This window comes from Periplaneta americana, chromosome 11, assembly GCF_040183065.1.
Source record: "Periplaneta americana isolate PAMFEO1 chromosome 11, P.americana_PAMFEO1_priV1, whole genome shotgun sequence".
NCBI classification, from domain to species: Eukaryota; Metazoa; Arthropoda; class Insecta; order Blattodea; family Blattidae; genus Periplaneta; species Periplaneta americana.
This window is the reverse complement of record NC_091127.1, coordinates 78773869-78878152: the sequence shown is the minus strand read 5'-3', so window position 1 is coordinate 78878152 and position 104284 is coordinate 78773869. Positions and strand designations below refer to the sequence as shown.

The following is a 104284-nucleotide window of genomic DNA, read 5'->3' as shown; positions in this document are numbered from 1 at the left end:
GAAACATAAATCAAATAAATAATAATAATAATAATAATAATAATAATAATAAAAATAATAATTCAAAACACCACATGCACTACAGCTCCTCTAGCAGGCAGCAGAGCCTGAGTGCTGTCTGCCATGATTCTCGGTAGAGCAAGGCACAGTCGCATAGTGTCATCTACAGAGCATTTGTTTACATAATATAGGATTTACCGGCACGAAGGCCTAGCAATGCGTGGCAAACCATCTCTCGAATGCTGTTAGAGTGGCTGTGTTGGGGGATTTCAGAGCAAGGAAAAGGGATCTCGATGGATGAATTTTAGGATAATGTAAGCAGAACTAGTTTTTGTTTATACTTAGACTGTCAATAAATCTAAGACAACTTTAGGTTTAAATACTAGAAGTGCTGTTTCCAATTTTATATGCACGCTACAGCTTTAGAATATTAATTTTATTGTACTGTATCATTCAACTCTTACATTTTGTACTTTCCAAAACTTTTTACTTTACACATAACAGTAACTTGCTTCGTATCACCTCGGTGAAACTTTTCATAGTTTTCGCTAATCACTCTAACAGAGTCAAAATATTGCTTTCATACAATGACATTGTTTTCTAAAACCACTTTTCTATTCACTAATACTTCATCTTATACTTAAACATTTTATGTGATATATTACGACAATTTCATCTGTACTAGGACATTCGAAATGTAATGGCAAATAGTTACTGTTTCACACTATATATATACAGAGTTTACTTTTGACATTACACGCTTCAAATATAGTCTCTGCCATGTCAACAATACATTGCCAAATTCTTGGAAGACGGCGGACTCCATCTGCAGCAGCATTTCTTGATATCTCTCTCACTGATCAATCTAGAACTCTTCAGATATAAACTCTTGATTGAAAGCGAATGCCTCGCTTTCAGTATAGTTCAATATGGTAGGACTTCTCTTGTAATGCCCTAAAGCACAGAGTTGCACGTTTTTCTCTTGCAACTTGGATTTTTATAAAGCACCTTTCTTCGTACCTTTAGGGCTGTAGTTTTACTATAAATCAGAAAAACCCACTGTATTCACAAAATATGTCTACTTCGAGACTTTCAATATTGCAAATTTATGAAACAGTCGCTGCTTTGTTATGTAGTACCAGATTTCAATGGTCTCCGCTAGGAGGACTGATTTATAGCATTGTTGCCATTACTTAAGGAATGCCCTAGTAGTTTACCATATTCAGTTTACATTTACTTTTCAGTTTCCTATGATGTTGCAAAATATTGACACCCTTCCATATTACATCTGCATAAGGAGAATTTACGTGGGGTTTGCTGAGGGGGATAAACATAGTATTTAATTGAAGATATTAAGTTAATCCTAATGCATTGATCGCATTGGCAATGGTGGTAGTAAGTTTTGTATGATAACTTATGTGAATGCTAGTGGTAATTGTATCGCCACTGTTCCCGACTTTCTCTACTTTTCTTACATCTCACTGTGATCGTGCTGACTTCAACTTCTAAGTAAATACATTCTTTGAATGGTTAACATCTCGTAATTGTAATTCTACCATTATTACCCAGTAAAGAGACCTCCTTTATCGGTATATATCTCAGTAATAAGAACCATATTACTGGTTCATTGTATCTCTTAGTTTTTTCTCTTTGTTGAGAATGAAACATAAGGAAGCTACGAGACATCATTGCTATTAAGTCTGAAATCTCTTCTCCTTCGAGGTCCAATAGTCGCCATCCGATATTCGCCAATTCAAACGTTGCAGTTGACTATGAATTTTTAAGGGCTTCCTTAATACAGTATGTTATTATTTGAGAAGGGAAGTAATAGTTAGGGTCATGAATTTATCACAAGCAAAAAGAAATTCTACACGTGACTGAACAAAATCTGAACAAAATTTACCGATTGTTCCTTGCCATTTTCTGCTTTGTGTACAGATGTTTTTAGCAAGACAACATCTTCTAAGATCATAGAAAATATGCGTAGAAACTAAGAAAATTAACAAAATAATCTAATACGTACGTTTCAATGTTTCTGAAGGCAGATAGTGAATGAATTTTAAAGATTAAAAAAAAAATTGATGGTTCTTGAACTACTTAGTATGAGTTTAAACCTCTCTTTCTATAACTCCCTTTTTTATCCGGAATATGAGGTTCGTGTCAACTTTTATATAATGCAATTTGGTTAATATTAAATCAAGTTGCTCTCCAGACAACTTCAGTGAAGTTTACAAAACTTTGTTCAAACATGTCTACTGCTTTATTCGAAGCTGAGACCGGTGCCCCTGAGATTCTCCTCGGTCCAAGTGTCAAAACGAGCTGCCATTTCAGGACTCATATGGTTCTTCCAGTCTCCAACTTCTCCTTTCCGGATGAATCGTAGGTCTGTCTTCTGAAGGTAATCCGGACCGTTCTTCTTGGCTATGATGGGCTCCAGATTGACTGCAGGATTCTTCTTCATGTTGCTGAAGCTTAGGTGTTCGGCCAGTTGTTGCACCTCGGCCTCTGATAACGTCTTTCCCAAGAAATCCGCCGTCTTCTTTATAGCACTTGCCTGATCCTGTAAAAGATATTACTTTTCATTTATTTATTTATTTAATTTTAAACTTCGATTTTCATTTTTTTTTTAATTTATTTTCATTTCAACTAAAGGAAAGTTAGCCTACAGGGTTGTTTACAATCTCTGATAACGAATTTGAATGACATTATGTGCGTCAGGAATCACACAAACAGCTGAATTGCGGCGAGAGGTGACAGACCAGTAGTGAGTGATTTTATAATCAGAATGCATGGTAGGAGTACCCAAGAAAATCGAGCCTTTTCGAGAGGGGTTCATAAAAACCCTTTCCGATGCCAAGTGAAGTTACGTGATAATCATAGGAGCCTGCAAAAAAACGTGGTTTTGTTATTTCCAAGAAAGGCATCTTGTGTGTACCTAATAAGACTGGCAAAGCTCGGATGGAATTAATTCCAGAGTGGAAAAAGCAAGCAAATCCACCCCCGTCACAAGTCGTAGCACCCTATGAGATGATACAAATTAATTCCATTCGAGCTTTACCAATCTTATTAAGTACACAGAAGATGACTTTCTTGGAAATAACGAAACCTCGTTTATTGGAGGCTTCTTTTATTTTCACTTAACTGTACTTGGCATCGGAAAGGTTTGTTATGTACCCCTCCCAAAAAAGCTCGATTTTGTTGGGAATTTCTGCTGTTAGTCGCCGTGCACTCTGACTATGAGATTACTCACTACTGGTCTGTCACCTCGCGCCACAGTTCAGCTGTCGTGTGACTCCTGACGCACATGATGTCATTCAAATTCGTTATCAGAGATCGGAAACAACCCTGTATTCAATGCCTGAACAATTCAAATAATGGACTGTCACGATTGATTTAAATAATTATTTATTTTCTTTCTTCCGAATTTTCGAAATTAATGTCTGCAGGACTTTATTAATATGCAGAACTCTTCTATGTTATGAGTATAGTTTGCTTTATACAGGTATTTCATTATGACTTAAGTGATAATGTTTCCCACAATGTTTACAATTCAGAAGATCTTCTTTCAATTTTCGTCAAGTAATTGAATATTTATCTCGTTTCCATACGGCTTAAAAATATGCCCTACATTTATGCTGTCTTCATTGATGGCCTTCAGCTATATTTGACCATATGACGGGTATCCTGCTGTTTTTAAGGGTATAGTGTTTTTTTATGAATCTGAACAAATATTTTTAACAATAATACGTCTAAATTGCCTTCAAAACTGTATGATGAAAATGACCTATTTATTAATCTCCACTGAGGGGAGGAGTACGGACTGGGTCTGTCCTCGCACGTAGACCGTTTGAGTGGTCCATTGTATGCATATCTTAAGACCGCCCACGCTACATATTCCCTCGCGGGCTCCATCCGAACTCCCCTACAGCCTACAGAGTCATTTTACCTTTCTGCATAGGCATCACCAGTTCTTCAACCCCAGGTCCCACGAGCTACCACGGGGAGAGCCCACAGTACTCAGCAATACCACCTGCAACTTATGAGCACGTATCACGGGGTACAAGTTCGGTGGCAGCACACAGCCGACTTTACATCGGAGCAAGCACGAAATAAGGGAAAGAAACGGAGATATTTATGAAATAGAGGAAGTGTAACTATGATGGCGAAACGAGTTTTAGGTCCAACGTCGCAAATTACCCAGAAATTCTGCTTCAGCTGGTTGAGGGACATCCTCGAATAAAACCTCAACCAGGTAACTTATCCAGCTCATTTCACAGTGGACAAATGATGATAATAATAGTGGTAGTGGTAGTAGTAATAATGATGCATCTTCAACTCCTCAATTACTAATGAAGGATCGATATCAAGGAGGGAAATCAATCCGTTAGCATACGAAACTTATTGTTTGGATTATTCTCATTGCAGATGAAGTAATATGCGAACTAACTACTTAGTGCCCACATCCCATAGTCTTTACAGATGCTTAGAAAATGAAACGTAAACGTCATTATGATAATGTATTATTTCGCTAGTACTGATTCTGCAGTTGGTTCTGACGAACAGTGGCGGCTCGCATTAAGGGGCACATGGGCACGTGCCTCCCCCCTCCCCATTCGTTTTATTTTCCCACAAAAAAAAAATAACGCAATTTTTGTTTAAAATTATCTGCTCAAAACGTAATGACTTAAGAGGTATAAATATGCTGTGAAATGTGAATGATTTCAGCTCTCGGGCACCGTAGTTCTAGTGCCCATCCTTTGCACATGCGCACAGATAACTCGAGTTTCAAGTGCGTGGAGAGCGGTGTGATGTGATGGATGCGGGGCGAGAGAAGATGAGAGGGGAAGCGTCGCCCAGGGCACAGAAATTCACGTGGTCATTCTTTGCACATGCGCAAATGGTTTTAACAACGTGTAGAACGCTATGCGGACGAGAAGGAAGCTATGAATGATGGTAACACTGCCATGGCCCGAAGAACCAATTGAGTTGCCATCTTAGCTATTCTGTAGCTAGATCTAGCTTTTTTTTAGATTAGTTACTATAATTGCTATACTTCATATCAGAGGCAATGCTTAACTATGTTTTCTGATTAATTTAGACACTAATATTAAATTGTTTATCATTGTTAATATATAGTAGTTTACCTATATTCAAAATTATGATAGGCTGCTTTTTTATTAAGAGTGTTGGCAACTTTGACAATCGTACGAAATACATGTCTCGATTACCGCGTTTGTATCGTAGCGGCAATAATAACATTCTGAGTGGTGTTAATAATTCTCTTCCTTTTAAGTGTGAAGTAGTGAAGTTAGTTACCGGTACATTAGTGTTCGTTGTGTGCTTGTTCATTTCAATACAAATAAAGTTAGTGAACTAATTGGAAAGCAATTAGATTTCGACAGCAGAGTTCGCGCCAATAATTTAGGCACACCCCGGTCTGATATGGTCATTATACAGCAGACGGAAGGCAAAAACAGAAAATTTAATAGCTCTAGGTATGATAAAGCGAAATGGTTGTGTGGATGCGAAGAGAAGAACGCAACATCAGAAGGATTCGTTCTGATTTAGGAGAACATAATGACGACAATCCGGTCCCTACTAAACGACATCGAACTGTCGATCAACAAAAACGAGTCAGTGCGTTGGAAACGTGTGATATTATTGTGTCGAAAGCAGAAGAACGATTTCGTTTCACAGGCCACTTAGCTGCTGCCAAACTTTTCCGTGTATCTAGTTTTCATTTATATTGTAATCGGTTCCCAGAGAAAGATTTTGCGGCAACTGTCAGACTCGAGCTTGAAGTGCTATATTCCAGGGTAGACTTGCGTACGGCCGAAGGAGCTGCAGCACTTCTGCAACTCTTTTTGCGCAACAATATGCAAAAAACATTTCACGAGTGTGTTCGATTACTAAGCATCATTGTTACAATACCTATGTCAACTGTGGAAAGTGAAAGGTGCTTCTCTACTTTAAATCGAATAAAAACCTTCCTCAGGAACGCAATGAGCCAAGAAAGACTGACAGCATTAGCAATGCTTTCAATTGAGAGTAAAATTGTGCGTTTGATACCCAACTTCAATCAGCGAGTTATCGAAGTATTTGTTCGAGCTAAGGATCGAAGAATGGACTTCATCTATAAATAGAAAGGTTAGTTTATAATGCATTTTTTATATTTACATTTTGCTATTGAAATTTTCAGCAATTATTCCGTATGGCAAGCCTATGTTCGTGTAGTGAGGAACCTATGGGTTCAATTAATTCAATATTAGTGTTATAAGTTGTGCCCCACTAAATAGTTTGGTCACGAGCCGCCACTGCTGACGAAATTCAGTATGCTGTTCTGAAGTGACAGGTTTAGAAATACCAGCAAAACAGGGGATATAAGCTAGCTTAAACAATGCAAATTATTGTCATGTTATTATTTTCTTTAATGACAAATTTCAAGTTATCCCCTTGGTATCTTACGGTATGTTGCAAACTTACTCGGAAATTGTTCATCACACGTTGATTTTGAAGAGTTTGACGGAAATGTAAACTGAAATGAGAGCAGTCATAAACGGCCAATACACAGTGAATAGGCGATAGAATGTGTGCTGTTTCTGCTACAATCATAATTTGTTTCCTACTTTTTTTTCAACACGAAAATGAGAGAGTTATTACAGTAGTGGTTCCCAAACTGTTTGAACGCGCGACCCACTTTTGGGCAAGACTTCTATTTGCAACCCCCGTACGAATTCTTGACCCCATTCGAAAAATACAAATGCCTGTGAAATCGCAAACAACTATAATTTTACTCAAAAAACCAGCGTCTAGACTTACTACACAAAGAACTATTTTAAACAACATACTTATGGCTTTTAGAGAACCCAGAAGTTCATTGCCGTCCTCACATAAGCCCGCCATTGGTCCCCATCCTGTGCAAGATTAATTCAGTCTCTATCATCATATCACACCTCCCTCAAATCTATTTTAACATTATCCTCCCATCTACGTGTCTGCCTCCCCAAAGACTTTTTCCCTCCGGCCTCCCAACTAATACTCTATAATTGCATTTCTGGATTCGCCCATACGTGTTACATACCCTGCCCATCTCAAACATCTGGATTTAATGCTCCTAATTATGTCAGGTGAAGAACAAAATGCTTGCAGTTCTGCGTTGTGTAACTTTCTCCATTCTCCTCTAACTTCATCCCTCTTAGTCCAAAATATTTTCCTAAGCACCTTGTTCTCAAACATCATTAACCTCTGTTCCTCTCTCAAAGTGAGAGTCCAAGTTTCATAACCATACAGAACAACCGGTAAAATAATTGGTTTATAAATTCTAACTTTCAGATTTTTTTTTGAGAGCCTGGATGATAAAACTTTCTCAACCGAATAATAACAGGCATTTCCCATATTTATTTTACGTTTAATTTCCTCCCGAGTGTCATTTATATTTGTTACAGCTCATGCATTTTGTCCTACAGAGCTGCGCACGAGATCGGATGAGTCTACTTACGAATTACAGGGGAATGCCTTCCCCTTTGCCTTGAACTCGGCAGACACACGCCCGATCTTCCCTTCTACTCCTACCCCCTCCACAGAAACGTTCCCGTACTGCACATCGCGAGTGTCTTGACAAAATGTATGAGCTGTACTGTTGCTCCATTTGAATTTTTCTACCGCTTCAAAGGATAAATTTCCAATTTTTTATTGTAAACAACAGTTTTCTTAATATTTTCCGGAAGAAACTCAAAATAATTATGACAATCACAGATTGAAACTGAATCTGTATTGAAAAACTTGCGTTCTACTTGCTGAAATTCCAAATATATAAAGCCGAAACTTATTTAAATATGTACCTACTGATGAAATGTTGACACTAGAATTTTTTTCGCAGAGCATGGACTGTGTTGGGTCAAAAGAATTAAAAATAACACCTCAATAAAGCGAAAAATGTTACTGAACTTGAAAATGATACCACTGTGTCTATAGCGAATACAGAATCCAGATTTGAGGAGCTGCTTTCTGACAAACAGGCGCATTTATTGAATTTGTTTATTTTTTGTTTTACTTTATAAAATCTGAAATTGTTCTTATTTTTGTGTTCAGCGTTGTTTATCTGTACGTTTCAAAATAAGAATTAAATGTTTCTTAATAAGGTGTTTTTTTAATCATCTTGTGACCTCCGTCAGCTCTTTACACGGCATCGCAGAGGGGTCGCGACCCACACTTTGGGAACCACTCTATTACAGTGAATGGTGAAAGATATCGGCATGTGGTCTCGTAGTAGCGTCTTCGTTCCCGAACCCAATGGGCCGGGGGTCAAATCCCCGCTTAGGACAAGTTGTCTGGGTAAGGTTTTTTCTGGATTTTTCCGTCTCTCCTATGGATGAATATCAGGTAACTTTATCAGGCGCTTGCAACCCCACTCATTCTCGCCACTTCCTTTCCTCTCTTATCATCATTTCATCTTCATTTCTGGTTGTCGTACTTGGTTGTCAGATAGCACCTGCGGTGGCCTTCCAAAGCTGCTGACTCTCTCGGCCGGCCTCCATGGATATTTCCAGAAGTGATAGTTGGCGGCCAACAGCGGAACCTACTCCCCTCCCGCCGGGAGAGGGGGCTTACACCTCAGACCGTTGAGGGGGGAAATGTGGCGGGGGTTGTTGCTGTTGGAGTAGAATGTACACGAGTTCGAAGGATGGCAGCAAATACTCTCCAATGATAATATTGGAAAGTTCACGGTAAAAGTGGCGAATGACTCACCAGTGCTATCTAGCGGCAGGGATTGTAGGCAGCGAGGATGACGTGACGATTAGCGTGATGAACTGTGATACGAGTTTTCTTCCTCAACAAACACGTGATGTCGTAAGGATTATTCTCATCATAGTTGCACACAATGTCAGTTAAATGTGGAATTGTTTGTTTTAGAAACTACGCTTAGCAAAAGCTGCTAGATATTTTATCAGATTTCCAAAAGATAGAGATAGGGAGTAGTCATGTAAACACCAGTAGAATGTTACTTTTCTATTACAAGATTATTATTATTATTATTATTATTATTATTATTATTATTATTATTATTATTATTAATACTGCTCCTAATACTACAGTTATTTGCTTTTGTCTTTTAGGTGTGCCATGCCCATATAGGTAAATAGACGTAAAGGACAAGGCCTGAAATCCTAGACGTTAGTTAGTGAGGTTTAATAGGGCGCGTCAGCTACTGTCGCTATTTGCGGCCTTATCTAAAATTCTTTAAAAAAAACAAAACACAAGCAATATCATAAGCAAAATGCTAACACTAATTAAAAACATTGTCAACAGTTCTAGACGAAACGTTTAGATTAGAGGGACAGAATCTTCTTCTTCTTCTTTCCCTTATCTTAACCTCTCCCTTATAGGTACTTATTACACGATCCACGCCATCCGGGCCTTACAGGGCCGCGACCTGTCGGGAGAGGAATTAATCTGTGGATCACATACATACTTTTTTGACCACACAAGGACATGGAGGGCCTCCCCGAATGAGGGATCAGTTCAGTGCCAGGGCCACCTCCGGTACAGCACAAACATTTAAGACATTACACATCATTCACTCACACATATGAAAGGATTAAGGGAAGGATCGCCGTCCATGGCCGGACTTTCAAGAGGTACAATCCCGGCATTTGCCTGGAAATAACTGAGGAAACCATGAAAAACCTCAGGATTGCCGGCCCCTGGGATCGAACCCCGGACCTCCCGAATGCAAGGCCAGCCCTCTACCACGCCGCTAGCCCGCTCGGTGAGGGACAGAATATTTGTACAAAAGCCACAAAATATATTCAGATTACTTTAGATTATCGGACTTCAATAACTAATACTTTGGAACGTCAGGGGTAAGTAAAAAAAAGTGTAATAAATTGGAAAAATATACTGAAGTTTCAAATCAGTCGTAGGAGTGTTCATTTTTAATATTTTGTTTTTAATAACAGACTGAAGGTAACAATTATTCATTCACTAAATTTAACAGCTCCTTCTTCCGAAAATATGGGTCAAAATCAAAACACAATTAAAGAACCGCGAAGGCCCCAGAGAAACGTATTAGGTCTTGCATCTAGGAGGCTGTGGGTTCTCTGATATCATACAGAAACGACGGACGATACTCCTCTACCATGTAATTAGATAGTACGTACATTAGCAATTACATAATATTCCCTATGCTAACTGAATCAGTTACCAAACTGCATAAATCTACTTTACTTTCTTCATACAAAACACAATTTCTTTATAGTTTCTCCGTATACAAAAATTGAATGTCTTTACTTTTTTTTTTAACAAAACAGTGTGCGTTGGGATGCTTAATATAAACATGTGAATTGTTGATTTTGGGAGGAAAGTGAACTCATGTTTTTTCATAATAAGTGATTCAGGTAGTTATTCGGACAAAATAATTTGCCTAGCCCTATACTTTAAAGGCATTGTTAATATTTTACTACATAAAGTTCATTTTTTTACGATGCAAGTATTCCTAAAAGATGAAAAATTTCTCGAGTGTAAATGACAGCTCCGAACACAGCAAATTCAAAAGCTGATTTATTTGAAATTGTTTAAGATGGTGAATTCATTGGCCCCAAGTGCGCTTAAAAAGAAGGAAATATGAAGACGGTATTCCAGTTACGACAAAAGTTTTGCCGCAACATTCCTTTATTGCTCACCTCAAGCTAAAGATTTTTAAAAAGAAAATTATGCTTATCAACAGTTAGATCTCTCCAAAATTGACTTTATGAATTTCGTATATGCCTTGGTATAAATCCCACCATTTTACAATTCATTATTAAATATAAAATCGGATATTCTATCATTGAATGAAAAGGTTCTAACTATTATTATTGTGGATGAAATGTCTTTGAAGGAAAATATAACTCATAAAGCTAAAGTACACATTTCAAGGGATTCATTGAATTAGATATAAATAGATCTAATCAACAAACTTCAACTGACGTAGAAATTTCAGAAGTTCCACTTGCAATGGTTTTCATTATTCGAGGAATGAGCAAAAATTTAAAGCAAACCATAGGTTATTTTTATCAAAAGATACCATGCTTTATCCCTAAAGCAGCAACTGTGCCAGTATCTTCACTGATAAATATTTCAATGTACAAATAAATTGTTACATCAAAAATAAAATGGTTAACCATTAGCTAAAAAACGAAATAGGCGAAGCACAGGGGCGGCCCGTCCTTATGTGCTACAGTACTACAGCACAATGATAATTTTTGCTCAAATAATGTATTTGCCATACCACCATAGTATCTGATCTGCCATTTGATAATTTCCCGTGATTATGTTCATGACGCGTTATAGAGTGTTTAGTCTTCGCTCTTAGCTCTTTGGTGCCTCAGGGGGTACAATGTGCTACCCAAAACTCTACACGAGACAATTAATGCGCATGTGCGAAGCTGAAATCACTGCCCTGATTGGCTATTTTTACGCGGGGAAGTGCTGTAGTCAGCTTCAGCACAACAGCTTGGAGATTGCAAAAGTAAAGCGTAACGAAAGAATGCTTGTTTGTGGAAGAACTCGGAACTATGTACAATGTATTTGGTAATTCAAGTGTCCGACTGCTGCTGCCGTCTATCTGCTTTTTGAGGTTCCTCCTGAATCAGTCAGCAGGAGACGGAAAATGGAATCCCAGGAAATTGATGCCAAGGAAGTATGTGACCGTATAATTCAGGAAACTACTCATCGTTTCCAGTCTAAGCTACCTAGACGTAACAAAATTATTAAACAGCAAATTTTCTGGCAATTTTTCGCATAGCCTAATTTTCCTGAACGCGAAGTTCCTGTCAACAGCTATACTGTACTGAACAAAAGAGTGTTGACACAACTTTGAGTTCTATACGGAAGACCCGACTTCCGAAATAAAGACGGCTGTTCAATTGTTACAATACATAGTCTCCAACAATTCACAGGATCCATTCTGTGAAGTAACGAAGTTGTTAAATATTTTGGTTACAACAGCAATAACCACTGCTGAGCCAGAAAGATGTTTTTCTTGCTTAAAACGCATAAAAACGTTTTTAAGGAACACTATGTCCCAGGATCGCCTCACTGCTCTTGCAACACTGTCAATAGAAAAGAGTATGATGTCCAAGATGAAGGGATTAACACCAGGGTAATTGACAGGTTCTGCAGTAGGAAGGAATGTAGCATGGACTTCATATTTCGTCACTAGGCGAGTCTCAAATTAAGATAAATACATATAAGTGTATACAGTAGGCCAATATAGAAATTGTAGCACACTCATTATTTTGACCACCAGCCGCTACTGGAAAAGTATGAAAGCTTCTAAAGACATGCACAACTAAATCATAATTAGGCTACATTTAAAAATTCGAGAATTATGTCGTTTCATTTCTATTCCAATAACTTTGTAACTTCTTATTAATTAAAAATATTGTGAACATTGTGACTCTAAATAACGCTATTGCTTTACATTTTCATATTGACATCAAATGCACACCTCTCCGCTTTTCCTCACGTAACCCAGCACGCCGCACGGAGTGTATCAACAATCCAAGCCGCTAGATAGCACTTTTCGCCGCCGCTTGTAATGCTAAACAGGGAAACTTTCCAGTATTATTGTTAGAGAGTATTTGATGGCAGGGACTGGTCGTAAGGGTGTTGGCAGTTAGGTCGGTGTGGCATAGGCGGAGTCGGTGGTCATGTAGGCCTAACTCATCCCAGGGGGTGCACAATAGACCTCAGGTCGTTGTTCTCCTCCCGCCCTCATAGAAAAAGAGAGAGAGAAAGAAAGAAGGAAAGAAAGAAAGAAAGAAAGAAAGAAAGAAAAAAAGATATCGGCAAATATTACGACATTATTCAGAGACACACTAAACAGGGATGGCATTTGATTTCAAATGTCATACACTGCGTTTGTTAATAAATCCTTTTCTTGGACGCTTAATTTCTCGGTTTTGCAATATCAACTGGTCGGCACGATCCCCAGACCTGACAATTGATGATTTTTTTTTCTCTGGGGATACCTAAAAAAAAAGGTTTTCCAAACCGGGCTGCACTGTATCTAGAATCTGAAGAATAGGATACAGGCAGAAGTTCCAGGTTTATTGAAACGTGTCATGAACAATTTTCAGGTAAGAAACCGTAAGGTACCGAGAGGATCACTTGAAGTGTGTATCTTTAAAAAAAAGTAATAAAATACCGATAAATTACATTATTCAAGCTATAGCCTGTGTTAATCTGATATTTCTAAACTATACAGTCACTTTAGAAACGTATGCTGAAATTCACCGAAAACAGCTGCCGTATCATCTATAACATTTTTCTCTTTATTGTCTACCTACCCTCTTCATGTCTTCATACTTCAGAAACAGTATATTTGGTTCATGCCTTCGTCTCCAGAAACCCAAGATATGGCTCCATATAGGACCCACTGGGACTGAAACAAAGATTAGAGAATCAAATATATTAAACCAATATTAACACTCAGAATCTACTGAATTAAAACATTTCCTATGCGAGAGATATGTTTCTCAAAATTGTCATGTAGCCTATACTGGGACCGAATTTGCATAAAACGGGACCCATTTTACATAAACAAAATGGGGTTTGATTCTCATATATTCATTAATGTTCTGAAACAGCTTAAAATTAGAATAAAACATATAAATTCTAAACAAGCTTGTATGTAATGCTAAGTATAACTTAATGTATACGTACTCTATCCAGCGGAAGAATAAAGCGATGTAAAACATAGAACACCAATGGATCTGTTTACATGGCAACAAACAAAGGAATCACTGCCAATTCAGACATCTCAAGATCACATGCATGTGTTTACATCACTTTATTCACTCGTTGGATAGACACTATGCGTTTGTAACGTACAGCTGTCAAAAGAAAAAGTGGCCGCTCTCCTCAAACAAAGTTCCCTTCGGGTATCTTCGCTACAATTCGGAGCCAGGCGATGTTACATGTTGTTGGACCACGTTGGCTGATATCTACAGTTATAATTGAAGTATACTGTGTGTTATTCGATAGCATAATGGTAGCGTTCAGGCCTCTTATTCATGAGGTCCTGCGTTCGACTACAACCTCGTGCTTTTTATGTCCTTTTTTGTTCTGTTTTTGAGAGAGAGACAAACTAGACATAATGGCTCCTTTCTCTTTTATGATTATTTTAGTAATTAACATCAGGTTCATTAACATATTATGCCATGACTTTATCATTATCATTATGATATTGTGGCTGCAAATGGAAAGAAAAAAGATTTTATTCTCAATAAAATATCTTTCGTGGCATAAACATAACAAATTTACTGGCGTCGGCCTTAAAACATTCAAACAAGCGTTCAAAAAACAAAACAAAAAGCCACAATTCAATATTTAGTCTATCTTCCTCTTATCTCGATCATCTTGCGGTCTAGTGGGCATGGAATTGACTAGTCTTTGCAAATAGCGACTGTTCTTAGACACGATATTCCAGGCATTCTGAACATACACACATAAATGTTCTGTCCATGGGCAGGTCTTTCATTGCAAACCCAGCAACCTCCAATCTTTCCTATTTTCTGCCTTCCTCTTAGTCTCCGCATATGATCCACGTATCCTAATGTCGTCTATTATTCTTTTCAACCAGAGACCCAACCAATTCCTTTTTCTCTTTCTAATCCGTTTCAGCATCATTCTTTCTTCACTCACTTTTTCAAACACAATTTTATTTCTTATTCTGTCTGTCCACTTCACACGCACCGTTCTTCTCCACATCCACATTTCAAATGCTTCAATTCGTTTCTCTTCATTTCGTCGTAATGTCCGTGTTCTTTCCCCATACAATGCCACACTCCACACAAAGCACTTCACTAGTCTCTTCCTTAGTTCTTTTTCCAGAGGTCCGCAGAAGATCCTTCTTCTTCTATTAAAAGCTTCCTTTGTTCATGTTTGCAGTTTTCTTGGGAAGGATAGGCCTAAATGCGGTAACATCCCGTTGCTTTCCGCACATCACTATCTCTTTCGCATCTTATTAAATTCCAGGGGGCCCAAGCGTGGAGATGAGGAGAGTGGATTTGACTAATTGGGCCCTCCGGACTTCACCGAAAGTCACGGCAAGGGTTAAATATTAATTCTATCAGGATGTTTGACCCGGTCAGAGACCGGGAAATCTCAATTAGCCTTTGTCCCCCGCATCCTGGACTAGCTTCTAGGAATCATCAGAAAATCTTAGAGTGTGATTGGGCCAATTTTTCCGAAAATGTTTCCACACTTTTGCTCTCGTAGCTCAGCGGACGAACGTCGGAATTTAGATGTCAACGTCTCAGGTTAAATTCCTCGTTACTCCTTTTCATTTTATTGTGGTTCAAGATAGTATAATGTAATAATACAAAAAGAAAAACTAATACCAGTATTATGCAACTGGATTTTTCAAAACCTAATATTAAATTTATGTTATTTATATCGCTAAAGAACGATTACAATATAAATAAGTTGAATATTATTTATACAGTATCACTAAAGAACGATAACAGAATATAAATGATAAATATCGGTTTGTTTAATTAATATATTGCGAAAGAACAATAACAATATAAATAACTTGAATATTGTTTTATAATGCTAATGAAGGAAAACAATATAAATGATAACTTGAATATTATTTAAATCGCTAAAGAACGATAACAATATAAAAAACGTGAATATTATTCATATCGGAATTTCATGGATTTATTACAGATGTATTTAAGAAATTGTAGAAGAATACTAATTAGTAACAGTGTCCTATTTATTCTTCTTGGAGCCAAATTTGTAACTTTTAAAAGTGTGGTTACTATGTTGAAGTGTGAGTTGTAACGGATGCTTGATTTGTTATGTATGTGAGTCAGTTATGGGATGCTTGATGTCGTCGCAATGTCGTAATTATAGTTTGATTGTGTTTGTGTGACTATTGTGTATTAATTTATTATGTATGGTACGGTAAGCTGCATATTTGTGTTATAGAAGTGTTACGTATGTGTGTTGTTAATGTTTTTGTATGTTTCAAATTGATACCTGACATTTGTTTTGCAATCGCAATGCCTAATTTACGGATTGCTTATGTTTTGTTTACATCGCGTAAGCTAATTTAATTTTCTTTTCCATTTCTCTTTATCCTTATCTTTTTTTGTGTATAAAACTATAGCCCTAACATACATATGTAAAATAGGGCTAACCCCCATTGGAGATACAATAATAATTATTATTCATATCGTTATAATACGATAACAGAATACAAATGATGACCTGAATTTTATTCATATCTCTAAAGAACGATAACAAAATATAAATAACGTGATATCCATAAAGAACGATAACTGGATATAAATGATAATTTGAATATCATTTACATCGCTAAAGAACGATTAAAAAATAAAATGAAAACTTGAAGAAGGCCCGAACCCACGACCTTTGAATCATTAAACAAGCACTCTACAGCTGGTCTACGAGGCGCAGATATGGAACACTTTTATAGTTCCGAACTCCTTGTACAAGCACATGCATCGTGTAACATCGCCGCGACCCGAAGTGGACTTTGAAAATATTCGCTGTTCACGAGTGCGGCCACTTTTTTTTTTTGACAGCTGTACATAGCCTATGTAATGTAATATGTATAACTCTTATCTTGTCCCACATCTTACAGCTTCAATGATAATGTAGTCTATGAAATACAATAAATGAAATTGAATGTGTATGTGTAATTTATGTATATATGTATGTATGTATGTATGTATGTATGTATGTATGTATGTATGTATGTATGTATGTACAGTTTCCCAAGAAAGAAATGAGGCGATGGAATATTCTTAAGTCTCAGATGTAAGACACTGCGCATGATCGGAGACCAGAGCACTGATACACAAGATAACGAATATCTGAGTTACTTAAATTCAGGTTATTTGGTTTGTTGCTAGCATCGTTCCGAAATTCACTTCAAAAACTGCAAAAAAAACGTGGTAATATGACGTAAATAATACATAAATATATACATAAATCGTGTAGTTAAATCGAGATTTGAACCTTCATGACTAGATCAACACTCCGCGCAGAAATAAAAGCTTCCGGCATCTCAATAACGCAGACGCTAAGTCCTCTGCGTATTGTACAGAAGAGATCGGGTTCGATTCTTAGTCTATACCAATGATTTTTTTTATCTGAATGATGTTGAAATAGAGTTTCACAGAGTCCTGAGATTAAGTTTTAATGATCACAGGCAATACAAAATTATAAATTATAATATTGTAAATGTTAATCTAATGAATTCAATTACATCATTTATACATTATTATTATTATAAGTATATACAGAGTGTAAATGCATCTATATTAAAAATTAACATTTACAATGAAATTGAAAAATGTAAAATGCTTTAACAATAAATATTAAGAAATTGATTTTAAATAAAATAACTACATCTAAATATTAATCGTATCAGCCACTAAGATAAGATGGAGAGCCAGACATTTATCCAGCGTTTTAGTCTCACTGCATGCAGGTTCCCATTCAAAATATTGACAAAGAATATTATAGCTCCGGCCATTTAGGAAGACGTTCCAAAAGGCGAAACATGCGAGTGAGAGTGCTGACTGCCCCAAATACATTATGACTGCTGCTCCTCGAGAAGGCTTTATTTCAAGTTTTTTTTTTTTTTTCATTTCATTTATTGTATTATATAGATCTTATATTAACATTGAAGCTTTAAGATGTGGAATAAGTCACAATTTTGTAAGATTACAGTTATACAATTTTTTTTACTACTATATATATATATGTAGATGATAGAGAAGTTGAGAAACGAACACTGTTGATTTGTGAATGGAAATGCGTAAAAAATTCAATATAGGCCAGTAAAATTCTGTTTTTGACATCATAGCAGGTGACGAAGGATGGATTTATTGTTATGAACCAGAAAATTAACGGCAGTTGGCACAGTGCGTCTCCCGAGACGAAGATAAAGCAACAATGGTCGAAATAGGTAAAAACACTGCTAAGAAGATGGTCCTGACATCTCTGTTCCAATGGAGGCTCATTGTAAAGGTACGGTCACACATCGCTACTTTTGCAGCGCAACTTTTGTACTGCAGCTGCAAAAGTTGCGTGTCGTGTTCACACGTAAGCCAAAAGTAGCTCACAGCACGCTACTTTTCGTGCTGCGCAACCCGAGTGCTGCAAAAGTTGCAACTGGAGCTTGCGAGTCTGTTCACACAAGGCGCTACTTTTGCAGCCGCAGTCATGCTGGAGGTTTCCGTCTCCTTGTTGACTTTTCAATATACATTTTGTGGTTTATTTAGTATTTAGTATTTATTTATGTAACCTGGTAGAGATAAGGCCGTCAGGCCTTCTCTGCCCCTCTACTAGGGGATTATAACTATAATATGAACAATAAAATTACAATTAATATGTGGTTATGTTCGCATTATTAAGAAACTCATGCGAAAGCTTACTTATCTATTATTTGCTTTTCTGTCGTATCTAGTATTCAGAAATTGACATTATTTTTACTATAAAGCTTTTAAAAACGCCTATATACTTAAATGATAACCAACAGTATATTCACGTAATCAATGTTGGCAACCCTCCTGTTTGGAACTACGCTACGGAAAATTTAAAAAATGAATTATATCGTCAGCAATTATGCTCAGACTGTGTTGTGTATTTAATAACTGTTACAAATAATTTATTTTCATCACATTTAACATTAAAATATATCCAAACAATAAAAGTATCATTGGCACATTTGGGTGGTAACACTGGTTGCAACCGCAGCAAAAGTTTCAACAAAACCGATATCAAAAATGCTGCGGCTGCAACCCTGAGAACCCTGTTCACACGTCGCTACTTTTAAGCTGCGCGCAGCATGGAAAAGTAGCGGGCAGCAGGTTCGGCAGCCGCTACTTTTCGGGTTGCACCGTTGTTCACACGTCGCAGTACAAGAGTTGCGAAGTTTTTTGTACTGCAGCGCTGCAAAAGTAGCGACGTGTGACCGTACCTTAAGATTAGTGCCGAGTGTGTGTGTGTGTGCGCGCATGTATGTGTATATGTTATGCATGTATTAGTGTGTATTCTTTAAATCTGAAGTCAAGTGTCGTCTCTAATGCCGGTCGGTATGGATTCTAAGTGAAAAGATCCCTGTGTGGTTTTTATTGGAAGACGAAATCAAACTGTTGACCTACAGTGCGATCGAGAAGTCTCTTCGCAGTGTTTGTGTAGCTGAGAACCCACTAGACAGAGAATTCAAGTGGCAGCACTGACCGCTAAGCATATGATGTACTGGGGGTGTGAGGTTGTCAAACTGGTATGAATGGCGGAGTGCCAACTTTCTACAGGATTGTATCCTAGGGTAACTAGAACTAATAGAGCTGCGGAGGGACTTTTCGACAGCACTGTCTATATTGTAATGTTGACCTACTAGCTCTACTGCATGCAGAAGGTGACCTGGTTGTCATCCCCTCTACACTAGAAACCAGTCAACCATATTAAAATATTAGTGGATATTATTACCATGTTAACACCATTTTATTTACAATTTTTATGCCTTACCTCTGCCTTTTAGGAACAATTCACAGAAATCTTCAAATGACCCTTTCATTTTGTGAATCAGCATACAGTAATGGTAGTAAGATACACACATATCCTTTGGATTCCGTGCCACATATACCATCTGCCAATAGAAGAAATAATTATTTCACTAAACAACCTCAAATAATATTCTAGCGATGTAATTAAATCTAAAATTATCTGATAATTTCTATTGTCATTATATTCCTTCAAAGAATGGACTCTTTTGACTCGTTCCGCTTTTTCTCCTGCTAGGATATGATATGAACCAACTCTAGACATTCACAAGTGATGGAGCCGTCTGCTGGTTATTTAGATAGCATAGAGTAAGAACTGATGTTAATACAAAACAAGGAGAAATACCGGACAAATCGCATACATCCAGAGCCGATAGAAGGGAATTAAGTGACAGGAATTAAAACAGCCCGCTGCATTGTTTGCGATATGAGTCAATGTTCCTAAATGTGTGTGGCTCCGAACACAATATGAGTCAATGTTTCTAAATGCGTGTATATCATATCATATCATATCATATCATATCATATCATATCATATCATATCATATCATATCATATCATATCATATCATATATCATATCATATCATATCATATCATATCATATATATCATATCATATATCATATCATATCATATCATATCATATCACATCACATATCATATCATATCATATCATATCATATCATATCATATCATATCATATCATATCATATATCATATCATATCATATCATATCATATCATATCATATATCATATATCATATCATATCATATCATATCATATCATATCATATCATATTGTTCAGTTCAGTTACAAAGTAATGTATGAAATGGAAACCGATTTATGAACTTGTGAAATTATTTATGAAATTATTTTTCATTGAATAAGTCAATTCAAGTTACTTACACTTCGAGAGATGCTTATAATGTTATTTTTTCCTTTTCTATCCTGATTGTAACACTGACTTGTTTTTCTCATTTTGCTGCTACCAGCTAGATACTAATTTCTCTCACTTGAAATACGCTGTGTCTAAAAAAACTACACATTTAAGAACATATTGTAAATAAAACTTCTCCATTCATTTAGTGCAATACAAGTTTTAATTTCAGGAGCAGTTTTCATAGTCGTCTTTCTTTCCTCTTCTTTCTTACTCTGTTTAACCTCCCCCTGCTTCCAACTTACACGACATTGCGGGTAGATCGTACACTACACATCTCACAAATGCGGGCCTTCCTGGTCATGGGGTAGCCATGATGCAGAGATATCACAGGAAAATCACAAGACAACGGACAAGCACCCAGTCCCGTAGACAGAAGATAAATTTCTTCCATTGTCCGCACCGGGAATCGAACCTCGGATCGCTTGTTTGGGAAGTGCGCACGCTATCCACATAGTCACAACGGCGGACTTTCATATTCATTTTGGAGAAAAAAGATATTACGTAGTCTATATACGAGTATCTGCACCAGAGACGAATTTCTAAATAAGATTAAGAAAATTTTACTACCTACTTTCTTGTCAAGACTATATTTCCAGTTCTTGTAGCTTCAGAACACTGTAGGATTTTGTTATAAATCCATATGAAACCATTTGATTAAGAAATGAATTGTTTTGTTCGATCACAAAAGCTGCTGACTGACATACCTTCGGCTTGACAGTGTCAATCGCGGCAGGGAGCAGCCCCCACGTGAGGTGTGTCTTGATGAAGCGCGGGGACTGCATGTCCTCCACCATGTCCACGGAGTTCCCCAGCTCCTTCTTCCAGTCCCCTTCATCGTTTGCTATCAGTGCCGTTAGCCTGGAAGTTCAATAACTCTTGAATATCCGGGTTACACTTGAATACAGCCAAGTAAAATTCGGACTGTAATGTAGATTTTGAGTGTCTTGATCTTGTGTTAAATGAATCGCGTCTAATATTTCAAACTTGTATTTCCATTTTCAATCACAAGTCTTTCGTGATCTTTGGATGTTTTCCTAGACCAGCATGTTTGGAACTTTTCCGTCTACTGAACATCTCTCCTAATCTCAAGCAACTATTGTCGCAGATAATTTTAGTATAATTTTGTAATTTATTGTTATTGATTAAGCTAATAATAATAATAATAATAATAATAATAATAATGATAATAATAATGATAATAATAATGATGATGATGATGGTGCGCTGGGGTTCCAAAGAAAACACTTCGAGAAAGATTTCTATAGTAACACTCTTTGAAATATTAAGTAGTCCTACTACATAACAACAAATCACCGTAATAGTATGATAATTTAAATCTTGAGTCTATCCTCCTCCTTTATAGATACTTTTTCTCCAAGAAGCAAACGAGATTTACGTTTTACTTTCTCACTAGAAAAAGATACTGCGAAGTTACAAAACTTTCGTGGAAATACTGTACATATTTTCAGCACTCTTGATACCGGAAAATTGAATCTAGATAATGCTATCTACTTATTAGTCTGTCCATCTGTGTACAGCGATTTATCCTGTTTGGTTCATATTCATTACCTAAGAGTCAATTTATCTGGAAATGATGCCTAAGAGGAATGATAATCTTAATAAAGATTTAATGGATATTCAGCACAAAGGAAAGATGATAATAAGAGGTAGAAAAATAAAGTGCATAAGATTTTCTTATGATCTGGCATTGTTAGCAGAAGAGGAGATGATATGCTACTGGAAATAAATGACAGCTTTGAGCAGTATGGAATGAAGATAAATGCAAACAAGAGGAATGCCAAAATTATCGGAAGAAAAATAAAGGTAAACGTGCGAATTGGAAATGAGACAATAGAACAAGTAGACAGCTTCAAATACTTGGGATGTACTATAAACATAACATGAGCTGTTGTCAGGAAGTCAAAAGGAGAATAGTAATGGCGAAGGAAGCTTTTAATAGGGAAAGGAGCATTTTCTGCTGACCTCTGGAAAAAGAACTAAGGAAGATACTTGTGAAATACTTTCTGTGGATTGTGATTGTATGGGATAGAAGTATAGACATTATGACCGAGAGAAGAGAAACGACTTTAAGCATTTTAAATATGGTTATGGAGCAGAATGGAGCGTGTGAAATGGAAAGACGGAATAAGAAATGAAGATGTGCTAGAAAGATGGCTGAAGAAAAAACGATACTCAAACTGATCAGAAAGAGGAAAAGGAATTGGCTGTGTCACTGGTTGAGAAGAAACTGCCTACTGAAGGATGCACTGGAAGGAATGGTGAACGGAAAAAAAAAAGTTCGCGACAGAAGAAGATATGAGATGATAGTCAACATTAAGACAGATCGTATGTGGAGACGAAGAGGAAGGCGGAAAAGAGAGTAGATTGGAGAATTCTGGTTTATAGTGAAGGACCTGCTCTTGGGAAGAAAACTATGAATGAATTAATTAATATATTTGTACATCTTGATTACACAACTTTTAACACTGTATCACTTCGGAATATGTATGATAAGAACTTTCTTGTGTTAAATATTATTAACGTACCTTGTTAACATGTTTCGAACTATTTTCGGTCATCTTCGGAACTGCAGTAATATATTTGATACATAGTCTAAATTACATAATATTTCGAATTGTGCTTTTATGCGGTGGGTAAATGATAAAATGTATACTTACTCTAAAACAGGAGTTCTCAGATTTTGTAAAACTTTTCTTGCCTTATCGAAATCTAAGTCGTTTCCAATGCACCAAACCATTTCCTGAGCCCACGTACTTCCTGAAAGTAGATACAAGTATATTTATGGTAAATAGAATCTTCATAATGTCGAAAGAAAGAAAGAAGAAAGAAAGAAAGAAAGAAAGAAAGAAAGAAAGAAAGAAAGAAATCACAATGCCAAAAATGTAATCATTGACACTTTACATAGGAAGAGGAATAAAACTCATTCAAACTTTTTCGACATCAAAGAGCGTTGTAAATCTGTCTGTAATAAATCACAGGTTGAACAAAGCTTTGCTATCCCGCCGTTAGTATCGGCGAGAGTACTAACAAATTATTAGCAGTTCCATGTCCTCTTTGCTCATTGCGCGCATACTACCGCTATGGCAATCTCACCAAAGTGTAATTTACGAGCACGCCAGCCGACAACAATGATGTTGCAAAGATGTTGCAAAGATTTGTACACCTTTTTTAGTATTATTTAAATGTATTGTCATTTTCACATTATTGACTGCTTTGAAACATATTAATTATTTCAAATGAAATAAAATGAGATAATTAGATAGAGATATACCTACTGAAAAACAACCCTTTTGTATTACTGAGGTTTGTACAGCATCAAAAGACAGTGAGTGATGTGTAGACATCGGATGTTTGAGAAAATGCCTATTTTATTTGAATGTTCGTTCATATTTAAATGATTTTAATAAATATGTTCGAATCATGAGAAATTAAGCATTCTGATGGATTGATCTTGCCTTTTTTGCCGTTTATGCCTTGTTTTCTCTTTAATATATACTTTTTTGCCTTTTTTTTTGCTTTTATATGAATTTTTGTGCCTTTTTTCTTTATATAACAACTCACTCAACAATATTGCATTTATTTCTGCGTTCGAAACTAAAGAAATAGAAGTTCTTATAGTAGCAATGATATGGGACACCCTGTTGTTGTTTCGCTTACTCCGGAATCAACCATTTCCTTTCTGAGGAGATTCCCTGTCAATCAAAGCAGCGCATTGCGTGTTTAAAGAAAAAGGACTTCAAGAAGATTTTGTCATATTATATCGATGCACATTTCACTTCTGTAGCAGACACTATTCAACAACTGAAAGCTAGTAGTCTGTCCTTGTGTGAATCCATGTCCCTAATTTTGTCTGCCCCCCCCCCAAAATACAAGAAGTTCCTGGCAAGAATGCTACTAAAATAGGTGAAAAGCTAAACAATGTTTTGTCAAGAAACCCTGCTATGAAACTATTAATTCTGTGTATAATATGCTAAATGGGAATGGCGGCGAGCTTCCTGAGGGGTTTAATGTAGCCAGAATGGCACTGTTTGAGTGTGCTCCAGTTACATCAGTATCGTTGAGAGATCTTTTTCAGTTTATAAACTGATTTTGGCCAATAAACATGACGGAAGTTTGTGCGTTAATCTTGAAAAGTTTCTTGTTGTTTATTGTAACTCAAATTATGGACGTAAAGTTGTGGATGAATAAGTACAAATTAAACAGAGAAATTACTTTTCCAGTGCACTTTAAATTACGTATGGTCTTCTGGATGTTTACTTTATGAATTATGAATGATTCAGTATAATTTCAATGCCTTTTAGAGCCTTTTTAGGCGCCTGAAATACCATTTTTAGTGCCTTAACTTCCGATGTCTAGTGATGTGTTATCCTATGTAGGTAGGCCTACTTTATCCTCCAAAGTTATTAAAGGCTATTTGTTCTAGTTTCCCTTTGTAAATAACTATCAATGTTAGGATAATGATGAATTGGTATGGACTCACTCTAAAGGAGGCGTTCTCAACTCCTTGCTCGCGAGCACCATGGTGCTCTTTTAATGACATTTGGTGCTCTCGTCATGTGGGTAAAAAAGTGCTCGAGAACACGCACGCTTCTGAGGGTTTTTTTAATTCAAAATTTGTTGTACGAACTTGAACAAATAGCGTTCCTATCCATTCATTATAATATTTTACAGATGCTAGGTTTTTTCGTATTTCATGGTGTATAACCCCATTCAATTCAGTATGAACTTAATCTGAAAAATTAAGATAATTCAAGAAAATAATATTGCTGCTCGTACAGAACATCAGTTGTAAGATCTCCAGTCCTCCTTAGCTCTGAAGTATTTATTTTAAAAGGAGGAATGCATAGCCTTTGGGGGACAGAAGACACAAAAAGACTTCAAATACTGCGTAGTGTTTCAAATGTCTGGCTAAGTCCGGAATAACCTCAAGAACAAAGCACGATCACGATTAACTAAGTAACATCTGCAGGACTGTTTACTTGTAGCTACAAGCGACTTCTCCTTGGGCATAAATTCCGAATAATATTCAACTTCAAGGATATCATAATTTTTGTGAGAGTTTGAAATATATTCATTTATTTATTTATTTACTTTTATATTTTACTTGTATTTATGTATTCACATAGGCCTAGTAAACCTATTCGATTTTATGGTGCTCGCTCACCTAGTATTACACGTGGGCGGTGCTCACAGTTTCAAAAGGTTAAGAACCCCTGCTCTAAAAGAAACGTGAGCACTCCAAAAAATGAAGTCTGAATGTAGTATTTTTGCACCACAAATTGTACTTTGACTGGCCGGATTTTGAAACCGGATCTCTGATCTTTCGGTGCGCTTATGGGTTTCCGGTGATGGAAATGTAATGTAGCCTAAACGAAAAATTAGAACCAAAACCTGCTTCTCTCGTTCCCAGTAAAGTTCACTTCATTTTGCCGAATTTCAAGTCCAAATCTATAACGTCAGGGATATCAAAACGCCTGTATTACGAGCTCATACTACAAGCAATACAAATACCACAAGGTTCACTTTTCAGCAAGGTAAAGTACAATCATCGCTCTTAGGGAAATGTGCGGATTCTTGAGAGCACGCAGTGCAGACCTGTATAACGATGTTGGTAGTCATACTTATATGAATATATACTATATAAAATGAAATCTATGTTAAAACTGACGACTTTAAGGACCTCCTTACACTTAAATAATAATCCGTGGCGCGACAGTCCACATGCCTCAGCAGAGGTGAATGATCATCCAACCAGAGCGGAGGTATCATGTGGTCAGCACGATGATCCTTCAGTTGTTACAGCTGGTTCCCGCAACGGGATTTCGCTACCTATCGTAACTTCTCAAATTGAAGGGCTTGGGGCAACATAGTGACAAGCCACACTCAAATTTTTCAGGAAAACAACCCTTAAATCTTAAATGTTTATGAGTTGTTTTCCTGTAAAATTTGAGTGTGGCTTGTCACTATATTGCCCCAAGCCCTTCAATTCATCACGATGCAAGGTGGGGACCGGTCCCATACACTGGCCGAAATTTCATGAGAAAATTTCTTCCCCATGAGGATTCTAACCAGCTTGCATTCCATAATGTGAGTCCTAAGCATGATGGGCCGTGACTATGACTCAAGTACTGTCGCGTTGGTCTTCCATCCAGGCGGTGTGGGTTCGATCTCCTGCCAGGTCATGATGGAATTTGTGGTAGACAAAATAGACACCGCAGAGGTTTTTTTTCGGGATATTCTTATCTTCCTCTGACATTCCATCAAAACTCTCCATCTCCGCCACATTTCATCTATCATCTACAATAGATAAATAGGCTGGGATGTAGTCTTGAAATAGTACGGGTTTCCGATGCTCATGCAGGAAAGACGCGAGGCTCTAGATCCCTGGGGCTTATCAGTATACTCGTATGCGGACGGAAACTGGCTATATCAGGGGTCGAGGCAGGATGACCCACCTGTCAGCGTCGGATTCACGAATGCCATCCAGTGTATGTTTCGGACTTTCACAATCATCTCATAGCCTATATAGGGTGCACAATGGGTCAAAGCACACATAAGTTTACGGACCCGTCCCAGGTCTAGCCCTCGTAAGGCCAAGCCAAACCTAGGCATGATGCCTTAGACCAGTCATGTCAACTGATGCAAGCGCGCGCTTTAGAGCTCAGGAGAGCCTGATCACTTTACAGCGGAAAAGAAAGAGACAGACGAGTGAGGTAGTATATGCCTCTTGTTCGAGCTATAAAGGGATGGCCAGCACTGATTCAATTGATAATGGGAAGAGAACTTATTAAAACTGTATCCATTTTAATTTTTATATTTGTCTGAGAAGTATAAGTGTATTATAAGAATGTAAGTTTTAATTTTATTTTAATGCTCAATTTTCACAAGTTTGCTTTTTTATTCAAAAGGAATATTTTCTCAACTTCTTTACAGAAAAGTGAAAATTTCAGATTTGTTTATTTAGTAGCCTTACAGGTACTGAAACAATGTTTTCGTAAATCTAATATATCGTAAATACGTATTACTGAAGATAGTATATTGAAATATTTCGCATGGAAAATGTTTGTATGGAAATGAATTAACAAAGCAACTACTGTCACATCATAAACAAAAGATATGTGCGCATATGTTGCAAAAACGTCAGCTCTATAGCTTTTGCAGAATTCGAGAAAATAATTAAATATTCTGATGACAGGAAGTTGCGCACCAGTATCAACTTAAAAGCATAATGCGATAAGAGTTTTGTTATGTAATATTAGTTACAATTAAAACATATACCGTGGTAACTTTACTTTGTACTATAATATTGTTTTGATTAGTTATTGATTACGTTTATAAGACTAAAGATGCAACCAATATCAATTTCAACTTATTGCTTATTACTGTATGCATATTCAGTCTCTTTCTTTGCAATATTACTTTCTTTATAAATGATGTATTTCATTCACTTAGTACAATAGGCTTATAGTTATACTAGTATGGAATTTATGTAAATATTCTTTCTTAACTCTTTATTAAGTTATTAATTTTTAAAACACAACTGCAATATTAAGAAAAGTGTTAGTACTTTTGTTTTAGACAATATAATATAATATCGAACAGAAAGAAGCCATATAAAAATAACGACATAAAATTTCACGTTTCGTTTGAAGTTTGTACATCACTGTTTTCTTAATTCAATAGACTGCTTATACATATATATATATATATATATATATATATATATATATATAATCCTTCCTCCTTCAATAGTTAGCGCTTGATGCCCGCGCACGACGTCAAGGTCAGAAAAATGCGCTTGCTTTGACATCACTGCCTTAGACCAAGACGCTACGCCGCTGGATGGTCCTTATACTTGGTTTCTCTTCATTTTCAGAAAGTTATGAGATAATGAGATGAAAGGAAAGTTCACGCGCTTCCTCCGGTTCTTAGAGGCAGCTCCATTTCACTTTTATTCGACCTTCATCACAGAGAAAGCTGCGACCGCAATGTCGGACAGATCCATCACGACACAACAGACAGAGCGAGTGTAACTTGTACTATACTTCTCAAAAACGTTGGTTTCTCCTTCGAGGATCGAACCATTTAATACAATTTAGTACTGCGGCTTTCCCGGAGTAAAATGCGACCGGATAGAGGCACTGATCACATTGCCTCCATTTAATGACGAGGTCAAGAAAGAATGAGGGTCTATCTTCCTCGCCCATGCATTTCAACGACATGTATAGTCCGGATCAGCTTACTTATTACCCTAAGGATGAAACCTGACCATAACTGTTATGTTGCCAGCAGTGACACAAGTTTCGGTAGTTTAAATTCTGAAAATTCAAATTGCTCTAGATTTCTGAGCCGATTACTGGAAGCTAGTGAAATTTTAACATACTAATAAATAATTAATTAATATCACTATTAATATTGATACATAGTAGTTATTGTATGTGTTGCTTTGTGTTGTGGTTACAATTCAAGATTATAGTCAGGTAGGCTAAGTGTAAATAAATATAACATATTTCGTGTGATACATGCCCTTGGGTAATCGATAGAAATACCATTTCACATTTTAATTAATTTCTTTCGTGTTTAGACTTTTATTACAACAATGTATTCTTAAGCATACATTTAAAAGTGGCATTTGTTTTCGGAATTAATACTAATCATTTCACGTGATCGAACAAAATACATTTTTAGGTTAGATCTCGTGAATCGTAAACTGTTTAATCAAAGTAATGAATTTCATGTTGTCAGACAAAATACATTTTAATATGATATCATACACTAATCTACTGACTACTAACATAATGTGCGAGAGGTCCCGAAGAAAAATACATTTTTTCACAAATTGTTGAACCTTTTAGAAAACACCTCCCCAACATAAAGATGAGATGTGGTAAATAAGCAAGACATTGTTATTGTTAATACTACATTATTATTATTATTATTATTATTATTATTATTATTATTATTATTATTATTATTATTATTATAGTATATGGAATTGTGATTTTACCCTCTTTTGGTGATATCTAGTATTAGTTGGCAACACTGAAGAGACGGCGAACTACTCTTACATGATCCTCACTATACACAAACACATTTTCCGCCTGCATCCGAACAGTGTCTTCTACGATTTGATGTAACGATCGCTCAGCCTCAAGGTAAATTTCAACGAACACGGTGGAATATCTGATAGAAGAAGCGATTGTGAGAAGATTTTCTACGAGTATTTTGATATCCAACCCACTGTTTCTTCTTTCTAACCGTGTTATCGTTCAATAGTCTCTGATTAACATCCTGCACTAAGGATGTCAGGAGTGCACTGTGAATAGACCACCCTAGGTTTCTCTGACACAAAAACTCGGTCGCATGTATTGTTATCAGTTCCAGAAATTTACACTTTTATTTTGTTAGTAAAATATTTTATTTTATAAATACATTATTGGTTTATGTAGAATTTTGCAAAATATTCATTACTTATTTAACGTCTCTTCTTAAATACACGAACTGCTCAGAAACAAAGCGATGTTGCTACGGTAATAATGGAGCAGAAGTGGAATGAGAGATGTCAGATAAAACCGAAGTGTTAAAAGACATGTCCCTAAAAATCCATGGCGCGACAGCCCATGAAGGACCAAGGCCGACCAGCCGACTGCTGGCCTCACGTCCACAGGACTCAGGATACTTGAACGATCATCCAACCAGAACAGAGGTAGGCCTATCGTGTGTAGAGAGCTGCAGAATAAGGCTTACAACGGGTTTTCATTCGACCGGTCAGAGAGCATCCGTCAAGGTAAAGCGTCCTACCGAATGTTCGAATTTCAACTGGTTGTCCCTAAAGTTTTGCAGGCTAGACAGAACACTGACTTTTCTGAGTACACAAACGGAGAAATAATTGAAGGAAATTTACCATATGTAATTTAAAAAAATGTATTTGCTTAATATAGGCCTACAATTGATTGCATACTTTATTACACTTATCTTCATAACATATATAGATGAACAAATGGACACCAGCAACAAGGAAGGAAATAAGTGTAATGCATAATATGAAATCTGGTATGTAAAGAAATGCAAGAATAGAATCAATTACAATTAGGCCTACTTACTAAATAGAAGAGGAAATAAGTACGTACATACATTCTATTGCAACGTTTACACTTTAAACTCAAAATGCGTAACTCTAAAACAGCAATTGTTAATGTCTTTTAATTACTCTAAGCAGATGCATTATTATGCCATTGATAAGTTATTTTTAAGAAGATATGTTTTGCTCTTGAATAACAACTGTAATACAGTAGAACCTCTATTATCCTTGGTAATGAACGGGGTGGACTGAAAGGTTAATCGAAAAAATCGGGTAACCCGTACCATAAAACATTTTCGTAAATTTAGTGAATAATGCTTACACTTTCGTAATTTTCTCTATGGCCTTGTATTCAACATGCTAGGTAGTGTACCAGAAATTCACTGATTTATGTCTGGTTGTTGACGACGAGTTTTTAAGGGCAAGAAAGCTGTTTGTAATGACTTCTGCGGGGAGATAGGAATAGTTGAGGTCTCAAGTGTATATTTACATACTTTATATAGTACTTTAGCCTCGATTTTTATTAAATCGCACACGGTTGAGGCGCCAGACTTGTATTCCGAGATTGACCACAGTTTCTCGTTCCCTAAACCACTCAAGTATTTGCACTTTTTTATACTTAGCACAACACGATTTCTTTTGATACCCGTGGAAGACATTTAATATAGAAGTTATACAGTACGACAACTCAAAAAGTAGACCGTACTGTGTAAGGTTAAAGTCTTGTAATAACTCTCTCTAGAAAAAATAACATTCCAATAGCCTATAATATACAGTACTTCATATATTTCTGTAACAAAAAAAATCCGACAGAAAGACAGTCGGTTAATCCGCCAATCGGTTAATAGAGTGACGGATAATCGACGTTCTACTCTACCTGAATGAATGAATGAATTAATTAATCGATCAATCAATTAATGAATGAACCAATAAGTAAATCACTGAATCAGTCACTGAATCAATAAATTAATCCATGGATGAATGAATCAATGAGTCGATATAAGGATGGCTGGATATTGATTAATTGGATTGATTGATTGCAGTGAGAGAAGAAGAATCATTAATTAAAGACTAGGCCTACACGATTCCTTTGCCGTCCACCCACAAAGAGTTAGAAACAACTCGAATATTCGTGAACCCGAATCTGAGACATTCCGTGACACGGAAGAACTTTGCATACTGACTACAGCGCCAGGCGTTCAGTAGCAATATAGGCCTATCATTTATATTTTTTGTAACCGGTTGTGCACGACTCTAATCGTGTAGTCAGCACAATGATCCTCCCCAGCCATTATAGCTGGCTTTCGAATCTAGAGATTTATAATGAAAGTACCTTTGCTTACTACGCGGTCTTCGACTTCAGAAATACTGTACCGTAGTTATAGTTATTTATTTAATATCCATTTCAACTATAGAGGATATTTAGAGACAATGAGGTGATTACACGACGATAATGGACGCTGAAAGACCGAATCCGCAATATGGACCTCAGGAAGAACACGGGCATGAAAGACGCAGTACAGGTTGCAGACGAACTTATATTGAAATAGGGAGGCCACGTAGCTAGGATGCGTGATACCCAGTGGACATATAGAGAGACCATGTGGGACCCCAGGATAGGGAAGCGGAGTACAGGAAGACAGAGAACCGGATGGGCGGATACATTCACATGGAGAGCGGGGAAGCAGTGGACGAGGCGTGCAAGAAGCAGATCAACGTGGAGAAAACTGTCGAAGGAAACATCAATCGGTGGAAAGTGAAATGTGTTCTAAAGTGTCAGCAGCAACGAGAATGAATATGTGAATAGTGAAATGATGCAAAGTCCGCGGCAGAATCAGTGAATAGTGATCGTAAACCAGTGAAAGTGCCTCATACCCAACATGAGAGACGATGAACAAGAGAACAAGGTCGAGCACTCTCTAGGCTAGCTCACCTGAAGAGTGAATGAGAGCTATCCTGCCTACGTGCAGCAGGCTTTAGCCCTCTAGCTAAATTCTAAATTCTAAATGGAGCGATGGTTGCATGAGACATGAACAATAGCTGTCTTACATCCAATAAGTCCACTGCAAATCGTGCACCAACTGTTCGAGATCGAACTTCGATCTTGTTTTGATACATTCATAGTGTTCTGCTAAATGGCAGGTCTTTCACTGCAAACCCAACATTCTCCAATCTTTTCTGTTTTCTGCCTTCCTCTTAGTCTCCGCAAATGATCCATATACCTTAATGTTGTTTTGATAAGACATTAAGAAAGTTTTAATTCTTGGTTATAATGATTATTAGAGGAGAAAAATTCGCTCCGGCGCCGGGGATCGAACCCGGGTCCTTGGTTCTAAGTACCAAGTGCTCTAACCACTGAGATAAATTCTGTAGGACCCGGCTTAGATCCCCGGCGCCGGAGCGAATATTTCTCCTCTAATAAGATCATTATTACCATAACAGATATATTCTGTAGGATCAAAAATTAATCTTTACTTAGATTCCTGGTTATAGCTGACCTTTTTCTTTATTTTAGAAATAAAACCTCACTGTTACGTCATTCAGTCTCAACAATCGTGACTGTGACTCAAGTGCTAGCCCGCTTCCATCTAGGAGGTCCAGGTTCGACCCCCGGCCAGGTCATGACGGAGTTTGTGTTCGACAAAGCATACGTTGCAAGGGTTTCTATTGAGGTACTCCCGTATTACTCTACCATTCCATCAACACCCTCCACTTCTCCCTCATTTCATCTACTATCCGTAATAGTAAAAATAGATTGGTGTGAAGTTTGGGGGTAGTACGTGTTACTGATGCTGATATAGGAAGAGCTTGGAGCTCTGGGACCATGGGGCTTATCAGGCTACTCGTATGCGGATGGAACCTGGTTTTATCATAGGCTGAGGCAGGATGACCCACCTGTCAGGGTCGGATGATCAGGAAGAGCTTGGAACTCCGGGTTCGTGGGGCTTAGCTGGCTACTCGTCCGCAAAACGGAACCTGACTCTATAAGGGCCTGAGTCAGGATAGCCCACCTTTCACCGTCGGATTCACGAAGTCCAGCCAAGCCATCTGTCGGACTTGAATAATCATCGCATATACAGGGTAGAAGGTAACCCTTTGCATTAATTCATAGAGGTATAATATTAGATCAAGTTAATGCGAACAAGTTTTGTCAAATATGTTTTTTAATATGTCCAATAGTTTTGAGAATACGAAATGTAACGTGTTGCAACGCTGCAAAGAGTACCAGTGTTCCTTGAGGTCATTGCTCCGCAGTGGGGGTAAGTGTAACTCCAATCATCCAGTCCGCAAGACTTGCGAGAGGAGAATGTCTCATCAGATCAAATTACTGTAGATTAAAACGTAAAGTATTCAATGAATTAATTACGCAAATTGTTTGGTTTTTAACATTCTTTATTGCGCTATAACCACTTATTTAACATTCACAGTATCTGTTGATTTATTTGCTCTTCACCTAATTACAAAATAGTAAAGAATGTACATTCTTATGAAACAAAACTATTCCCATTAAAGATCCCTTTACAATTGATGTGAACTCAAAATAACATTGTTACGAACACACATTTTGTAACTCAATCTCCATGTAGGTTATCTTCGAAGAAATTAAAAATTAATTTAGAAAAAGATTTAGTTTACAGTAATGTTGAGTAATACGGTGTTATGTATGTACAGTAATTTGATCGAAACGTATCTGATGAGACGTTTTTTGTTTACATTCTCCTCTCGCAAGTCTTGCGGAGTGGATGACTGAAGTTAAACTCACTCCCACTGCGGACCAATGACCTCAAGGAGCACTGCTACTCTTTGCAGGTTGCAACACGTTACATTTCATATTCTCAAAACTATTTGACGTATCAAAAAACTTATTTGACAAAACTTGTTCGCATTGACTTGATCTATTGCTTCTGTGAATTAATGTAATAGGTTCGCTTCCACCCTGTATATGGCGCATAATGGATCTAAGCGTGCGGATCCGTCCTGGGTTCAGACCTCGTAAAGCCAGCCAGCCAACTCTTTGAGTAAAGAAAAATTAAGCATGTTGATGCTTGCCTGTGCGGGGGTAAGAGACGAGCCAGACGTCGCTGGGGCGCACCTCCAGGGCGCGGATGCGGGCCCCCAGTTGCTCGAACTTGGGCGGCAGCAGCAGGCGTCCTGGGTTCACTTCTACCAAACAGCCCTCCCTGTTGAACATAGTGTCCAGCTTTCGGGCGTCTTCTCCTTCCAGGCGAACGTACCACACATCGCTTCTGTGACAGGTAAAACAGGTCCGCAGTAAGTGTGACGTATTCTACCTCGTACCCTAGCCACATGTCTTCCTCAAGCAGCAACGCCTTACGGTAACCGTTCACCTCCTGTCTTGGAACACATGTGCTGATGATCGGTATTAAATCGAGTAGTAGTATTCAAGAGTGTTTTCTGAAAATATATGTACACGCAAATTAGAATGTCTACCGTACAGGGTAACTTAACGCAGATCATCCAGAATCCGCCAAAATGCCAAAACTGGCGAAAACCCAGCAATAGACGCCATTATGTCACCAGTGGAATCTTATGTATTTTGGAGGAGTTAAAATAAATCTAGTGGTAAAATTTCCTTGTACGATAAACATCCCAGTGTGTGTGCAGTCAAGAGGTGTTTCCTAGATTCCTGGTTCAATTGACACTGTTTTGGGTTGTAACTCGCAGTCGAAGTTTTTCAAAGCATGCGCTTTTATTCTAAAATGTCTTATGATCCCCACTACTAACTATGAAAGTTTGTAACATGACCACTTAAACACTGTACGTTTTAATAAATTTTCATGCAATATCCTAAATTTTAATATTTCGCTACTTAAATCGTATGGACAGCGTATTGGTAATAATTCTGATGCTGATTTTATGTACTGTACACACAGTTCTTTTTATTGTGTACACAGTTTTATCATCTCATTATTGTCATCAGTCTTTCTTAACATTTCCTCCACAGTTTGCATATTCTCTTAAGGCGTGTTATTTGTTGTTTAGCGGTGTATTTTACAGTGAGTGAGAACACGATAAACTAATATATTGTATGTACTCCTGAAAGATATGACGAAGAGTGTTAAACAAAGGGGATATTAACTAATTAATGTACCAAGTTTACTTTGCTTATATTTTAATGATCCATTATCTCGGGAACTAATTTTCTACAGGATAAAGGTAGAGGGTTTTTAAGAAAACCAACGTTGATTTATCAAGAAGTACAAGTTAAAAAAAATTTGAATTTGTAAAATAATGATTTCATTTTTATGCAAATTTTCGTTTTCTTAGGAATTAATTTTATGCACATTAAGTGTTGTATGTGTATTAGTTTGATCATAAAACCATTATATAAAAATAATACAATAAAATAAACATTATTTTAAAAAACAAAATCTTTTTTGCAAATTGTATTTTCTTATTAATCTGCGTCAGTTTCCTCATAAATCGTATATCTTTAGCTTGTAAAAATTGCAGTACGATATCTTCAGTAGTTCTTGAGTTAATACGTCATTAAATAAGCAAATTTAACATTGGCGGTATAAGGCAGTCAATATCCCCTTAAATTGTTTATTGTTAGTAAAATAACATGCACAAAAATACAGTCTTAATAATTTCAGTATGATATCTTCGGTAGTTCTTGAGCTAATACGTCATTAAATAAGCAAATTTAAAATTGGCGGCATAAGGCAGTTAATATCCCCTTAAATTGTTTATTGTTAGTAAAATAACATATACAAAAATACAGTCTTAATAATTTCAGTATGATATCTTCGGTAGTTCTTGAGCTAATACGTCATTAAATAAGCAAATTTAAAATTGGCGGCATAAGGCAGTTAATATCCCCTTAAATTGTTTATTGTTAGTAAAATAACATGTACAAAAATACAGTCTTAATAATTTCAGTATGATATCTTCGGTAGTTCTTGAGCTAATACGTCATTAAATAAGCAAATTTAAAATTGGCGGCATAAGGCAGTTAATATCCCCTTAAATTGTTTATTGTTAGTAAAATAACATATACAAAAATACAGTCTTAATAATTTCAGTATGATATCTTCGGTAGTTCTTGAGCTAATACGTCATTAAATAAGCAAATTTAACATTGGCGGTATAAGGCGTTAATATCCCCTTCAATTGTTTATTGTTTATTGTTAGTAAAATAACATGTACAAAAATACAGTCTTAATAATTTCAGTATGATATCTTCAGTAGTTCTTGAGCTAATACGTCATTAAATAAGCTAATTTAACATTGGCGGTATAAGGCAGTTAATATCCCCTTAAATTGTTTATTGTTAGTAAAATAACATGTACAAAAATACAGCCTTAATAATTTCAGTACGATATCTTCAGTAGTTCTTGAGCTAATACGTCATTAAATAAGCAAATTTAACATTGGCGGTATAAGGCAGTTAATATCCCCTTAAATTGTTTATTGTTGTTTATTGTTTATTATTAGTAAAATAGCATGTACAAAAATAGTCTTAATTTCTATTAGTAGGAATATATTAGTTGTTTGGTTTGTAGTTTTATTGTATCGATTAATTTTATTTATATTATGTTGCTTTATGTTTTTAGTAGGTTATTTTACGACGCTTTATCAACATCTTAGGTTATTTATCGTGTGAATGAGATGAAGGTGATAATGCTGGTGAAATGAGTCCGGGGTCCAGCAGCGATAGTTACCCAATATTGTCTCATATTGGGTTGAGGGAAAACCCCGAAAAGAATCTCAACCAGGTAACTTGCCCCAACCGGGAATCAAACCCGGGCCACCAGGTTTCGCGGCCAGAGCGCTAACCGTTACTCCACAGGTCTGGACTGCTTTATGTTAAAGTATAGCATGTCCACCGCTGTGGACTAACGGTTAGCACGTCTGACCTGCAACGAGCGGACCTGGGTTCAAATTCTGCATGAGAAAAGGTACCTGGTTGCGGTTTTTTTTTCTGGGGTTTTCCCCTCAACCAATTGAAGCAGAATTGCTGAGTAACTTTCCGCGTTGAACCTGGATTCATTTCGTCATCATTAATTCACACACCTTCATCATCCATACAATATCCAGGGTTAAGTTCAAGGTACGGCGTGCTGTAATTGTAAAAGAGCGAGGCCGTTCGGCTACCCAGTCATTCACAAAACTGGAGTGGTAAGCACAATAAACCTCAGGCTGCAGTGCAGGCCTTCGGGTCCCTCATCCATGCGAGAGAAAAAAAGAAGTAAAGCATTATTTGGTAGGAGAAGAACATCAGCACTGAGTAAATTTATCAAAACGAAAAGAAGGAAATTCTGAATATTGCCTCACCTGTCAGATTTCTTCACTTCTTGACGTCCATTGGCGATAGACTCGCTGAGTACAGCCGCGGTGCTCATTGTCCCGATGTTTTCTTAGCCGAGGTTTCTTCCTGACTGGTCTGTCGCTCGGAAGACTTTTTCCTATAAAGAGATCCGGTGCTGCGAACGACTTTCATTTTTCTGTCACGTGACAATACAAAAAACCCAGATGTGTTTATATTAGCCATCTAAATTCTTATTATTTTTCTCTCGATTTACTTATATTGTTTTCACGCATGTTTGTTTGCAGAGTCATTATTTTACTATATAATTTCAATTATTGGCGTTAACATTCGTGATGCCCAATTCGTGCGTCTGTAAACACGAGATAAGTTTAATCCAGCTGAAAGTTTTTCCCACGTTCACAAATTTCACATTAGTGAAATGATAGACTACAAAAATATTTTAATTACTTAATTAAAAGGAACTATTAAAACACGTGATGGACTAACAAATTGTTACATCAAAGGTAAATAAACTAAGACCAGGAAACCTAGTGTGATCCGTCAGATAATATATCTCGTTGAGATTAAGGGGTTAGGTACAGCTTACAGCAGTAAAGTTTTGGAAATATTCAATTTTTTTCCTCCATTACTGTATCTTGTACAATAATTAAAATTGGTATGTGTAAAACACTGTCCTTCTGCTATATGAAAAAAAAATATATTTTTACGATTAAAAAAATTATTTACTTTTTTTTTTCAAAATTCAGTTCACTGTGCAGTGATGAAGTTTTTCCCACATAACTCAAAACCTATCCAACATTCTGTGATGACATTTTTTGTGTGTATTTATGCATGTCATATCTACAATATGAGGCAAGATCACTTCTCTAACTTTGATAGATTGTCTGATAAAAAATAAATTCAATTAAAAAATGGTCAAATATCAATATTATCTTCTAACACAAAATAAAAAATATACATTATTTATTAAGGAATGTAGTTGAAAGAGCATGATATTGTAAACATGAGTTTCAGCAACAAAATAAAAGAGAGAGAATACGAAAAAGTTAACAAGCTTATGAGTTATGAGGGAAACGCTTCATCACTGCACAGTAAACTGCCACCATTTTGAATTTTGAAAAAAGTATATAAACAATTTTTTTAATCGTAAAAATATTTTTTTTCATGTAGCAGAAAGACAGTGTTTTACACATACCAATTTTCAGTATTGTACAAGATACAGTAATGGAGGGAAAAAATTTTGAGTATTTCCAAAAATTTTACTGCTGTAAGCTGTACCTAATCCCTTAAGCATTTCATTACAGTTCGTACAGCACTCGGATCCGGGTTTACCCTTTGCGCGTGCCTGCAGTTAACTGGTGAAGGGGATGAGGGAAGGTCGTCACGTTTTGGTGCGAAGTATACAAGTCTTCGGGTCTGGTTATACCTAGGCTTCAATTAACTGAGGCGTCATTTAAGGGAGAGTATTGGGTAGGGCGATTGCCCCCCTGACTTTAAGATTTAGAACAACAATAATAATTATTGAGTAGTAGGCAGGGTGCGAATTAAGGTTTCTGATGAGGGGGGATAGAGTCCTAGATAGAGAATACCATGCATAAAATTATTATTGTTCTCATTCGATACGGCTCAACGCTTGATCGCACTGAGTTGCTTGTCTTGCATCTTGATCGTAATAATAATTATATCCATAAGCAGGCTGAAGATAAGATGTATAATTCCTAAGATATTGATTGTTGTCAGCTTGCCGGTGATGATAATACATCAATATTATTTTCTTTGCTTACTTTATACTTTATAAAGTACATATACTCGTAATAAAACAATTATATTTTGTGAGGGGAGGACAGACGTTATACCTGGCAGGGATGTTAATATGAATTCATGAGAGGGGGATAACTTTTCAACAGGGGGGAAATCCCCCTGATCCTCCCCCTTTAATTCACGCCCTGGTAGTAGGTCTTCTAGTAAATAAAAAATATGAGAACTGTACTTTTAATTTTAAAATATTCAACTTTTATAAAAGCTAGTTAATGATTTGGTTCAAATGAAATCAAAGTATTATCCTTTGCTACTTTAGTGGTTATTACTTATAAATAAAAATGCGTTTTTTTTTTATTTAAATTAAAATTTTATATCAATAAAAGTGTGTTCATTTGTTCTCACCTATGTCACATTAACAGCCCAGCATAATATAGAGCCAGGTCCCGTCCGCATACGAGTAGCCTGATGAGTCCCAGGGGCCCGTTCTATAGCAGCATCGGAAACCCGTACTATCCGGAAGACTTCACTCCAGCCAATTTTACTATTGCGGATGATAGATAAAATGAGGAGGAGATGTAGAATGTTGATAGAATGATAGATGGAAACGGGAGTAACCCGAGAAAACTCTCTGCAACGTCTGCTTTGTCCACCATAAATTCAAACACGACTTGGCCCGGGATCGAACCCGGGCCGCCTGGATGGAAAGCCACAGATGCGGCTGTATATGTAAGTTAAAAAGTTAAAACTAGACTTATGTGTGAAAAATAGAAATGTTCTAAAAAGTGGTGTAAACGTGATTATGAGTGAATTAAACCATGATATTAGATCTATTTGTGACTTAAAATAATAAAAGTAACCTATTTGGGAAATTGAGAAAAATACCAAATTAACTCTTTAAAAATATGTTCAGCGCACTGATATGATTTAAATTACCTTTTATGGTGAAGTTTGCCCTATTTTACGTCATGGAAAATAGTTCATTTCAAAGGAAATGGAGAGGGAGTAGGCCTGCGCCACGCGATGTACCCTACAAGATATGATATTCACATTTTGAATAAATACGGTATTTTATTGACGTTGAATAATGTCCGTTGTTGAGGGCGTCTTAAATTTAGCACCAAGTAAGAAATGTAGAAAAATCGAAGTCTTTCTCCGAAGGATGTCACGACTAGCACGATCACTTGATTACTTAAAGAGAAGAAAGTCCGTAGTTGTTTGTTTCTTTCTGCTGAAGGCTTACGCATACGCTGATGAGGCGTGTCACTTTCACCATCTCCAATCCACTCAGCGGCGGCTCTAATGTTTAAAAAGAATTTCCGAAACAACAGTTATCGTTATCTTTATAGTTATCTGTGCGTCAACTGGTAACTATACCTCGGCCTGTAGTTACCTGGCTGTTAGTACCGATTCGAACAAATACTGATATGCGGCGCTACTGTATTATTGTTTCGTTAAACTATAACAACTAATATTAAATAGTAATATAGATCACAATAAATTAATTTACTATATTAACTGTATAGTTTTAAAAATTTGGCGTTTTATTTACACACTTACGGTAAATGTTCTCTTTCTATGATATATTAGGATAATAATATATGTTTATAAAGACAATTTCGAACATCTCAAGCTTAATTTTCATCAACTTCAGATTGAATGTCGTCAGTCAAGAGATATTTTATTTTTGGGTTTTCTACCAATCCCAATGGCATTTCGGGGCTGAAAAGTTCATTTGAATAGGTACATGAAAATATTCATATGGGCGAATGTAAAATATTTTAACATGTTTACCAATATGGCTGTCATAGCCACCACAGCTGAATAGGGTTGCAGTTTTGAAGCATAAGTTACATCTAGTTCTCTCTCCATTAGTATTATTTACCTCGATAATCACGCCAAATACCAACAATTATTGCTTTTTTAATCATATTACGATTGAGTTAGAAGTATACATGTACACTATCGTTTATCACACGGTTTAATTAAAAAGCCTTGCACCTACTAGTAGTACAGAGCTCACTGTGTACCAATCAGCCTAGATCATATATGCAACAGATAGCTCATCCCTGTGTTAAAATCGGTAGCACTTTAAAGAGAACAACCGCCAGGATCGCCATCCGTCCGCTGTGAACGAACACGAGATGGCAGTACAGTCGCTAATGCAATTCAAATGGGAGTTATGACGTGACTCCTTATGTAACAACTAGATGGCAGCATAGTAAACCTGACAAAAGTTGTTACCGTCGAAGCCTTTAAGGCTGAGCAATCTGAGTATATATGATCTAGGCTATCAGCCATATTACTACTGAAAACTTCTGCAAACAAAAGTAACTATAAATAACTAAAAAATCACTAACAAAATACTAGTGGAGACATCTATGGACGACAATAGATACTGAACTTTAGATAAATCTACATTTAACTTTCCGGAAACTCATGAAAGTTATCAGTGCAGTTAAATTTATAAGAGCAGTTAAGTAACTGAGAGTTAACTGAGGTGTACCAGAAACCGGGCTTTTCTGGAAAGACAATTATCTATACATACAGAGTTATGTATGATTTAACATGCTTATATGTTTAAAATGAGTTTCCGAAACAACAGTTATCGTTATCTTTACAGTTATCTGTGCGTCAACTGGTAACTATACCTCGGCCTGGCTGTTAGTACTGATTCGAACAAATACTGATATGCAGCGCTACTGTATTACTGTTTCGTAAAAGGCTACGTCCAGACTAGCTGTAAATGTCGCAGGTTTTCTGCACAAATGTAGCTGCCGTAATTGTCGCAAAATGGGTGGCCACACATTTATACATTATTTATTTTTTACATGTAATAACAAATGTTAATATTAAATTGATAAATCATAAAATTGAACATTTTAACATCATTTATTATATTTACAGAGCTGCCAAGTGTTCCCAGAGTGAGATCACTGGCCAGGAAGAGTGAAATTCAAGGAAAATGAATGAGACAACAAATTCTTTTATATATCCAATTATTTCATAATTATTCATTAGCAAACCACAGTGCTTTTATAATACAAATTATTTTTATGTAATATTCATCAGTTTTGTGGAAAACAACAGAGCACAAAATAAGTTAATATATTCCAAATGTTGCACTTATTAATTATTATTGTTATTGTAAACGATACAAATCTCACTCTTTATTGCAATGTGTTTTATTATACTGATGCGTTGTTTTCTTAGCAATGGCCACCACTTCTTTTGGTGGTTCGAATATTTGGCATAGCTCAGGGATGACCATTTTCATGGTCAAGACAGATGTTAACGTGCCATTCACGTTCAATGAAGGTCTAAAAGCTGTTTTATTTTTCCTTATCATTGAAAAAATACGTTCTTTGCCAGCATTAGAATGTGGAATTTTCAATCTCAGATAGCATACCCTTTCTCCATTTGCTAGTTTTATCTGAGATAAATATGGTCAAATTACATCCATTTGGTAAATGTACCGACTTACTTGCACCTCATCTTGGCCTTAAGCACTTTCCCATACATCTTCAGGGATACTGTCTTGTATTTTATTTATTTTACGACGATGCACCAACATCTCAGGTTATTTAGTGTCTGAATGAGTATGAGTTGAGGGAAAACCCCGGAAAAAACCTCAACCAAGTAACTTGCCCCGACCGGGATTCGAACCCGGGCCACCTGGTTTCGCGGACAGACGCGCTGACCGTTACTCCACAGGTGTGGACAACTGTCTTGTACAGCTCAGTTACTTTATGGTGACAGCTCGTCGACGCGAGAGAGGAGAAGGTTCGACTGTGGGAGGGAGACTGATCCGTGACGGAGGGAATTGAGGGAGGGAAATACAGTCATCAGAAATGAAGATTCACGTTGCAGCGTCTGCATAATTTTGAGCTCCTGTGACTGTGTTCACTTCATACTCCGGAACAATAGTCACTAATAAACACTAATGTGGAAATACAATGAGCAGCAGTGTGGAACAATAGTCACTAATAAACACTAATGTGGAAATACAATGAGCAGCATTTCGGAACAATAGTCACTAATAAACACTAATGTGGAAATACAATGAGCAGCATTTCGGAACAATAGTCACTAATAAACACTAATGTGGAAATACAATGAGCAGCAGTGCGGAACAATAGTCACTAATAAGCACTAATGTGGAAATACAATGAGCAGCATTTCGGAACAATAGTCACTAATAAACACTAATGTGGAAATACAATGAGCAGCATTTCGGAACAGTAGTCACTAATAAACACTAATGTGGAAATACAATGAGCAGCAATCGAATAATGTTCATCAGTGCTTCACTGTTACCTTTCCCATCATCATCATCATCATCATCATCATCATCCATGTAAAAGATGGAGCGGCCTTCTTCCCTGCACTTCTTTATTTTCCTCAAATACTGCAAACTTTTGGCCCTAATGCTGTGATGCTCCACCAGAATTTAGCGATTATTTCGTGTTTTTCTAATAAAATCCTAATTTCATAATAACTTCCCTCAAAGTCGAGATACCTCCCTGAAAGTCGATAGTCTTTCAATTTCAATAATATATTTTTTTTAAGTGTGGGCCGCTGTTCTGTGAAATATTTTTTCTTCCGACGCTATCTTCATAAAGCGCTACACGTTGCTCACGACTTCTCGCGACTGCGAATGCAATACCCGACCTATCAGTTTACTTCTAACAGGCAGCATTTTCACAAACAGAATCTAGACAATAAATACTACACACTAAACAATACAAAACAGAAGCACTACAATTATTTAAGTAACTAAATGAAATGTACGTAACAAACACACTAAATTGCAATATACAAGACAGTGGTGGTGTAGTAAGTCCTTAGCGCGATTGTACGCCCACACTAACGCTCCCGAGATGTGACCGCTACCGTAGCCAGGGGAAGACTAAAATGAACACTCCTTCGAACAAGCAGTGAACTCGCCCAAACCACTGCGTCGCCAGACCAGAGCTGTCACCATAAAGTAACTGGCCTGTATCTATTAAAATTTTGTAATCCACAAATGCGTGAGATTTCAGCTCATGTACGTGTGAGCGTGAGATGGGCCTCGAATCAGTGTGTCTCACGCACAATGCACATTAGTTGTAGGTTTCAGATTTGATATTTATTATTATTATTGTTATTATTATTATTATTATTATTATTATTATTATTATTATTATTATTATTATTATTATTATTATTATAAAGTATTTTCTATAGATAAAGGTGGTGAACTGTGTGTAAAATTTATGGGAGCGAGCTGCGCGATAATTACTGCCCAGTGTACCAGAAATTATAGGCTTAAACAGAGTCCAGAAAAAATATAATAATATATAAAAATAAAATAATAAAAATATAATAATGTTGAAAATGTAATTAATCCTTATTTATTTTTACATCTTAATGCACCTTTCAGAAGAGTGCAAATTAAATATATGGTAGTATATTGACTAAAACTGAGTTAACAAAATAATAAATTGGTTATTATTATTATTATTATTATTATTATTATTATTATTATTATTATTATAAGTGTTTTTCTATAGATAAAGGTGGTGAACTCTGTGTAAAATTTATGGGAGCGACCTGCGCGATAATTACTGCTCAGTGTACCAGAAATTATAGGCTTAAACAGAGCCCAGAAAAAAATATAATAAAAATATAATAATATGTATGTATGTATGTATGTATGTATGTGTGTATGTATGTATGTATGTATGTATGTATGTATGTATTTATTCACACTGCAATGGGTATATACCCGGTGGCAGTGGTAACTAATTACACTCAATAATGACAATAATAAACTTATTAATTAAAATACAATTAATAATAATACTAATAATTAATACTAACAATAATTTATAATAATAATAATAATAATAATAATAATAATAATAATAATAATAATAACAACAGGGAATATCCTAAATTAAATGAAGCATGATCACTTAAAATAACATTTAAAATAAATCTAATTTGTATCTTAAACCTAAGTTCGAACTAAAACCCACGAGTATGATACTGTATGTTCATATCTGCACAAGTACCTTTCAACATTACACTCATTTCGCTGTCAACTTACTCACTGCACTGGAACTACGACACATTTCACTGATTCTATCCTGATTTCACTAACATTTCAAAAACATTACAGCGTTCAAATACTTTGCACTGCCACTATAAACTATAAAGCGTCACTGACAGGAACACGTTTCACTTACACAGCACACTTCACTGACACAACATAATTCTTCACTGATACAACATTTCAATAACAAAATATAATTTACACCCTTTAAATACTGTGTATAATTATCAATGGCGTAGCGTCAATGTAAGCTAAAAAGCTTAGCTTCCCCAGTTAATAATAATTTCATAATAAACCTGCAGTTTATGGAGAAAATTATTTATTTAATTTTAATAGAATTTATATTTACGCGTTAAATATTGTGATGCGGCAGCTCAGGATGATTTGTGATGCAGCAGTAAACAAGAAGCCTGCACACACCAGCTTCCAAGCAGACTGGTTTCTTCTGTGTAATCCATCCCGCAGATTTTCCATCTCTTTCTAACTAAACTACCCTAGTCGCAAGGCTCGCAAGAAACTAGCTTTAACATTTAAAATAAGTAGTTTCCGAGTTATCCCTTTTCGTCAGTTGTGTTCAGTTGAAGTGTTAGTGTGCACTGTGGCTGATATAATAAATAATGAGCGAAATAACAGTTCCTGACACTAATTTACTTGAATTTTTTAGGACAATTGTATTATCAAGACTGACTTACGAACAAAAGTGTGATTTAAAAAACAAATGACCGACTCCCTTGCTGTCAATGAAGGACACAATCAAAAGACAGACGCATACTTACGTAATGATAATAATTCTCTATGACAGGGAGTGAGCTAATGTTATACGTATACGTGTCTATTTGTTAAGAGATATGTGTAAACCGTGAAATCACATTTTACTACGTATCATTTGAGGTCATGCCTTACTGGTGTTACTTACGATGTTCCAACCAATCTTCGATTGCTGACTTGAAATTGACTACTATTTATTTTAAGACTGTATTTATGTAATACATTTTCTCATATTGCATGAAAGACTTGAGTTAGCTTCCCCTGCTCAAAATTTCAAGTTACGCCACTGATAATTACCGTCTATTAGTAAAGTCCTTAAGCCTATTTTTAAATACAGTTTTGGTTGTTGGTAAAGCCTTTAGTAAGTCTGCAGGTGAAGCATTCCAGTCCCTGATAGTACGATTGATAGAAGAAAACTTTCCAATGTCCGTCCTCTGTCTTCTTTCCCTCAACTTATATGAGTGGTCTTTCCTTGAAGAGTAATTTGGCGGCTGCAACCTATTTTTTATTTCTCTCCAGGCAGGCTCACCTCTGTATGTTTTGAACAGTGCGCATAATCGAATTCGCGTTCTCCTGTCCGTGAGTGTGTCCCATTTTAATGGTGAATTTTGCCGACAACACTTGAGAGCCCGTTTTTGAATCTTTTCCAGTGTCTTAATATGTTCTAATCTGTAAGGATCCCAACATGCAGCACCATATTCCATTACTGAACGTACTAGTGATTTATATGCAATCTCTTTGGATTTATCAGAGCCTTTTCTTAGTACTCTCATCACAAAGTGTAACGCTCTCCATGCTTTTCCCGCTGTGTCTGTAACGTGTTCCCCCCCAGCCGAGATCGCTGCTAAATATTATTCCGAGGTATTTACATTTGTTAACTTCCGGAATGGTTTCATCCCCTAACGTATACAATGCGACTATTTTATTTATTTTCCTTGTAAAGCTGATGGCTTTGCTCTTTAGGGAATTTATTTTCATTTTGTTGGCTATTACCCAGTCGTTTATTCTATTGAGGTCATTCTGAAGAAGAGTAGTATCTTCATAACTTTTTATTTCCATGTATACCATACAATCATCCGCGAATAAGCGAACCCTAGACAAGATATTAACTGGCAGATCATTTACAAAAGCCAGGAATAGAAGAGGCCCCAAGACAAGAAGAGGCCCCAAAATAAAATAATAAACATATAATAATGTTAAAAATATAATTAATCCTTATTTATTTTTACATCTTAATGCACTTTTTAGAAGAATGCAAATTAAATGTTTGGTAATATATTGACTAAATCTGGGTTAACAAAATAATAAATTGGTTTGCAACAAAGGCATTTATTAAACTACATACGTTACCGGTACACCGGTACCCAGAGTATTAGAAGACTTTCCACGGCACAGCATAACCATTTCTTCAGTATTTTCTTCTTTCCTGTTACGACCTTTCCTTGTGGCGTCTGTTGCATCAAGATGACTTATTAGCAGCCAAGGTTAATTTGACATATTTGTCAGGGTTGAAGTTGATTGAAGGACGCTCAACAATCTAATAGGAAGCAAATTCCTCATGGTGTTTTAATTAGCAGGGATGATCTCAGTGAAGAGACTGAAGTTGAGTTGGGAGAAGCCTCACATATTGACGGCGCGAAATTCGAACGTTTATCGGTTTGATGGTGAAAAAAAAATTGTCGGAACGGCGTTCCGGCGCGTTCCACCAGGAAGAAAGCACATTATTATTATTATCATATTGGAGTTCAATTGATCAAGAAGTTAACTTTTCGTATCAGTCTGTTTCTCTAATAATTTTCCATAGATTTTTCAAATGACAATGAAAGAAATTTGGGGACAATTATTATTACGGTAAACATAACTTATCTTGACACCTCTATATCGAATTGCTTAGAATCCTGGATAAGAGTTAAGGCATTTTGTTCACGCCGAAACGAGAACACTGTATATCGAAATTATTTAGTACATCATTCTTGACGCATAAGATCAGGGGTTTACTTTGTTGTCCCTAGGAAGTAGTTACGGCGCGTGACAGTATAATTAATCGGAAGTCCCGACAATACCGGTAAGGTTGGCAACACCGATTACTACACGATTGATATAAACAAAAACATCCAAAATGTTTTACAACTTATAGACCATGTCAGAAATAAATGTTCATGCTAATTTATATTTTAAATTATGATTTCATATATTCACATTTGAAGTTGTAATAGTTTAAACGCCTTCAAATTTAAAGCTATATATTGGAATTTTCTTTATGTGGTTTGCGCTGTCTCTATGAGAAAGATGCAATTTTTACAATGTTGGCAACCATTGTAATGGAGCTGAACGTAGCGATCGTAGCCAATAAGAGCTAGCACTAGATCAGCTGGGAAATATTCTTCAATAACAGTGTTTAATGAGTATTATGTAGTGAAATTATTTAACAAAAGTGAATATATATCTGGAGGACTTCGTGTACGTTAAGTTCTGCTAGTGGTAGTGCACATGAGTAATGAGATCCGAAAGCATAAAATTTTCCCCAACTCTACGTTGAGGTTGAAAGTTGTACGCGATATCATTTCGTTGTTCATAAATCGTCGTGTGCGAGTTCTTGCACAAAAGCTGGAACCTTTTAATATGCTTAGTAAGGGCCTTGGAAAGCGACTCGACATGTGGTTTACTGGTAAAGTCGACATAGCTACTCAGAAAGGTGCACTTTTTTTCGATTTGATTGAAGAATGTAAACATGCAGCCCCCGGAGCGAGACTGTCATACCAGCTGAGGACTCAATTGGAGCGATTCTGTCGAGATGTTAGGAGGGAAATTGCTTGTCGTGTTAAGGACGGCTGTGCACCATTGTTTATAGCATGTAAGAGGGGGCACGTCGAAATAGTTGAATATTTAATCACAGTGTGCAATGTTGATTTGGAGCAGCGAGGACTCTACGAGGTGCCAGATGACCATTCTGTGCATTGTGTGACACCATTGTGGTGTGCTGCTGTGTCAGGAAAGCTTGCAGTTATTAAATGTTTAGTAGAGCACGGTGCAAACGTTAATGCAATATCGGACACTGGTTCAACACCTGTTCGCAGCGCTTGTTTTATGACCCATCTGGATATAGTGTCATATCTAGTCGAGAATGGTGCGGACATTCTCCGTCCCAATTATAATGGTGGTACTTGTCTCATTAATTCTGTGCAGAGTGTTCAGCTGTGCTTGTATTTACTTCAGCATGGAGCATCTGTAAATACAAGGGATATTCAAAATAAAACAGCATTACACTATGCTATTCAGGAACATCGATTCGAGACCACTAAGTTATTATTGGACCATGGGGCAGATCCTCATGCACGAAGTCGATACAACGACGATGCCTTGCAAACAGCTTGCTTGAAAGGAGCTACACAGATATTCGATTACCTCATTGCTCGAGTGACATATGGTCCAGAACGTCTGGCCGATGCCCATGAATTGATGGGATCAACTTTCTTGGACGAACACAATGATACTGCAGCTGCTTTGAGACACTGGCGTATTGCCACACAACTGCGTCACACGTTTGGACCCTCAGACAACGAACCCATACCGAAGCGCCCAGTGATGCCCCCCAGAGCCGCTTTCCGTAATGCTGTAGAATTCAAAACAATGGAAGATCTGAGCAATGTTGCATTGGACTTGGACGTTATGAGGATTCAGAGCCTGCTGATCTGCGAACGAGTCCTGGGACCACACCACAAGGACACTTTGTTCAGACTGATGTACAGAGGTGCAGCTTATGCCGATGCTCTGCGCTACCAACGATGCATTGAACTGTGGCGCCGAGCCTTGGAGATCAGAGTAGAGAAAGACACGGTAATGTTTTTGCTTACAGAGTTTGATTGAATGTGAATGATGTTACCAACTTGTAAACACGACCCCCACATTGAAATTATTATTTTACGAGACCATTCCTTGCTTCCCGTTTGTTAATTTCTTTAAGGTCAGTTGCTGAATATATTTTCTGATATTATTTCAGCTGTTTTTGGTATAAATATTTGGTTTTATAGGCGTAAGTTAGCCGAATATCTAAAGCCTCAATATTTCTTGCTGGAAACCCAGTTTAAAGTTCGATTAGTCAGAGTGAAATTTGTAGTTCACAAGGTAGATACTAGAGTAAGTTTTCGTGGTGTACTTCTACATCATCATCCATTATTGTACAGTTTCTCTTTTTGCAGTCGTCCTACAAAATGGAGTAGACCTACATGAGTAAACATGATCGCTGCAGACACAACATTGCATACCTACATATAGTATTTGGATAGTATACTTGTATATCCAGTGGGTCTCTGGAAAAAATATCTCTCTCTCTCATCGCTGTGAGACATGAGCATACGAACACACAACACACACTGACACTTCCTTTTAACAGTTTTCTGTCTATATATCTCCTTTTCGTTCTTTATTCTTCTTGACATGTAATGAGATTCGTGATATAATTTTTTATACTTCAGTTTATTTTTCTTTTTTGATTTTGTAAATCAAGAGGAAAGAATTTTCTACCATTAACAAATAGGTACCGATATGTATCTTTTTTCCATTCCAGAGACTCAGGTTCAAATTTTTTACTGTCCGAGTTAGAATTTGTGAGTAGCCTAAGTGAAGTTTTAACTGCTTATGTTTAATATAATTTTGTGGTTGGTCGATTTACCAGAGTAACCTAAATGAAGTTTTAACTGCTTATGTTTAATATAATTTTGTGGTTGGTCAATTTACCAATACTACACATCGGGCGCTCTTCCAAACAGGGGCAGCGGCATTTTCCCTAAGGTTAGAGCTCAGTTTAGGTGTGTGTGTATTAATCTGAAAAAATTTCTTATAAACATGCGTCCTATTCTCAATATTTTCTAGCCCCTAATTTTCGATTAATACACACGCATCTGAACTGGGCTCTAACCTTAGAGGAAATGCTGCTGCCCCTGTTTGGAAGTGCGCCCATTTTGCCATAATATTTGCTATTTAATATACATATTTATAAATTAAAATATTTATAAATGTAAGTAAATATAACTACCAAAACTTCAAATTGAAGTTTATTGGATTTTGTGTTAACAGACTAAAGTATAGTCGAGGTCAGCTTACTTCATACCTTAAGGGTGAAACAACCATTTCCCCCCCCCCCCCCCATTACTACATATGCTAGTAGATTGAGGTGATGTTCTAGTTTGCAGGTTGAATTTTCGGGAAAATTTTAGAACATGGATTGCACCTACCAAATTATGTCTTAAAATACTAAAAAGAGCATTAGTATTAACTCCGAAAACTTACATGACTATAGTCTTGAATTGTAACCACAACACAACATATAAAATAACTGTTATGTATTAATATTAATACTGATATTAATTAATTATTAGTATGTTCAAATTGCCAATAATTTATTTTGTGTGCACAAGGTTGGAATTTTGAAGTAAGAGGGAAAGGGTGCAATCCATGTTCTGGAGTTTATCCGCTTAGTCAAACCAATGAATTTCATATTGCCAGACAAAATACCGTACCTAACATGTTGATCCCTTTCTCGTATAGTTTGCCTACGAAAATATGTTAATTAGGCCTATTTATTGAATTATTTAGAATAACCTTCCAACATAAAGGTTAAGTAGGCTACGGTAAGTAAATAAGTCATTCAGTACATAGGATCTTGTGATATCTGGTAACAGTTGGCAACACTGACAAGACAGCAATATTTGCTGTTTAGGCACTGTTCTTATGTGACCCTCACTATGCCAGTAGTAACTCGTAGTCTATATCCATACAATAACTATACAAGGTTTCTGTATTAAAGGTATGCTGTCATTGCAATATACGTGGTTTTATATTTTGTCATTAGCCGCCACGGTGGTTTAGTGGCTAGAACACTGGACTTACAATCCTACGGACCCAGGTTCGATCCTCGGTGTACCCTGATTTATAACTTGTGTTGGGCAAGCCTGTGGTCCAAGTAACACAGGGGTTTTCTCTGCAAGCATTCCAACAAATCTCCATCTCATCCCGTCTCATTGTATGTGTAGCATAGACCAACCTCGGTGCACCCTGGGCAGCGACTCTGTCGGTAAATTGGTCTACACAATTGGCTTCAAATGGATCAGTGATGAACAGTGAAGTATCCACCAATAGTTAAAAAATTATATATATATATATATATATATATATATATATATATATATATATATATTGTCATTTGCGAAAATGTATTGTTCATTTTTCTATAGTTAAGCTTTTATAAACCATTGAGGATCGGTATTTTGCAACCATTAATCCTGAAACCTTGATTGCAGTGGTCATTGGATTTAAAAGGTTTTTGGGATAACAGCGACAATTATATTAATTTTTGGTCTGGAAGAATATAATTTTTATATGTTGTGTTAATCTTATTTTCAAAAGGCTTATAAAGCACATTGTAGCCTTTATTTTGTATGCAGCCAAGACTAGGACAAAGAATGGAACTAACTGTAAATTTGGTTGTGAAGTATTACTAAGGATGACTTCGAATTGGCTTTTCTGTATGATTCAGATCCTTTACAATGACACCTGCTTCACGGCTCAAGCATTGGTTCGTCTATTTGTTGATCTGAATGAGAAGAATCTGGAAATGTTGGACAATGGAAGAGGAGAGGGTGAACCAAGATTTGAAGATGTTGCAGCCACATTACAACTGCTTGGAAATGAGCTGGGAGCTATGCGACAACTTTTAGAGGTTTGTGTCCCTCTTATCTGAATTGGTAAACCATTTATGTCTCTTCTTCTCGTCAATAGAAAAGCAGTGCATCTGATACGTTGGCGAAGTAATAATAAGATCTTAAGTTACTCAAATATGTAGGACATGACAAGATAACTTTTGTTATTTAGTCGTTAATAGTTATTTTGAAATTAGAATGTTTATGTTTGAAGAGTTGGAGGGGGAAGGAGAGAGAAATTTAGAATTCTTCCCTCGAGAGAAAATGTAAATCTCCGTTTTCTTGTAGTTGTATATACAGTCAGTAAGTTACAAGAGTTGTTTGAAAAGTTAATAGCCTGACATAGGAATTAAACTAGTATTAGGCCTATTCTAAAACAATCTTTATTTCTCAACATAACCTCCCCTGAGATTCACATACTTGTCCACTAGTACTGCAATGCTGATATACCCTCATTGTACAGAGATTCCTCGAGATCTGCAAAATAAACATTCTGCTGCTGTTTCAAACCTCTTCATATGAGGAAAATTTCTTCCTAGTCAAGTGAGTTTTGAGCTTTGGGAAAAGAAGAAGTCTGAGATCTGGTGAGTAAGGGGGGGGGAGGGGTGTGGCAACAATTCGAACCGTAATTCGTGTAGTGTAGCAACTATGATTGCACTCATGTGAGCAGGTGCTTTGCTGTGGGCAGTACCTGACCTCTTCTCGCGAATTTTTCCTTTCAGTTGCTGCAGGAGATTTGAATAATATTCTCCAGTTGTTGTTCTCATCTTTTCTAGATAGTCAATCATTATTATCACCTTAGAATCCCAGAACATGGATGCCAATTGAGCAGCTTTTGCTTTCTTTGGAGGTGGAGAATCGCTGTGCTTCCATTATTTCGACTGCTGTTTTGTCTCTAGTATGTAGTAGGGAAATCAGGTTTCATGACTGGTCACCAACTGCCTAAAAAAAAATTGAGTGTATTTCTCGAATGAGGCCAGACAATCCCTCGAAATTTGACATCAGATGTGCTTTTGTTCCGGTGTTAACAAATGCGAAATCCACCTTGAGGAGACTTTCGACACGTCCAAGACATTGATTAAAATGTGCCACACCCATTCGGTTGAGATATGCATAACCTCACTAATTTTCCGCACTTTCAGTCGATGGTCAGTCAACACCATATCGTGGATTTTTTCTAAGATTTCTTCACGTGTTCCTGTTACTGGATGTACACTGAAGAGGTCATCTTCTACAGTCTCTCGACCATGTTTAAATAGTGCCACTCATTTTTTCACAGTTTAAAACACTGACTTGGATTCCCCTCGGATATGTAGCATCCATGTCTGCTTTAATTTCTGTTGGACTTATTCCTTTCTTTACGAAATTGTATTTTTCGTGCTTGAACTAATGTAAAATGGCCACTAACAATGGCGGCATTGTTGACATTTTTCAATCCTTCTATCTTGTAAGTTGAGGGACTGTATAGCATAAACATTTATTAAAGGTAGTGACATATTTACTGTAAAATCACGTAGGAAATTTCTTAATGAGGTCAAATAATATATAGATACTGATTATTCTAATTCTGATGTCTTCAAAAATCTAATTGCAATGTAAAGAGTCACATACAGTAAGTATCCATTCAATTGACAGTTTTCAGTCGCCCTCGGTAGTGTAGTTGGTATGGTGCTGGCCTTCTATGCTTGAGGTTGCGGGTTCAATCCCGGCTGAGGTCGATGGCATTTAAGTGTGATAGGCTAATGTCAGTAGATTTACTGGCATGTAAAAGAACTCCTGCGGGACAAAATTCTGGCACACCGGCGATGCTGATATAACCTCTGCAGTTGTGAGCATTGTTAAATAAACCATAATTTAGAATTTTTTTGACAGTTTTCGTGCTAGTCATTGACCACAGCTACACTGCTGTTTGCCACCAAACAGTGTTAGACAAGGTTGGTTATAAGAGCATATCAAAGGTTTATATTTAAGAAAGCATTGCTTATTTACAGCAGATGTTGAAAATGATCTTCTTCAGCACATACACACTCACTGTCTTCAACTGATCGCAAAATCCAACAACAAAAATTTAATCTACTGCCATTATCCCTAGGAATAAGCTGTTGTACTCAAGTTGTTCTGTATGGTTTTAAATAATTTTGTGGCATTTCGTGCTGACGATTTAGGCACTCCAATCTCTTGGACAAGATGTTTAAATGATTTTGTTGGTGTGTGTTGTAATTACTCCCATGTCTTGTCTAGTTTCTGTTGTCTTAAATCCTGGCATTCCATGCTTCGCCTTTTTCAAGTAATGTTCCCAACTCTCAAATTTGTCATAAGCCTTCAAACAGTTTCTCTATTCACAACTTAGTGTCAGGAAATTCACCTCGAAACAACAGTCTTACTGTCCTACCAAATTACTTACTTTTGACAAATATATTGTATAAACACATTCATTGTTGTAAAGAATATTTTGTACGCAGAATTTTAATGTTTTCATTACAAAGACTTGAGACTTGTAATAGGATTCCCATTTTGTTTTATTTTAAAACCGGGACATTTGAAAAATACCTCACTAAAAACATGGGACATTTTGTAAAAAAAAGCAGGACACACAAAAAATCTCAACATTATTAACTAATTAAAGTTTATTTGTTAAGGTATTAAACTGAAGTACCTACTACTGAACTACTTGCATTTTATTTTCATCATAGCATAGTAATTTTACGCACCTTTTTTCACATATAGATATTATGTTGAATGTTCTGCTGAAGTAGATGCACAGTCATTTTTTTCTGTTGAAGTAAATTCAAAGTGAATATTATATTATATTTACACTGTGTATTTTTTCAAGAAGTTTGGGCTCTTTCAACATTACATTGAAAAATTCAACACACATTAACTTATTTAAATTATTTTTACCAAGTTATTAATGCTGTAGTAACTTATGTCTTTAGTATTCGGTAGAATACACACAAGTAAAACTCTTTTTGAGATCGAGAAAGAGCGAGACATTCTCCTTTCCCGAAAAATAATTTTGAGACAGTGGGACTTTTTGTAAAAAAACAGACTGTCACGATAAAATGGGATGAATGGGATCCATAACCTATACAAATTAAAACTTCAATAGAATACTTAGTTATTATTGTGTAAATAATGTAAAACTTTTTCTACATTGCGTGTTAATGAAGTTGATTCTCCATGTTTAACTGTGGCAAATGTAAGTTTTACATGGAATTTTTTCAGCTCCGTCCAGTGCAAAAACGACAGCAGGAAAGCTATGATCGAACATTGAAGTGTATCACACATTTAATATATTTACTGGTAGAAACAGCACGCACTGACGAGCAGAAGGAACAGATGCGTGAGATGGTAACAGCCTTGATCAGGAGCAATCCACGATCTGCGTCCACTGGTGATACATTGCTCCACCTCTGTGTCTCTCGTCTCAACACCATCAAGAGCTCTTACTTCTCAGATGATAACCAGGTATGGTGGTTTGTTTTAAATTTTATTGTTTTTGTAAAAATTAAAATGTTGTAATTCATGTATACTTGATCACTGCATGAGCAAGCACAACACCATGGTTGAAATCCAAAACCGCATGAAAGAAACTACGACTACCTCATGCTGCTACCTCTTTGGAATGGTTGAAGTACTGGAAGGGCAAGGAAGATGAGAAGCAACAAAAGGAAAAGGTATAGAAAACAAGAACACTGAAGATGAAATTAAACCAAGATAAGCCTACACCAGCAACAAATTTGTCTAAGAGGAAAAAATGTGACAAGAGTGAAATTTCCGATGAAGATGGTATTATGGAACTGCAAGATACCTCAGATGACAGTGTATTACAACTAGTGATGTTGAGGCAAGCAATGTATGTATCAGTAATCCACGTAGGCTACAAAGGAAAATGTAATTCCAGGAGCTTTTGTATTGGTCAGAGTCATGTCTGGAAAAAGAAATACCATCCCTTACAGATATGTCTGCATTGTTCAAGAAATGAAGAATAAATCTGAGATGAGTGTTATGGGTTGTAAATCTGAAGTTCTGAACATGTTGTTTTCAAATTACAGTTAGACTAGTGGCTTGTGCAGCAAATGCTGCAAACTAAGTTCGTTAGACGTTCAAATAAACATTTTTCAGATTTATTTTCAATGAAGAATACCAGACATTCGGAAAGTTATTTGCTTCCATAACAATGAAAGATACTCTCTCTCTCGAGCCAATACTGAAGAGAACCATGCATATAAATATCTACACCACACCGCCATTAAATATATGAAAAAGACCCAACCCCACTTGATTAATAATTATAAAAATATTTGATTTTTAATAATATTATTATCTTACGTAAGTTTTATAGCTTTCAGTAACATATACTATATATACTATAAAGCCGCCACTCAGTAAAATATAGAAATCAAAATCTAATTTAAGTTATTCTCTACATCTACTTATATAACCCCAAAACGTTTCACTTTCATGTCATCAATATAGCATTAATATGTATAATTAATGAAAAATAGTCACGTCATGGCATTAATTAGAGCTGAGACGAGATGTTATGGCACCAACATGCGCAAAGTTTTAAATTGCCGCCCAGCAGGGTACAGGAGTGGGGGTTGTTTGGGTTACGGTTCTCAAGCTCAGAGCGACAGGCATATCCGTTTCATCTCTTTCTAAAAACATTCGTCTTACCTTAGTATCACCAGTTTCCTATTCAAGAGTCCGAAGGTACCTAATGGAATTGCGCCCGCTATTCCATCTTTACATTCTTATTCTCCGTCCGAATCAGACGACTGATCTGTGCTGGAATCAGATGTCCCTAAGTTTATGGAAATGTTCTAAAAATACTGTCAATCACGTGCTCACTTTCAATGTAATTGTTCTCTACTTTCTTCACATAATCATACACTGATATCCATTTTTGGAAGAAGCGATTGCAGAGTCGGCCTCTGCTTATGCGTAGCGTAGAAATTATAAATGAGTCTTCTTATGACTTCCTCATCAAAACTGTCTACAGCTGCAACAATCTTCTTCTTCGGCTGTGATTTTTCCGGACTGGAGAAAGATCTGCTGTTCCTGCCTCAATATTTTTCCCTTCTTTCCTGATTCTTGCCAAGGTTTGCTTTGAAATACCAGTGGCAGCCAGTACTCTTGCACACACGCTTTTCAATGGAATTGGTATTCCGTTTACAACCTCTTCTGACATGATTTTCCATACATTGTATGCTATTTCATGTCCTTTACTATGAACTACTCTATGATTTCACACCTTAGACAATGCCATAATGAGGGTGCTCAGAAGGACAATGTTTTCAGTATTAGCAATAGCGGTAGTAGCAGAACGATCTGAACACTCGGAATGCTAGTAACCAACTAACCCAACACCCCTCCAGTTGAGTGTGAGGACGAGTCCAAGCAAACGAACTAAAATGCGTCCCTCGTGCCGATGCCATAACTTCTCGTCCGGGCTCTACAATAATATTTCATTTCTAATGGTAATAATGTCATCAAACCACCTCAGGTTTTGTAGTTTTTAATATCCAATACACAGCTGTACCCAGAAAATTACACACCACAGAATCGAACCTGTAAATAATTTTTAATAAGTTAAGTTTTTAATAACCAATTTAATTTGAGCTCTAAATATGTCAGCATTCTTGCAGATCATGGCCTTCGTGTAATATTGTTTACTGTAGTATGTGTTTTGTTTTATTCTGAAATGCAACATGGCCGACTTGATGCTCGCTTCGCTTCTCCTTTACAAAAGAGCGAAGGGAATATCAAGTCGGCCGTGAATGCTATTAGCTAGTTCTCAAAACTGACGACAGATGGATTTTGGAAAATAAGAAAATTATGTTTAAAAATTGACATTTCACTGAAAACTGCTATTTTTCCGAAAAACTTTGGGTTCCAAGCTTCAAAATGAGGGGTCATTTATTAAAATCCGTCCAGCCGTTTTCCCGTAATTTCCATTACCAGTTCAAATTATATATATAGATGATATTTTTGTAGCAGGTTATGATGATGTTATAACTGTTCTACCACAACCTATGATCGAAAATACACAGGACTGAATTCGTTACCATTTCCCAAGTAAAATATATGTGAAAGAAAAATAAGCAAATTTTTGTATCATATATACTGTTATGTGTGACAAAGGTTTTGGAACCTAGTGTTAGTGATCGAATTAATTAGTTTTTATAGTGTCTTAATTTTTATGTGTCAGCAATTTTTTGTATCATATATACTGTGACTGAAAGGTTTTGTAACTTAGTGATAGTGACTGAATTAATTAGTTGTTTTAAATGTCTTAAGTTGTTATGTAATTGTCAAATATGCACTCTGGTCAAGTACTGGAACATTACTGTTCAACAACTGGGATGCAGTGGTCAGCTACTGGTGAATTAACGCATTGCTTCAAGAATGTTTTTTTTTTCCAAACACCATTTAATATGTATCATACATTTTCCAGTACATAGCATTGACTTTTCACTTTAATTATTACGATTCTTTTCTAGATAACCTTGAATTTCACTTTATAATCCCAAGATATATTAGTACTCAAAATCGCCTCATATATTAACATAAGCTTATTGGTATACTTTCGTATTATTTTACCATAGTTAACTTATTAATAATACTCAAGTTTTCAAATTTGTTCACACAATACCATATCAAAATTAAAACTCTACAATATATTAACTATCTAATTTGCTCTATCTATTAGTGATTAAACATGTATAGCGTTACATGATATTTAATTACATTAATTCAATTAATATATTCCTCCTTTTAGATATCACTGAGTCATAATCTACAACTCCTAGACACCATGGTATTTATATAATTTCTTCCACATAACAATGTGTAAGTTCATTCACATACACTTGTAACATTTTACTATAACATACACAGGCACTTACAAAAATTTCTTACCTTTCAGCATCAAAAGTTGACGATGCATTAACTATACTGCACTACTCTTCAATAGAAGATGAATTTTTAATTATAATTGAATCACATATGCTCATCCACACCATTTGATGAAACTATCTATTTAATGTAACATATATGTACAGAATTTCAACCATCAAATACTTTGATGTCTACCTATAATACCAATATTGAAACACGTATAAAATATTCATAAGAGCTCCACTCTTTAACTTTGAAAACCTTGAGGTTAGTTCTACAGTTCTATCAGAACATAACCATGTAATGATGGATGAGTGGAACAGAGAAAAATTCTCTCTGGCACTGGGATTTGAACCTGGATTTTCAGCTTTACGTGCTGACGCTCTATCCACTAAGCCACACCGGATTACCATCCCGATGTTGGATTGAATCCTCGCAGTTTTAGTTCCACTTCTTGGGTTCCCTCTAGTGGCCTACCCTCATGCACTGCGTCATAAATGTATGGCAGTGGCACATGTCCAGACATGTTCAGAGGTGCACTCGTGAGTGACTAAGTGGCTGAGATCCGACGAAATAAGCTCTGTCTTAAATCACAAAGTGATTATTTTTCGCATATCATATATTAATACGAAGTACCGAAGTACATATGATATTTCAGTGCAGAAATTCTGCGTCATCGTATGATGGATGAGTGGAACAGAGAAAAATTCTCTCTGGCACTGGGATTTGAACCTGGATTTTCAGCTCTATGTGCTTATGCTCTATCTACTAAGCCACACCGGATTCCCATCCCTATGTCGGATTGAATCCTCTCAGTTTCTGCACTGAAATATACCGGTTCAAATCCCAGTGCTGGAGAGAATTTGTCTCTCTTCCACTCATCCATCATCATATGATGACGCAAAATTTCTGCACTGAAATATCATATGTACTTCGGTACTTCGTAATAATATATGATATGCGAAAAATAATCACTTCCTGATTTAAGACCGTGCTTATTCTGTTGGATTCCGGCCACTTCGTCACTCATAAGGAGTGCACCTCTGCACATGTGTGGACATTGTGCCACTGTCATACATCTATGATGCAGTGCATGAGGGTAGGCCACTAGAGGGAACCCAAGAGGTGGAACTGAGAGGATTCAATCCGACATCGGGATGGGAATCCGGTGTGGCTTAGTGGATAGAGTGTCAGCACATAGAGCTGAAAACCCGGGTTCAAATCCCGGTGCCGGAGAGAATTTTTCTCTGTTCCACTCATCCATCATCATATGATGACGCAAAATTTCTGCACTGAAATATCATATGTACTTCGGTACAATATAACCAAGTAAGCCTAAATTGCACATCTATTTTAATGCAGACGTTGCTCAATTGAACTCTTCTATTATAGATAATATTTAACATCGGGTTATAATTCTAAATAACGCATATAAACACAATAGCAACACGCATTACACATCTCACATGTGGTAAATTAAAATTGTAAACGAGCTTTCACTTGCACTAACAAACAAGATTAATTATAGGCACATTTTAATAATTACAAAACGTAAGTGAAAGCTCGTAATATAATTTGTAAATGTCTTTACTCTCATATATTTTAGCTTGTATTTTACTTTAACTACTCATTCTTCTTTTATTGTTTCATGGATATTTGATATTTGATGTTCACTGTGCTTACATGCATTGATATAATTGAGGTTAACATATTGGTTAATAAATGAATTTGATGATGTCGCATGTGCGATGAAAACATTCATACATATGTAACATAAAAGAATCACTCCTTAAATATTATATGATAAGTCGACTAAAAAATAATAAATTTATTCAATTGAACTCATTAGGACTTATCTGAAAAATCCTCAAAATGAATTGTAAAATTGTGAGATTTAAGATGGACAAAGTATTTTTCAATTCTAAATAAATGACAATATGTATGTGCACCATTGATTAAAGATACAGGAATATCTTCTGTTTTTAACCATTGGAAGAAAAGTAGACTGAAACTTAGTAATAAGATAGATAAAACGCTATTTGATATAATGTTGAATTGAAATTGTTTGTTTTCAGATAATCTTCCCAAATATGGATGTTATCAAGTTACTTCTGGAGTGTGGTGCGCCAGTGAATGCTCGCAACGAATCTCGCTCGACTCCACTGCATGTAGCAGCAAATCCTTACAATTTCTACAGTCCAGTGAGTTGTCTTTAGTTCATGTATTACATAACACACACATACAAATATATATGTACACCTTTTGACACGGAAAATGATTGCTCTCCTGTAGTGTGAATTTATCTAAGTGCTGTTTGGGTTAATGCGAGATTCACACGGGGAAATAATAAGCATCAAAGTTCGAGGATGAAGAATGACATATTCCCTACGAACGTACAAAGATCAGGCTTTGAATCTCTTTATATAAAACACACGTGTATATACAGCGCACATGTTGATTCCCAAGCTGATCTAAGATGGGACTTAGTCCCTGAACAGCGACAAATTTCTAAGTCAAAGAGAGTACATTATACACACACACACGGGTGTTAATGAACTACAACACGTTGTTTTTTCTGCGAATAAAGGAGTCTTTGACAGGTAGTTTGAGATACCATGGTCACCTATTTACTCGTAAATTGTGTGGTACAAGGCATTAAAATTGTTCTTGTTCAAATGCCTAGACATTTGGCAACGAAACCATTAGTACTCTTGCACTCCAGTATTTTTTAGTATAGAATCTTCTTTGTTCATTTGAATTGCATAACACATAACAAGGTCATTTTGAGGACTATAATTAATCATGATGTATTAATGTCTTTTTATTTTGCACAAGTTGAGTCAAGGCTTTCATATGGCATTTGTTTTTGGGGATCTGGAACCATGCTGAATGACATTTTTATTGCTCAGAAGTGTATTGTCAGGTGCATAGCGGGTGTTGATAGTAGAACCTCCTGTAGGGAATATTTTTACAGTATAATATTCTCACTGTTTATGACATATATATTTTTAATGTATTGCAGTTAATTTATTCATATCTTTCTGACTTTCACTAAAATAGTGACATTCATTCTTATGATACTCATAATAAAAATAGTTTAAGTATTCCGCTACACCACCTTACAAATATTAGCAGAACTTATATAGTTTCTGGTATTAAAATTTACCATAGCTCGCCTAAGGATATTAAATATTCAAATAATACTCTTAAATTCAGGAAATATATAAAAAATAAATTAATACATTTGTGTCCTTACAGTCTAGAGCAGCGTTTCTCAAACTATGGTCCACGGACCACCTGTGGTCCTCGAGGTCTGCCCTTATAGTCCTTCAAAAAAGACAGAAGACAAAATAAAATTCAAACGAATTGTGTATCACTCTATAGCTGAAAATCTCAGAGTTTGGAAATGGCATATGACAATCGCCTTTCATTTTTTCTCCCAGTACTGACATTTTATGAAATTTATTACCCTATCCATCTACTGAACTCCCACTCTACTCTCAACAACAAAACAGGGATTTAAAGCACTATGAACATGGCATTTCCCTGCACATCTGGCGCCACACCTGTAATCCAGCCAGGGGCCACCCAAATTCATAACAGAGGATCGAACCTTTTCATGTATTTATGACTTTCTTAATAGTTTTGCCGACACCCAGTCTGCACATTGAAATGGTCACGTACTGTACGTCATACACCAATAATACAACTGTGAGGTCACAATTTGGAACTTATTTTCCAAGTAAATATGACGAATTTTCATGGGTTCGTGATCACTTTCATTGCGATATTGAAACTAACAAACTTTAATTAAGTGAAAGAGAACAGTTAATTGAACTTTCGAATGACACCGGACTTAAAATGAAATTTGAAGCAGAAGGTATGGTTAATTTCTGGACCTCATCACAAGTGAAAAGAGAATATAGTGAACTGTACAATGGTGCTTTAGAGATTACAATTCAGTTTGCTTCTACGTATCTATGTGAGAAAGGGTTTTCATCACTAACTGTAATAAAAACAAAGTAGGCTACCGAAATCAACTCATGTACTGTATGTGACAATCTCCGACTTAAGCTTACCAGCATACATCCAAATATAGAACAACTGTGCAAGAATTGGCAGGCTCATCCATCTCATTAATGTGTGTATTAACATTTATTTATTTCTTTTGTTAATAAGTTGAAGATTATCCAAACTCTGATAGCCTTGAATTATTAAAGAAACAAAGATGAATTTTCTTCTATTAACATTAGCTTAATTACAGTAGTTAATACTAATACAAAATTAATTTAATTTATTTAATTTTAATTAATTAATTCTATTTTAAAATATAAGTATACTGGTATTAAAATATGCTACAAAAATGATAAGTTTGCTTCCGAAGGGAACAAGAGTAAGGTGATCCGCGGAACTGTTCTGACTTTTCCCCACTTCAAAAAAGTTTGAGAAATGCTGGTCTAGAGGATGCATGTGTGGGCCTTTGAACTCTTGCATAATGTATTTTACTTTTGACTTATTGTAATTTTAATGTATTGGTGTATTTTATTGACAATGTCTATGCATATTTGCCTCTGACAGTAAAGTCTATCTATCTATCTATCTGTCTGTCTGTCCGTCTGTCTGTCTAAAAATATTTATACTTTGATACTCCTAATCAATAGTAAAGTGAAATAGAGTTGCTATTTGTATTAGAATGACTTCATGCCTTCTTAATGATTGAGAAAAACCTGGTTGTCGAATAACTTAACAGCATTTTCATAATTTAGCATTTCATATACTGTATTCTCTGAAATTAATAGACTGATCACATGATTGTATGCCACTCAATTAGTGTTATAATTGGAACTTATTTGTTAATAGTTGTTATAATTGTACTTCATTCCTAGTGTTGTGATAATATCTATTGTCAATTTACATTGTTTGTTTTGCGACTTACAATATATTAAAACGACTCTAAATAAATTGAAATTTAAAAAAGTGACAAGAGATTTAAGGAAATAGCAATGATTGCAATATCTATATTCGTTTTTGAAGTAATAAAATACAATAATTATGTACTTTCTCTAACTTTGTACTGCAGTGTGTTTTATTTCATTCATGAATATACATAATCCATATACCCAATATTTCCATGACTGTTGTGTGGCAAACACCAAGGCAATGAAAATGTAGAAAATAGATCGAGACAGAGACCACGTAGTAAACCACTTATGCTTCTGTTTTCACTATACTACTAGTGATGTCATCATATTACAAGAAAATGAGACAGTTTTATCTGTATAGGGTTCTGCTTAAATGTTTCGCGATAAAAAAATGGGAATGGTTACACTTTTTGCTGAACTTGTCAACATGGGAATCTTTGATATGGTAAGAGAATCTTACTTGCGTCAATGTCGTCTCTATATTGCTGGTGGAGATTGCCTGTTCTAGCAGTTTCTGTAAAAACTGTGCACTTTAATTTAATTTTCCTTTTATTGCATCTTTGTGTACGGAATTTCAGTGTATTCTATCTTAAATTACTTGCCTTTGAAATGTAACTGCATTTTGTAATTTATTTTAAAACATTCACAAGCAAAATAACATGACTGTAATTGTAATAATGTAATAACATATAACACTTATAAACCCGGGCCAGATCGATGACATTTAAGAGTGCTTAAATGCGACAGGCTCATGTCAGTAGATTTATTGGCATGTAAAAGAACTCCTGCGGGACAAAATTCCGGCGCATCCGGCAACGCTGATATAACCTCTGCAGTTGCGAGTGTCGTTAATAAAACATAACATTTTTATAACACTTATATATATTGCCGAGCCTCACCCATAAACTGGTGAGTAATAATCTTATACTTTGTTATGTTCTTAATAAAATGTCTTAAGATTTGTGTAATTTTATGTAATGCAGAAACTTGTCCAATTTGGAAAATAAATTTGGTTCCTTGCAATTTCAGTTTGAACAGCTTTTACTGTATTTATGGGGCACACAGTGGTATTGCTCTGCGAGCTGGGAGGTCTCGGGTCTTTTCTGATTGTATTTTACGAGTTTTCTCCATTGATTAATTCCTCCAGCATACCATAGCCCTAGGATTTAACTCACAATCAGTATCTCAGAGAAATGAGAATATTTTCTTGGGGATGAAGGTGGCAAGCATTAGGTTGACATTGCGTAGTGATTGTTTAGAAAAGGTGGGAGCCAAGACCTGTAACAGGTATATCTTTACCTTAACATTTCTATTCTTACAGAAATATTTGGGAATGCCAATATGTGAACTTCTCTTTTACAGCTAGTGCAACTTCTTCTAGATCATGGTGCACATTTGGATCAACCAAACCGGGCTGGTGACTGTCCAGCAATTTTTGTGGCAGTGAATCCACTCAATAACGTTCATTTAGTTAACTATGTGACATTACGATGCCTGGCAGCTACTGCAGTCTGCAAGTACAAGATTCCTTATCGTGGACAGATCCCAGCCACGTTAGAAACTTTTGTAAAGTTCCATGAAGAATAAAATATCTGGTAAGCATTTTCTGTTGTCCTTCATAATTTTGTTTGGAATATATTTTCAATTAACAAAATTAATTAAATTGGTGTATATTATTTATCATTATGCTTGTCTTATACCTATTTTCTGAACACTAAAATTTTACTGGAAAGCAAGAAGGCAAATAGAGGCCTTCCAAGAGCCTGCACAATAGAGACTATTACTACTATTTTCTCCTTATACCTTTACTGGAAAGTATTGGTGAGATGCTACAAAAGTCAATTTTGATGGAAATATATTTTTTTTTCATTACAGCTAGAACAGAAAGAAAATAGATTTTTATTGTGCTATCTGGTTGCGTATTTTTCTATATTTATTTTAGTAGGTTATTTTACGACACTTTATCAACATCTAAGGTTATTTAGCATCTGAATGAGATGAAGGTGATAATACCGGTGAAATGAGTCCAGGGTCCAGCACCAAAAGTTACCCAGCATTTGCTGATATTGGGTTGAGGAAAAACCCTGGAAAAAAACCTCAACCAGGTAACTTGCACCGACCGGGAATCGAACCCGGTCCACCTAGTTTCGCGGCCAGACGTGCTAACCGTTACTCCACAGATGTGGACTATTTTTCTTCATTTTATTAGTGACTATAAACGTCAAAATAAACAAATCATATTAAAATTTGTCTCGAACTCGTCAGCTGAACATAATGGATTATTAATAAGAAATCTATTTTTTAAATCCTTTACTGGTAATAGCACAATCTCTGAAGGGATGCAATGAATTAAATTGATACCAATTGCAATATTACTCATCTTTTACACTTTTCAGGGGACCTGAAGAAAATTGGTGTAAATTGCAGGAAAGTGTAAATTGTGGGAAATGATTTTCACATACACAAAAAATTGCAGAAGAATAATGAATTACAGGATATGTAATAATACCTATATACTCTGAACACTCTATTGTACACTATTCTAATATAATTTTATCTCGGAAAACGTATTATTTGTCTTTCTTGTGTTAAATGTTATATTACCTTGTTAACTGATGTTCTGATAGTGGCCAATAGCAGGCTGAAACATGTCAACAAGGTAATATAAAATTTAACACAAAGACAAATAATACGTTTTCCGAAGTGATATAGTGTTAAAAGTTGTGTAATGAAGATGTATTAATTTTACCATTTCTATTCCTTCTTCTGTTGCTCTCGGGAACCTTTGAATATTGCTACACTATTGTATTTATACTACATTACTGAACATTACACTAGACCTGTGATAAAATTTGCAAAACTCACTACACTATCATTATTATACACTAGTAAACATTACATTACACCTATTGTAAAGTTTAGAAAAATCAAGAGTTGTTTAATTTCTGCCATTTCCTCTCCATGGATACAAGAATGGTGATCATTCAGAACTTACAGTACTTTCCCTCCCTTTCACACTCAAGTCTAAATGTTTACTATGTGTTTTCTTATTTTCAGGGTGTATCTCTTGGATGGTTGATGGTATGTATGATGGAATGTGGGTGAATCCGTTGGTGACTTTTAACAGACTTGTCTATTGTATTGCAATCATGTGTATTTAAATTTATTTAGGAAATACGTATAACATATGAGGACGATTATTGACGTAATGTCTCATAACATTGCAAACTGTACAAAATTGTCGAGGTTTCAGGGTCATCTTCGAAAATGCATTTGTATATACGTTATGGACTTACATTTTCTTCTACTTGCTTCAAAATATGATCTGAAATACTAAAATTATTATTATATTATTGATCATGATCGTTTATCAATATTGTGTGATACTATGAACTTAATAACTAGAGAACGTTTATGTATTTTTCAAAACTTGAACTGAAATAGATTTTATGTTAGCATAAGTCTAGTGGATTAGAAATTAAGATTTGCATTTGATCTTATTTCAGGAGTCTTGTATATTTTGCATTCAAACTAAGGTATATATATATTTGATTTTTCTTTTAGAGAAAACTTCAGTGAAGTTGTAAATGATATCTGAATTTGAAGTTTTTAGTTCTCCAAGTTCAAATTATTTTCCTCTTTAAGAATGTGACGCATTTATTTCTGGCTGTATGAAAAAGGATATTGAAAAGCAAATATTTTAAAATAAAATTTTAAACTCGAGACTGTTCATCATTAAGTAGTATGACAAATAATAATAATAATAATAATAATAATAATAATAATAATAATAATAATAATAAATATAGTGTAGAACTTGAATATCTGTCCCTCAATTAAGCAATCTGCAGATTATCCATCACCAAAAAAAGATTGTGGTTTTTAAGGGGTGTACAGTAATGATTTATACTGCCCTTATTTTCTGAATTGTGCCTACCCTGATCTTATAACTTTCATTTTGTTCTTTGTTAAGGTTAAATAAACACTTTCACCCCCTTTGTACTATCATACAAATTTCACTTTGCACTGTGCTCGAATATTTCTTACTAGTTTGTAACAGAATACTTCAAAAGTCGAGTGCAAAGTAGGAAAATAAAATGTGAGAAGTGACATTTATTTTTTACATTATAACAACCAAGAAATGTTGCGTTCGAAATTTGCAATAAATAGAAAACATACAGCTTTAGTTATAGAAAACAAAGTGAAAACAATTGAACACTTCAAGCAAGGTGAACTAGTGGCAAATTTAAAATTTGATCTTTTACAATGATGTGGGATCTATTTGAATTCAAATTTTAGTGTGTCTTTGAGACCACACTAGAGTTAGTGAAGACTTTAATGGGGATCTTGGAACATGAAAAAGAAAATTATTTGTAAAAGTTCAGAAAAAAGAGGAATACTTTTCAAAAGCATCGTAAATGGCACCAGATAGAGTTAAATCCATTAAAATTGATATATAGATCATCTTTTTTTTTTCTTCTTTAACAGTTCAGTATGTTCATTGAAATGGATAATCAAGATTGTACTGTAACAATGTGAACATTATCCATCACAGTCATAATATTAGCAAAAATGTAACATCATAGTGGATCTCGTTGCTTTTAGATAGATGGCAGTGAGAAGTGTGATACATTGGCAAAGAAATGTACCAGTTTCAACAAATATACAGCAATATTATCTTATGGCTGAATTAAGTTAATAAGATTGAGGAAAATCAGTGTTAATTATATCTCAAATAGTGCACAAGAATGGGAACTCTTAATTGTAAAGCATTATCTATATCTGTTAAGTAACTTATGAGTTTCCTTGCAAACCAGTTGTTGCTTAGTACATTACAGCTTATAATTGGTCATGATGGGCATGCAGTGGAGGATCTTATGATATTGCAGCCCTAAGCCAGTCAGTCTCTCCCACCCAATAAATCGTGCATCATCAGTATAGATTTTATGCACCTTTCATTAAAATTATTATGAATGTACTTTATCATAACTTCAAACACACTCTTTGAAAAAGGAGTATCTTACTTGCTCTCAAAACTAGTAAATTAGTAATTAATCAGCAACAATAACTTATTTTAAGCACAGGAAAACCAGATAATTTAAGTTAAACTTTTAGCGTTATATTACCGGTATTTAGTTTACTGTATTGCTTGTGTGCTTAAATTTGCTATAAAAGCTATTGAAATGGCAAGCAGCAACAAGGGTAACTTTCAGAATTTCTCTGAAGACGAATTAAAGCAATGAATAGGTTTTAATTTCACATAATCATGTTTACATATTTCTCATTTTATTTTATATTTTGTCAGTTGTTGTTTTGAGGATGTCTTTTAAACAGAGATGAGCAGTAAGTTACCGAGTTTATGTCTTGCAGTGTGGTATTTGCATCACTATTGAAATGGTGAGCAGCGACAAGGGACACTTTCAGAATTCCTCTGAAGATGAATTAAAGCAATCAATAGGTTTATTTTACATAATCATGTTTACATATTTCTCATTTTGTTTTATATTTTGTCAATTGTTGACTGCATGGCATCTTTTCGCAGTGATGAATTTAATTCTGGTTTGGATTCACATAATCCGCAACTTGCTTGTCCCTCAGTCAGCAGTAGGTTACCAAGCTTGTAGCTTGTAATGTGGTATTTGTGTCACGGGGAATTGAGTGGCAATCGGAATACAGCTTTTGTTACAATATTGATAACTTCAACAGCGAATTTTTCTGCACTTTCAGAATTTTTAAAAATTGAATTGGATTTTGTAAGGTAGGCACTATGATCCAGCACTGCAAACTTTCAAGTTAAGCACATTCCCAAATCCATACCAGCTGACTATGCTAAGGTTCACTGTTTACCCAGGTTTCGAGCAGGCTACCCCACTCGTCCCTAGACCAAATCCCTCCATGTGTCACCAGCTGGCATTTAGGAAATGCTAACATGGAAAAACTGAAGAACCCCGAGTACATCCCCAACTGCAATCTTGTCCGTCACAAATGTCATTATGTATTTTTCATTGAAAAATCCCAGGCCTGACCAGGACTCGAACTTGAACTGCCTGCATCACAGGTTGAAAGTTTGACCACTCAGCCACCACAGGGATTCTGCAATTTCAGAACTTGCCTTATACCACAGACTAGTATATACATTCATGAAGCTCAATACGTAGTAAATATGCATCCATAGATAGTTGCTAACCACTAGGATCGCTACTATCGCTTCATTACAGATAATGCGAAATACAGTGCGTTCGTAGCTCGGCCGTACCGTTCCGCAGCGACAACACAATTTTACTCACAACATGCGCACAGACGTCTTTCCCTCATGACAGATCCAACTCGACTGACTGGTGTGTCAGCTGTAGCTACAGCGCTACTCTGGCGGCAGGCACGCCAATCTACACCCAGTCCAAGGCCGCTGCGGAACGGTCTGGCAGAGCTATGAACGACTGTAGTACCTGCACAGTCTATTGTTCCCAGTACCCTCAACAAACTCAACCTTCGTGACTGTGCTTATACTGTGGCCAAGTTGCGTGGACATGCCTCCCAAGCCCATTGCCCTGGGCCATGGTCTAGGCCAGTGGTATTCAATCTTTTTTTGCTAGCATACCCCCAAAATGTGTTTTTTTTTTTACTTTTGCACCCTCAAACTATGAGAAATAACAAAAAGCAATGAAAATATGTAAACTGCAATAATTATATATCAACAAATATAATAAAATATGTCAGCATTTTTACATACATAGTCAGTGGGATGCATGCCTCTGAGACAATCAGGGGTATGCGTATCATAGATTGAATACCACTCGTCTAGGTTGGTCTATTATCTGTGCATTTCGAATTGGCGAATCAAGGTCACGTACAAACCATGCACGAGTCACTGAACTAAAAACTGTGAACTGAAGCACTGGTAATCCCGGCTGTCCCAGCTGACTTTAGTTGAGGAGAATTGTCCAGGTGGGGGCTAAGCACATGTGGCAAATGCAGTCCATTGCTTGACCTTGAGCTGTCAATTCGAAATGCACAGATAATAGTAATTAATCCAACACTGTGAGCATGAAACACCTCGGAAAATATAAAGGTACGTTAAGATATTTTTAAATATTGAGAAGTGAAAAATGAGAAACACTTTGTTAAATTCCGAGCATTAGATACAGTATATAAATGTAATTAACATTTTCATTATAATTGATTAATATTACTTTCTCAATAGAGAAAACATTGTGATCGTGCAAAAAATCAATTTTGAGGTTTTAGTGGAAATATACTTTTTTAGTGTTCCTGATGCTGAAAAGTGGTTTTGGGTATGCTGTCTGCCTGTCTATCTGTGTACAGCTATTGTATTTGTTCTATTTTGTTTTCTGATTGTGTAGGATTTGGTTCCATGGTATGTAGACATTTTTATTGCCTTAAAATCATTTATGTTTAAAACATTTAAAAAAATTATGTACATATTATTTCCAGTAAATAATCTTGCGTGATTAATGTTCTCATTTACACTTCATTGATTTTGAATGTTTTTATATCCTTACATTAGCTATTGATTAATGCTTCTAATTATGCATATGCGGAGCTGTTCACAACCTCATTACAACTTTATGCATTAGTCTTTCTTCAGCATAAAATATAATCGTAAATAAACGTGGAAAAAAGAAATCACATTTTTTGTAGTGGAATTTTTTAAGAGAAGTTGAGTCATGTGTAAGTTTATGAATTTTAGAACAGTTACTTCTAATAATATTTAGATATCCTCTTCATGTTCTGTTTCCAGCAGTCTTACATTTTAAAATGCAAAAGCAAAATCTGTGAAGAGATTCAGCCATTGCAATTGATTAAAAGTTTAATATTTTACGAAATTTTTGTTGTTCCTAAATGGCACTGTCTATTAAATTAAAGTGGTGATGAAGAATTAGCGTGGAAACATTGGGAGTAGATTCTGAACAGGCATAAAACTTGAGGTCATTTGTTGAATATGTCTCATACCATTTCTCACAGACTAAAGCATAATACAATAAAATCCTCCTAACCAACAATACCAAAACGACAGCACTTTTGCTTGTGCCAAAAAAATTTAAATCTTTTGGTTTACCACAGCCTGGCCATCATTGTTGCCACATTAGGAAGTTCACATAAACTTTCATGTTCAGTGAATATTCGAATCTAATATTGGTGCCTTATTTATGTTGTGTGATGTGTTTTAATAAAGAAAATCTATACAGTTTTTATGTTATTTTAGTTATGATCAGATTGATTAAGAAATAAACTGCAGTTGGCATCTTGGCATTATAAAATACGAAGAGGTAACTTTTTTTTTATATTTATTCAATTATCTGGCAAAAATCTCGTATCCAGAACTATAGTGAGGGTCACATAAGAACAGTTTCTAAACGGCAAATATTGCCGTCTTGTCAGTGTTGCCAACTGTTATCAGATATCATATGATCCTACGTACTGAATGACTTATCTACTTACCGTACTTCACCTTTATGTTGGAAGGTTATTCTAAATAGTTCAATAATTTGTAACATATTTTCGTAGGCAGACTATACGAGAAATGGATCAACATGTTAGGTATTTTGTCTGGCAATATGAAATTCATTGGTTTGACTAAACAATTGATTTACGAGACCTAACCTAAAAATGTACTTTGATAAATGAAATTAGTAGTACTAACTCCGAAAATTGAATATCACTACAGTCTAGTATATACAGTCACGAAGCTCAATATGTAGTAAATATGCGTCCATAGATAGTTGCTAACCACTAGGATCGCTAATATTGTCTCATTATAGACAATGCGAAATAGTACCGGCCACAGTCTATTGTTCCTAGCAGCCTCACAACTCGAGCTTCGTGACTGTATATACTAGACTGTGATATCACCATTAAATGTATGCTTAAGAATACTTACTCCTAATAATTTTGCTATTCTAGTTATAATTGCTGTCTCCGTGAGCATAATTCCTTTTTCATTATCTTCTTTCGGTTAAATCTGAAAGAACAGAACACCAGTAGGGAAAGTTATCCCCACTCTTGCAGCACGCATTACGCTTTCTTAGTGGAGTCGCTGCCATGCTTTTTCTTCTTTTTGAATTATTGTAATAAAAATCTAAACACGAAAGAAATTCATTAAAATGTGAAATAGTATTTCTATTGATTACCCACCTGCATTATCACACCCAAGTATGTTTTATTTATTTACACTTACCTGACTATAGTCTTGAATTATAACCATAACGCAACACATAAAATAACTATTATGTATTAATATTAATACTGATAATAATTAATTATTAGTATGTTCAAATTTGACTAGCTTCCAGTGACTGGCTCTGAAATCTAGTACAATTTTAATTTCGTGGAACTCCAGTACCGACAACATGTCTCAGCTGCCAACATAACAGTTACAAAATCACTACCATTTATAGTATTTGTCAGTATCATAATATTCGAAACGAAGTTGGCAAAAGAAAATTCAACCTGCAAACTAGGAAATCACCACAATCCACTAGCATATTAGTAATGGGAGAAAAATGGTTAGGTTTCACCCTTATTAAGGAATTTTACTGTATCATAATAGTAATAATAATAATAATAATAATAATAATAATAATCTGTGGCGCTAGAGCCAGTGAAGGGCCCAGACTGACCAGCTGGCCTCACGCCCACATGCCGAAGCAGAGGTGTACGATCATCCAACCAGAATGGAGGTATCATGTGGTTAGCATGATAACCCCCAGCACCCCCCAAGCCGTTATAGCTGGCTTTCGCAACCGGATTTCACTACCTATTTTAGCTCCCCAAGATCATAATAGTAATATACTGTAATGTTTGCTGAGTTTCTAAATTGTAAATTTGCCAGCTTATTTGAACTTATTTTGTCTCACACTGAAGTGTGATGAATTATAGCTGTTATAGCTGTTTGATAAAAATCATAGTCGCAAGACCAGTTAGTGAATTCATTGGTAAGAAGCACTAACCTACTGTGTATTTTGATGTACAGAAAAATCTCTTAATTAATTACATGGCTGTAACCAAATGGTACCCCTTGTTATAGGGCAGCTATCCCTTTGCAGATTCTCTCTCTAACATGTTTACGGACTGAAGATAAATTTAATTATGTAAAAAAACCATATGTGCAATAGCTATGGTGCAAAGTGCTTCATAAATTTATGCACAAAATTCCTTCCATCTGTGTGTCATTACATGAAATTAAAACTCTGTGAGGCTGAGGAAAGAGATTTCTGACTTTTGTTTGTGAAGTATCAAGGAAAATGACCATTTTTGACCACAGTTCATATGTAAATGACCATGGAAAGTAATTTGTTATTGTTCATTGTTTTCGTTGTTAAATATAAAATGAATTTAAAGTCTTGTTCTAATTTTTTTGAGCAGTACAGAATACTGTTTTACAACTTGTCCTGGAATGATTCTCTTTCACAGTGCATGGGTTAGTTGCAAAATAATGCACTTAGAATCTCGTTAGAAACCAGTAATACCATATATGAATTTGTGTGAAATTACGTACATGTATAATAATTTGATACTTCCACGGTGTTGTCCACACCTGTGGAGTAACAGACAGCGCGTCTGGCTGCGAAACCAGGTGGCCCGGATTCGAATCCCGGTCGGGGCAAGTTACCTGGTTGAGGTTTTTTCTGGGGTTTTCCCTCAACCCAATACGAGCAAATGCTGGGTAACTTTTGGTGCTGGACCCCGGACTCATTTCACCGGCATTATCACCTTCATATCATTCAGACGCTAAATAACCTAGATGTTGATACAGCGTCGTAAAATAACCCAATAAAATAAAAAATAAATAAATAAATCCACGGTGTTCAGCATGGTGCAAGATTTTGGGTTTTTGCACCATACCATAGATGCAGAAACATCCATTGTTTCAGAACTACTATGTATTGACTCCATTATTAAGAAAATTGAGGAAAGGTAAACTATCTGTACAAGTAGATCCATTACGAAGAGATATTCTCCAGTTCTGGATCCTAGTTATAGACCCAATAGGTAGGTTCCACTTTCCCTAATGATGAAAGTGACACGTAACTCTGAAATGTTGGATGTCTTTTCTTTATTATGATTCAAAAGACCGAAAATCTTGTCTTGTATACAACTACTTATCTCATATAATTTATATATGGAAATATAAATTGTAAATAATAAATAATAACAAAACACTAACAGATAGTAGAGATATAGCAAACGCATTTAATAAACACTTCTCAAACTCTCACAGATTACATCCCAATATCAAAAAAACTGACAAATTTATCAAAACAGAATTACATAAAAATAATAAAAACAATATTACTAGTACAAAACCTGAAATATTTCATCAAAATTTTACTTCCAAAGAATTAACTCTAGCTATACAAAATTTAAAAACCAAGAAATCTCCTGGCCCCGACAACATTCATTCCGAATTTTTGAAACATCTGGGGGGGAAAAACCAAGTCTGTACTTTTATCTATTTTCAATTTATCATGGAACACCTCAATTCCTGCAGCTTGGAAAAAAGCAATCATTGTACCAATTCACAAAAAAGGGAAACCTGCTCATGATGTTAATATTTATCGACCAATAGCACTATTAAGCATGATAGCAAAAACCATGGAGTCCATGATCTCCAACAGATTTACTTGGTATTTAGAATCCCAAAATCTTTTATCACCAAGACAAGCCGGTTTTCGACAACTACACTCTACCAGTGAAGAAGTCATACGCCTCGGCCAAGAAATAAAAGACAGTTTTAACAAGAAAGAAGATACCTTGGCAATATTTATTGACTTTCAGTTAGCATATGACTCGGTTTGGAGAAATAAATTATTACTAAAACTCCAGAAATTAGGTATCTCCAGCAATATGTTCAGATGGATATCAGAATTCCTTAGTCAAAGATTCATTGCCACTAAATTCAATAACTCACTTTCTAGTTACAGACAAACATATCGAGGTCTACCTCAGGGCGCTATCCTCAGCACAACTTTATTCAATATTTATATAAATGACTTACCCTCCCTATTAGAGGAATCAAACATGAAAACAGCACTATTTGCAGATGATATAGTTTTGTGGACTTCTGGATCTTACAGACATAGAGACAAAATTCAAAATTCTGCTCTTAAAGCTCTAAATCAACTACATGAATGGAATACATCAAATTTGATGACACTCAATTTAAGCAAAAGTAACTACCAAATATTTTCACTCGGTAAAAAAAGAAAGAGAATTCAATATCCTATACAATGGCCAACACCTTCCTAGGACTTATGAATCCAAATATCTTGGAGTTATTTTCGATAATAAGTTAGCATGGAGCAACCATTTGAAATACATTTCTGAAAAAGCTCGTAAAAGATTCTTCCTTCTAAAAAGACTAGCAGGAAAGAAATGGGGATGCTCTAGGAATACTTTGAACACTACATACAAAATGTTTATACAGCCAGTGCTGACATACTGTGGAGAAATTTTAATTACTTCACCTTTCATAAACGACATAGAATATGTTCAAAACCAAGCTCTCAGACTCATTACTGGTGGAATCAAAACAACGCCAATAGATTCTATGATATTCCTCACTAATATTAACAGCATCAAAATGACAATAGAAGAAAAAGCACTGATTCAATATGAAAAACTTATCAGATTACCAGGTAACAATTGGCATTCATACAGTCCTCTTTGTAGATTGAAAACTCAAAAAAGTTTCATATCCATTGTTCAAGAATTAAAACAGAAAATCAATATCCCGAATTTAAAAGAAAACCTACAAATTAAACCAAACCCTTTAACTCTATTAAATATAGAATATAATCTAAATTTAACAGAAGAAATACTGAAATCAGAAGTAAACACTGAAATACTGAAACAATTGTCTTTAGAGACAATTAATATTAGGTACCCTCCACAAAACTGGCTTCATTTATACACCGACGGATCCTTGATCTCCAGAGAACAAGGTGCCGGTGCAGGTGTTACGTGCTGTCTCTTCTCACTTTATAGATCTCTTGGATATGGAACAACAAGTTTTGATGGTGAAATCATTGCAATAAGTGAATGTCTCGGGAATCTTCTATGCCACATCAATAAATTTAGGAATGCAGTTATATTGTCAGACTCCAAAGCAGCTATTCTATCAATCGTCTCTAAACACACACCTTCATCTCAAACAGCAGAAATAACTAAAATGCTCTCTCAATTATTATCACTCAATAAAAGAATTGTATTCCAATGGATACCATCCCATTGTGGAATCATGGGAAACGAGAATGCGGATGCTTTAGCAAAGAAGGGCAGCACTGCTACTTACAGACCTGTTACTAAATCTACGTATTACTCTGTGAAGAGATTTATTAAATCTACATACTTAGACTTCAACAAACAAAATTTGATAACTCAATCCCAAGGGAAAAAAATGGAACACTGTGCATCAAAATCCACAGTTAATTCCCAATTTACCACGAAAATCGTCTGTAGCTACATTTAGATTGGCAACAGGCCATGATTGTTTGGCCAAAAACCTGCATAGAATTGGAATATATCAGTCCCCTAACTGCCCATTGTTCAACTCAAACCAAGAAATGGATTCGGAACACCTCAAAATCTGTGCTTCAGTGGCTAGTCATGATAATATCTTTGAAAAATATTGGAGTGCAAGAGGTCAAATGACTTTATTGTCAAACGCCTGGCATTAGAAAACAACAACATAATTGGATGTTTTGTCTTTGGTATAATAAAAACAAAAGTTTGTCTTCTTACTTGGGTACATAGTAAATAGTTTAATTTATATATGTATTTTGAATGACAGTTTAAAAAAAAACTACAAACGGAAATATAATTGAGATGTTCTTAACAACAGACTGCAAAAATCTGAGGATCGCGAGATGAATACAAAATAAAAGAAAAAAGGAGACTTATAAATGTACATTTATGTTATATTTAGAAACATAAAGATAAACAATGCTGAACATCAAAATAAAGAAAATGTTCAATAGTTATAAAGTAAAAATTAATTAATGCGATAAATGTGCCTGTTTTTGAGAAGGTAGCTTCCAAAATCTGAACTCTGTATTCAATACATACACTCTGATATCATTTTCAGTTTCTAGGAGACTTCTTGCTTTTGTTTGGATGGCAATCATAGACTAGAAACTAATTTGCATAAATATGAGCTTGCAAATGCTATCAAAAATTTATGAGCTCCTTTTGCGAACTCCGAGGTCTTCTTGCATTCTTTTAATCCAGAACTTGTCTACACTCAGTGACTAATGCTGTTGAGCGATCAAAGTATTTAATCGATTAACTATTTGAATTTAATCGATTAATCAATCGAGTTTTAATCGAGTTGAAATGTTTTAATATACTGTAATAAACATTTATTATTAAATTTAACTTGTGTTCGGTGATAAGCATAAGTATTGAATGTTGTATATCTGTATATATTGTATCATTATATTACGAAACAACTATTTTAATTATTTACTAACATATTTACTATGAGACTTATAATTCATGTGTCAATTACTATGGGAATTTTTGAGACAAACATAAACAACTAAACAACAAAAAGTATGAAGACTCACTCAGTTAATACTGCTTCATCCATGATTTTAAACATGTGAGTGCATTCACTTGCTCCGAATTAAGTGCCACTATATGTTTAATAGCAATATTTCCTGCATCACTAAACATGAAAAAAAAATTTTTCTGTCAAGCACTTCTTCATGATCATTCAGTTTAAATCCAAACGTTTCACTGATTTTACCTCTCAAATTCTCATATGACATAATGGAGTTTACACTTTTCACAAACCACAGAAAACTGATTTTTTTTCTTTATCAAACTAAACACACAACCTTCATATACAAACTCAGTACAGAAACTGCAACTCCTGCAAAAGTACAGCAGTCGAAACAGAAGACTAGCCCCTATTGTAATTGAATTACCAGATTTTAGAAAGAGAAGAAGGTAGTTATGCTCTTACTTGCACACAGTGTAGACATGGCTATTTTATAAGGGATGAGGGGGACGAATCCCAGAAAAGTATGTATTTCTTATGCTAGGAAGATGTGCTGACAACAAGGTGGAAGTTTTCTTGGAAAACCATAAAACTTAATAAGGGTTTTGCATTGTGTTTCAACTTTCAATAGAGAAGTAGACTAGGTCACTGTCCTCATATCTTCATCTCTTTCTGAAGTGTTTATGCAAAGATTTTCCCTACCTGGTTTACAGTTAGAAAATAACAGTACTATTGTGCTTTTAAGTAAGCAATTTCCGAGAGAGAAATATTGTCGGAATTTTTAGTATGAGTTTGTATTAACAAAATAATAATTAATATCAACTACAACCGATTAATTTTAATCGACTCGATTATTCAATTAAATATTTTTGATCAATTAATTTTACAACAGAAATTGATCGATTAAATCCCACAACACTAGTTCTAACATCTCATCAATAGGTACATATTCATATTTGTTTTTTAAATTTCAGTCAGTTGAACACAACTGTCTAAAAACGGATTCAATATCCATCTGTGACTGTCGTAATTGCTTTGAAAATACTCAAAAAAGCTGTTTAAAATTGTACAACTTAAATGCATGTCCGGAAATACAAACTCATCATACTGTATGTAAGCTTAGCTAAATTTTTCACAAGTTCTTCAGTACACTGGAATGACAATGTCAATCGAAAATCAAGTTTCCTTATAAATCTGCCCATTTTATCCCTGGCTGTTATTATGTTAACGTCATGACCTTGCAAAGTAGCTATTATTCGAAGTGTTTAATTGTTCGAAAAATACATCACCAAAGAAGGCCAGTCTAAGAAGCCAAAGAGAATTGGAAAATAGTTTTACATTCTTCGATTTCTCATCTTGCAGGTACTGGTATATTATAAGTTATTTGGTATTCATTGGTTTTGAGTCAAATTATCGTTATTTTCGATTTTTATTTTTCGAATGGGATTAAGTACTATTATGGTGGTTGGGTGTCAAACAAATGTCTCGCCCAAAAGTGAAACACACCTTCATAAAGTTTGGGAACCACTCATTAAGGATTTAATATATGCTGGAAACAGAAAAATAACGTAATGTAAGTTAAAGTGTTATCCCAGAGGATACCTAAATTGTAACATGTTTAAGAAATGAATTGTCACAGATACATGAAACATTATACTGAAGTACATAAATGTCATTTTTGTGATAGCGATCTTGTTTGTACATGTCATTCTTTAAGCGTGTAGCAATACTGCTGCAGAGATCTCAGCTTTTTTAAAAATTTAACACAGACCCTTAGTTAATTAGTAACTTATTAATATGTAATTATATAATAACAGAAGAATTGTCGATCATAACATTTTTATCCTTACATGCTCGATCATAACAAGTGTATTTAAAGAGTGAAGGTATGTGGATTGTACTACTGCATGAAAAGTGAAGGTTTGAAAGGAGGAAGAAAAGCAGTTATGGCAGTCTAAATAATACACTATGTCCTGCTTAGAGGGATCGAGAAATAAGTGATCATTTTAAGTGTAAATAATGGTTTATTAAAATACCTTTTTACATAACTTGATGTAAAAATTCTCCGAGTTTCGAAGAATGCTCCATGCAATTTGCTGTGTGCACCTTGAGTTGCTCTGCAGACATCTAAATGGTATTCAGCCTCCCGCCAAGTGTTCTGTAGCATTTGTGGAGTCACTAGCACAGCTGCATTTGTGATGGGTTGCCTTAGTTCCTTCAAAGTGTTAGCTCTGCCTCTTTGGTACATAGCATCCTTCACAAAGCCCAGAAAAAAAAATTCCAAAGGGGTCAGATCAGGTGACCTGGGTGGCAGACAAGGGGTCCTTGTCCTTGTCCTCCAATCCACCTATCAGGGAATTTTTCATCCAAGAACTCACTCACCCATTGATGATCAAGGGGTTGGGCCCCATCCTGCTGAAAAACTGGGGGGAGTTGGTCAACAACAAAGTACTGCAACATGTCCAAATACACATTTCCTGTGACTGTAGCCTCTACGAAGAAGAAGAAGAAGAAGAAGAGTTAAATAACGAGTAGTTCTGCTAGCCATGGCATGTACTGAACTTTCTGTTGTTGTGTCCACATGTTTACATAGTGTGGCACCAGGCTTGTTTTAGTGCCCTAACAAAAACAAACGAAAGTTACGCAAGCAGTTGTTTTAAAACTTTGTTGCATGAACTTGGACAGTTTCTCTATCTTGTCAGATGTAAATCAGAATGATATCTTTATCTGATTTTAAGTGGTGATCATTTATTTCTCGATTCCTCTAAGTGGGACATGGTGTATTTCAGGATTTATGTTTATGGATTTGAAAAAGACTCTGTCGAAGTAGTCTTCTTGCGAGCATTGTGAATATGCTAAGCAGGAAGAAAACACCATAAGCCTGTAGAATATAATGCACCTAAAACCACGAGGTGGATGGACCCAAATGGAGGAAAAAATATACAAAATAAATTATGTGAATTAATAAGGCATATTTTTTATCATTCATTATCTCTGCTTATTCGTCTGAGATGTCATCATGATGTGAAAGATAAGCATTAGCAATAACTTTCATTTATAATATTGAACTTGACATTTCTGTCTATAAATTTAATAAAACTGGTTGAAGACTTTCCGGATTTTGTGAGCACTGTGGTTATTGAATTAAATGTTGAATAATATGTTGCATAAGGGATAGTGTGTTCAGATATGCCACATAGTCCTTTTCAATATAATTGGCTATATTGTGGTTATTTCATTCTCTCATAAACTCTGTAATAGATATTTTGTGTGGCATAGAATTGGGTAATCTGAACCTAAATTCCAAAATGGGTAAGGTCCTCAAATTTCTGAACTGAAAGATAAGCAAAGAAGAAAAATTCAATATATAGCAACGAAAAATGACTTTATTATGTTTTTAAGAGATCAAAAGCTTGCTATGGCCCATTCTGCATTCCTATACTGTATATGCAATGATTATCTAAATCGGGCAGGTGGCCTAGGTGACATTCGTGAATCTGATGATTGCAGGTGGAACATCCTTCCTCAATCCTGTTAGAGCCAGGTCCCATTCGCAGACAAGTGTCCTGACACTTTGTGCAAAACTTGTAAACATTGCATCAACAGAAATACAATTGTAAAGAGCGGCCGGCACATCTGGAGATGGTTTAGAGAGAGCCCTTATTCTTGAATAAAAAAAGAGAACTATCTATTAATGCTACATATTGAAAGTTGAAAGACGGATGTGTTGAATGTGTCATTTACTGGGGGGTAAGGCCTGTTAATTTTATTGGGTAGGTGATCCCTAATAAAGACTGTCTGCAAATACATGAATACAGAAATTGTCAGTCAAGTAATAGGTGCTATTCACATAGCAGGAAAATAAAACTGAAAATAGCAATACTTTCCTCGTCATAAATGAAGGTCGCAGTATTCGGAAATCAAACTGTATATATAAAATATAACTTACATTTCTATATGATTTCGTAATTTTATTAGGACATCTTACAGATATTAAAGTGTGATAAAATAAATTTGATACAAGAAAGTGTTTACACATAAAAGTGAGTATTCACAGGTGTTCACTCGAATATCAATTCGGCTATGACCATTCTGCTACAAGCTACATGACTAAAAATGAAGCTATGTTGGTCGAATTCAGTCACGGTTGGTAATACTATGGTCTGTACAGTATACTAAGCACTGACTCTGATATTATAATAGGTTGCTTGTGATTGGATAATTTGAACACGATGTGACATTGGATATGGCCAAATACTCTCTAATAATAATAATAATAATAATAATAATAATAATAATAATACTGGAAAGTTCACTGTAAAAGTGGCAAATGACTCATCAGCGGTATCTATTGGCAGGGTTTATAGGCAGCAAGGATGATTTACAAAAGATTGAAATAGACAGTCCTAGACAAAAAGTTTAAAATTAGAGTGTCATAGTACCTGTACAAAAATTGCAAAATATATTCAGGCCACTTTAGATTATCGGTCTTCAGTAACAAAAATAAATTTGAAAAGTCAGGGATAAGTAAAAATAAGATGTAAGTGGAAAAGTATACTGAAGTTTCAAATCAGCCATAGGTCTGTTATGTTTAATATTTCGCTTTAATAACAGACTGAAGAGAATAGTTATTTCTTCACTGAATTTAAGAGCTCCATCTTCCGAAAATATGGGCCAAATATAAAGCACATTGAAAAACCGTGAAGGTCCCAAAAATTTATTAGATCTTTCATCAAGGAGGCTGCAAGTTGTCTGATGTCAGACAGAAATGACGGACTATACTCCTCTATCATGTAATTAGATAGTGCATTAACAATAATATATTACTGATTATATTAACTGAACTAGTTACTAAATGGCATAAATTTACTTTACTTTCTTTATAGAAAATATTTTTTGATAGTTTACCCGTATAAAAGACTGAAAGTCATGACTTTTTCGAACCAAATAAATGCGCCTTCAGATCAAGGATCAAACAGTATTGAATGGAGAAAAATTATTGGATGTAACGAAGTACAACATTACAATTTCAAGATATTTGGCAAATTAATTGAGTTAAAATACCTAGATAAGCTTTATTTTGTAGATATAGATATGAACCTCACTTTAAAATTGCTATGGAAAGAATTACATTATAAGTATAGATTTAGATTTTCAATAATAAGAAGGTTAATACAAGACTGCATAGAAAATCTATGTTCTGTTGTTCAATCTAAGGATGAAAACAACGTGACTCCAGACTGCTTAGAGAGCTAAAATTAGGCAACTGTGACGAATCATTTGCTAAACTTCCCTGAAAGAAACAACTGTGAAGTTGACATTTGTTATTTCTTAATCAAGAAAGGAAATAACAAGGCAGCTAAATTAAATTTTTGCGGTCTTATTTAGACGAAACTGTTAATGATGGCAAAAATGGACAGCATACAAATAGGAAAAAAAAAAGTATTGCAAGAGAATGCAAGAACTTGTTGCAGGTTGGGTATATAACTGAGTGAATCACGAAATTTGTCGAAGAAATTTTTCTTCATATAGTTCAAATGATGATGTAACAACACATATCACAAAAAAAAAAATCTGTAAAGATTCAAAACTGGATTTCTCTAAGAATATCTCCTAAGACAAAATTGTGTTCTGATGATTTTTTAATTAATAATGTTCTTTGTAAAGCTAGAACTGGTATTTAAAAAGGTAATGCCCCCTGTTAACATTTCCATTTGCAGTGACTGTGCCAATATTTTCATTAATATTTCAATGTATTAATAAATTGTTACATCAAAAATAAAATGGCAACCAGATAGCTAAGAAACGAAATAAGCGATGAAAACTACTAAGTTATATACAATTAAGTCATATACATTTGAAAATATGAGAATTGTGCCAATTCATTTCTATTCTAATAACTTTGTAACTTGTTATTAATTTAAAATGTTATGAACAAAGCAACTCCAAATTATACTATTGCTTTGCATTTTCTTATTGACATCAAACGTACACCTCTCTGCTTTTCCTTACATAACCCTGGATGCCACAAGGAGTGTGTCAACAAATCAAGCTGCTAAATGGCAGCACAGTCACTTTTCGCTGCTGCTTGCAATGCTAAATAAGAAAGCTTTCCAGTATTATTGTTAGAGTGTATTTGGTATGACACATGTTATTGACCCTTTAAGAAAAACGAAGCTAGTCTCCAAAATTCTCCAGAAGATCGGAAAGATATCAAAAGAAGTTCGGTATTGGGAAATGTGAACAAATATGTAGATAAAAACAAGAGGGTTTTTTCTTGGGATTCACCTATTTTCCTCTGTCATTCCACAGCCACACTCAATTTCAATAGTATTCATCAAAAAATGGTGCAGCATGATGTAATACTGTGACCAATGTACAAATGGCATCAGTCTGAGAGGCACAACACTTTTTTGAGTTGAGGCTGAAAGAACACTCCAGTGGGACTTCATCGGAACCTTAAGCCTCGTGGGTGAATCAACAGATGGCATTACATACAGTAAAACCTCGTTAATACATTCGCTCTTATAATGCTATCCTGTTTATTATGCTCTTTTTATACAGTCCTGGACATTCCATTTATATAATCCTGCATAATTTTATCCTCTTGTAATGCAATCAAATTCTGCTTGTAGCGCTTTTTTCGGATTGGAAATGAGTAAAAAAATTCTGTATAAATTGCGAAACTTATAGTTTTAAAATCATGGTGAAGAAATATGTTGCTGTGACTGTACTGAGGATCATTGCACCACGAGTGCAAGAAAAAAAATTCACCCTCTACCTAAAAGACCTTCTGGCCCAGTGGTGGCTCGTGAGTATTGAAATCAGAGGGGCTGCATACAAAATATATTATAAACCATGCAACTTACCTTATTTAAAGATTAGTTCCATGCACCTTGTCTTGTAGGTTAGATTGCAGACTTTTGAATCACATTCTTATTAAAGTCCGATATGTTGTTTAACATAGTCATTCCAGTGGACAACATAGTTAATGCTGTCAGTCTCTCTTCTCATCGTATTTCTAAGATAGGATTTTACTCTTTTCAAACATGAAAAGCAAGTTCTGGTTCGGAAGTTGTCATTGGTATGGTGATAGCTATGCGTAGTAGTTTCACAGCTTCTGAAAATGAGGCCTGCACATCTTAAATAGAAGAAACTGCAAGAGCTGACTGCGCCACTGATATTTCTGAATTTTTGTCTCTGATACAACACATTGAATTCCGTTTTTAGTTTGTCTTAGTCGAACATTGCAAAAAACTTCACACATACTTTTAGATTATTTCCAAGAAATGAACTTTCGTAACATTCAAATTTAAAAAAAAATTGAGCAGCGAAATAGAGACTGTATAATAAGTATATTTAACAACATAAAACATGACAATGAGCCACAAATGCCTGGGGATGCTGCATCTCTGCAGCCCCTGTTCGAAAGCTGCCCCTGCTCTGGTCATCACTGTCCAAAGATGTATTTACTGGCATTTTTCTTTATATGAAAGAATTTTAACACTTAAACATCTCACTCTCAATACATTTCTGTCCTTTCTGTAAAATTTAGTTATCCTTTGAAAATGTTATTCGTAATAGCAGTGCAAACACACGAAAAATAACAGTCAAAGATTTTTTTCATATGAGATGAGCTCTTATTTGTATTTTGCACTGTAACTAATGCAAAATAAAATATGTTTGCTAAGAAGTGGTGTCTAAATTGTTTTCCTCATTTCATAAATGATTTCCCGTCTATAGCGCTGTCCCACTTATAATGCTTTAAGGACACAGTCCCTTGACGAGCATATTAATGGGGTTATACTGTAGCAGAAACGTGATAATTACAAATAAAGTCATTTGGAGTTCAGCAACCATTCCTAAATATAGGATTGGTAAGGCCCAGTAAGCCCATTTGAGGCTGCACTGCTTGACTTCAGACCCTTTCTCCATACAAAGGGGAGAAAAATAACATCTCTGAAGATTTTGGTTCCTTACTTACCAACATTGAGTGTGGGAGAAATAATAAAATCAATATTTATTTTGGTAATTTATCTGGCACAGCATAAAGCAGGGATTCTATGTGCAACATGCCTTGCAAACCCATGATATCTGATATGGACTTCAGATTGCAGATGAGGGACAGAAGGACAAGTGCTCAGTTTTTATCATGTTGGATGCTTTTGCGAAGAACTGTCATAACTTAGTAGTATGAATAATCGCAAAACCTCAAAATAATTTATTAATACATCTGAAAAGATAGACTGTAGTCTGTCCATTATGTTTTAGCTAGTGGGTGGGGGTAACTTCTCCCTCAGGCAGAGCTTTAGTAAGTAGGGGAGGTACACAGTATGAACTCATGCCACACGTGATGCTTACAGTGGAAAGCAGTGTTGCAATACTTACCTTTATTTAGAGTCTGATGATGTGTCTTCAAAATCTACAGAAAGGAAGTCATATTGTGCTCGAATCCACCTTCTAACACACGATATTCTTTTTCCTTATATTTCTGATATAATGCGGTCAGTGCTGTTTAGAATCAAGAGCATTTTCCGATCATATATTTCTCTTTAATTCTGCTCATACATATTCAATAGCATATAGACAGCAGTGGTAAGGGGGAAGTTGTACAACAACATGGCCATATTTCAAGGCTAGTTCAACCACGAATACTTTCTTACCACTGTGTGCACGTCTGATATGCTGTAGCAATTTCAGTTTTGTTGTTGGAAGCACTATGGAAAGCTCAATTTTTTTTAACTTGGTTATTTAGCGACGCTGTATCAACTACGAGGTTATTTAGCGTCGATGGAATTGGTGATAGCGATATATTTGGCGAGATGAGGCTGAGGATTCGCCATAGATTACCTGACATTTGCCTTATGGTTGGGGAAAATCTCGGAAAAAAACCCAGGCAGGTAATCCGCCCAAGAGGGAATCAAGGGGCGTTGTCCATTATGTTATTGAAAACAAGTTTCAGAAACGTATTTTCAAACCATTCGTCAAACAATTTAGCGTTCATAGTTATGTGATAGTCTTTTGAAGTGTCAACCATGTCTCTTTATGGATAATGTACAGTGCTTCTGGTATGAGGCCATTTCATACTCCTGCATGGAGAATTACAATATTTTGAGCTTTACCAATCGAGAAATTGCTGTCACAAGCATCTGTCACATCTGACCAGCACTGAAATACCTCATCATGAGTACCTAGTATACCATGTTTCGTCTATAAGATATCTTCATATCCCAAGTTGCAGTAGTACTGCACTTTTATTAAATAAGATGAGAGCCAAGTCTGAGTTCTTGTGGATTCTATTACTACTGTATGGCATCCGTGTTTTTTTTATATTTAAACTAATGTTGTGGGATTTAATCGATTTATCGATCAATTTCTATTGTAAGATTAATCGATCAAAAATATTTAATCGAATAATCGAGGTGATTAAAATTAATCGGTTGTACTTGATATTATTATTTTGTTAATTCATGCTCAGAGTAAAAATTTCGACATTATTCATCTCTCTGAAAGTCCTTACTTCAAACTCAATAATACATTGAAACCTGTTCAAAACGGAATCTGAATAATTCGGAATCCTGTCTATTTCGGAACAATTTATTGGTCCCAGAGAAATTCGTATGTATTATGTGTAATTTTTCCTGAATAAAATGGAAACTGTCCAACGCAGAAACGGAAACTGTCTGCTACTGTTCAAAATGGAAATAATATTTTGGACACACTATATTTTGTAAGTATATTTTGAAACAGCGTGTAATTTCAAGGAATATACGAAATATGTAGGTCAATAAGATAAAAACAAGTTTTCTTTGCAAAATTTTAGAGGGTGCAAGGGTGTGCTGGCCTGTCGGTCATAAATTTTATTACCCTGTTGACTAGGCAGACGAGTCCCTTCAAAGATTTTCACACTCGTATACTGTCGTATGTAGACAGAGCGCAAGTGAAGTGATTTCCTGGTAAAAAAAAAAGTTGTGTAAAATGTGGAATTAACATTAAGTGATGAAGTAAAAGTTATCGAGTTAAAGGAAAATTAGAAACGAAGTGTAGGCTATGTGAAATAATGTTGAAGTTCAGTTGTGGAAAACTCAGGTGTGACACTTTAAAGATAAAGATCATAATGAGTGAGTGGCTTGAGGCCAATATTGGTGACATACTTCAAAAGAAACTAGAAAACAACCTTTTATGTGGAAATAAATGAACTGTTGTGGGAGTGGGTTCTTCATGTCCTTTCAAAGAACATGCCAATTTCTGGATCTATTCTGCAAAGCCAGCCATTGAACTGGGAAAGAAATTAGAATTCAGAATTAGAACCAGAATTCAAGGCTTCTAATGGATGGCTCCTAGTCCAATTAATTAATGTGCAGTGATATACAGAACAGTATTATAATATATTATATTGTTAGATATTAAATTCAATGAGATTAGTGAACTTTAGTAGTGTTTAATGACTAATGAGTGAGTTACGATAACATTTATACAGAAAATGAGATTTCAAACAAGATGATTCACCAGCGGAATATGCGACAGAAAGCTGATTTAATGTGAGTGGTGTTAAACGGAATATTTTGTACTCCTTGCAGTTTGCTGCATGCCATTTTGTTTTTCAGGTATACGAATGATAAAATATTCCATTTTAACGTAACACCTGAATAATACGGAAACCTGTACACAACGGAAAAAAATTAGGACCATGTCACTTCCGTCTTGAATAGGTTTCACTGTACCATTATTTTGTAACTGCAAAGCAAGTAGCAGGTAGCATCGGGCAAATCTTTGCACAAACACTTCAGAAAGAGATTAAGATATGAGGAAAGTGACCTGGTCTACCCCTATTGAAAGTTCAAACACAATGTGAAGCCCTTATTAAGTTTGTCAGCTCGTCTTCCTAGCATATGAAATACATACTTTTCTGGAATTCGTCACTCTCATTCCTAAGCCATAGCTACACTGTGTGAAAGTATGAGAGTAACAAACTATCTTATCTTTCTAAAATTTTGTAATCCGATTTCAATAGGGGCCAGTCTGCTGTTCTGTTGCAGTTTCTTTACCGAGTTTCAATATGAAGCTTGTGTGTTTAGTTTGCTGAAGAAAAAAATCAGATTTCTGTGGTCTGTGAAAAAAAGTGAAAACTCCATTATGTCAATAGGCTTATGAGAATTGAGAAGTAAAGTCGGTGAAATGTTTGGATTTAAATTGAATGATTGTGGAGAAGTGCTTGACAGAAAAAAAAATTGTGATGCAGGAAACATAGTTACTAAACGTAGACCAGCACTTAATTTAGAGAATGTGAATGCACTCACATGTTTAAATTCATGGATGAAGCAGTATTAACTAGGTGAGTCTTCATACTTTTTTAATTTGTGGTTGTCTCAAAAATCCCTGGAGAATTGACGCAATAAATTATAAGCTTACATAATAAATATGTTAGTAAATAACTAAAATAGTATTGTTTTGTAATACAATGATACAGTATATACATATATACTACATTTTATACTTATGCTTATCATCAAACACAAATTAAATGTAACAATTTGTGTATTACAGTATATTACAACTTTTTTCAAATCAATTAAAGCTCGATTAATCAATTAATCGATTAAATTCAAATCGTTAATTGATTAAATATTTTGATCGAATGACAGCACTAATTTAAACCCCTTTGAATGTAATATTTTCATTAGGGTAGTTCTCTGGTACAGGAACTCATGTTCATTACACCCGCAGTTTTACTTTGGTGAAAACTAAGAATTTTGGAATATGTATTATATGTCTTTCTCGTGTTAAATTCTATCATACCTGTATCAAGATGTATAAGAATTTTGTCTAGAGTTGGGACTGATTGACTTGTATAAAATTCATATACTGTTCTCCAAATCAAATAAAAAAATAAATTTATCAATTTTACAAAATTCTGTTCTTCGGTTTTGGGAATGTTTTTGTTTTGTTGGTGTGGGATATATCGTCATATCCAGTTGAAGTGCTTTCTTTACTGTTGAGCATAGTACTTTTGTTGCATCACAGATTTTTGCAAGTGGATTATGGCACTTTCCATTCCCTTTAAAATATTTATACACATTTTCAGTTATTTTAGCTGCTTGTGTACATATATCCATGTTCATCTCTCATGCCAATGTTCGTTTTCATTATCACAGCTAATATTCCCAAGGACGCCAAATTATGACAACTATTTTATCCTTTAATTAGCAACAACACACAACATTCAGATTGTAAATAAAGGACTCACAATAATTACCAGACAGCGGATTTTGGTTCCTATATTGAACATTAGTTCTGCGTCAGTTGCTGGCAGGTCATGAAACTCATTGCTATGCTCCCTCTATATGCCAAGAGTTATGACGTCTTATCGCTGTGTAGGAACCAAAAATCTGCCGTCTGATAATTACTAGCAATAGTGCTTCCTCATTTCAATCTGTTGCATGCCTTTATTCTTGACTTGCTTCAGACTAAGTAAACACTACCCTCTTCCACTAACTAAAACTCTACCTTCTGGAAAGAGCGCACCCCACCCTCTAGCTAAAACACCAAGTGAATGGGCAGTACATGAAACTTTCGTACAGAATAGCATTTGTTTTAATTGACTGTAGTAGTTTTATTTATAGTGGACACTTTGTAGATGTATAATATAACATTCTTTTAGCATTTCGTTTAATAAGTAATTATCAAATTAATTTGCAAAATATACGGTGCGGCAGTGGGATATGAAGGTTTTTATAGCTCTGTTGTGGGACACTCGATACGAATTAAAAGAAAACACATATACTGGAAGTAATCTAGTGCAATGCAATTTATTAATGTCTGATTACTTTTAAAAAAACTACATTTCATAAGTAGTCTCCATGGCAATGAATACATTCCTACAATCTGCTATGAAAGTTCTGCATAACTCGCCCCAACAAAACAGGTTCAATGGCACTAATTTCGTTTCAGCTGGATGATGGTGCGAGACTTGTTCATATACACTCTACTTTCGAGGTAACCCCATAGGAAGTAATCAGTGCACATAACTCGTGGTTCAATGAACTGTCTGCGAAACATGTTTCCAGAACGAATAATTTCACGATTTGGAGAAATTGCGTGGCTGCAAAGGTCTTCTGACCTCACTGCAGCTGATTACTTCCTATGGGGTTATCTCAAAAGTATGGTGTATTGTAACAAGCCTCGCTCCATCATCTAGCTGAAACAAAACATAAGGAATGAAATTAGTGCCATCGAACCTGTTTTGTTGGGGCGAGTTATGCAGAACTTTCATAGCAGATTGCAGGAATGTATTCATTGCCATGGAGGTTACTTACGAAATGTAGTTTTTAGACATTAATAAATTGCATTGCACTAGATTACTTTCAGTATATATGTTTTCTTTTAATTCGTCCTGAGTGTCCCACAGCAGGGCTATAAAAACCGTCATATCCCACTGCCGCACCCTATACATGAACGTGCTTTTAAGTTAATCTACAGCGAATGATGCGTTAGTTCGTTTTTACGAAATACGTATTTCATAAAAAGAAATAATACTATCAAGATGATTGGCGTGTCTTATTTACTTTTGTATTACGCCTTCTTTCAACTTCTGTGTAAGTTAAAATCGTAAATAAGCATGAAAACTATGTGATTAAATAGATACCCTACGTCATTAACTCTATTTTAAGCTCTGTATAGATTGTAATGTAAGACTTTTTGTGAAAAAAAAAAAAACACCAAGCATAAATCATTTTATGGTGAATATTGCCATTGCCACATACACACTAAATACGTACTTACTATTCAGAACTTGCTCTGGTATTCTTATTGCAACAAACAACAATTTATATTTATGGAAAAGAATAGTGAGGTGCACAATCAGGGTTGATGAAAGGGTGCTTGACGTGAAAGTATTACGTGAATAAAATATATTGAATGTATGGTAATATAAAAATTTAGTACTAAACTGGAAATAAATTTGAAGCCAAATATGTTTATCTTATAATTTATTGCGTGTCTCTCAAACTAAAATTTTATATTGAGTGTTTCAATTTCGCAAAATAGCAAAAAACACTGTCATATCATAGGTATTGACACTTTACATACTATCAGTTACGTAAGTAGAGTTTTTTTTGCATCATTTCGATTACTTAATGATTTTTAAAATGTTCATCATTTTTTAAATTTATTCTAATGTGGTTAACTTTTTCAGCTTTAAGTAGGGGAGAGTGGAGTACATTCAGCATTTTTTAAAAAAAAGGCAGGTTTTTGCCAAATCTGTCATTACTTTTTGTTAATGTCTCTCTACAGCACAACATTATAAACTTTAATTTGGTTCTACACTGATTTAAATTTTATTAATTTGCGATTTTAAAACTTATTGCAAATTGTTGCATCTGTCCTTTCAGTGGAGTTGTTTCATCACAAATATTGTGTACATTCAGCAACTTATTAAATTTTTTCTGTTAACATTGATGTTGCAAAACTAAAGAAAGTAACTAAAATATCTATGGAAATTAAATATTTGAATGAGAGAATGATTAATGGCTCAAATTTAAAAAGAAACCGGCACTTGAATATCTCAGATGTTCCCACTGTTCCTTTTATGAAGGTTTTGGTAGTTCAGTGACAATATCATCATTGTCATCTTCACTTTCATCTTGAACATGTGGCCAGTAGAAGTTACTAGACAAGGAATGCTGAGCCTAGTTGTAGCACAGCGCACATTCAGTGCTTGACAATAGCATCACTGGATGTATGCTGTGTGCCATTGCTGCAGCTAGATTTCAAATACTCCTGCAGTGAGACACACCCAACATCTCTTTAACAAATTATGTAACACATCCTGCAGTTTTCATCTTGAGTAATTTTTGTCACGTCTGTTGTATTGCGTCCTTCAGTTCTAAAGTATGGGGACTCTTTTTATACACTTCACGCCTTAAGTTTCCCCAAACATTAAAATCACAGTAACTGAGATCAGGGGATCTATGGGGCCACAAACCTCTGCTTATTATCCAGTCTTCGAAAACTTCCTTTATGGTGTCCAGTGAACATTTGGCAGTATGTGGGGCAGCATTGGCCTGTTCAAAAAATGGAGGCAGTATTGCATTCACATACACGTCTGTATTTACAATTATGTTATAAAATATTGGCCCAATTGTTCAGTTCGCACTAACCACACACCAAACCCCTACTTTATCACAGTGCAACGGGACTTACTATAATAATAATAATAATAATAATAATAATAATAATAATAATAATAATAATGATGGCTTTATTTAACCTGGCAGAGTTATGGCCGTAAGGCCTTCTCTTACACTCAACCAGGATTAAAACTTGCTTACATAGTTGAACATAAAACTGGATCAGAATTAAGTAATTACATACTGATACAATTTAGGTACATAATGAGATCAAAAGAGGTAGTTACATAAAAATTGACCATATGTGGTTTTTTATCATTCCAATATCGCACATATGGGAGAACTGACATGACCATTAAGATAAAACCATGCTTCATTGGTCATAAACATTAACTGTGGACCATGGTGTCCATTATAGATATTTTCAAGAAGTCAATTTTAAAACTGTATTCTAAGGGCAAAATCTGTTTGCTTAATTTCTTGCACAAACGTTCTTTTATATGGTCGAAATTTAATTAGCTTGGTTGCTTTGTAAGCTGACCCACAGGATATATTGTTTGTTTCTTGAGCTAGGCGATGAAGAGATATCTTTGGACTTAATTCTAATCGCACTTTAATATATTCAAGTTTTTCTGCAGTTAAAACATTTCGTTTACACTCCCTAGGCTTTTCACAGACTGAACCTGTTGTACACCACTTTTTCATTAATTTAAAAATGCAAGACTGTATATGGATTGTTGAATTGGAAAATTTGCGCACAAATCTACAAATGCATTTGCTATATTCTTTTTCTTTACATAACACTATACTAGATAAATTCATTCTTAAATAGTATACATCGTCTTCTCACAAAATACTTGTACACTACAGCAAACTTCAACTCAACTGAATCAAGATACACTGGAACCTGGACTTTGTACAGGACATGTCACGGCCAAGGTCACTTGTGCAGTGCACTCTTTTGCTGCCGCTTGGCAACTTTCATTCCAATCTGACAAGGGTAGTTATCACTCATGTCTTCACTGAATTCAGATTTGGACCTAAAAAAAGATTGATCATCCTTACATAGGAAACAGTTATTCTTTGGGGCAAAGTGGAAGTTTTCTTTTTTCACTATTCCCCTTTCTTCTTCCTTCCAGTTCTTCTGATCTGTTCCCCTCTCCCCCCAGCATTTCTCCAGGACTTTGTCGTTACTGCTTCTGGAGCTAAGGGTAAGGGTGCACTTGTTCAGGAATAATTTATTATGTGTCTGTCCTTTGTGAATCCTGTTGAAGTCAGAGATTGATAGCAGAGAATAGCGTCTTCTGAACAACCACTGTTGGTAATGTGGTTTGCTTTGAAATCATTCTCATTAAAAATTTGTGTATTCACAGACCACAAATCGTTTTCTCAAATGCGTTGGCATTGATGGCAGGGATTAATGCAACCAATTTTTGTCAGTTGAGCTACATTTGAAATTGTTATGTTCCTCCCAGGATTTGATATAATGTAATTATAGAATTTCTAGTGTTGTTTTCAATGGACAGTACACTCCAATGTCCAGTGGTTGAATTCTGTGTGTAATATGGGAATTAAAAGGATAAGAGAACAATTCCATTTCCCCTTCTATAATTGATTGCCCCCAAACTTACATGGGAATTATGATTGAGTATTAGAAGTAACATTTTGTTCTCCTTTGATGGATTGACATGTTTTGACAATATGATTTAGGACTTGTGGGAATAAATTACTTGTCATCCAACTATTTTTACTTCCAAGAACAAGACTGTCAGAAATTCCACCTGCCAGATAGTCTTCAGGATGTCTGACTTGTCGGTAGATATAAACTGGTAGCAAAAATCCACCCAACATTTACAATCCCAATGGAAGTTACCAGTGATCTTTTTAGGACGTTTCAAGGACAAAACAAGCTTTCTCTTTCACATTCACGGGCAAACCTATCCCCTCCATTTGAGTAGTAGCGACTCCTGTCTTAAAACTTTCCAATCACATCTTGTATAGCTAAGGCCATAACTGAAATCTGCACAGTTCTTTATATAACTTGTGAGCAGTTGTTCTTTCTTGGTTGAGAAAACTTGTCATGCAGCATACTTACTGCTACATTCTTCACTACTAACTTCTTTGGCATGTCCTGAGTCAATGTTGTTATATTTCCTCAAAAAAATTTCTTTGGATATTTTCTTCATTGTGCTTTGGAGTGTTTGGCATTTAATATTGCAGATTTCTGCTACATTTCTGATACTCCTAACACATCACTTAAATTTTTTTTGGTGCTGTTGTCACTTCTTTCTGCCCTTTGGGTATCTTATGTATCTAGAACAAATAATTTCGCCTATATCCCTAATGAAAACTATCCATGGAGTATATTTGGCATGCTGAAAGTACCCTATTAACATCATGGTAACAACCAACAGAGACCAAAAAAAAAATTCTAACCAAATATAGTTGTCATGATCTCTTTGTAATTACGCTTAAACAAACAGTCCAGATACCCATTATCCCAAGAATCTTAGAAAAATGTTTATCTGTATAATGGCAGTTGACATTGGACATATACGTCAACATATATGCCTAACTTGGAGTCAGGCCACAAAGGGAAACATTGAAGGAGGAGAGTTTGATCCGGTGCTGTGGGTTGAATTCGGTGTAGCTCAGTGGTCAGAGCGCTTGGTACATAGAACCAAGGACCCGGGTTCGATCCCTGGCGCCAGAGCGAATTTTTCTCCTCAAATATTAATTGTCTATATTACAGATATTATTCTGTAGGACAAATTAGCAAATCTATAATATTCTCATAGCTGCAGTGCATATATTTGTACAGATTACTGTGCACGTAACTGCGGAATCCTGGCCAAACAAGTCACTCAGTTGAGTGCGCTCCTAGTATAATGGCATTTGACATTGGACATATACATCAACGTACAGTATATGCCTAAATTGAAGTCAGGCCACAAAGGGAAACATTGAAGGAGGGGGGTTCGATCCAGTGCTGTGGATTGAATTCGGCGTAGCTCAGTGGTCAGAGCACTTGATATGTAGAACCAAGGACCCGGGTTTGATCCCCAGCGCCGGAGCAAATTTTTCTCAAATATTGTCAGTATTACAGATATTATTCTGTAAGACAAATTAGTAAATCTATAATAAATTGTAAATGTTTTTGTGAGTGTTACCAACTGTACACAAGGTTGTGAGAATATTAAAACTGAAAGAAAATATCAGCCTATACTCAAAAGTGCTGCTGAATGTTCCCCACATTACCTTCTCACCAACTTCTCTTAATTGTCCTGCATATGCAATAAAAATACCAAAAGTGGGAAGTTCAACTCATACCTAACCTTAAGATATAACGTCTTTTTTTTTGTGCGACATTAAAAAATAGAAGTATATAGCTAAACTATAAAAAAATTGAAAAGATACTTCTTATCTTAATATTGTATATTGACTCATACTATATTGCTACTTTCTTCTATACTAAGTTTAATTTCATGAATGTAATAATGAACTGTTACACCCATAAATATTAGGAATTTATACATCAGATAGATGTGAACTAAACTATATACCTTTTATCTTTTGTTAAATGTAAGTGAAGTTAAAGATGAAAGGAATGCAGAGAGAATTAATTTTATCATGATGGTATTTTCAGTCGTAGAAGTTGTAAACCTCTCTATTTTGATGTGTAATTTGATAAGTAAACTGTTAGACATTTATTATATTTCTGTGTATGTATATTTTTTACGCATAAAGAACCATAAAACTGATAGCTGCAATACTGCTTTGTCAGGTTAGGTTGCCCTACATACTACAAGTAGCGGTACTTTGTTATCTTGAACTTTGATATTTTCCCTTGCTAGGCTAAATAAAATGATAGATTAATAACAGTGTGTATTGTGCTGTAATCAATATTTGATTTATAATTTGATTTTATCAGAATGTAATTTAAATCTGAAATATGTATAGAGATTTTGGCATTATCTGTGACCTTCTTTAATATTAAAAGTTTGTTTGGTTCCCTTGAATTTTAATATATTTATAAAAGATCATTCTATATAGTTTCGAAATGCAAATTAGTTTAGTCTGTATTAAAAAAATCGTTATAGAACAAACATTCAGAATACTACATTTCATTTCAGCTTTTTGAATGGTTTCATCTAAGTTAAGTGCAGGGATGTTGTCATACTTTCTTGTTATGTAACGTATGTCATAAGTACTTTTATAGGTGCCCGGACATCAACATAAACTTGTTGGCTGTTTGTAGTTTTATTTCTTCTCTTCCTGTCTGAGATCAGTTTTATGGGATTACTACAGTTTGTATGAAGAAGTTTTAAAACTTAAACAAATAGCTTTATTTTTAGCCACAAGTAGTAAATAAGAAAGCATAAAGATCTAAATAAGTGAACATCAAGAACATCAGCACATAGGGCCTACTATAAAATATTTTATATTATGAGTAATATTGATGTATAATATATAGAAGTTCTGCACCTTGGAATGTGAGAATATTTACAATACAAATATGATCGTAAGGCAGTTTAAAAACATCTATTATGTGCTACTTTTAACTGTTATGCTACATTGATTTCTTGTCAGTAGATAGTTTTTTTTTTATTATACAAAGTGTCCATAGAAAACCTCTGTGCTGCCACCAGCGTGGCTCAGTCGGTTAAGGTGCTTGCCTGCCAGTCTGAAGTTGCGCTTGGATGCAGGTTCGATCCCCGGTTGGGCTGATTACCTGGTTGGGTTTTCTCCGAGGTTTTCCCCAACCATAAGGTGAATTCCAGGTAATCATCTCGCCAAATACCATCTCGCTGTCACCAATCTCATTGACGCTAAATAACCTCGTAGTTGATACAGCATTGTTAAATAACCGACTAAAATAAAAAATAAAAAACTCCGTGATTATAAATTAGTATATCATCCCTATCGATAGTAGTGTGATCATGGAAATGGGATACCACAATGAGCAACTAAAAAATTTTATAGTGCATACCTCATAAACACTCAATGTGTACCCCTCGTGTCACACAGCAGACATCAAGGTTACATTCCCACTCATGCCACATGCACTCCAAAATATCTACTGGAATGGACTCATTGGTACTGGAGATATGATATCACAGCTCTTGCAGGTTATGAGGCTGTTGAGGTACATAGATATATTTCATGTAACCCCATAAAAAGAAGTCACTCAAGTCAGGGGACCTCGGTGGTCACTTGCAGAAGACGTTGTCTTGGTCTCCAGCACGTCCAACCCATCTTCCAGCCAGTTGTTTATTAAGATGTTCACGAACACTTGCTACAATGCAAAAATAACTAAAGATTGGCAAAGTTGAATGAACAAAGCCCATATTATGAATAACAGCTTCTATTTGCTTCTGCTGCCATCTATTGTTTTCGCCAGCAATTAGACATATCACAATATTCAAAACAAGAATCTTTGAGTCGTCCTTTCTTATGAAACTAATATAAAGTTCGTAATGTACACTGTTACGAAATTATATCTGTTTGTAATCACGGAGGGTTTCTGTGCACATACTGTATAATAAATTCGTAATTTCCTTCTCTTCATGAGAAACTAAAATTCATTTCTGTGACTTTTTTGGTATGCTAGTTTAGTTGTGAACTTTACTCGAAAAGTTGATGTTCTCTATGAAATGTAATGTTTATGAACTCAAAACTTTTCTTTATTTTAGTTTGTTTTGTATTCCTGAACACATTCAATGGACTTATTTAAAGCTGTGTGTCTGAAGGGATAATGTGATATATTTATTTCTTGGATGCTGACAAGATTTCATATTTAAATTCTGTAGTATATATCATCTCTAATTTTTTGAGGTGAAACCGTATTAACTCATATAGTGATACAAATTTTTCTTTAAACAGTCAAGGGTATTTTCAGTATATCATGCAAATATTCACTTCAGTATTTACCTCGGAAGTCTTTCCTCTTTATACGTATTTTGGCTGTGAAAGTCGTGGTTCAGATGATTCTTTTAATCTGAACTTACTGCAATTTGTCTATGTTTTGTCACGCAAAGAAATGTAAGTAAGAAAAAGAAGTACCGGTAATTCAAGTTGATGGATTTCAATTATACATTGAACTTCATCGGTTATCCTGTTATAGAAATAACACATTCATAGTATTAAATATTGTTTTAAACTGCACTAGCAATCATGTGAAATATTGTTAATAATCAGTATAATTTAACCTACTGTTCTAAGCTTCAACATTTGTACAATATTTATACAGGGTAGAGTGATAGCTGCTCATTTTTCAAATTGTGTAAAAGAAAACGTAACATTACCAGTATGTATACTTATGTAATAATTGTTACAGTTCTTTTAACCAGTTATATATAGTGAATGTTAAGCAGATAGGTTCTTTGGTTTATTCATACTCTTCCATGAATCCAGCAGATAAAGTACTTTTCAGTCACAAAACGTCAAACTGACAAATAATTAAGATCATCATATACCGCGTATTTTAATTTATACCCTTTATTGCATAGATTAAGGGCCATTATGAGATTTTAATATTGAGATATTTGTGAAATATATGGTGCTTCAGTTTTATAAAATATGTTTATATTTAGAGGAGAGTAGATACAGTTGCCATAAAGACAGCACTTGTACACATGGAAGAAGCCTGCTATATGAACAAAGATTTAATGTACTGCTTTATGGTATACAGTTATTAGACTAAAGTTTGTGTGTAATGCCACTATTGCACAAAAATATTAATTAAAAATAAGCAATATATTGATGCAGCACAGCATCAGTTTGATATCTAAAGAAAATCTGATGAAATGTGGTTTGATGTAATGCATTTGAACTTTGCATTCTTTTAACTGTTTTGAAATACAAAACCTTAACCACCTGTGAAAGAAACATAAAAAATATTACTTATCAGTCATTAAAATGAGAATTAAGAGTTCAAAATGGGCTTGTAAGCACTGAAGAAATCATCAATTGTAAAGAAAATTTCGCACTGTAACAGAAAAGCTCTATTATTGTAAAAGTGGTGGAAACTGATATGAAACATCTTCAACAAAATGTCTTGTCACTCTTTCAAATTTGCATGTGTTTTAAACTGGAAATCTTTCAGGATGTATAGTGAAAATAGTGTTTGAAATTTTATGGTATGCAAAATCTTACGTCACAAAGGATAGGTGCAGAATCTCTTAATAATTAAGACTGTCATATTGAGATAATTACTTCATTGTAATTATTAAAATTAATGAATTCACAGCTTTAAAATGTATTTTGATGTACAGATTTCTTCAAAATAAATTGTAACTCCAAGTTGATATTGTTACATTATCTGTGTCTTAAATGGTGGTTACAGTTTTCGTGTTTGTTAATCTGAAAACCCTATTATTATGCGACATACACTACCTGATCAAAAGTATTGGGACATCTTTGAGTAGTGATGATTTGAAGCCTATATCCACGTGGCGTGCTGCAAACTGGTTTTAGTGAAGGCAGCATGTTTTGTACTATTCAGTATTACAAGTAATAATGGCATGGTTTGTTCTGCAGAGCTCAGCGAGTTTCAGCATGTTATGATCATAGGGTGCCACTTAAGTAGTAAGTCTATCAGAGAGACTTATATACAGTCAATTCCGGATATAGTGAACCTCTGCGGACTTGCATATTTCGTTCAATATATCTCAGGTTCACTAAATCCGAAGTGTCTCTCTCCTAACCTTAAATGACAGGAATGAATGAAATTGTGAACAAGAAAATAAAATACTATACAGTAATTAAAATATTCCATTTTTGTGGAATGGATTACACTGTATACTGTTACTCAGTTGATTTACTTAAACTGTGCTGTTGACCCACGTCCGCTTGCAAAAGACCACATTCAATGTCACTTATAATATTCGCCTTATCTTCCAAAGAAAACACTTTACACTTCGACATTTTTATACAGTACATTCACTGTTTGAACAGTAGAAACAGACTGATCAGGTAGAAATGACAAACGCTATTATGGAGTGACTGTGTACTCAGCTTTGGAATTTCCCGGGTCACTTAATGGAAACTAGGAGGGTGTTGATAGAGTTTGAAAGCCATCAGAATCTTATCTTCATTTATGCTCTGGACATAATGTCCGTCCCCTTTTAATAAAAGAAGTTAATTTCATTTTCTGTTGTTTCGAAGATGCTATCCGTCATAATGGAAATGTTTCTGAGAACAAAAGGCAACCCTTTGATGGTGGAGGATTAGAAATAACAGAAGAGTAGTGTGCCTGAGAACAGAATGACAACTCTTCCACTGTAGAGTGAGGCAAGATCGTCACGCATTGTCTGAATGTACAGTACAGCTCATTGTCTAGGAATCACTGATCCTACATTTGTCCTTTGACTAAAGGAGTAAGGAACTTAGAATGTTATTCTCAACACATTTTTTTAATTTTATACAAGAAGGTCTGACTTCAAATAAGAATTTGTCAGGATACAACTCTTGCAACTTCAATTTTTAAGGTTCCCTATAACCGAAGTGAGGGTTCACTATAAACGGAAATAATAATGTACTTTTTAATGTATGCTGGTCGGGACCAACGATTTAGGTTCACTATAACCAAATGTTCGCTATAACCGAGTTCACTATATCCAGAGTTGACTGTATCTGCCAAAATCAACAGATTCGAATGTTGTTATAAAGTGGAAACTTTATGGTACTATCACAAGTAAACCATGACCAGGTAGGCCACATATTATGTTACAGAGAGATTGTCGACCTTTGAAGAGAGTGGTGTATCAAATCGTTGGTTTACGTTTGAAACAATCACCCAAGAATTCAACCATGCTATCAGCAATGAAGTCAGCACAATGACTCTTTGTCGTGAGTTGAAGCAGTTGACCACAAACCAAACATTTCCCATTGCCTGAAGTGATGTAAAGAGCACTGCCATTGGACAGTGAAACATTTGAAATCTGTGATTTTTTAGCGGAAGTCATGTATGCATTGTGACAGTACAGTGGAAGAACTTGGATGTGATGAATGCCAGAGGACATCTCTTTGCCTGTATGTGCCAACAGTGAAGTTTGAGGAAGGTGGCATTACTGTATGGGATGGTATGGCATGAGCTTGGTCCCTTGTAGAACTGAATGACAATATAAACTCCGCAGGTTATGAGGACATTCTAACTGGTTATTTACTGCTTGCCATAGAGGACCAGTTTGGTGATGCCCACTGTATGTACCAGCATGACAATGCTCCGTGCCACAGTCTGTAGGGAAATGGTTTGGAGACAGGAAAGCTCAGGAAACGAACTGGCAGCCCATGGTCCCTATCTCAATCCCGTAGAACACGTCTGGGATTGAATTAGAATATAGACTTTGCTTCAGATTCCAATGTCCCACATCATTACCTGCTCTAGTTACAGCTGCGCAAGAAAAATGGGCTGTCATTCCTCCGTAACATTCAGACACCTACTGGAAGGTCTTCCTGTTAGAATTACTGCTGTCATAAAGGCAAACGGTGAACCTACTCCTTACTAAAGTCCATTACCTGGAAGAGTGTCGAGAGAAAAGTCTGAGTGTGATTTTGGT

The 104284-nt window shown here is 35.5% G+C and overlaps 2 protein-coding genes across 2 annotated transcripts; one reads left to right on the top strand and one right to left on the bottom strand.

The window, feature by feature from the left end:
* Positions 1-415: 415 nt before the first annotated feature.
* Positions 416-38064, bottom strand: LOC138709117 (luciferin sulfotransferase-like). Its single transcript, XM_069839651.1, has 7 exons — positions 37935-38064; positions 34686-34882; positions 23212-23311; positions 21238-21391; positions 19558-19678; positions 13332-13426; positions 416-2560 (listed from the first exon to the last, which is right to left on the bottom strand). Exons 1-7 carry the CDS (start codon positions 38000-38002, stop codon positions 2261-2263), a joined length of 1035 nt encoding a protein of 344 aa, XP_069695752.1. The 5' UTR covers positions 38003-38064; the 3' UTR covers positions 416-2260.
* A 10808-nt stretch (positions 38065-48872) lies between these two features.
* m-cup (ankyrin repeat protein mann-cup) lies at positions 48873-102039 on the top strand. Its single transcript, XM_069839645.1, has 6 exons — positions 48873-50389; positions 53088-53270; positions 56476-56718; positions 62229-62354; positions 66438-66670; positions 68133-102039. Exons 1-5 carry the CDS (start codon positions 49043-49045, stop codon positions 66660-66662), a joined length of 2124 nt encoding a protein of 707 aa, XP_069695746.1. The 5' UTR covers positions 48873-49042; the 3' UTR covers positions 66663-66670; positions 68133-102039.
* The last annotated feature ends 2245 nt before the right edge of the window (positions 102040-104284 follow it).

Bases quoted from the DNA above. Each gene is read 5' to 3' on its own strand.
- m-cup (XM_069839645.1), top strand. From the start codon at position 49,043: ATGAGTAATGAGATCCGAAAGCATAAAATTTTCCCCAACTCTACGTTG. The intron at 50,390-53,087 runs GTAATGTTTTTG...TGTATGATTCAG, and splicing joins TCAGAGTAGAGAAAGACACG to ATCCTTTACAATGACACCTG. The intron at 56,719-62,228 runs GTATGGTGGTTT...GTTTGTTTTCAG, and splicing joins ACTTCTCAGATGATAACCAG to ATAATCTTCCCAAATATGGA.
- LOC138709117 (XM_069839651.1), bottom strand. From the start codon at position 38,002: ATGAGCACCGCGGCTGTACTCAGCGAGTCTATCGCCAATGGACGTCAA. The intron at 23,312-34,685 runs GCAAGCATCAAC...ATCTACTTTCAG, and splicing joins CGTCTCTTACCCCCGCACAG to GAAGTACGTGGGCTCAGGAA. The intron at 2,561-13,331 runs GTAGGTAGACAA...TATCTTTTACAG, and splicing joins AGTATGAAGACATGAAGAGG to GATCAGGCAAGTGCTATAAA.